Source organism: Anarhichas minor, unplaced genomic scaffold (genome assembly GCF_050575085.1).
Source record: "Anarhichas minor isolate MPS153535 unplaced genomic scaffold, ASM5057508v1 ptg000027l, whole genome shotgun sequence".
Classification (NCBI taxonomy): domain Eukaryota; kingdom Metazoa; phylum Chordata; class Actinopteri; order Perciformes; family Anarhichadidae; genus Anarhichas; species Anarhichas minor.
The window spans coordinates 21,447,667-21,570,342 of NW_027466473.1; the positions used below are offsets into that span (position 1 = coordinate 21,447,667).

General features: G+C 41.8%; 3 protein-coding genes across 25 annotated transcripts; 1 reads left to right on the top strand and 2 right to left on the bottom strand.

Moving 5' to 3' along the window:
• Positions 1 to 1,898: 1,898 nt before the first annotated feature.
• ppp2cab (protein phosphatase 2 catalytic subunit alpha b) lies at positions 1,899 to 9,604 on the bottom strand. Its single transcript, XM_076102441.1, has 7 exons — positions 9,310 to 9,604; positions 3,915 to 4,124; positions 3,638 to 3,811; positions 3,399 to 3,488; positions 3,020 to 3,181; positions 2,689 to 2,807; positions 1,899 to 2,551 (listed from the first exon to the last, which is right to left on the bottom strand). Exons 1-7 carry the CDS (start codon positions 9,409 to 9,411, stop codon positions 2,479 to 2,481), a joined length of 930 nt encoding a protein of 309 aa, XP_075958556.1. The 5' UTR covers positions 9,412 to 9,604; the 3' UTR covers positions 1,899 to 2,478.
• Positions 9,605 to 19,255: 9,651 nt separating this feature from the next.
• On the top strand, positions 19,256 to 22,912 carry skp1 (S-phase kinase-associated protein 1). The gene is made up of 6 exons (XM_076102476.1): positions 19,256 to 19,390; positions 19,961 to 20,060; positions 20,251 to 20,324; positions 20,671 to 20,814; positions 21,959 to 22,099; positions 22,225 to 22,912. Exons 2-6 carry the CDS (start codon positions 19,964 to 19,966, stop codon positions 22,258 to 22,260), a joined length of 492 nt encoding a protein of 163 aa, XP_075958591.1. The 5' UTR covers positions 19,256 to 19,390; positions 19,961 to 19,963; the 3' UTR covers positions 22,261 to 22,912.
• Positions 22,913 to 24,843: 1,931 nt separating this feature from the next.
• tcf7 (transcription factor 7) lies at positions 24,844 to 90,838 on the bottom strand. 23 transcript variants are annotated; one of them, XM_076102453.1, is made up of 13 exons: positions 90,317 to 90,837; positions 89,958 to 90,027; positions 88,179 to 88,285; positions 52,007 to 52,133; positions 42,435 to 42,522; positions 38,588 to 38,767; positions 37,207 to 37,326; positions 36,149 to 36,311; positions 35,448 to 35,555; positions 34,461 to 34,508; positions 30,759 to 30,807; positions 26,054 to 26,226; positions 24,934 to 25,058 (listed from the first exon to the last, which is right to left on the bottom strand). In XM_076102453.1, the coding sequence occupies exons 1-12, from the start codon at positions 90,497 to 90,499 to the stop codon at positions 26,057 to 26,059; spliced, it is 1,413 nt and encodes a 470-aa protein (XP_075958568.1). In that variant the 5' UTR covers positions 90,500 to 90,837; the 3' UTR covers positions 24,934 to 25,058; positions 26,054 to 26,056. The 23 variants fall into 23 exon arrangements, with proteins under 23 accessions (XP_075958577.1, XP_075958576.1, XP_075958575.1 ...); XM_076102455.1 differs by having other exon boundaries at positions 24,954 to 25,082; positions 30,759 to 30,795; positions 90,317 to 90,838; XM_076102454.1 differs by having other exon boundaries at positions 24,954 to 25,082; positions 30,759 to 30,798; positions 90,317 to 90,838.
• Between the last annotated feature and the right edge of the window lie 31,838 nt (positions 90,839 to 122,676).

Genomic DNA, 122,676 nt, shown 5'->3' on the forward strand with positions numbered 1-122,676 from the left:
CTTCCGCTGCTATTTGTGTGGGTCGGGCGTCGCTCTGCGGCTGCGTCAAGTTGGAGTCGATCGACCAGAGCGAGACCGGAAGTTGGGCGTTTTCAGAAATGGAGGGAAACTTCACCACAAAAAACAAAAACAAAACAACCTCTCCTGCTCTAGTTTGGCTGCTTTAAAAGAATACTTAGAGAAGTAAATCAGTTTAAATACCATTCTAAGGTTGTATCACCACTACTACATTTAGATTAGCTTATTTTATTAAGTTTTTTATCAACATCTAGATCCTTAACATCAGGTAGTAGAGGCCTACTTTATAAATCCCTCAGGATTTATAAATACATTTAAAAAAGAAGAAAGAAACATGCCTTATTTAGTAACAGAGGCTTTGCCAGACCAGTGTAGCAATACCAAAAGGTCTTAATACTACAAGTACAAGTAGTGGATCCAAAATTCTACTAACCCTTCATGAAAACTATCCCATAATTACAACATATAAATGTGACTACCAAATAGTCTCACCTTTTAGTAGCAGTGAAAGGGGTAAAGCTATATTCTCATAGTAGGAAAAGTACAGGTGACATTAATAACCTTAACAATGGCTCAGTTCCATGATGCTATTCCAGTGAACGAGCATGAACAATATCAGGACCTCCCCCCTCCCCCACATCATCATTAATGTTATTAGATACACCTGCTTTTTCTGCTGAGACATGTCAAAGTGTCTGCCATTAAAAAAGGTCATTGTGCAAAACCTCTCCAAACCAAACAGCTTGAACTCATTTAGTGCTGCAGGAATGAGTCCTTCCAGCTCCCTCGTCTCTAAGTCAATGGGTGTTTTTAAATGTTTTGTTTTTTGAATTAAGGTCTGTGGTTAACACAAGCTTAAGAAATTTCAGCGTTTTGTTCTTCGATATAAAATATGTCAGTTTTAATAAAGGCGGATGCAAACAAGCGGCTAAATGAGACATGTAGTAACGCTGACTAGTCCACCTGTACAGTCTTGTCAACAATTTATGGTTTTGAAATTTTGGACAGACCTCGAGTCTCAATCTCTTGAGGCCACCACCTTAAAAATATTATCTTTTGATATGCAAATACAGATAGCGCTCTTTAATATTTGATTATTTTATAATCCAAATTTATTCATGAACAAAATTTTTTTAATTTACTCCCTAATTCTATGAATTGAACTCTTCTCAACTCACATTTAACATAAAAATAAAACCCCCATTGGAAAATGATTGTACCGTCTCCCTAATAACTCGGATTTACTTTGTTTCTAGCTGAGTATATATATATATATATATATATATAGAAACATAGAATATAAACTGTTTTTTGTAACATAATTGTCCTTTGTCACTTTATTTGTGTCCTTTTAATCCAACTTCCATACGTTCTGCATGTGCTGCTAATTTTTACTTGAATCATTTATATATTCAATTTGGTGAATCAACAGCCTTGTTTATACTCCGTCATGTGAACATGGTGTAGTTTGTTTATAGTGTCACATTAGCTTTCGTATTCCGACGATTACGTTCATACTTCAAATTATCTTGCTGAACAAAATATATAGGAATCAAACTTGTGTTCGACAGGGAGCTTATTTTCTGCAATAATCCAAAAGCCAATGGAAAGATCCCATTGGCTTTCTGTCAAAGGAACCAGTGTGATGCGAACTTTTGAGTTTGGCCTACAAGAAAAACAAAATCGTAGCACTGCCAGCCGACCTGCCTCCCAGATGGCCGACCTATTCGCTGGGTGGTGAACTGGACGACTTCCAGGTGGTTCAGTTCAAACGTAATCACATGTCGCTGGTTCCGTGGAAGCCAGACCAAAACACTAGTTACCATCTTATTCAGGGAGATGTTTTTCACCATGAAGAAAAGAAAGATGGCACACTGATGTCAAGGAGCCACCTTTGTCTTTATTATTCAAATGGTTGGTTAACACAGACTCTGTAGTTCAGAGGGAGTCAGTGAGCTGATGTGAATAAACACTCCATCTCTCTTATGTACATCAAGCTGGGCTTTCCTCACACATTACACAGGACAAAGAAACACTTTGCCTGATGGGGGCTTTATTCATCATTTTTAAAAAATCAAAAAAAAAGAAAAATCAAAAAAAAACATCTGTAGTGTGAAATCATTTCCATCTTTTGACATATGTTACATTTGTTTAGATTTACAAAAGTGCAAACAGATACAAGCCATGGCGTGTGGGGTTCAAACAGGTACATTTCGTCTTGGACCTCGGTGCCATGAGTCCAGCTACAGCATGAAGAATTTAAACTTCACTGCTGCTTTAAATAGCGGGGGAGGTTTCCCCAATACAAGTACTCGGCAATGAATATTGTAATAATTATGGCACGCACCTTTTGGTCCATTCATAGACATTGTTTTTATTTTGCTAAATGCTTAAATAGGTCTTTGTGTGGATATACAATGTGCACTGCTTTGTAGCTCCGCCCCCCCGACAGGTCAGAATTTACAGGAAGTAATCCGGGGTGCGGCGAGTGACGTGGGGCTCCCCTCTGCGAGGCGCAGGGTCGAACTGCAAACTGGTTAGAAGAAAAAAGAAAAACAATCGAGTCATAAATATTGTAAGCACAATACTATGCACCTAATTTGATCATGCGGAACGTCAGCTTCTAAGGATCCATGTTACATGCTCCAGCACTTTCTTTGTTCTACTTACAACGAGTATTTGAGGGTGTCGTCTAGTTCCATGATAGCTGCCTGGTTGCCACAGCGGTAGCAGTAGTTGGGAGCACTAAATATTGTCACCACATTCCTCTCATGGCACCAGTTGTAACCCTGGGGGAAGCAGACGCATTATTCACAATATGCTGCTGTAATGCAAATGAGAGTGCTAGCTGGTGGTGTAACCGTTTGTTCTGTTGTCTTCTGTAGCAGTGGTTGGAACTATTGTTTCATTTACGCTTATTTAGTTCTGAAGTGGGTAATTCTTGACTGTATCTGTAAAGTCTATGCAATGTAAGACTTCAGACTAAATCATATATATTTACCTCCATAACCAGCTGGTGGGCCCGGGACACCAGCGTGAGGCGGTTGGCGTGGTTGAAGGTCTCCGAGATGTCCTGACCGAACGTGTAGCCTGCCCCTCGAGGGGAGATGCCCCAGCCACCGCGGTCGTCGGGGTCGGACCACAGCAGGTCACACATGGGACCCTGCGGAAGAGGAGCATGTTAGCATAGGAAACACCAACACAGTACCAAAACAGCCATCTGGTTTAACTGAAAATATACTGAGGTATGGAGAAAAGAGAAACACATTGCATCCTCTGCTTCTTAGCATAGCTTTTTTTGTACTTAAATGTGTGTATCATTTTCAAAATCAAAAGTCGCTTAACGGCCAGGAACATCAATAATAAAGTATCCTCTTTACCTCATGTGGCACTTCCTGTAAACGGTCCAGCGCTCTGATGTGATCCAGAGTATCTATGGATGGAGACAGGCCTCCGTGAAGGCAGAAAATCTGGAAGGATGAGAGGAAAACTTCAGTATGTGCAGCAAACACAAGTACTTCTCTCTGACAGTAAGTGTCAGACGTACAATCTACGATGCAACAATAAACTGTCACAACATAAGGTCATACCTATGAGACCAATCAATGAGTCTCCTCACCTGAGAGTCTACCAGGGCGGTGAGGGGGAGATAGTCAAACAGGTCTGTGAAGTACTTCCAAACGTTGGCGTTGCCGTATTTCCTGAGGCACTCGTCGTAGAAGCCGTAAACCTGCGTGATCTGTCTGCTCTCGTGGTTCCCTCTGAGGATCGTGATGCGCTCCTGATATCGTACCTGAAACACCAGCGAAGAACAGAACTGTAATCTTTCTCCAAAAGCAAAAACCAAAACCTTTTAAATGTCCGTTTTGGAGCAAATTAAATGTTGGATGACTTACCTTCAGGGATACTAGTAAAGAGACTGTTTCCACGGAGTAGTAGCCTCTGTCTACGTAGTCTCCCATGAACAAATAGTTTGTGTCGGGAGACTTCCCCCCGATCTTGAACAGCTCCATGAGGTCGTGGAACTGGCCGTGCACGTCGCCGCACACAGTCACCGGACACCTCACCTCCTGCACGTTTGACTCCTTGGTGAGGATCTCCTTCGCCTGCAGAAGAAAAACATTTCCACGGTTTATATATTGCATTTTGCTCATTGAAATGCAGGAAAATCCATGTGCTCGTGCACTGTAATCAATCTGCTCTCTAATGTTTTATGTCACTCTCTGTCCTCCATCTTTAGGGAACGGACAATTTCCTGCCAACATCTCTGCACAATTTCCACATCACAGCCTCCAGTGGGGTCTTGATTAAGACGCTGCACAGTGATTACAACACGACCCCGAGCATCTCCACCATAATCTCTCCCAAGGAAATAAGCCCCTACCGAATGAGAGTGTGTGTCTGGTTTTCTGTGGGCCTGCCTTAGAAAGACAGCTCTGGCTGCACTGCAACATTTCCTAAAATCAATCAGTGTGATGCTCCAAAAGCAGAGAACGGTGTCTGGTGTCTGTAGAGGAAACGCTTGGTTTCCTCGGGTTATTACCTCTAGGAGGGCTAAGGGAACACAACCACTACAAGTCTGAAAGTGGAACTGTCAAAAAAGTGGTTCATTCTACCCACATCATCAGGGCGCAGTCTAAAAGCTTAGCAGGCGGGTCTGACTGAGAGTCCAGTCTGCTTTAAAAAGGAGCTCCGAAGCAAACAAATCCTCAGGCTGAGCGAGAAATGGTCTGCGGTTGAGCTGAATGACCATCAGACATGTCTGACGCACTGAGTGGATGAAGAGCGAGACATCTGTAAGGGTCTAGTCAATGGAGGGGTCATCTCCTCCCAAATAAATGTAGAGCAGCCTCCATTGTTTCATACCGTTCCCTTTAAACAACCAATGGTGAGAGAGTGCTGAAGCTGGTTCCTCAGAGAGCGAGAGCGAGACCAGGACGGGACTGCAGCGCTGCACAATGTTGACCTATATTACACCCAGACACACCCACAGTGCCATGAGGCGGGATGCCTTTCAATGACCGGGGCCTCTAGCTCCAAAGCTACATGCCGGTGTTAAAGTGGAACAGTACTATATATATTCTCAGCCTCACCTCCTCCTGATTACTATGAGGGCAGAATAAACAAATATGTATTATAAGTGGGCCGGTCAGTCAGTCAGTCAGTGATCCTCCTCACTCAACACTAAAGACATTTAATACCCACTATAACTAGAGTAGAACTGAAAGTATGAAGCACATAAAAAAAAGGCAGGTTTTGGGCAGTGAACCCTGACATTTCTTCACTGTTGTTCATGATGACTTTTGGACTATTCGGTAGATTAGAAATCAAGCAGACACTGTATTGAGCTACTAAAGTAGTAGCCAGCCAAAAGAGTTTTAATGGAATCATCTTTGCTGCAGTATTGTTTGGTTTCGTTTAGGCCTGAAAAGAAGCTTTCCAGTTCCTCAAACAGATCAATGTTGCTCCTGCAGGAAATAGAAAGAGTCCTCTGGTCTAAATTTAAAATGTAAATACATCAGAGTACTGTTCCCTGGGTTTAAACAAAAGTAAGACAAACCAATCAAAGACCCGTAAGTGCTTCTCCTTGCACACATAATTCATTAGGACATCCTCTCCTGAGTTGCTTTGCCAGAGCACAATACAGGAAATGGCCTCCAGCTCTGTAACCGCACACTGAACTGTTCATTGACCTATCAGATATCACCTCTGTGTCCAAAATTGGCTCAGCTGATCATAACCTTGTGTTATGGTAAGTGTTTTAATCTTTTTTTTCTGATCCTCTTATATCCTTTCTACTCAAGACACTTAACCTTTAGTCAAAATCCTACAGCTGTCTTCATAGCCGAGTGGTGAAAGTGTATCCATCCTACATTACAGCAATGTCCGGGTTCCATTCAAGCCTTGTTGCATGTCTTTCTCTCTCATTTACAGTCTCTGCCTTCAAAAGTGTCAAATAAATAGGCAAAATAAATCCTGCGGTTGTAAATAACTTTATCATCTGCCTTTATAGCTGGTTGTTGTGGTGGATTACAAGTTGTTCAACTACAACAGAGAGGCAAAGTCCCTCCCCTTCTGGTGGACCACCATAGGACCTCAATTTGGAAAATAATGTAAGATAGGCAAAAGCGATGTGCCATGAATTACACATATGTTAGTCAATTTAAAAGATAATTTTGCATGGCGTGTTGGAAGTATAAGACTGAAGATATGCAATTAGAAAGACGACACACCAATAACCAATAACTGGAGAAAACAAAACAAGATTCAGTTCTATCAGATTACATAAAACTAATTCAATGTGACATAGCTTGGATTTAGCGATATCCTCATAACTTTAAGTGTTTGAGAGACCAGTTTTTCCACGAGACAACAGGTCACAGTTTGTAGTCCAGCTGTGGATGAAAAGGATGACGCAGCGGTTGCTAAACACCTCGGCCAAAGTACAGACCACACAGACCTCAGCTCAAAGACTTCAGACGTCACACCGTCAACAAGCTGCTCAGCCCAGTGCCGAGAAGTGGAGTCAGCATTTTAACAGCTGCCGCAATACAATCCTATAAAAGAGAGTATAAAAGGGGGCCAAAGGTTCTCCTGGAGAAGTTACGCTTGACGACGAGGCACAACTGTAACCACAAACAATGACCTCACTCCAAGAGGTTTATGCTTGTTAAAAGTTAAGCATCTTCCTGACAAACAACACCATCAGTGTGGAAATCAGCAGCGGCAGCAGCCAAAGGATGCCAGATTGTGTCTGCGTTTTACCGCTATGACAGATGTTTGGTGAATTTTGCTGCGATGCATTAAACAACCTTTTGTCTACGTCAGTGTTTTTGGTTAGAGTGTGATCACGGGTTTCACTGCATACTTTCATCTGTGTTTTTGATATCATTTGTACTGTTTTTATGATATCACTAGAACACTATCTTGGGATTTCTGCTGATGAATGCATAAACAATGCAAATCTAGTTCACTATATCAGCCGCTGCTACAGGAAAACAACCCATCATGTGGACCGGTCCTTCACAGAGTCATTTTTAAAGTAAAACCATGACCTCAGTCGGCAGACACAGCTGTAACTGCTGCCCTGACTGGCTGCATCGAACTGGTGTTAACATAGAGGAGTCATACAGGAAGTAGGCCAACCATCACTGCATGACCAGGACTGTTACATCACCCTGACACACTTTAGATGATCTCCACAGCTTTGATAAGCAAATCTCCCATCAACACTGCCATTTACTGCCTTTGACAAATCTCTAGTGAGTTACCTCTTTGTGAGCTTCCCCATTTAAGATCGTTTACCTGAACTAGATCGATGCCTAATGGTTAGAAAAACGGTGCTTCATGAGCGAATCAATTGAGCAGAGATGACTGCAACACCGGAACTGAAGACAAACACAAAGCATTCACTCCTCCCTGTACACTCGACTCCAGACAAACACTCTGCTATGTTCAGCCCTTTTCTGAGAACATTGCATTCCTCCACACCCCCATACATCCCAAAACAGAGACGGCCGCTCTCTGAGTCACAGTGAACAGTGTTGTCCTGAGTCACACTCTCTGATCTCGCTTAGAGATGGACTCTTGATGGTGTAAGCGATGCAACTTCAAAAATCAATCATATCCTCTGCTATCTTTAGAACCAGGGAGGAGGTGCATTCTACTGAATATAACGAGAGTCACAGTGGGTGGATGGATGGGTAGAGGTAGACGGTAGTTAGAGCAGTCGGGCTGTGACAAGGATACAACCTCAAGGAAACGGTAAGTTTCCTTTTAACTATTTTTTGCTGTGTTTGGGTGAGGGACAACAGGAAAGAAAAACAACATTTGTGCCTTTCCTGCATCTACATGTTATCATCCCCCCCTCAACCCTGCGAATTCAACACATTTTCCTCCAGATGGCCCAACAGTCCTCTTCATGTCATTCCTAGCTTCTTACATTGACAAGAAGATGTCACGAAAGGTATAGATTTGGGGATCTCGACCCACACAGTGAGAAACGGGGCATTTTAAACTACTGGAACTGACCATATCACAGATGAGGTGGAATGAAAGAAAACAAAACGCTGGGAATTAACGAGCCATTAAACTCCAGAAGTCCAAACATGGTAGCAGCATTTTACGAGCTGAGAGCAATAAGGCTGTCGTTTTTTTTTTGTCTTTTTCGGGTTAAGCAAAGACATCTAGAGCTGGAACTCAGAAGGTGGTCTGAGCAGAGAGGATGTTGAGGAGAGATTGGGGTTAAGCTCCAGCTCAGAGCAGAGAAGTCTGCAGTCAGTTGGCCAGTTACCAGCAAGAGTGAAAAACATGTGGGGGAGACTGAAAACACTGTACATGTTATGTATTCAGTTTGTATTTTCAGGCAGAGAGCAAATTCCTGGCTTTGCAACCACCTGTTAAGTGGCTAAAAGGTCAAAGCCAGACAGACAGACGAGGACACAGACGAGGCCTCAAAGATGACGGTTTTAGGGGGAAAGTCTAGCTAGTCTACCTCGTCACTCGCTTGCATTACCGTCTATGTCTTCCTGCATAAATGACAACAATGTCTACTAACCGTCCTAAAACATGGACGAGGAGCTGAGGATTATTATGGTTCAAAAGTTAAGAGTTCACACCCTCCTCTCACATGACGTGTCTTTGAACAATAACTCTCATAATGTCATGTTTATGTTGGATTATTGACTACTTTACAGCCTTGTTAACAAGTCAGCCTGACTACTCATTTGGCTAGAGAAGTAAATAAGAAGCTAGATAAAGGACAGGGGTCAGAGGTGAACTGTAACTATGTGGTACGCATGCGCGGTCGTTACAACTCTTTTTGCACGTTACATTAAGATATATTATTTCAGGATAGAAATGCAGAAGATATTGTTTTTTTTTAACCACAATTCACCTACCTGTTCCACCACGACGCACCTGCTTACATGCAGACGACATGACGCATAATGCACAGTAATTAAGCAGTCACGTGACACAGCAGTGAAAAACTTCAGTATACTTTTACCGCCACAGCTAGCTAGCTAAAAGAGATGTCACAAGTCGCACTGACAGTGTGAATTAAATGTGCTATGTGACGTGAATCCTCAGCAGTATGGCTGACACCTCTTTCTGGCTAGTAAACCCACAGTTGGCGACACTAACTCATAATAATTGTCAGATATACGCACCCCGCAGTGAAATGTACACTATAGACGCCATTTTAAGAATGTTTGGAAGGCGTCGGTTAGTTGAGAGAAGACAGTTAGCTAGCTAATTAGTTGGGGGTTGATATTATTAATTAAATCTCACCTTTTCACATAGTGATTTCACTTGTCCCTCCGATAGCTGCTTGCATTCGTTGAGCTGCTCGATCCACAGATCGAGTTCTTTCGTAAACGCCTTTTCGTCCATTATTCTGTGTGTTTAATATACTTTGGCTTAATGTCGGTTAGGAGACGACTCTCCCAAGATGTTTCAGTCTTCAGGCCACAGAAGGTTCGAGCTGCTCTCTTGTTGGAAGACGCGTGTACCTCTGGCAGCGGAGTCGCTGTGATTTAACTGAAATCTGGAGAGAGACGTCATTTCGTGATCCACCCTGGAAACCAGCGCGTGTCGAGCTCTCCGCAATAAAACACTGCATTTCCGGTTGTGACCTTCGAAATAAAAGCACGAGAATGAATCAGAATCAGAACCGTTTCATGTATGTTGCACATACAAGGAATTTGACTAGCTGGATGGTGCATAACATTAAACAATACAACACAGTGCAAAATACAAGACATGATTTAAAAATGGAAACATATTGAAATTTACTAAAAAAATATAGAAATATGGTAAATAAACAAACAAGAGTATATTAAAACAAGTATATTATTTAAGAGTCAAGTGTATATTAATAGGAAAAGGAGTGCAAGGGTGTTTAAGAAGAAATTGTCCTGGGGATATAAGTGTCAGAGTCAGTGGGGGTCCCGGGCGTTGAGTCCAACTGAAGACGGGAAGAAACTGTTCTTGTGGCGTGAGGTCTTGGTCCTGATGGGCCGCAGGTACTTGTACTTTACCTGAGTAATTCCATTTCATGCAAGATGCAGAATCAGCTTTGTTGGCGATTGATGTGAACACATCCAAAGAATTTGACTTAATTTCTTTCAATGTATTTGCACACAGTTCAAGAACAGAAAAGATAGACTTGGTCTAAAAAGAAGGTCAACAAAGCTGACACTATATAGCATATAACTAATGCATTTCATGTACATACAAATGTCTATGTTACTCTCTGCCTCTAACTCTCTACTTCTAACACATTTCAGAGGCACTTTTTAATCCACTATATTACTAATAACTTAAATTTATAGGTTAAGATAAGAACCTCATTCACAAGCTACCTATCAGTTTGTAAACTAATTAAAATTAGCTCCACCTTTCCCAGCTGCAGTATTGGAGCTTGACAAATGAAAAACTGAATGAATGTATGTCTTGTTACAAATGTGCCTATCTGCCATGTGGACTATTTCCATATTTCACATTTGTTTTTAAACAGTTGTACCTACTGCCCTACATTGTCCTTAATAGATCCTTTGCTTCTACATGTCTGTGTAAATGTCTATGTATATGCAGTTTCCTGTTTTTCTTTATTAAATTGATTTCGTGGAATAATTAAATGCAACATTTAGAAACAGATCAAGTGGTATTTATGTACCAAAAGTTAGGAAATGACAGCTTTCCAGGATCACTCGAAAGCACCATGTAATCAGCTCGAAGGGGTCTGTAATAAGGAGACAGCGCCACCTAGTGGTAGTTTAGAGACACCTAATCCACCTTTTACTACATTATAGAATAACGTATAATGCCTTAAGCATATTTTATTTACATGAGACTAAAAGTAAGTTATTACTGGACAAGGATACATTAATACAACAGTTACAATTCCCAAAATACTTTGCATAATGCAGTTAGCTAGAATACTATATAATAATGCATTTTATTTGTATAGCGCTTTAAAAGGTACTCAAAGACACTTTACATGATAAAAATAGAAACAATAGAAGCAATTAAAATATAAGCAAGATAGATGACATAACAGTAAGGAACAGCACAAACACAAACATAACTAACGTCACAGGTTAAAAGCAGATTTAATCAGAATCAGAATCAGAATCTGCTTTATTGGCCATGTATGTGTACGCATACATGAAATTTGACTCCGGTTTTCACATTGCTCTCAACGTACATACAAAGAATATACAAATAAACAAGAAAAATATAAAAAAACAAGGAAATTAAAGACAACAAAGTAGAACAGGGAAACTAAACATAAACATTTAACTACCATGTACAATATAAATATATATCAAAGAATACATTATGAACATAAAGAACAACAACAGATGAGGAGTAATAATAAGTGTAGTGGCCATTTGTCGACTTCATCCAACTTAAACAAACAATACTCAAACGCCACTGATGCACCGTGGTCGGTATTTTTACGCAGCCAGAAGAGAGTGGATTGTCCATGCAGGATTCCGATTTTTGTGTTTATTGAATAAAGCAAACAAACGAACAAACAAACGAACTAACAAAACTCCTGTCGTGCTGTCTCTCCTGTGATGTGATATGCTGGTAAAAACTATACGCCCACCCCGGTGCATGCTGGTCCTATCCTTCTACTCATATATATAGCAACAGGTGCCCACAGTAATTACCCAAAAAACAATATAACTAAACAAATTGCTATTAAAGAGAAAAATAATCTTAATATACAAAACATCTACAATAATTAAACAATACTACTTATAAATGAAATAACAAAATACAATATCAAATAAATAGCTCCAACATTCCGGCCCCTAATTGTGCATAATATCACAATTATTATTCTCAAACGAGCTATTCCTACAATAAACATGACCTAAAGTTAATCTTCTTCTTGACACCTACAACAAACAAGAAGAGAAAGATTAGAGAGAGAGAAAATAGAGGTAGAGAAAGATAGAGGTGGAGAAAACATCAGTCCATGATGTTTAGTCTGCTGCTTCCAATAGCAGACAGAGCTTCGTCACCGGCCTCTCCAGAATGTTGGTCCTGGTTTGAAGTCGCACAGACCGCACCAGCCCCTTTGTATCTGGTCTTGCATCCAAAACTTTCCCCATTATCCAAGATCCTCTTGGAGCTGTGGTGTCCGCAACAAGGACAATGTCTCCAGCAGTGAGGCTTCTTCTTGGCCTTGTCCATTTTTGTCTCTCTTGCAACATAGGTAGGTACTCAGAGATCCATCTCTTCCAAAAGAGTTCAGCCATGTACTGTATTTGCTTCCACCTTTTCCTGCTGTATAGATCACTTTGATCGAATAGTCCTGGTGGCATGATTGGTTTGCCCTTTAACATTAGAATGTGGTTTGGTGTGAGAGCTTCGAGGTCATCTGGGTCATCTGAGACTTTTGTGATGGGTCTGTCATTTAGAATTGCTTCAACCTCACAGAAAATAGTCTGGAGTCCTTCATCGTCCAGAATTTGCTGTTGAAGCACTGAGGTGAGAACACCTTTCACGGAACGAATCAGGCGCTCCCAGATGCCGCCTTGATGGGAAGCTGCTGGTGTGTTAAAGTTCCATTTTATGCCATCCTGGACCAAAGCCCTTTGAATTTTGCCATGATTCAAAACAGCCAGACTTTCCTTCAGCTCTCGGTTGGCTCCAACAAAGTTTGTGCCATTATCAGACCTGATAGTGGAGACTGCACCTCGTCTACAGATGAACCTTCGTACTGCATTTATACAGGAGTCTGTGTCCAGTGTATATGCCACTTCCAAGTGCACAGCACGACTGGTAAGACAGGTGAAAAGCACTCCATATCTCTTCAGAAGACTTCTACCTCTTTTAACATTGATGGGTCCAAAATAGTCAACTCCAACATTTGTAAAAGGAGCTTTATCAGGCAGCACTCTCTCCTCCGGCAAGTCTGCCATCTTCTGTTCACCAAGCTTTCCTCTGTTGCGTCTACAAACAACACAATCAGATATGACTTTCCTGGCAGCAGAGTTTGCATTAATGATCCAGTACTTTTGCCGTGACCTTGACAGCATGTGATTTCTTCCAGCATGTCCCAGCTGATGATGGATATGGCGCAAAATCAGCGTGGATACATGCAGGTCTTTGGACAAAATGACTGGATGTTTGAATTCTGCTGGCAGTGCTGCTTTACTTAGCCGACCACCAACTCTGAGGATTTCATCATCCATTACTGGGTCCAGTTTGTACAGCGGACTTTCTTTGGGGACGTTTTTAAAGCATCCTTTCAGTGAGGCAATTTCAGCTTTGAACTTGTGTCGTTGTACATATTGAATGATTGACTGCTCTGCCTTAGCAAGATCTTCAGGTGTTAGGCTTTGTCCTTTGAGTGTGGCTTTAAAGCTTTGAACTTTTCTTTCCACTTCATGCTCCTGATTCTTCAGATTATCTTTCCTGATGCCTGCAGAAGCACAAAACTCCTTTCTCTTCTGTCCCAATAACAGGAGAAGTTCCTTGACCTTCAGAAACCAAGCGACAGATGTTTTTAGTCTAGTCCAAGATGAAAAATAGTAGATCAGGTGGTTGGTGGCATTTTCCAAATCCTTGATGATAGCATTTACCATTAAGTCCCTTTTGACCTCTGGGTCATCTGCAGAAATCACATCAAGCTTCACATCCAGTTTAGGCCACTCCTTCTTTGAATGATAGAGAAACTCAGGTCCATTTATCCATCTCCTGCTTTTCAGGAAATCCTCAGCTCTCATTCCTCTTGATGCTTCATCTGCTGGATTCTCCTTGGAACCCACATATCTCCACTGATCCACATCTGCTGCTTCTCTGATGAAAGAGGTTCTGTTTGCCACAAAAGTGTGGAATCGTCTGGTTTCACTAGAGATATACTTAAGGACTGTTGTGCTGTCCGTCCAGAAGACCGACTTCTCCAGCTTGAGTTGCAACTCTTTCCGAAGCATTTTATCCACACGAACAGCAAGAACTGCGGCTGTAAGTTCCAGTCGAGGAATTGTGGTCTGCTTTAGTGGAGCAACTCTGGCCTTTCCCAAGAGAAATGCAACATGTACTTTATCATCAGTTTCCAATCTCACATAAGACACAGTTCCATAGCCAACTTGACTGGCATCCGAAAAATGGTGAAGTTGTGCTGTAGCAGGTTCTCCAAAGTCTCTGGGTTTAATACAGCGGTCCACTTTGAACTCAGACATCCTTTTCAGGTCCTCAAGCCAATTAGACCATTGTTCAGAGAAAGACTGGGGAATAGCATCATCCCACCCCAGGTTTCTCCTACAAAGCTCCTGCAGTAACAGCTTGGCTGGCATACTGAATGGGGCTAGAAATCCCAAAGGGTCATAAAGTGAGCTGACCACTGACAAAATGCCTCTTCTGGTGTTTGGCTGTTCTTGTAATGATGTCCTGAACTTGAACTTGTCAGTTTCAATGCACCACTCTAGTCCTAGTGCTCGCTCCATTGGAAGTTGGTCTGTATCCAAATCCAGTTCCACCATTTCTTTTGGTCTTTTGTCCTCAGCGATTGACAGCAGCACTGTGCGGCTGTTGCTGATCCATCTTGAAAGATTGAATCCTCCTTTATGACAGAGAGCATTCAAATCTTTGATCATTTGCAGTGCCTCCTCCTCTGACGCCATGGATTTCAGGCAGTCATCCACATAAAAATTATGTCTGACTGTATTTGTCACTTCTGGAGGGAAATGTTGGACATTATCATCTGCAGTTCTCCTCAAAGCATAATTTGCACAACTTGGTGAGGATACAGCTCCGAACAGATGTACTTTCATCCGATACTCCAGTGGAGACTGTGCAGTGTCACCATCAGACCACCAGAGGAAGCGGAGAAAGTTGATGTGCTTTTCTGAGACATGAACTTGATGAAACATGGCTTGGATGTCGGCCATTACTGCAACGGGCTCTTGCCTAAATCGGACGAGGACTCCAATAAGAGTGTTAGTAAGATCAGGTCCCTGCAAGAGCTGGCAGTTCAGTGATGTCCCTTTAAAAGTTGCTCCACAATCAAAAACAACTCTCAGTTTGCCTTTTCTGGGATGATAGACTCCATGATGAGGGATATACCACACCTCTCCATCACTTTGTTCGAGTTGATCAGCAGGTACCATCTCGGCATATCCTCGAGTTATCATGTTGTTTAGGAATGCGGTGTATTCCTCCTTAAATGGAACATTCTTGACAAATTTTCTTTTCAGGCTTCGGAGGCGCTGTTCTGCAACACAGCGATTGTTAGGCAAGACAGAATGTTCCTGTCTGAAAGGTAAGTCAATACAGTAATGGTCTCCAGTTAATACTGTTGTGTTGCTCATAACATTCATGAACTTGATGTCTCCTCTGGACATTTCAATCTGCTCCTCTGATCTCTCATTAAAGTCATGGTTATACTGTTTAACCAGCATTCCTTGCAGATGTTCCACAGATATTCGGTTGGCTGTTACAGCAGGGCAGCCACTCTTACTCCTACTGCTTCCGCCGCGAAGTGGACCATTAATGACCCAACCAACTCTGGTTCTGACCGCATAAGGTCCTTCATCCTGGCTGTTTATCAGCTCCCAAGGCTCCATCACTTTTGGAGCATCAGTTCCAATTAGTAGCTCAACACTTGCGTCAATGTCGTGGAGCTTAACATCCTTGAGATAAGACCATTGATCAAGATCCTCCTCTCGTGGAACGTTGAGTATAGAAACAGGCATGCTCTTTTGAGTTAGAACATCAGGTAACTCAATGAAATCATTTGTGCTCATACCAGACACTTCAAGACCTGACAGAATATGTGCATTTACAATCTTCTTTTGACTCATTGTTCTCAGCAGAATACTGGTCTTTTTACCCTTCAAGTTCAGTTTTCTTGCCAAGTTCTCTGTACAGAATGTGCCGGAACTCCCTGGATCCAAGAAGGCATATGTCTGCACCGTTTTGTTACCCCTCTGGCTCTTGATTTTGACAGCGACAATAGAAAAGATGGAATTATCTTCATAACCAGCCCCAATATGGCCGCAGGTCTGAGTCATGGTGGTTGAGACACTTGGAGGGCTCACAGACTGTTGGGCTTGTTGAAAGGTTGTTCTTTTATCTTGCCACTCTATGTGAAGGACTCCTGGGTGCTTTTGGTGACACACATTGCAATCCAAACGACTCCTGCAGTCTTTGCTTGTGTGGCCTACTTTCAGGCAACCAAAACAAATACCCTGTTCCTTGATAAAGTTTATTTTATCACGATGTCCTTTCACTTTAAACTGTGAGCATTTATCCAATGAGTGACAACTTTGTGTACAAAACAGACAGTTGTTAGAGGAAGACTTAGTCTTGTTTCCTGTGTACTGAGTGATGACTCCTTCTTTTACTGCAGTAACGTTGGTGGCAAAGCTGCTTCCTTTTTTCCTTTGCTTCAAGTGACTAACGTTGGGGACCTTCAAGTTGGTAGGTTGAGAGTCCTGAATGTTGCCAAAAAGTGGATCTGAGGCAATTCTGACTTGTTTTTCAATGAAAGCAACAAGATCCTTAAACAGTGCTCTCTGGCCACTTCGCTCTTGCAGATCACAAGCAACATTTCTCCACCGTTCCCTTAATTTATAAGGAAGTTTCAAGATGATGCTCCTCATATTAGATGGTAGGTCCAGTTCCTTCATATGCATCATTTGCTCTGTTAGATTTGAGCATCCTCGAAGAAACAGGGAAAAAGATTGCAATGCTTTAATATCTTCACTTTTAACAGGCGTCCAGCTGAGAATCTTTTCCATATACGCAGATGCAATTTTGTATTCGTTTCCAAAGTGCTCTGCTAGAAGATTTTTGGCTCGGTGGTATCCCTGATCTGAAGGTAGATGTTGACAACTGCACACCAAGTCTCTTGGTTGCCCCCTGGTGTATTGTTCGAGAAAGTGTAAACAGTCACTCCAATTAGTTGTCTTCTCCTCCACTCCATTTTCAAAAGCTCTGATGAAAGACCTGTACTGAAGAGGGTCTCCATCAAACACAGGAATATTTCTTACAGGAAGGACAGAGCACAGATTTTGCTGGACCAGCAGAGCAGCGATGTCATTTTGTCTTTGCATCACATTTACAATGTCATTCTGATGGGGTTGAGATTGCACAAGTCCTGCTTGATTTTCATTCACAGTTTGTGTTGCTTGAACTGGAGCATCAGTCTTTAATAGCATCTCATCAATTTGTGTGTTTGACCTTTGTTTAGGCCTAACAACTTGTGGTTGTGTTATGGGATCAGACACAGAAATAGCATCCACTTTAACAGGAACAAAGGTGTAGGCATGGGGATTCAATTGTCTTGCTTCTTTGGATTTGTTCCTTTCAAAATAAGAGTTCATTCTGTCCGAACATTTTGAGCCACGCTGGGATGAATTGATTTCCAAGACATGAAGCTTTGCATTTGTAGCTGCCAATTCCGTTTCAAGTTCCAATTGTTCCTTTTCTCTCTTCAACTTATCAGTTTCTTTCTTCAACTTTTCCTTTTCTCTCTCCAACATTTCCTCTTGAGCTTCTATTAAATGTTTCCTTTTTAGAGCAGCAACACGCTCCGTCAGTGCTGCCTTGTCGGCCTCAGCTCTAATGCGTGCAGATGATGTTGATGAAATCCGTGATAGCTGGGAATGTGTCTTTACAGATGTCCTCTTTACACTTGACACATTAGAAGCACTATCTTCAGGGTTTATTTCATCTGCAACACTTTGGTTGTCGAGAGAGTCTTTATTTGGCTGCACATATGGGTGACCCATTTCAGACAGCCAGCTGTTTACCTTTTCAGTGAAGTCACAGAACATTGTCATTTTTTCTTTGAAGTACTGATTTTGCCTTGTAACTTCATCTTGAGGTAAAGGTAAGCTCACAAAAGATGTATGCATGTCATTTGCATCTTGGTAACACTTGATGAACGTAGAAAGCTCAGCATTCACTGAATTTACATTTTCATTGGAAGTCATTAATGCACTTATGTTTCTCAAACACTTTTTGGCTTGTTTGCATTTTGCAGTCCTTTTTTGCTGGTACATTTCCGTGTAGAACTCCAAGCCTTTAGAAGTCATTTTAATGTCTCTTCTTGCTGAAGGCGTTTCAACATCCTTCGACTGAACGTCAGACATTTTGAACACTTCTTCCAAACTGCTTGTCGCACATCAATCAAATCCGTCGGACGTGAATGCAGGTAAAGTGCAGCAAAAAACAGCAAAGGTGCTAACAGGCCGATCAGGTCCAATTCACCACACACACACTGAAGTCGGGTTTTTTAATGAATGAAAGCCGCCGATAGTGGTGCGCGGGTGTTGCGCAATGTTCATTTGTAGCGATTCAACGCAGTCAGGTTTAAACATCCAGAAGCATGTACATCACTGTGAATACGGACTTTTAAACTCCACTCGTTTCACCGTCTTCCTATACGGCAGTCGTATCACGTACCCGTTTCTTCTGAGATGTTTCAGCGCTTTGTTGATCCGCTCCAAAGCAGTTGTCCCGCTGACGTTGAATCCAAGAGTGATGAATGAAACAATCCTCTTTGATCATCCATACGAAATCCAAAACGATCCAATGTCCAACGATGAGGGATCGGTCCTTTGAGTCCAAGGGCGTAGTTTTTACTTTATGTAGTGGCCATTTGTCGACTTCATCCAACTTAAACAAACAATACTCAAACGCCACTGATGCACCGTGGTCGGTATTTTTACGCAGCCAGAAGAGAGTGGATTGTCCATGCAGGATTCCGATTTTTGTGTTTATTGAATAAAGCAAACAAACGAACAAACAAACGAACTAACAAAACTCCTGTCGTGCTGTCTCTCCTGTGATGTGATATGCTGGTAAAAACTATACGCCCACCCCGGTGCATGCTGGTCCTATCCTTCTACTCATATATATAGCAACAGGTGCCCACAGTAATTACCCAAAAAACAATATAACTAAACAAATTGCTATTAAAGAGAAAAATAATCTTAATATACAAAACATCTACAATAATTAAACAATACTACTTATAAATGAAATAACAAAATACAATATCAAATAAATAGCTCCAACAATAAGAATAATAGATGAGTTTTAAATGTTTGAGTTTTAATGTTTTTCCGTAAAAAACATTTCAAATAGAGATAAAGATAGTGTGTTGGTGCAAAGAAAAAAAAGGGAAAAGTAGCCTTTATGCGGCCACCACAAAAATAAATATAAAGTAAATTAAAAGTAAATTAATAAAAAAGGTTAGATAAACAGGAAAAGCAGCCTTCATGAGGCCACACCCCTTTCTCACCAGGTTGATCCAGAGACTTCCGGTCGCTATCGTCTGTTAGGCTCTTTCTGTTGACTACAGAGGAATCCCACCTCTGGATCTGAGTTAAATACATTTACGGTAAGTCTCTTCGTGTATCTAAATGTGTCCCTCTTTTTTTTTTACATGTCGTCATTTGGAAATCGGGGTAAAATCTCAGTGTTTACGTTTTGTTTACATCTTTGTTTGAATGCTAAGAGGCCTCTCCGACAACGCGAGGCGCTAGCTAGCGTAACGTCAAGCTAAGATGCTAGCATAGTGCACGGTAATGCTAGCTGCCTGGTTAGCTTAGAGGATTGTTTTGATTTTAAAACGCATACATACAAGGTGTGTAACGGTAATGTAGCTAGTTTAACATTCAGGCCTGGTGTTTTATGTATTAACGATCATCCCTTTTGTTAATTATAAATGCAATAGCAATCTCACCATTAGCTATTTCGTTAGCATTCCCGTCGTTTAGCCTGTGCTAACAGGTGTCTAGCTAGATATATCGCTGTTAGCTTGGAGGTTGCAGCATTAGCTTAGCTAGCTGCACCATTAGCATTGAATTAGTGTAAGCAGTTTACTTCGTTGGTTAATCACATTTAGTGTGTGTTTATGTAACTGCGCCTCGTTCATGTGTTTTTATAATCTTATGTTCCCTCTCTACAGATAATGCCCACAATAAAACTACAGAGCTCCGATGGAGAAATCTTCGAGGTGGATGTTGAGATAGCAAAACAGTCTGTCACCATCAAGACCATGTTAGAAGGTATAAATATATATTTATATCATCTTCAGTAATCACAAACAACCCATCCATAGTGTCCCTTCATGGCCGACTTTGTGTGATCTATTTTTCTCCTTTGCACAATATAAGGGGCTGTATTTTCATTAGATAAATGTACATTTTGGTTGATGTATTCCAGACATATGTATGACGTTCACTGATTCTTTGACAGATTTGGGAATGGATGATGAAGGAGACGATGACCCAGTTCCCCTCCCTAATGTAAACGCTGCCATCCTCAAGAAGGTAACGCTACCTAAAACACACAGCATAGCACCGTGTTCACTCACCTGTGATTATCAGTGTTCATCAGGTTTGTTTGTCAGAAGAAACAGTAGTTTGTGTGTCAAACATGTTCCCCTTTGCCCGTGTGAAAGTTTTCTTTTCTAACCACATGTGTGGGAGCAGAAGGCTGTGAACGCCTGTTTTCTTTTCGCCTCTTCAAGTTCATTTTTGTGATTTAGATCTGCAATTATTTCCAACTGGAACCGTTGCTTGATAATTAAGTGCTGATTAATGCCTTACACAAGCTTGTGACTACTGTAATGAACAAGCATGTTTTTTAAGTGGTACCTGTGTGTGTGGCCCTCAGGTTATTCAGTGGTGCACTCATCATAAAGATGACCCTCCTCCTCCTGAGGACGATGAGAACAAGGAGAAGAGGACAGATGACATTCCTGTATGGGACCAGGAGTTCCTCAAAGTGGACCAAGGCACCTTGTTTGAACTCATTCTGGTAAATACTGTTTACATTTACATTAACCTGCATTCAGTCCCTGGAGGTTGACACTAACCTCCAAAACCAAACTGAGTGTTTTCCATTTGGGTTTACAGAGATACAAAAGTTGCTTGGTAACAGCTGGAGGAATGGTGGTTTTCTGCTGTGAGGATTGGAAAAGACTGTTTAAGATGTAAAACCACAGGGGAGTGATCTTTGGGCTTAAATGTTTGTTTTCTAGGCAGCGTGTTGAAACGACAAGTTAAATGTAATCGAAGCGGTGCCTGGGAGGGGTTGGGAAATAGCTGCTGGAGAAGCTGTGGGCTTCCAAGAAGTGAAACACAAGTCTGCGTGTTCGTCACTTGAGTTGATTACCCCCCCCTCCCCCTGTGTTTACATGCACAAAGCTTGTTGATGCTGAGGGAAGGGGGGACGGAGTAGCTCCTCCCGTGCCACAAAAACATGAACACAAGGCTTTGTCACCAAACAGTGTATGTGAGGTTAAACTGTTAGTACAGGGTGAGAGTTTACCTCAGTGACCTCGGCTTAGTGTGTAAGCTGATGGCTCACTCAGCAGTAGGGCTCAGATATTGTTCAAATAAATATCACACTACTATTAAGAATGTTTTTCTTATCTATGTTTCTATAGAGTTGTGAAATCATTTCTCTTAGTGATGTAAACTGCTGTATTCTGGCTTCTTATGAAGCCTTCAGATTCATGAAACTACGACTCGATTAACGTACACTTTGTATTAATATGTGATGCGGATCTTTCTGGATACATTCTTTGGATATTGATTTTCACCTCAGCGTTTCATGTTTCCATTGAGTCCAAGCAAGCAGGAAGAGCTGGAGTTATGTGACCTTTGAACTTGCTGGACAGATTTCCTAAGAATTTTCTCCTGGCAACTCCGGCTGTGGTTTGACCGATCAAATCACACTCTGATCACGATGATTTTTTACACCTTGCATCAATGTGTTTGTTGCCTCATTCAGATTGCATGTTGTCAGGTTTAAATGGGGTTCTCGTTAATAGTCACACTGGTACCTGAAACGTGAGGCCCTCAAACACGCAGCCGCCTCCTGTTTTTATTCAGGGCTGTTTTTCAGTCTAAACTCAACTCTCATTTTCCTCATGGCACTGTTGTTTTTCCGTTTCCAGGCCGCCAACTATTTGGACATCAAAGGTCTGTTAGATGTCACCTGCAAGACGGTGGCCAACATGATTAAAGGCAAAACCCCGGAGGAGATCAGGAAGACTTTCAACATCAAAAATGATTTCACAGAGGAGGAGGAAGCCCAGGTATTTACTCCACCCGTCTCATAAAAGACATAAAGATAATTAAAATCTATTTGATTCTGTACAAGAGATCACAGCTCTGACCGCTGACCCTCCACACGGTGTGTTGTTCCTCCTCTCGTCCTCAGGTACGCAAAGAGAACCAGTGGTGTGAAGAGAAGTGAAGGGGAGGTCCTGCCAACACTACCACACTGAATAGGAACTGTTCCTGCTAACTGGTTGCACTGGTGTTGTTCATACTTGTCAATATTTACATTTAGTATATTTAGAGCCATCCCCCTGTCCCCTTATTTCTCTACACCCATAGCATGACCATTTTAACCTGCCTGTGTATTGTCATTATTTAAACAGAAGCTCTTTTGTTTCCACACGAGCACATATTGTGTATCCACTTAAGATATATAGTCTCGGTTTCATGGCTTTGGTACCAGATTAGAAGACGTCCTCCCCATTATTAATCGCTACGGTTGTCTTTTTTTACTGGACATGTTTGTTTTTCTTTTAGGTTTAAATTGATAAAATAAAATGGCTTTTTTGACAATGGAAATGAAAGGGTGAATATTTTATTTTTGTTCTGTAAAGCCGCGTTCACAGAGGGTTGGCCGTTTTAATGGGAACTCAGTTTGAGGTGGAAAGATGTTTTCTTTGCGTGATGTCCTTTGGACTCGAAGTACTTGTGTGTTGTCACACAGCGTCGAGTAGCTCATTCCTAATTCATGTTGTTTTGAATTGGAAACTTTTTCTCGGATAAAGCTCTGCTGGATTTTTGGGATGATCAAACATTTATTGAAGGATTAAATAAAACGTATAAAAAGGCTGGTGTCTGTGGTTATTGTGTTGAAGGTAGCGGGGAGCCGAGGAGCATGAATTTAAATTGTAACAGTAATTTGTCTCACGGACGTCTTTCTTGCAGTGTTCTTGTGTTTCAAACCACAGCACACATGGAAAAGATATTAAAAACACTTTAATACATCGAACAAAAAACATGTAATACATCAGAGGCGTAAAAAATACAAATGACATCTTCGAGGTGATTCCACTGCTGACGTCAAAATTAAACAAGCTATTTCTAGCACAAGAGCTCTCTCTGCTGGAGGAAAACAGGTTTGCTGTACACATGCTGAGTGTGGAGCTGCAAGCTGAACAGGAAATTAAAGCCTTTTTGTAACATTGAAGTTGGAACATGCACGGGTTGAGAACACAAGATATTTGAACGCTGCTGCTGTAACACTTGACCCAAACAAAGTTAAATTCTGCACAAAAGGACAAACACAAAATGTATTCCTATAAGAAATGGTAGCAACTAAAATCTTTTTAAATTTTTTATCTATTTCATTTTTAATTTTTTTACATAAAAACATATAAAAGTGTAATTATAATGGGGAATTCCAACATTTATAAAACTTTACAACACAATGCAATATAATAGTACCCATTTGGTCTCAGATTAGTTTACGGAGCTGCAAAAATGTTCAAAGAATAACATAAAAATCCTTTCTCTGATTGTTCCCCACCAGCTAAACACCTGACCGTGAAAATCACGAGGTTCGTACAGAAATGAGAAAACGGAACAAAAAATGTAACATGATATAGTGCCTAAAAGAGATAATGTAACTTGCTGTTGGGGATATGTTTGTCATGAAGGAGAACTGTTTACCTGCTGAAAATGTTTTTTCTGTCTTTGTCTTGCACAGCTAGTTATAAAAAGGTTTTGGAAATGGAATGTAACTGAAGTCGAACTGTTAAACAAAATGGCAGCTAAAAAAAGTGAGTCTGTCCTTCTCTGAGGTTCTGCTGGTCAGAATGGCTGCTTGTTAGTCTGGTTTGGTCTGAGCGACAGTGGAAAGTTTCCCTAAACCCCCCGAAGTCAGGATAAGAGTGTAAATGTCACCACACTGAAGAAGAGTCTGTGTTTAACGAAGAGCTCATTTACAACCCTTTGTGTTTGTGATTGCCATGGAGGTCAAAGCACAGGGCCGGCTTTGAAGAAACTAAAATAAAAAGAGCACAGAGTGGGAGTTTTTATTTGTCAAAGTGATTCTCAAGAGGCAAAACTAATCACGTCATTTGAGTTGAACTGCAGCAGATGGAGCCAAAGAACCACAGATTATTCTTTAATTTTCACCAAAGTCAGAGGCTGGATCCTCCCAACCATGTGGCTCATTGAGCGGACCACCGGACAGATGACGCAGTTCAGCCTCACAGACTCTCAGACACTCGGGTGTTCCTCCTCCAACTTCTAACACATTTAAGTTCATGACCAGGAAGTCACAAATTTACAGTATGATTAGGTTAAACGTGTCCCGGCTGGTAACAATTTACCGGTGATTGGAGAGCCACAGATCTGACAGATATTTCCAGACAGATTACCTGAAGGCTTGATTAAATAATTGACCACTTGAAGGAGGATTTGCCTTCTGTCTAAAAGCGCAGATTGTGGAGGATCCAGCCTCTGAACGGGGACTCCATCAGGCGAGGATGATGACCCTCAGTCACTATTTAATATTGGCTTTTAATTAAAACAAAAAGCGAACCACATGAGCATGAAGGCAGGTGAGGAAGATGATCTTCACGGCTCTGGAGGAAGCTGAGGTGAACGGGGGTTCAGGATCACTGAGACTCTGTTAGCACTTTGAGAGAAAGTCCTGCGGCCAACAGCGCCGCCGTGGAGCAGTGCGTCTGCTTGCCGGTCAGCGCGTGGGTGCGTTTGGTCGTGGGCTGACGGAGCAGCAGGGGCGGGCGCGTGTTGTGCGACGAGCGTGCGTGTGTCGGCGGTGACAAGGGGAGGTGTGCGGATGGGGAGGTGGGTGGTGGGGAGCAGCCCGGGGAGAGGGGGAGCCGGTGCTGGTACAGACGGTGGTGGCGTGTCGGGGAGGGCGGAGAGTCTATAGCACTTAAATCTGAAGAAGTTGGGCTGGGGCAGCCTCCTCCTTGAAGGTAGCGAATGCACTTCTTTTTCCTCCTAGGGACAGTCAGAGAGAGTTATCTGTGAATAGAGTGTGGATGGTAAACGTCAGCAGGCTTTCATGAAGATGCGATCATTCACACACTGACGTCAACGAACAGGTGACGTGAGGTCATAATGAACAACAGACAGGTATTAGTTCAGTCTATGAACGAGTGAATGGAGAGTTAAAACTAAACATCACAGATATCATTTATGACTAATTATCTTCTAGATACAAAAGACTCCTAAACTTCTAAGTCACTTTCTTTTATAAGGAAAAATAAAACATAATTGTTTGATTGGTGTCAATCTAAAGGAAAAACATTAAAGATTGCATTAAAGGAAAGTTTCAACATTTTGTGAACTTTGCTCATTTGCTTTCTTGAATCAGAGGAGAAAATTGAAACCACACTCATGTCTCTGAGGCTAGATTTGTGTTATGGAACTGGAACCAGGAGGCGCTTAGCTTAGCTTAGCATAAAGACAGGAAGCAGGGAGAAACAGCTAGTTAAGTTCAAAGTTACAGCCATTAAACATAGACTGTGTGTAACAAGTGGATGTCGTAACATCACGCGTTGGTTTGTGGGCCGATGCTTTGAAGCCTCAACTTTAGCGTTTTGGCCGTCGCCATCTTGGCTTTTTTGCAATCGGTGAAATGAGCATATTTGGCATATATTCGTAGAGATGCTGCTTACGCGGTAGCAACCTGTCAATCACAGTAGCCCCGCCCCTAAAGCATACCCTGCTTTATGGTTTACTTGACTCTAAATGGACCATAATTTACTAAATGAACATCATGCTGTATTGAAGAAGACTTGAAACTAGAGATTGAGACCATGAACTCATGTTTACAATGTTTACTGAGGTAATAAATCAAGAGAGAAGTAGAGTCATTTTCTCATAAACATCGAACAAAAAGTTCGAAAATTCGTGTTTGGTAGATTATTTCTCTGTTGTAACAATGCTTCTTGGCAATAAATGTTATACCGTTGGAAAGCCTGTTTATTTACCTTTCAAACGGTGCCCCATTTGTAAGGATCATGCATTTGTGGGATGAGTTGCACAGGTGAGTATGTGGGTTGCGCCCATGAAAAATTTGCCAAATCTTCTCTGCCAATGCCAAACAGCGTATTCTGCCATCGACTCTTGTTCGGTGTTGTTTGGTGGATTGGATGATTGAAGTCTATCAGTAACAAGGAAGAAACAAGACATATTGGCAATTTTACAATTTATTCATTTAACAAACAGGAGCCTCAGTAGCGTGTGGAAGAACCATACACAGCCACAACAGCCTGGCACCTCCTCCTCATGCTGGTCACCAGCCTGCTCACACACTGCTGTGGGATGCATTCCACTCCTCAAGCAGGATTTGTCGCAAGTCAGCCAACGTGGTTGTGTTGGTCACTCTGGCACGAACAGCTGGTCCCACAAGTGTTCACTTGGGTTAAGGTCAGGACTGCTGGCCGGCCATTCCATCCTCTCTACTCCCAAATTCTGGAGGTAGTCTCTGATAAACCGCTCTGTGGGGGCGAGCGTTGTCATCTTAGAGGATGGAGTTCAGTCCCAGACTGTGGAGAAATGGGATTGCCACTGGTTGCAGAATCTCCTCTCGATATCTCTCTGCATTGAGATTGCCTTCAATGAAGACAAGCCTTGTTTTTCCAGTGATGGAGATGCCGCCCCACACCATCACACTGCCTCCACCGAAAGGTGTTACTCTATCGGTGCAGCAATCAGCATAGCGTTCTCCCCGTCTTCTCCACACTTTGACCCTACGATCCAACTTCCTTAGGCAGAATCTGGACTCATCGCTGAACATAACGTTCCTCCACATGTTCAGGTTCCAGTGCAGGTGTTGCCGACACCGGCAGAGAAGATTTGGCAAATTTTTCATGGCCGCAACCCACATACTCAGCTGCTGCTCATCCCAGAAATGCATGATCCTTACAAATGGGGCACCGTTTGAAAGGTAACTAAACAGGCTTTTCAACGGTATAACATTCATTGCCAAGAAGCATAGTTACAACAGAGAAATAATCTACCAAACACTAATTTCCGAACTTTTTGTTCGATGTTTAGTTCTATACAACCAGAGGAGTCGCCCCCTGATGGTCACTAGAGAGAATGCAGCTTTAACACATGTAGTATCGGCTTCACTTTTCAGAACCGGAGGTTGCCGCCTGGACTGGAAATAGTTCTTGGCGAACAACATTGTGACTTCCTGGAGTTTGGTTGAGACACATTTTTATTCATTCAGTATTTCTTTTGCATATTTTTGAACTGTTTCCCTGTTTCCAGTCTTCATGCCAAGATAAATGATTAATAATTTATTATTTGAGAGCAGGGAATACCACTCACATTAATAATAAAGTTACGATATTACTTCCGTTTCAGTTTAGTTCTGTTAGTGTTAAACAATGAACCGCCTGCACCGAAACATATTGCATGTGTCTAACAGGTGAACAGCAGCGATGTGCTGAGCTTTGCGAGGTGTTAAACCTAAAAGCAGACTTGTGTAGCTCTGAGCGTAGCATCAAAGCAGCTCACAGGATCCCATGATCATTACCAGAATATGATATGAGTCACCAGGTTTTAACCGCAAGGAGCTAGGCCATATTTAGAGAGAGGGAGAGGAGGGGAAGAGTGCAATAGAAAGTGATTTCTAAATGTCAGAGTTCACCATCAAACGGCGCCTGTTACCACATCGCATGAATGGAGAAAGTTGAAAGCAGATGGGCATGAGAATGCCGTCAAAATGTAAAGCTGCAGGGAGCGCGCGCGCGTGTGTGTGTTGAGCTGTGGTGATAAGGATTTGCTCTAACCACATTCACCCCCCTTTGTTCTCTCAAACCGAAAACACACACACACTCTTAGATTTCCATGACGTGACGGTGGGGAAGACGGCGGGGTTTGCTACAGTGCTGTGGTGGTAGAAGCTTTTCTGCACAACCACACAGATTCCCGACTCCTGCAGCGAAGACTGTCTACTGTAAACCAGACGAGGTGATGGGCTTACTTCTAAGTTATGTGCTACTACCGCCATGTTTCTGCCTTATTACAGAGAAACTGAGGTTGTTGCAATCTTGAGCAAAAGGAACTGAGATCAATGCTGAAGCTGTCGTAGTCAATAATCCTGCGGTACGTCTGTATGAGCAGCTCTGGCAGATGATTAAATCTGATTTTACAACTCTGCGAGTGTTCAAAATATTATTCCAGCTGGCTCAGGCCATTTGCTCACAGTGGGAAACCTCCCAGCTTCAGTTCATAACTACACGATCTAATGGATTCAGCCTGGCTACTGACTCACAATGACTCTGAACACCCACACAGGTGTTTTCAGTTATGCTCTCTGCTCGGGTCCGACGTGGGCCGCAGCTTTGATGGGAATTTGTCGGGTCGCAAATCTTCATCGACCAATGAGAGTGATCATGTAGCTTGTCCCGCCTCAACAGGTGCAACGGAGCCAACAGGAAGCTCCGTCCTGAGCGGAGTCTAATCAGCCAGAGTAACTGGAAACAGCTGTGTGGGTCTTCAGAGAATTTAAGAGTTGAAATATTTAGTGTTTGAACTTTTACAACACAGGTGTTGCAAACTGGTATTAATTGCTGGTGTAAAGAATAAAGGATTGTTATTTTAGTCCCGGCCAAACTCAGACCTTGTTTGACGACGTCTGACTTTTCGGCAATTTACGGCACAAACTCATGTGAATTAACAAACGTTCGTACATGCTCGAAGTTAAAGTCTTTCATCAAGAAGACTAAAAAATTGGAAGAAAAAGATCAGCAGGGAAGCTGAGGAATAAATGTTTCTCTCTGAAATCAGAGTGGTATTCCCCTTTAACCACATTACCTTTAGAGCCTGTATGACGCTTCATAACACGAGTGCAAAGCCGAAACCACCTCTGACCTTTACGGCGAGACATCAGAGTAACAAGCTAAATAAGGAAACGGGAGAAAAAGATTTACTCCTTCCCCTGTGATGCCTCACCTACAGTCAAAGGAATATTACTGACCCGGTATTAGTGACTTACAGTGTTATGATTATGCTGCAAGAATTATTTTTTTTTTCAGATGTTTTGATGCTTTTTTTCGACTGGGAACACGTTTTACTAACGACTACATATCCATGGCCATGATGCTGCGGTTTGTAGAGCAGCTCGTTAGTGACAGACAGCATGCAGAGGTCAGGCTTGATTTTCAAACATTCTTTGAAGGCGGAGCTTGTTTCGAGGCAGACTTAATCTCATTGGTTGAGTTAATCGCCAGTGGGTGGAGCTTGGTAACTTAAGTAGCATCTGAGCTGCGTTCCAAATCGCTTAATTAAATGCTCCGCCTTTAAGACATGTTTGAATAACTAAGACCCCATCAGAGGGAGGTGATGGACGGATGATTGATGGGAGGAAAGAGGAGGTCTGTTTGTTGGACGATAGCAGTGCCGTGCTATGGAGTGGGTGGGGTGAGTGGGGGTGGTTGTTTGGTACACACCTGCAGGGACCGCACCAGTCCGTTTGTTGGTTGAGACCGAAGCGAGCCCGGCATTTCTTAGGAGAGCCCGGGTCTGAGCACAATGCACAGCATGCACATAACAAGAGGGAGGGAGAGCAGGAGGAGAGGAAGGTTAAGAGAGGGAGGAGAGATAAAGACAGACCAAGAGGAGAGAAATAAAGAGACACAAGAGCATGTCGTTTAGAGAAAGCCATCAAGTCAAACTGTTAGTAGCCGGTTAACGCACAGCAAAACATCGACAACCTCCAGAGTAACCACACACACACACACACACACACACACACACACACACACACACACACAACTTAGTTCAACAAACAAGTCAGACATCCTGGAAACAGGCTGTTAAGACGTACGGAGAGAGAGAGAGAGAGAGAGAGAGAGAGAGAGGGCAGCCGCACTGTGACGCTCAGTTAGTACAGGATTTTAAGCGCTTTTCACTTTCTGGCGCTCTTAAAATCCCCAAATACACTTTACGACTTCTCTATCAGATTTTATTAATTGAAAATCGGGTTTGATTTCTAGATTTGCCATTTTGAAATGGAGCATGGTTCAGGAGAGTCAATCGTGGGTTAAGATAAATGACATCATTCATGCTTCTCCATCAGTCGCTACCAGCTGACTAACATCTATCAGCATTGTTCTACCCGTCTCTCACATTTAAGATCTGCAGAGTTTAGCTTTAGAAAGGCTCCACAGTATTACCTTCTCAGTTTTGATGCTACCTGCTGATGCTAGTTACTAAACTACAGGGTTAGCATGAGCCCTCGGGTACAAAATGATCAGCTAGGGACATGTAGAGGACTTCTGTGTGTGTGTGTGTGTGTGTGTGTGTGTGTGTGTGTGTGTGTGTGTTTTAACTGCTTAAGAGATGGGAACATATTTTTGGATTGCCTACATACATTGAGGGAAAAGGGAAATCGTGATGTCTGACAGTTTAAACTCGGACAGCTAAGAACAGGACACAGAGTTTTGTACACCGGGGGATTAAAAGGTTTATAATCCAGGTTAGGTGGAAAGCAGAGTGGGTGGGTGGTTTGACGTTAGAGACACATCCTGCCTCAAAGACACCAAGACGTTGCTTTACAGAGCGCCAACGCAACTTCAAGTTCAACTGAATTCTCTCAATTATTTGAGTTTGTTTTGCTCTACTGAAACATGGCACCGTGGCATCTGTCTGACAGGAGAGATGTGAGATATTTGTGTTTACCTGTATTGGAGTCCTGCAGCTTCTCCCTTTTTCTCCTCTTCTTTTTGCCCTGCGGGAGAAAAAACAAAAAAAATCCCCCCAATTAAATGAGACAGGCTCAGCTGTTGAAATGACTACAAAGCATCAAATTCACCATCAGCAGACTTCTGACTGAAGCTGATGAATCCAGTTCTTTTGGTCTCTACTCAGATCAGTTATCAGCCTTGTGTAAGAGTGCAGCTGCTCTCTTATATCGATGTGGAACAAAAATATTTTTTAGCTTTTGTTTTGCTCCCATCTTTTTGATAAAATCCGTGTTAGTGAGCACCCACACAGATCCGTCCGCCTGGAAGACGTGGCGTATCAAGATGCTGATTAAACGGCATGATTGCTAAACAGGTGTGCTTTGGGCCGGTCACAGTAAAAGGTCACTCTAAAATGTGCAGTTTTATCTTGAAAGTAGAATTTACCGCCTCCGCCAACTAGTCATGCTGCAGCTTGCATGCATTCTGTCCAACATGTGCAAACATTTTTGGGTTTGTGCAAAGCGACGGGTGGCTGGGCGATGTGGAGGTCCCGGTTCTGACGTGGTTACACCTGATCTGCCAGGCCGACTGGCTGTACTGCCAAAGTGTCGGTACCGGCAGTGGAGACGGCTAATGGTCGTGACATGAACACTCTGGTGGACATTCCTGCAGTCAGCATGCCAACGACACTCCTTCTAAACCTCTGAGACATTGTTTTGTGTTATAAAACTGCTAATTTTAGAGTGACCTCATATCGTGACCAGCACACCTGTGTAGTGATCCTGCTGTTTGATCAGCATCTGGATACGCCACACCAGTCAGCTTATCTTGACAAAGGAGGCTCACTAACACAGATTTTAACAAATTTGGGACCAAAATATGAGAGGATGAAGTCGTCCGTGTGCATAGAAAAAGTCTTAGATCTTCTTCTAATAATAGGAGCAAAAACAAAAGTGTTGTTGTTTATAATATTGTTCAATGTGTATGATTTTGTCTGAAAATGTCTCCGAAAAGAATTTCTGGATTCATCTTTGCTTTTCCAGTTAGCTGAAGATGTTCGTTCACCGCCCTCGGTAGCGACCCCTCTTTGAGAGCGATACTGACAGTGAGTGTTTGTGATGGAATAAAGTCCCAAAACTCTATTCTTTTACCAACAGAAATCTGCACCACATCAAATATCCCTTATGTAAATCCATTTCAAATAGAGTGCAAAGTTAAAAGCAGCAACCAGCAACCAGGTCAGGCAACCATATCTAATGCTCTACGAAAGCAAGAAAAAAAGCAAGAAAGATGACGAAATCCAAACAAGAAAATACGCTCCATCGCTAATGTCATTGTGAATTTAATTCATGCAAAAACTGACGCGTCGCCAAACAGTAATCGATGGAACAACTCTTAAATCTTTAAAAAAAAAAGTATTTTAAAGATTTGCATCCAACAATCTTGCTTTCATAGTTGACTGTTGAGGTAAACATCACAGTTGTTAAAGCACATCCAGTGACGGTGAAGCGAGGCCTTGTGTTTGGGTGAGATGAAGGATGTGGGTTCAGAGATCTTACCGCCTACGCTTCGATGTCTGCCCCCCCCCCTCGGCTCGCTGTCAGCATCGTCTATGTGGTTACAACAACTCCTCTTGCAAGTGCACCATTCTGAAGCTGTGAGTTTGTGGGCGTACGCGTGTGTGTGTGTGTGTGTGTGTTTCTTTAGGACTCGGAGGAGAAACCCTCCACAGCTGCGGGGGTGATGTGTGGAACTTCACTTCCTGTTTTGTGAGTAGGTCCGGTGACTTTCTTTTTGTTTTTGTGATGAGGGTGATGGGGAGTGAAGGGTGTTTCTCATAATGCAACAGATATTTTTGAAGCACAGCCAAGACGTCCTGAATGCTTGGATGCATAATTCATCACTACTTATTTGCTGATCAGACTCCCTGTGCTTAAGAGGAATATTTTGGATAAACCATTTATGTTTTAGATTAATTTACATACGTTGTGATGTTATGGTGCAACAATAAGTCCTCCTTACAGCTGTAGAATGATCACATGATTCCTAAAACATCATCTGAAAAGGTTCCACTTGGTGACATACAGAGTAGAGTTACCTGTCCAGTGCCCCTATAGTTGAGTCATAGAAATAGAATAGGAGTAGAACGAACATTCCCATTCAAATCAATGCAGCAGGATGGTCAGAGCGGCGGCCATTTTCTGCGTGTGCTGTTGCCATTGCGACCGTTGTGGCGGTCTAACTTCCGTACAAACTTGCGGACTCACTAAGGTGCGGTTTTGCAGTAACGACTTAAACGATTAATGCTTCATCCACACACCGTCACAGTGTGGGAAAGCACACTGTTTGACTTATTTTCTGTAACCAGTGTAGCATTAAAGCACGGTGGAACTAGCAAGCTATCTAGCTAATTCCACCGTGCTTTAATGCTACACTGGTTACAGAGCGTGAGTTGAACAGCCGGCTGGTGGTTAGTGGCAGCGCTCGGTCTAACGGTCCCTCCACCTCAATGCCCACCGCTCCGGAGAAGGACAAGCTAACTAGCTAACTAGCCAGCCGCCCGTCTCTGCACTAGTCAAACGACAGTTGTCTGTTGTACTCCCACTCTATTTGTGCGGGTTGAATACTCGAGCATTGCACCTGTCCGTAAGCCAGTGTGGATGGACGATGTTTACACAGACAGTCGTATTTAGTCATGACATTTGTTCATGTGCAACAGCATCCAATGTGTTACGCCTCGCCTCGCTGCTTAGAAAATGCTCAAAGCTCCATGCAGACAGCAATAGCTCCTACACCTATGACCACCGTTTACTAGAGCTCTGGTTTATAACATGTTCACAACATTACGAGGATGCTTTTGAGCGGTGAGCTTAGAAATAACCATCTACGGACAGAGTTAGAACATTTATTTTGAAATATCTGCTCGAAGAAAAAACGGCAGGATTGAGACAAAAAAACGAATGAAGAATGAAATCAGAAGTGAATCAGTGTGCATGTTTGTGACGTGGAACAGCACGTGTTATAAACCACAGCCCAAGCAAAGCGTGCCATGCCCGCCCGTCCACACAGTTCAGCTCAGTGAGGTGGAGAGAAAACAAGACAGGACAGCAGAGAGAAGCGTAGACAGGTCACCACTCTGACAGGTATCCAAACGTCACTGAAAAGCAGCTTCTGTTACAACCAAAGCCTTTACTTCACCTGATTATGACACACTGAAAATATTCAGACATTACAGGGTTTACATAAACCTATAGTTATTAGAAAAACAGATGACTACTTAGTCTAAAAATCACTACTAAGTGCAGTGTCTCTGTGTAACCGTAACGTGTGTTTAGCTCTACTAGTAACTATAATGAAGGTGCTGTATTGTTAAAGTGAAGATTAAACTAAGGCAGCGAGGACAGCCATGCGGCCATTGCTCTGTTAGTTGAGCAAAACGGGTTGATTTATACCTCTGTGCGACTAGTAGTCATAACCATGGCAATGTGCAAGACTTGGTGAAATGTAGTCCAATCAGATCTGCTTTTGCAGCTGGTGAGGGCTGACGTGTGTGAGTCATTAAGAATTGTTTTAGAATTTTTTTTTTGAAGAAGGTGCATGCAAACTTTGCACAGGAATACCCACAACCCCTTTCATGCAGCTCTTCACATATTTTCCCACCACAGAGGCATAAATCCACCGTAAGACGTGTCCCTACCCAATCAGCTTTACTCTTTTCCCCTGCGACCCCGCTAAGGCCCGCCTCCTGCAAGAGTTCAACAGCAAACTGACAGATCAGAGGCACACAGCAGCCCAGATACAGCACATCCCCAAAACATTAGACTACACAACACATGCACCACACAGGTTTGACTTCCTCTAGTATTCTGGGAGACCTACTAAATCATTTCATGCTATGTCCGTTATGTTTTATGACTTTTGACTGACAGGCCTGGGAGCCAATAATCATGCAGGTTGTTGAGACAGTAGCCAGTAAAGGGAGTTAAGTTGATTAATATCTGTGAGAACATTAAATATGATCAAACCCAGTTCAACAGGTTCTGGTTTATTGCATTGATCCTGTTCTGTTTGTATTGTTTCCATGTTGGTTTTAATTACAGGGAATCAAACCAGAGAGAAAGAAGTCAAGTGGCTTGCATCAAATGTTTTGTGCTGCTTTTATTTCACGATCTTATGTACGATAAAACCCTCTCATTGCTTTCTTACTCTTATTTTGATGAAATTTAAAAAATCAATAATAGAAGAATCCAGGTGAAAACACCATAGACACTATAGTTGAACAATTTAATTTATTCAAAACAAATTACTTTCTGGTATAACACAATGTTAAAGTATAACTCATCATGTTTATAATATATTTAAATTGATATAATAAATAAAAAACAACACATTTCTAGTAATACTTGTAAAGGAATGTAACAACATATTAGATCATTAAAACATTTCAAGTTTCAGCCACATGACCTCCTCCCTCTAGAGATGGTTCCCACTACAGCAGGTGTAGAAGTCATGCCTGTTCCATAACAAAGTGAGAGTGCCTCCTCCACTTAAAACCTTTACATCCCCCTGCTTTTATGTTTTTTTTCTTTTTCAGATCAGCTTTTAAAAATTAAGTTTAGGAAATGGTTGTATGGAGTATGGAGGAAGAGGAGAAAAGATGAAGGTTAAGAAGAGGAGTGCTTACGTAGTTGTCTCTGGCAGACCAGGTTGGGTAGAGCTGCATGTGGAGTTGTCTCTCTTTCCTGGCCAACTCGTAGTACTTGGCCTGTTCCTCCCGGGTCAGTGCATGCCACTGGAGACACACACATGCACACACACGCACACACACACACACACACACACACACACACACACACACACACACACACACACACACACACACACACACACACACACACACACACACAGCTGTTATGATCTCAGCAGCACCAGTCTGAGCTGTTATGATCTCAGCAGCACCAGTCTGAGCTGTTATGATCTCAGCGGCACCAGTCTGAGCTGTTATGATCTCAGCAGCACCAGTCTGAGCTGTTATGATCTCAGCAGCACCAGTCTGAGCTGTTATGATCTCAGCAGCACCAGTCTGAGCTGTTATGATCTCAGCAGCACCAGTCTGAGCTGTTATGATCTCAGCAGCACCAGTCTGAGCTGTTATGATCTCAGTAGCACCAGTCTGAGCTGTTATGATCTCAGCAGCACCAGTCTGAGCTGTTATGATCTCAGTAGCACCAGTCTGAGCTGTTATGATCTCAGCAGCACCAGTCTGTGAGGGGAACAGACTTCACGTTACCTCAGCCCTCTCATGTTCCTCATGTGTGAAATTACAAACTGACCTGGAAACAGGATTAGTCTGCGTTCACTTGTGTGTGTGTGTGAATCCCTCACCCTTCGTCCCAGGATCTGGTTGATGGCGGCGCTCTCCTTTAATGTGCACTCTGCGATGACCTTCGCCCTCATCTCCTTCATGTAGAGCATGAAGGCGTTCAGGGGCTTCTTGATGACCGGCTTCTTGGGCTCCTTCTCCCGCTTGGCTTCCACATGCGGCTTCCTGAGGGGGAGAGGAGGAAGAGGAGGAAGAGGAGGAGTGTGGCGGGAGGAAGGAGGTGAGGAATTTGAGCAAAGATGGAGAGAGAATCAGAGCCAGTTTTTTTGTTTTTCTCTTTTTGTTTGTGCATACAAGATATTAGATTTGGTGTTACTAAAATACAATAGATTACATGAAACATAACATACATACAGAAAACAAATATGAAGCAAAAGTTTATATTTCGGGGAATACACATTCCCTTTCCTTTAGAGGGTTAGTTTAGAAGATTGATAGCTCTGTCATGTCTGCACGTTAAATATGAATCTGCAGCGAGGAGACGAGATATGAGGAGTTAACTGTGAGCTTCAGAGATGCTGGTAAGTGGATTTTGTTATCATTTGACAGAGCAAGGCTAGTAGTTTCCCCCCGTTTCCAGTCTTTGTGCTAAGCTAAGCTAACCATCTCCTGGCTCGTAGCTTCATACAGTATCTAATGAACAGAGTTTTATCGTTCTTCTTTTCTAACTCACGCCAAGAAAGCGAATCCTTATATTTCACAACACATGAAAAGATTCCTTCAAGAGGAAATGCATGTCCACTACAGCTGAAATGATGAGTTCCTCATGTTTTAATTTTAAGATATTAATCCCTATAACTGTCCTACTATATCTAATAACTGAAGTTGTTTATTCCCCCCCCTGAGTCAGTCAGGTAAAAAATATATTTAATACTGCCTCAAAAAAGTACCAAATTAAAGTCAAACCCCACAAGAACAATGAAGTGGTGTGATACAAACAGAGCATGATTTAGTATAACAAGAAACTAAACGCTGGAAAAGGAGGATATGATGAGGAGTGTGACAGAGAGGGGGGGAGAAAAATCACCCCAAAACCAAATGAAGTGCAGGCAATACTTACATGTACATGCCCCTGTCATAGTGGTCGTGCTCCTGTTTGCCTGTAGGGGGCACTATGGCTGGGTGGGGGATCCCTGTGGGATGCATGCCTGACGGGCCCAGCATCAGAGAGTGAGGGAACCTGGTGGAGGTGGAAGAAAGAGGTGGAGGGGGGGGGGGGGGAGACGGACGGAAGGACGAGAGAAAGACAAACAAACGAGGGTTCAGAGAAATTCTTTAGAGTCGGGGGGGCAGAGCGGACGATGAGCTTTAAAGCAAGAGCGTCACTTTTTGGTGAGCAATGAGCCTGAAAGCATGAAAAGCGTCTCAATGGATGACTTAACAACTGGAGGATGGTGTTCATGTTGAGCACAGTGCTTCAAATGTGTGATTTACTTCTTTTTAATCTATTCAGCAAAGGTGTGAGCGGCTGTCACCACCAGAGGGCGTCCTAGCATTACAGAGCCAGAGGTCGGGAGACGAAGGAGATAATAATCCTTCACATGTTTAACGCCTGAACTCAGTCAGATATCATCCAAGTCTATTTGTTTCAGCCTAAAAGCAGGTTAGTCATTTCAGGAAGTTTGTTTCAGCACCTTGTCTGTCAAAGAAGCAGCATCGGGCAGCTGATTGAGTGAGCGTCCGGGTCAAAATATATTCCTTTTGTTTGGTTTTAACCTGCATAGTGTAATAGCTCATAGGTGGCTTCACTGCACTTGAAACATTGAGGTACTAGCAACAGGAAAACACAACTATTAATGTGTAAATTGAGATTTTCAAGTTAGTAATACTTATTGCTGGAAGTAGTGAATAGAGAGGAACATTTCCCCTCTTAGCAACAGGTTAAAGGTGTGATATCCAAGATCATGTGATCAATTACCTGGCTTTTAGATTGTTGGGATTTATAAAACAAACAGACAATCGCTGTGGAAATGTCCACCTATGTGACCCGACACAGGCCTAAAGCAAACTACATGAGAGGCAGGTTGACCTCCGGTTGCTGTGTGACCAAGGCCTTGTGCACGAGACCAGCAAAGTGCTGCGGGCGAGAAGGCACCGACTTACTCTCAGGATCAAATTAAGAGCCGTGGCTAAAGCAAATGCACATAAAAAGCACCAGAGGAAGACGTTGTAGCTCTCTCAAGCTCACAGCGGGGCTCACAAGACGTCATGCTCCCCCTGAAGTACTCAAGTGTGTGTGTGTGTGTGTGTGTGTGTGTGTGTCTGCAGCAGCGGCTAGCTTGGCTCGGCTCAGTTGTTTGACTTGACTCGGCTTATTTTGGAGAAACGCTGAAGTTGTCCTGTTTACAGCACACCACGGCTCTAATAGGACTTTTACAGCAGCCGCCCAATGAAAGCCGACACAGAAGCTGCACACGGAGTATGAAAAAAAAAAAAAAAACCTGAATGTGCTATAAACAGGAGTCGATGATGCAAGAGCGTAGCTTGTTGTTTTTGCTGGCTCGGTCCCGGCCAGCGGAGGGCTACGATACCTGGAGTAGGAGGCGGCGCTGGAGAGGTTGGACGAGTAGGGCTGCCTGAATCCACAGGGGGACAGGCCCGGGTAGACCGGCTGGCTCTGCCTGCCACAAGCACAGCGGAGGGGAAGAGACGGCAACAGTTGGTGACTTTGGGCTTCACAGGTAAGAGTTTGGTGGCCCCTGTGAGAATGTGTGGCCCCTTTTGATTTATATGTAGTCTGTTTGGGGAATCTGAACTTTCAAACAATTCAACATTTTGATTTGCATTTTGAAAACATCTTACGCTCTAATGTTGATTCTTAGGCAGCTGGAATGAGGAATCTTTCCTATTTTGTTGTCTCTATCTCTTATCATTTATAATTCATAGAATTAGTTCGTCTTGCTGTGGGTTTTAGGAGAGATCTTTGGTCAGTCCTTCAGCTTCCCAACTCTCCTGTGCACTTTTTTAAATGCATAAAAGATGCTGGTGCGTTTTAATATACGAGTGTACGTATCTTTTACTTTATGTTTTGTAAGATGCAAAAAAAAAGACTTCAATCTCATTCTTCATTGTTCTTGAAATCTGGTGGTTTAATTCCTATTTGCATCTATAGAGGCATCTATTGTAGGAGCCCCCCCCCCCCCCAGAGCGTCTGGATCAGCACTGTTGACAGCTGTGTGTCAATACTTGGCTTACCGGGAACAGAAACATACACTCTCACACACACCGCGGGAGGTCGAGGGTGGGGATGGGATGTAAGCAAGAGCCTTTGATATGTAGAAAACCACACTTCTACCTCCCCAGAGCCAGGACGACCCCCCCCCCCCCCCCCCCCGACTCATCCCACTCATCAACGTATGCACACGCACGCACCCCAATCCACATCTAGAATTTAAATCACCGTTGCAATCGTCAGCATCACCACACACACTTCCTCGTCTCATCCTCTTTTTTCTTTTTCTTCTTTTCCTCCACTGTATCTCCTTTAGCTCCAGGACATGGCGCTACACAGACAGTTAACGCCCGGCATCAGAGGCCTTCATCTGGGGAGAGATTCAGAGACCTCTGAGCTCTGGACCGTTCATGCTTTAATCTGGTTTTAACCGTCTACAGCACGGGTCAAGTGATGCTCAGATAAAAGCAGTTAACCGGTCTGCTTTTGATTCCACCAGGAAGCTGCACGCAACCACATCTCAGAATCCATAAAAAAATTCAGTTTGGTTCATATTTCACAACAGTCTCTGAGTGACAGTGACGCTCGAACACAAACATGCCTCCCGTGTGACAGGCATGGCTGGACAGAGGTATGCTGGGAATGAAATGAAAAACGAGGCTCCATTGTGCTGCTCGCTGCGGCGCCTCGTGCATTTTCTCCGTTACACTAAAAGTGACAACAAAGTAATTACAGACTGATGGATTCAGTCAAAGGTTATGAGTTTAGAAATGTCAGAGAATGAAGGAGAAGGGGAATGTCTGGTTATGCTTCTAGTAACTGTTTGATCCGACACTAAAGGTCTCAGAAAGACCTCGGTCTGATACTCTGTGTTTTGTTCGAGGACAGAAAGAACAAAAGCAACAAGTTCTCTCTCTAGCTCTCTTTTTCTTCTGTTACACAACTCTTTCTGTCACTTTTCTTATGAAACTAAGAGAACAACACAATGACTGTCTTCCAGGGGAGATTGTCTGAAAGTGTGCGCCGTTATATATAAGCTATGTCCAGTCTCCACCGTCTCTGTGAGCTTTTCTCCTCATCGACGTCCCTTCAGGTCAGACCTTTACGGGCCATCCTTCCTTAAAAAGGGATCAATATCTATCTGCCCTCTCATCGATATAATGGGACTTGTTTTTCCTTGCCACATTATATTAGCCGACATCTCTAGGACCGATGTCTCCATAACTAGGCAATTCACACCAAAACAATCCATATTGATAAATAGCACCATATGTATTTTAGATGTGTGGGGTGCACTGCCCCTTTAAGGAAGAGGCTGCACTCTGCTTTGCTTGCTATTAAAGAGGCTTAAGTTTCATACTGTAGTTAATAACGCAACATGTTGGTGAGACTCGTGCTCCCACCACAGCTGCAGAGCTGCATCCTCACAATGAAAACAAAACTCATCTCAAGTAATTCCTGACCCCCCCGACCAGCCAGCAGTCCAGGGGGGGGGGCATGTGGAGGTGGTCATGGGGGGACAGGAGGGGGGGGGGCCAGGCTAATAGTGAAAACAACAGAAAAACAATGATTTGACATTTAAAAACTCGCTCTTTATGCTCTCCGCTCCTCCGCCAACAAAGAAACACACTACGAGGGGCCAAAACAAGCAGATCATCTGGTTTAAAGGAGATTAGCCGTTAATAATATTTCTGAAAATCCACAGTGAAGAGTCTGAAAAAAAGATAAAACGCCTGTAAATCACAGATGTGAGAAATATCTGGAGACGGTTAGCTCGTCCTACAGCAACGTAAACACACATGTGTGTGTACAAAGACTGCACAAACTAAGTTTTAAGTTTTAATCTGCACAAACTAAGTTTTAAGTTTTAATCTCCATGACATTTGACATAAGCCTTAAACTGCTCCCGCGGGGGATTTAGTCCAGGCACAGATACCGTAGGCTGCAATAAATGGATTTGTGTTGATCCATAAATCAATGGACGTCTGACATTAGAAGAGTCACAATCACACAGCATGGCGTCGCTCACAATCGACTCAGAAGAGATGGAAAGTGAACGAAAGGACTAAATATAGACGGAGCTGTTTCTACACCGCTTCACCCTCACGAGGAGCTCAGAACACAAGGTGGTGGACAGAAGCTTCATCTTTCTCTGTGTCTTTGCTGGTTTATTCATCTACCTGGACCTGCCAGCCTTTCCCACAATGCACCACATCTCGAGGGAACACTGAGAGTTGCATATTCAGATGTGATATTGCATAACTTTTCCTTAGAGTTTGTGACTCGGCACTATTTCTTTCTCAAATGTTGCAGTCGTGCACATTCCGTTTAGTCCACAGGTCGGTCGTTCTAAACACGGAGGATCAAAGGAGGTGGTTTCTATGTCACCGGGGCCTTGGGTTAGCCACGCTGACACCAGGTGAGACAGTGATGTATGTAACACTGACCCGGGTCAGAGTGTGTGTGTGTGTGTGTGTGTGTGTGTGTGTGTGTGTGCATACGTAATGATGATGATGATGATGATGGTGTTTAGGAAGGTAAAGGTGAGTTGTGAAGATTAGCAGAAGGCTTTTTGTTTGAGGGTTTTGGGTTAATGGTGCAGAACGTTTGTAGGTCTGGAACAAACGATCATCTTCATTATTGACTGAACTGCTGTTTTGTTTTTTTCATTCAATCGATTAAATGTTTTGTTACTAAAATATTAGAAAAAATGAACTAAAAATCTCATCACAATTTCCCAAAGTGCAAGTTGACACATTTGATTTCTTTGTTTTTCTGACCAGCGGTCCAAAATGCAAAGAGATTCAGTTTACCATCACAGAAGACGAAGAAAACCAGGAAAATCTAAACATTTAGAGGCTGGAGCCGGTGGATTTGGGGCTGTTTCGATAAAAAAAAAAAGAAATACTTATTATAAAAATAGTTGCCGATTCATTTTCTTCCTATCGACTAATCGACTACTAAGAGTTTCAGCTCTTATCATGTGGGACAGACCTGATGTTTTCCTTTAATGTTAGATGAGATTGTGAGTTATACAACAAACAAGGTCATCACAAGTACACAAAAGGACTGAGCATGTACAGATGTGTGTGTGTGTGTGTGTGAGAGAGACTCACCAGCCCATGGAGGGAGGGATCTGGCCGACGCCGCCTGGAGGGAGGGAGTAGTACCCTGAGAGGTCCTGGGACTGGTGCCTGTGAACGCCTGGAGGACACACACACACACACACACACACACACACACACACACACACACACACACACACACACACATTAACACCGTTTGTCTCTTGCATTTAGTCACTAAAGACGTCATAAGTACAGACACACTAAATAAATGCTGGCATGTCTCTGTCTTTTTGTCTGTTAAACACACACACACACACACTCATTAGGTCAGCAGCCCCGGGTCTGATGGGCTATTAGCGCTATTAGTAGTCTGGGAACCTGGTATTAAAACACAAAGAAACCCTTAACGCAGGTCACACACTTCTGTTCCCATCCTGTCACACTGTGTCTCTGAGAGTGTGCATGTGTTAGTGTGACATATACTGTGTGTGTGTGTGTGTGTGCGCGTGGGACCCTCCACCGGGGGTTACGGGAGAACCAGAACCAAGACTGCCCATAGCAGACAGAGTGAAATGAGAGGTTTTCTAAAGGAAACACCATCACTATCACAAAATGAAAGTTCTTCGTAGTGGCTTTAAACAAATGTCTGTTCAGGCCGAAGGAGGTGACACAACTGTGATCGGGCTTATGACCAACTCATGAAAGTACTGCAATATTTATATACTATATATAATATATTACGGACTGGGTGTCTCAGGGAAATAAATGCTGCATTACAGTTTTTCTCCATTGCATACATACAAAACAATGAAACTAGGCACATAATTATGAAAACTTGAAGCTCACGTATCAAACATGGGTGCGTTCGTGAATTCAATTAAATTCAATTAAATAGTCCGGCACACAGGGAACGAAGGAGTCTAGTTTTAGTAACAGTGTGCTCCGGCGCTCGGAGTGACTATTTATGAATGCAGCCTAAAATGACTGAGTGAAAACAATGGAGTCGTGCTCAAATAAAAACTCTAAATCAACCAGGACAGAAATCTTAACGATTGCCACTTTAAGTTCCCACATATTATTTAACACACACACACACACACACACACACACACACACACACACACACACACACACACACACACACACACACACACACAGGTAGACCGACAGACAAACATGCTCACAAACAAACCAGCTCATGTTTCTTCATTTCTACTTTTAGCCGAGATGTTTTCCAAGAAAAGAAGCGCAGACAGTGTGGCTCTGGGGCCCCCCTCACATATTAAATGTGTGTCTCTCTCTTTGTGCCCTTCAAAGGAAGTCATTTGTCAACAGGCAGCACCTAGCACTTAGTGCAGCCCGGCTGCTAACCTGTGTTTGCAGCAGAGGAATGCTCTCGATGACTGTAATTTGGCCACGGCTCCGGGCCTGTTTCAGGACCCCGAGCCACCATAAATCTGGACGACAGGAATGTGACTTGAGTCAGTCGACCCGTCTCACCACTCCGGTCCTTCCTCCCCCCCCCCCAGTCGTGTCCCGCCACGCCTTTCCTCCCTCATCCTTTGTTACTCCTCCTCCTCTCTGTCTTCCTCCTCACCTCTCCTCTCGTACTTCTCCCTCTTCACCAGACTTCTCCTGCTCCCCCCCCCACTACGTTTATGATCTCTCCTTCATTCATTCTCGTCTTCTTCTCTTTCTGTTCATCCATCACACACATCTATCTACCCTTTATAGCATGTATTTTCTATTTTAATAACGTGGCTTGTGAGAACAAATTAAGTCTTCAGCCATCCAAAAAAACACAAGTTGAAGCTTTAGATAATTTTTTGACGTAGCAGGATAATTGATGCAAAAGAAATCACATTTTTTAAATGTCATTGCTAGTGCATGAATCTAATTTGTCTCCAACGAAAACAGTAACAGTTTGCCGACCAGATATTACACGAGACCTAACGCGCTGACTTGTATTCAAACGAGGGCTGGTCAATAATTCAATAATATAAATGATCGTCTTTCAATGGACTCATATGTCTCCCAAAATCGGATCATTTGGCACTTTAGTTCTGAACTAAATGAGAAAATATTCTCTACTTTTCATTCGTCAAGTATTTAATTCACACAGAAGTAGAAAGAAACTATGCTTCATCATGTGGTTATATCATTGAGACTGACACATGAACAAGGTCCAACATATAGAGGTCTCCATCAGGGTACATCCCTCTCATCGCAAACACAGGGTTCACCCTCAGGCTGTGTTCACACTGACAACAGCACCGCAGGACCAAACACACACACTCCACACTCACCACACTACACATGAGTGCACAGCTCTTCTCTTTTGGTCAGGCATTTTTGATCCTGAATCATCTTTTGTGCAGCTCAGTGTCAACGGTCAAAAAAGGCCACAAACTACACTCATTTAATAGTTACATTTTCAGGGTTGAGTCTCATGTTCAGGACATCGTGTCGGCTCTCGGTAGGACATTTAGTAGCTTGTAGCAATGTGCTACTTTCACAGCGAGCTTTGAAACGGATCATGAAATACAGAAAAGAGAAAATATTACATATTCATAGCAGTGAAGTTTATATATATATATACTTCAGCGCACCAATAAAGGCCGTTTAGTGGTGTTGCCAGAGGGCGATCACGAGGCTGAGTGGGCCCTGAGGCTAGTATAGATGTATCCGTCTCTGTTAACATTGTACAGGAGGAAAGTCAAAATGAATGGCTTTGGATTAAATCTCAGATCAACTCAACAGATTCGCCCCATTAAAGCATTTATAATAAATAATAATGAGTGTTAATATGTCTGCTGATACAGAGATGGTGAACTTCCCTGAAATGACCATCGGCCAACATCAAAGCAGAAATCCTGAACATTTTCACCGTTAATCCGTCGCACTTGAATGTGACGGAAACACGACGCTGGTTTCTGTGACTCGTGTTTTTGTTTTTTTGCAGCCCTGTTTTGTTGTTGGGAAACCTAAAAGGGGAGAATTAGCAGCAGTAATGGGGCTGTTTTCTTTGGAATGCCCCTTTTAAAGTGGCCGTCTAATGACAGCTAAAGCAACTATCTCACGGTCTCCATGTCGGCGTCTCGGGAAACGACCTAAACGGGAAACCGTCTGAGTCAAACCCGACTCGGTGGGAGCTCGTTATCGGAACGCGTGCACGTTAAAACGAGACCCGGCGAGTGAAAATAGTCCTCCTTTGCGTTGATAATGTGCTGTGGTGGTTGTAACCACTGAGAGTGAAAGTGCTGCAGCATCTGAGCTTTTAAATGACTTGACAAGCAGCCTGTGTGGTGTACATAAAAGAGCCCAAGACCAGAAGAAACCGTGTCGTGCTTTGTTACAGTAAGAGCGGTAATGAGTGCTGACAAATTCTGCTCAAGTGCAGGAAAACTGTTACTTATGTTCAGAGCAAACAGCAATAGCAAACGTTTTCTTTACAGTGCAAAACTACAGATTATAAAAGCTGCGTCTAATATGACTGTCTATTTATGTCTTATTATTCAGCACATTTCATTTCTGGTACAGTTTCTCTGTTTTCCTCGTGCTGCTTTTAAGCTGAGTGACTCACACTCTCGCCTTCAGTCATCTGAAGAGTAAACACACGGTGCTTTTAATAACAAAAAGCAACAAATTACTTCAGAAGGTAGCTTTTATTTACAGCAACTGTAATAGCAAAAGCTAGGGGTTTAAGCAATGTTAAGCTTGGAAATCAAAACTGAAATGTGATATTTTATAGACAAAAATAGAAATGGAAGTAAACAGAATTTACTTGAGAAAGATGAGGCCATTATTCTGTAACAAATCCCACGAAAACAAACAAAACAACAACAATGTCTCTCGGTGCACCCGGCCCATTGGTTCCTACTTTAGATGTTCATTTAAAAAAATGTGTCATAATCTCCCAAAACAGCTGGATATTGTAGTTTTCAGCAAACATTGCAGGAATAAAAAGTGCATTTGTTGAGGGACTATTTTCAGCTGCGTATTAATACACATTTGGTGCTCTAGTGAGTATTTGCAGCAGCAGGACGGTGTACTGGGTTTGACACAAAACAAAGACAGTGTGTGTGTTCATGGTGATGAAGGAATGTGTCACTCAGTGCACAAATGTGAGAAAACAAAATAGACTATATATATATATACATATATATATATGTACAGTATATATATGTATATACATATATATATACACACATGTTAGTAGTATACATTTTGTTCTTTTCATGGATTTGTTAACAATAAGACTAATATAGAATATCAACAGCCTTATTCTTTAATTAATACTTAATGTTCTGCTCAGGTAACTGCAGCTGTTTGCAGCTGGTTACTTCGCACTCCTGCACACACCCACAGTAATATCACATGAGAGTCTACAGTAAGCGTTCACTTTGCACGTAAAAGTGAGAGTTTAATTTCTGCCTTTTCTTTCTGTAATTTACGCTCTATTGTCCGAGCCAACAGTCATATCAGAGGAACAGTCAGAGCGCTGTGACGACTGCTCCATGAGGAGTTACGGCTGACTGACTGAAGACTCGACTGAACTGACTGGACTCAGCAGCTGGTCGCCACGTCAAACACACCACAGTCTCAGAGGAGCGATCCGCCCTCAAATAAAATGCTCTCAAACGAAATGTAAATGAAGTAAGGTATAAATAAAAGATATATATGTTTTAAATTTTTAAAAATGAATCTGAGAATAAAAGAAGAATGATGAGGAAAAGTAAGAGATTTAAAAATGAACTTCTTCCACTCCGCTGTCACAGTGATATCAGAGTGAGCATAGCTTTGACTCAAGCTCTCTGGTAACACTGTGTTTTTCATGCTCTGGTCAATTTGGAGATTTTGTGCTGTTATACTTCCATAACATGTTTTCTGTCTGACTAGTGGAGACACATTCAGGTGTTTATTCTACTACTTTGTCTATTTGTGTCTGTAGATTTCTGTTAAATTCACCAAAGGTTCCCCTTAGATTATGCCTCATTTGCATATTAAAACATAACATTTCAGAAAACTTGTAATACAATAAAAAAAAAAGTCTTAATGTCAGAAATCAACTGGTGAAGTTTCATGGTGATATGTATTAGTTTTGTTCTCTCTGTTCACCTGTAGTGTCTGCTAAATGTCTGTAATTTTACAAAACATATTTTAAAGGTTGTTTCCTCTAAATTAGTTTTTTTCCAACAAATTTGAAGTGAAAGATATTTTATGTCTGATAAATCAGATGTGACATGCTGAGAGGAAGGTGTTGCAATATATAGACAGAGCACTGACATAAGACACAAAGTCTTCTTGTAACTTTCACTGTTGAAGTTGAAATGTGGGGGTTTACTACTGAAGGTCCTCCAGTAAGTAAAACAAGAGAGTGGGCGCTGATGGAAACAACACAGGAAGTAAACTGTGCAGTGAGAATAAAGTGAGAGCTCAACACACAACAAAGGAGGCTAAAGGACAATATCAACCAGCAGAAATATGACAAAACAATGCATGATTATTAAAGTGAGCGTCTGTCATCTACAGTGAGCTTACTTCACAGCATCGTCACACAGTTAAATAATGAACTTTTATACTGATGGTCAGCCCTCGTATCTCACACACCATTGGTGTGTGAGATATGAGGAAAACAAAAGGCCACAAAAAGATTATAGAAAAACAACAAGAACAATGGTAATCTGATCTCTGATTATCCTTCTACCTTTACATGCAAGTCATGCGTGAGCGGTTTAATTATAGGCCTGGAGAGTGAGACAAAGAAACTGGCAGAGCAGAGAAATTACAAGAGATAAAATGATTATAGGATATATATATATATATATAAAGGTGAACCCTGAGGATATGTAGAAGTGTAATTTGTTCAGACAATGAACAATCTAAACTGTTTCAGTTCAAATCAAAGTGTATCTCAGCCAATGAGTAAGTACGTTAAACCTGCATTCTCTCTAATGTCCACCAGGGGGCGACTCCTCCGGTTGTATAGAAGTCTATGAGAAAATGACTCTACTTCTCTCTTGATTTATTACCTCAGTAAACATTGTAAACATGAGTTTATGGTCTCAATCTCTAGTTTCAAGTCTTCTTCAATACAGCATGATGTTCATTTAGTAAATTATGGTCCATTTAGAGTCAAACAGACCATAAAGCAGAGTATGCTTTAGGGCGGGGCTACACTGTGATTGACAGGTCTCTACCACAGCGTTTTCCGGTCTGGGAGTTGTCCGTGTTTTCGTCTTACAACTTTAACCCTTTCACATTTTAGATCATGAAAGTAATTTGTAATATTTTTGGTCTGCTAAAAATGTCTGTTGTACTTAGCTCCTCCCTCTCATGTCACGAGAAACTTCAGTCAGAAAGTCCGCAGAAACAATGGCTGACGTCACGGTGATTATGTTCACGTCTTATCTAAGCAGTTATCTGTTATATATAATTATTTAGATAATGTAATGCCATTAAAACTTTCACAGACCCCATTCATCCTGCTGGATGCCAGATATGCAAATATAAAATGACCAGAACTCAACAAGTCTGGCGATATTCTTTCTACGCCAACTATGAGCGTGAGGATGAAGGACTGAACCAGGTGGTGAGAGCACTGAGAGGCTCTGAGATGCTCTTTGAGAAGAGGAAAGAGCCTTAACATGATGCAAGCATTTACGGATCCTAAGATAACACTCTGGGCTGCTGCTTTAATCCTCTAAAGCCTGACTCATGCTTCCTGTACAAACAAACAGGGTGGAGTTCATATCAAAAGGAGATCACAAACGTTTGGCAGGGTAGCACTGAAGTAACATATTTGCATTGTTTAATCTGAATGAATGCAGGTTTTATAATAGCTGGCACCGGCACAGATTTACAGCATATATGGATTTATTGTTGTTCAATAAAAATTGCACACTACAACACGCTAGCTGCTTTTGAACGAGGCTTCATTTCATTACGAAGACCAAACAGAAGTGTGTTCACCAAGGTACACGGTGTCGCTCCTGCATTCATGTCACACCATTGGATGGCCTCTCAGAAAGGCTTTTAAAAGCCTCAGCTGAGTGCTCGGCCTTCATCTGTTCACCGTAGACTCCCTTCAACCGTGGCACAATAAAATCAATGCAAAAGCATCGACTCAGCATCAAACAAACAAGCAGCATCTAAACCAGGCCTAAGATCAATCCGAGGGGTCGTAGGGTCACTAACGCGAGAGAGAAGCCAGAAAACATTCGGATCATATTTCTGACTCTTTTCTTGTGAATTCATGGATCATTTCACTTTCTTTTTTTTTTTTTTTTACTCAGAAGGTTATTCCAATGTAGAAATATTAAGGAAAATCACTCTTTTGTTGAACTGGTCACAACTTGCCGACACATGCAACCGCTGGCGTTTAACCTGAAAGTGAATCACATAAATCTGTTCTTTCACAGGTATCCAACTTTTGGACGTTTCTCGTGCAGAAACTTGTTTCTGAGAATTTAACACAGCACAGCGATACAAACTACAGTTATTTAATGAACCTCAATTTGAAAAATCTGCTGTTTAGAGGCAGTTTCTTTAAGGGTCATGGGCTAAAATGTTTGGGAGCTGGTGTTCCAAACTTAAATATTACATAATTATCTAAAATTTGATTTAAATTATTTGAAAAATGGGCCAAAACATAAACTTTTAAGTTATACAGTGCACTTCATCTCTAAAACATCTTCAATTTAACATCCTACTGCTTGTTTCTTCATGCTTTGTTTCAGTTCTATACTGCAGATTTCCTGTTTCATCACACTTGGATCAAGCTACAATGATCCACGTTGAGCTCAGCGAACAGTCTGAGGACAGATAGGTGTGCCTGAAAAATGACATCACTGATGAGGTAACCCATACCTGTGAGGAGCTGACGAATGATGTGAGGATGTGAGGTAAGGTGTGTGTGTGTGTGTGTCGACTGACTAGAAACACAGTCAGATTTCAGGTGAGATGGTGTGAGAAAGGATATGTGCAGCAGTGTGTGTGTCTGTGTGAGGGTTTGTTAGAAGCAGGTGGCTCGGTCTGTCATTAAGAGCTGAGTCACACTGTGCTAGCATCATTCATGGACACACACACACACACACACACACACACACACACACACACACACACACACACACACACACACACACACACACACACACACACACACACACACACACACACACACACACACAGTCTAGACCAGACCCTGGGAGTGTTTTTCTAGGATTAGGGGGTTTCCAGACGGAGAGTGCCTGAGGTCACGCTCCAATATCTAATCAGAGCCCAGAAAAGACTTTTGTTCAACTGGCGTTTTTTTTTGCGAATTTCACCTCCTCATCTCATCAGGGCGCGACGTATTAAGCTGTGAGTTTAGTGCAGCCGACCTCTGCCTGCACTCGTCTTTTTCCTATTTGTTGATGCACGCTATGTCTTGTGTTTGATGACGTTATTTCATTGTTAATGCAGAATCTTTTTTATAGAGATGAACTTTCAAACTCCACATTTGTTATCATTTATAAACTTGTTGTCTTCAACCCCAACCAACACATTTATCAGATTTTGTGCAACTCCCTCTGGAGCCACAACTCTTTTCTTTCTCTTCACAGTAGAACTCCCCAAGAGCTAAAAGAAACTGACTTTGATGTGTAAAATCGGTGGAGCTCCTCTTTTAATACATGTAAGGTTATTCCTCTGGGGAGCATGAAAGAAAGTGTGCTCAGATTTCGACTAGTGACTAGACGAAAGATGGTGAGGCAGCCCATAATCCTCTGGGATTCAGCAAATCCAACAGTAATGTGTTCAGATGTTTAGATATCTTGCGAGACAGACGGACCACAACCAGCACTGCAGGCACTTTTAAGCTCCGCCTCTCGAAAAAGTCGTTCAGTGTTTAAATGTCAGGGTGTGTTTTGTTTGTGACTTCCAACCAGAGTACAGCGTGTGTTTGGATGCACAGCGCTCACTAAGGAGAACCTCCTGTGTGCTGCAGCGATGGCTTGTGCGATTGTCACTCTAATTGTTTCCATCTTTGTGTGTGTGTGTGTGTGTGACTGGCGGTCCCTTCAGAGGAGCAGGCCACTTCAGAAGAGCCGTGGAACCGCCACAGGCTGACGGAGCCGGTGCTGCCACTTCACACACTGTGTGCGTGCCTTAGTGTGTGTGTGTATGAGTGTGTCCATGTGTGAGGAGAGGTGAGGTGGGGGGTTTGATAAACATGAATGTATTGCGTGTGTGTGTGTGTGTGTGTATAGAAGAGGGTAAAAGAAATAACAAGAATAGGAATATATTACATTTGATATGTTTTATTGCTTGTGTGTGTGTGTGTGTGTGTGTGAGTGTGTGTTCCTGGTAAAACGAGTGTGTGTGAATGTGATGAATGATGTGGCGTCAACAGCACAAACAGATTGGAGTGTCTGTATGTGGACGAAGATTTCAGCAACAATACAGCAGCTGTGTGGAGTCTGTCTGTGTTTACTTCTGTGTGTGTGTGTGTGTGTGTGTGTGTGTCTGTGTGTGTGACCTCTTAAAAGTTGAACGCTATATTTCAGCATCAGTTATGACGGCTGTGTGTCCATGACTGTTCCTACAATACGTGTGTGTGAGTGTGTGTGTGTGTGTCTCACCTGTCTTCTGGCTCATGTCGGTGGGCAGGTGTGGAGGACTCGGGCTGAAGTGCTCGTTGCTGTAGGGCAGCAGGGACGTCAGCGGGTGCATCCCGTGAGACTGCTGCACCACCGACACTTTGTTGGACTGTTGACGAGACAAAATACAAATTAAATTCAGATTAATAATAATAATTCTACAATTACACAAAGTTGGTTGGTGAGATTTAGGTCTGCAGGAGCTCCGATTGAGGAGAGTCTGAAACACATGAAACACTTATTTTAAGGTCAACACACTCATTGCAGTCATGTCATTCAGTATAAACCTGCAAGTGCAGAGACTATGATGACAGGATCGGTCAAATATGAACCAGGAAGTGACTGTAAAGACAGCTTGGGCTGACTTCATCTTCAGACAGATACATTTCCCATATCTTAGAAATGTAATATCATAGGAATTCAAACGTTGATGGAAATATTATAAATAAAAGAAATGATGGGTTGTATTAGGAAAATATCTAGGTTGAGATAATCCCAAGCCAAAGACGATCAAAGAACAGGACAATGAGGCACTTTGACCCATTTGCTAAAAGAAGGCATCACATACAACCAGAAACAAACACAAAATGATTTGAACAAAATCACAATTCCGTCTCGTTTCTTCTCTGATTCAATCGCTGATATTTGGAGATGCAAACACACCAAGGTGCCGATGCCATTGTCTCAGTCACTCGTGGGGACATTTGTGCGTAGATACAAAAACCCAGCTGAACACACACACACACACACACACACACACACACACACACACACACACACACACACACACACACACACTGGACATCTTAAAGCTGGTTTGGAACCAACAAGAGGGGCTGTACTTTGCTCCCATTGGTTTTCAGTGGAGCATGGAGGAGGAGGAGGAGGAGGAGGAGGAGGAGGAGGAGGAGGCCCATTTGATCGATAAGCCTTTGATGATCAAGTGAGGCTGCATGCGAGCTTGTTTGCTTTCATGTTTCTGTTTACAAATGGCTTTCAATAACTTACGTGAAATCCAGTTATTGCTAATGCTCGCAGCATGCCGACTGACATACGATATGTCACAGCGGTTTGCAAAGATGGAGGCAGCTAACCAGGCAGCGTGTGTTTGAACCACGCCATGTGTGTGTGTGTGTGTGTGTGTGTGTGTGTGTGTGGACCGGGCAGTGTAACTATTTCGGTGGGAGGCCAGTATAAATAGGCGTCTTTCTGTGCGAGTGGGAATGTGTGTTTGTGAGTGGGTGGATGCGTAAAGAAGCATATAGAGTGTTTGTGTGCGTCTCTGAGCCGTGTTAAGTCTTTGAAAAAGCTTGGCGGGGGCGCCGATTTGAAAGTATATGAATATATCTGAGAAAAGTTATTTTATTTTGTACATTAGAGATGGACGAGCCTGTGTGTGTGTGTGTGTGTAGTGTGTAACATCAGCACTGCAGAGGGGCAGATCTGCTGCTACTCGCCGGGCCTCCTGCTGAGTTACAAAGTGAATACCTTATCACTTAAAGGCAGAGCTTCCACACGCTCCACTCCACATTAAAACACACACACACACACACACACACACACACACACACACACACACACACACACACACACACACACACACACACACACACACTTTCCACAGCTCCTTTCCTATCCAGCCACATCTCAAATTGTCTCATTGGCCACAAATGCACAAACGGACCCTCATGTGTATGCTACGCGGCTAGCCTCGGAGCTAAGATCAAACTACTCAACCGCTTTGAGTGTAGAGACACATGAAAACAAAAAAATGCACTGCTTCTGTACCAGGAGAGGGCCGAAGGGGGGTAGGTCTGAGAGTGGGGGGAGGACGTATAGTGAGGGTGGAGGAGGTGAGGGTCTAGATAAGGTGCTCTGCATTCGGTACAGGCTGAAGAAGCCCCTCAGACACGCGGGAGGAGCCTTGTAGGTTAAGGAATATGGAGAGATTTTGACTAAATGGCACGTTGGACACCTCACAGGACGACAACAAAGACAACATAAATCATCCCCGGTGGACACATCTTATCAAACACAACATGTCATGTGGGATGGAAGAGATCTACTTGTTTCATGCTTCACAAAACAACTCAAGATGGTTGGATGAAAATAAACAAAGATTGCAGATAATACAAATTACTGAGCATGGTTAAAAACTAATTTGGGTATTTTTCAGCCAGATGATTTAACATGATTTAAAATCCTAAATTTCCATTGGTATTAGTTATGTCATAGAATATGCAAACAGTGTTGCAGAGATATCTACTGAAATGAGGATGCTAACCAGCTAGCCGCAGCCCGTCCTGTCTTGTAACACCACGAGTACGTCGAGAGACAATAGTGAGTTTGTTTCATGGATTAAATCCAGTAGCTCTGCTAACTGAAGGTCTAGTCTCCTGGTGGCGGGGAGGACGAAAGGACGAGTCCTTTTCTCGTTTCTGCCAACAAACAAATGATCTAAAAGTGCACGGACGAACAGCCCTGGTTAGTGGCTCAGTAGACTCAATAAAGGCTGACAAAGATCACTCCAATGTTACGTATTCTCGCCCTGTTGTTAGTTAAAAGTTGTCTTCTTTATTTGGAGTGTGTGGCTACAACTTGTGACTGTTGCCTTCAGAACATCTGAACTCGTAGATACATCTGTTGCTGCTCTTAATCACCGCTTATTATGACGCAAATCAGAGATTTACACAGCGAGTCACACAGCTCAGTCCTGGAAAAAGGACACGCTTCAACCTCACTTTGTTTTTAGCAACAGCGATGACATTTTGCAGGGAAAATCCCAAAACTGGGTAGATAGCGTCAGCAGTGAGACGGCATCGGAGTCCACGACTGCTCCAGATATGTAAATGAGTGTTAACGTGTTGCATAAAAAGAATAACCGAACACTGAAAACCACCATTCCTGCAGACAACGAGACAGAATATACACAAATCACACCTCGCCTCCTGTACACGCATGCACACACACACATTCTGCTTCGACTGATTCTGCACATATGGATGCAAACACACACACCCACACACACACACACACACACACACACACACACACACACACACACACACACACACACACACACACACATCTGTGCAGGAGCCTTCAGAAGTAGCGGTGGCTCCTTTTCACGTGCTGAGGTCGGTGTAGCCGTTTTGCTGTAACATTACAGCCGCAAAATCGTCCATTTATGTTTCCTCTCTTCCTCGGGGTAATTAGCCGGCCTTGAAGTGGCTTTCGCTGCGCCTTCCTTTTTTTACACACACTCAGGGAGGCTGACTGAGAGCACTCATTTAACCCCATAATTATCAAGCCCACTGTATTTAAAAAAATAAAAAAGAGAGAAGAAATCCCCCCCCTCACCCCACCACACACACGTACACTCACACATAATTACCTTATCTGAAACAGACGTGCGTGTACATGCATGCGAGAAACACACACACACACACACACACACACGCGCGCGCAAAAGATCAAATAACACATCTTTGAAAACGGAAACTCGCAGCTATGTTTTTGGTAACAGGAGTAACACATATGTTCAGGTGCACACACACACACACACACACACACACACACACACACACACACGCAACGGACACACACGGAAAACTTCACTCAGCTATTAATCTACAGGGGTAGAGTTACCCACCCTTGCAGGATGACATAAATCGTCAGAATAAGTCCACAGCACAAATAATTCGTAAATACAGGGTTTTCAGCCTTGATTTACTCGTGTTTTTATTCCGGGAAATAATACGCATACTGGGAAGCCCTGAGGGCCAGTCCGAATGGATCTTCTTCACACACATTTTCATTATCTCGAGTTTGACTAGAGACAACACGATACCTTTAACTATGTCACACACTGTCTTCATTCGGTAAAGAAACCACAGCTAGAGGTAGTTTGACACATTCAGCTACATTGAAAGGCTCATAGCGTTTATCACTGTACATACATTCATTAATAATGTAAGCACATGAAGCAACCCACTGCCCAACAGCGACGGCAGCAGCGCTGAATAATAAATCTTGTGTTTGTTGGTCACATCAAAGATGTAATTACTTCAAAGACGCGATTACTTTACAATTAGATATCGACACCTTTCTCTAAAGTGCATGAGGAAATGGTGTCTCTCTGTAGTCTAATTTCACTTGAAAGGCCTTTGATTCATCGCCGTATTGTTGCTGCCTTTTATCTCCACTCTATTTGAACAGAAATGTGCTGCTGAATACAAGAGTTAATGGGATCTCAGACATCACTTGTTTGTAACGACGGCCCTCCACCTTGACCCTGACACACACACACACACCAACACACACTCGTACGTATGCATTTCACATACACATGCAAAGAAACGCGGTTGCATGCTTACGAGCGCACACACACACACACACACACACACACACACACACACACACTTACACACACGAGCGCCTTCATTTAGAGGGCCTTATGCTGATAAAACACCTCTAATGTATTCTTTAGTTTTCAGATGACACACTAAGTAGATCCGTCTCTTTTTAGATTTGAAGCGGAAATTAAAGCGTCCTCCTTTTGTTCGGCCCCTGCAGAGTGCTTTTGAGTCTAATGTCTTTAATCTCACATTTCACGGAGATGGCTCATTCACTCTCTTCTTCTTTCACGGTCATTCTTGCTCTGGTGTGCAGGAAATACATTTCAAAATAAATAAATAATAATAATACGCACAGTTGAATTAATGGTGGATTCACTTTGCTCCCTGCAATCCTTTCAAGTGGCTGCAGGAGAGAGCGTTCTCACAAAGACATCTGATGTTTGCTCGTCGGGGGTGCACTTGATAAACTGTCTGTCAAGGACGGAATGAAAAACAACCGCTCGGTGATCCTGTGTATTGTGTGAGTCAAACCAGATCTGTGGATTGAGCGCTGCGACATAATGTGCCACTCGAGGAGAAACCGGTGGCTCCTTTAAGCTTCAGATGTGCTGCAACTCAGAAAATATTCTGAAGACTCAACAGTACGGAGGATCAGCTTATCTTTGTTTTGATTGGTTCAAATTTAAGGTCATTCACATTCTTCATGTTAAGTTTTCAGTGCTGTCATAATGACCGTTAACAGAGTACCACCTTCACAATTTGGATGTTGATTGAACCGACACCGACCCTGCTGACCAGACAGAACCGCCCGGCGTACAGGTGAGATGTGACGGGACAGATAAAGAATGGATAACACAGAAAGCTGTGGCTGTGGCAGTCGTCCACTGAAGCTTAGTTGAGACTCATGCTTGGCACCGCAGCGCGAGCTCGGAGCATGAACAGAGAACAGAGGCCGTTATACTCTGTGTACTGTGCGCTGCATTATTCTCCAAAATGCCAGAGGGCGAACAAATTAAATGAACTCCGAAAAATCAAAAAGACAGCGAGTGTAACCCATAGACTGAAGGTGTAACCGGCAAAAAGCCATAAACCAACATCCACATTGCCGAGGAGGGATTGTAATTAACTGTAAACTCATATCTCATATTCATGGACTACTTTATTGCCTTTCTATAAGCCCTGTAAAGAAAGATGTCAAGTATTAAATGCTTTATAAAGAAACAAGGGTTGAATATCCTGTAAACAATGTTTTTGTCATGGTCGTTGGAAGTGGAAATCTTTTTTCGCATCTCTTCAGTGTTCAGTGTCCTTTAAGAGACAAAGATGTACAAATCTAAATACAATAACGCTTCATGGGAGAGGGCAGAATACCAGCTTATATGTTGAACAACCACACACACACACACACACACACACACGATGAGTTTTGGGATTTGTGGGGGGAGAAAAAAAACCCTCCGAGTGTAACAGAGCAGTAAAACTCCCCACACCTGCAAGCAGAGTGAAAGTGCGAAAGAGAGAAAGAGAGAAACAAGGACGAGATGTGCAGAGAGAGAAAGAAACAACGTGAGCGAGAAGAAGCAGAATACGACTCCTCACAAAAGGAAGTGAGAATCTCACAGAGCGTTTGATCCCATGGACGGAAACTCTCGACCTAGATCGGACCGATATTACATTTGATCCATATTAGATCCGATTTGATGGACTCCAGCGATAAGGAAGGTTGGTGTGTGTGAGAAGTGAAAAGGCTCCACTGTGGGAAATACCTGAACTACTTGACATATACATGGATTCTGAAACTGTGACTATGACTAAGAACAACATTGATATGATTAATATGGTTCTGAAAAGAAAAGGTGTCTGGGGTTGCAGAGAGGTAGACCGATTTATAGGATGTCGTTTGATTTATGATAATTTGAGATGTGCAAAAATACTTCATATATAGATTTCTATACATACTTATCAAAGTAATTGCCTTGACTTGGTATGTCACCCCTTTGTCTCTGGATAAATACAATACCTGCTGTTTTCATCTGCACTAAAGCTGCATTATGTCATATATATGAAGCATCTTTACTAAACATTGAAATGTCTCATCTTCTCCTCCACTCCACTTGTCTAATTACTGGTGACAATATCTCACAGCACTTAATGTAAGACACAATCACCAAACAAGTAACTTGTCGGTTAGATATTTGTTTTTAGACAATGCACCTTGAATATCTTAAATTAAAAACTAGTACTTCCAATACTACTAATACTTTCAAGCATGAGTGCTTCTCAAAGCACTTGGTTAAGTTTAGGTCCAGCGCTTCGTAGAGCTATATTTACCCCCACCCCCACAGTACCACCCTGGTGACCCGCTGTGCCCGCCGTGACCCCCCACAGCCCGTCCCACCCCTGCAGCCGGTCTCGAGATGTGAGTAGGTCTCCAAATCTGGAAGTCATTGCCTTCTCCAGAGTCAGGAGCCCAAAATGAGAGCCTCTTAGTTGGAGGTTTGGGCAACATCAAAGGCCGGCAACCATAACAACGCAGCTATGTTTAAAAAAAGGCCAAACACCCCCCCACCAACAAGGCCGCCCACTCCCCAATTACACACACACACACACACAGGCTCATATGCATGCATGAATGCATGTATGCAGGGACACGCCCAGTGGTGTGCATGCAAACACACACTCACAACACATGCGTCCACTGCTGCCACACACCACTGGAACATCTGGAGCGCGGCCATGATGAATCAGTAACCACTGCTCGTTACTAACGGACAGAAACACTGTGTGTGTGTGTGCATATTACTATGCGTAATAACGTTCAGAGATCAATGATTCCAGCATTTACTGGGTTTTGATCAGAGAAAAACACATCTGTTTGGATAAAGTTAGTAAAGATGCGTATGATCTGATCACTATTTATTATATCACTATTTAGTTTTTAGTTTTATTGAACCATAACTTTCTTCTACCTCTCCTAGCTTTACCAGGGAGGACAGCGAGGCGAAGGGATATGTACTTGCTCGATATTTTAAAAACAGTTTCCAGTATTTTTTCAGTCTATCTATTCAAATGTGACGTATTTTAAAGGAATAATAATCAAATGAAAAGTGGATTCGGCATTCATCCATCTAAATGTTGTTCCTGTAAAGAAGGCTTTCTTGTTAAATCTAAAGGTTTTAAATCTTTATTGGAGAATATGTATTTAACGAGTTTAATCGGTATTGTGTTCATGTATTCATTGCCTGTAATTGCTTTTCCATCCTTTCATATTCACTATTAATGTAATTTCTTTGTACGAGGCTTCAGTTAACCAGACCCTCACAGGTGACACGGACAGAGCTGCTGCAGCAACCGAAGATTGACTAGAGACTTTGATCATGTGATCGTCTATAAATGTCTGATTGATTGACTGATTGATTGATTGATTGTAGCAGTGTAACACCAGACCAGACTTGAAAGAAAGAGAGACAGGAAAGAGTTCAGATTCACTTTTTCACACCCGATGTGGTGATAAACCCTCTTCAGGACAGACGTCTCCAAGCTGTAAACATGACGCGCTTCATCCAATCGAATCCAACCCTAGGATGGTATTTAGATATGAGTCATGGCTCCCTTAATGAGTGGACCGGGGACAGACGAGCCGGCAACTTTCTCTCCTCGACCGCGGCGACGGTTTCGCTCCGACAGAGGAGACCCTTTAATGATCGGCCCTGAGAGGAGCTAATTAATGGCGTACTTGTTTGTTTCGATCAGTTAACAACTTGTTTGTGACATCCGGGGCAATCATCCGCAAGAAAAACATTGACACGGGGAGTCGGGAGGAAACGAGGCGACCACAGAGGACGTAAATCCTCTCAGACACACTTCCTCCAGGGTTCGGCTCCTCGAACAATAGATGTTACAACGGCTTCAGGTCACAGACATGTTTGTCTGTCGGTCTTGTGGGAGCCGGTTAGCAGAAGCAAAAAAAGATGAAAAAAAATAAATAAAAATCTAGCGGTTTGATGGCAGCATTGTCGAAAAAGCACCAAAAAGAAGACGTCTGTGTCTGCATTTATTCTCAGGCAAGCAAAGCGGGATAGTCTCTAGCACTGTGTTTATCTGAGCTGGTGTATCGGCTGTGGTTTGGGATGAACGGGTGTGTTTTTAGTGACCTTTGCGTGAATCTCCTGCCACCTACTGTACTGTGTGAGGGGAAGGAAACGACAGGCGCCTGAAGATCCCCAGGAGGTGACTGCCATCCTGTCCGGAGGTTATGTGGTCCCGTCCCTCTGCAGAGATGACTGAGCAGCGTCTACATCTCACTCATTGTGAAACCCCCCCTCCGAGGTGAGGACAGCTTTCACTCACATGTGCTCGAATGGGAAATGACAAAATAAGAGAAAAAACCATGCAGTGACGCGTTTCCTGTGTGTAAGTATCTATTTATTACACAAACATGGCCGCTGAATACCAAAGTAAAAGAGTCACAAAGATCACGGTTAAAGCTCAAATATTTGAGCTTGCACACAATACCACTGAAAAAAGTTGAGCAATTGTTCGACTGATTGATTTGTGGATTGGCAGCTATTTACACGACATAGTAATCATTCTATCAAGGAAAAATGACAAATATGTGCCGGCTCCAGCGTCAACAGTGTGAGGGTTTGTTGATTTTCTGGGTCTATATATTCAGGAGCTAACATATGATCCTTAAAAGTTATCATTCACGTTCTTAAACACACTTTGAATGGGGTTTGTTGTTTTACATCTTCATCTTCACATCTATAAATATACATTTTTATACCTTTATAAGCTAAAAAAGACAATTTTCCATCTGGACGCCTCTAGAATATCAGTCACTTCATGTATTTATACAAACAGTGTGATTGTATCTGTTTATGTGTACATGCAGGTTTTCCTCACATGTACTTGTACCATGCATGTGTGTATTTCTAGCATGCAAAGTGTTTTCTTGTGCTCGTGCGTGGCCGACTCCTCATGCAGGACAACTGTTGGTGAAGTTTGTGGAAGCAGACAGCTCAATCAGCTCCATGCGTTGTGCCCTCTGGGCGCCGGTTCACTCCACGTGCACGCCGCTTTCTGTCTGATCGGCCGCTTTGATGTTTGTATCACAATAATCTCGTCCCTGGGCGTTTGTGTGTTTGGGGAGCATTGAAGGCCATGCAAAAGAAATACCTGGGGGGGGGGGGGCGGGGGGCGGCAGAGTGTGCTGAATGGCCTTGACATCCCCGAACCCAAAAAGGAATATTTTTCGGATACGCCTTTTTTATTTATTCGCACACATCACATACACACTGTGGGGCTACAACAAGTATTCATGTTAAATGTTTTTGCACAAATTTGCATTTGATTTGATACTTTTTAAACTTGTATATACTTTATACTTTTAAAGAATAAACCGAAAACTGAACCATTTACGTTTCCAATTTTTTCCATGTTGCATCACTTCTTAAGAAGCCCGATGTAACATTTCTCTGACAAACTGCCCAAAACCCAAACATATTCCACTCTCTATTAAATAAAGACAGAGGAATAAATTAGAGAATGTTTGAGACCGATTCATTTATTACCAAGAAAGCTGCAGATCATTATTCGATGTTGGTCAGCTAATAGATGCATAGTTTCAGGAAGTCTTCAGATGACATCAGGTAGGATAACAAGAGCCCCGAGGCCTCGTCCAATCAGCTCTCCTCTTTCATCGTGTCTCTCAGAGATCAAGCGAGCCGACTCAGAGCCGCTTTAAAGACCATCCTTCACCACAGATTACGGTCGTTGCAACAAACACCTCTGACAGCCGGTTATTTATCGGCGCTGACGACCAGTGTCCGAGTCTCCACCGTGCTGTTCTTCATCTTCAGGGGGAGGCCCAGAATAGTGACCTCTGACCCTTACAGACTTCATGACAGTAAGTGGAGTGGTTTTCTGGTTTTACTTTGGGTGTTGACAGTACTTGATCTGTGCTTCAACTCATTTTTCATGTATTTTTAATTCGTTCTTCACAAAGCTGACTTTTGACATTCTGCAAACAGAGCAGAGAAGAAAAGTTTAAGCTTATATTTCTATCAACTTTGTCACTATAAAAGTCTAACTTTTCTGAAATCCTTGAAAGGTTTTTAGAGATTCATGGTCTCTGCAGAACAGAACAGCGTCTACGATCAGTTGATTTTATAATATATTTCTGAATCAAACGTCCTTAAACCCAGTGAACCTGAAGTTAGAGCATCTTTAACTTCTGCACTGCGACGTATTTCACAGTGAAACGGAATATTTGAGCGGTGCACATTAGCAGGAGGGATTTAAATCAAATCCTTTGCATTTGATTGGACTGCTAAAAAGTGGGCGGGCTTAGAATGTGGCGCGATACAGAGCTACTATAGAAATAAGAGGAAAAATCAACATAGGATCGTCAGAGTGGCGGCCATTTTTACTGTGTGCCGTCGCTATTGCGGACTGGATCAATGCTATGAAATGTTCTTTCCCGGCCAATAAAGCCCACTTCAATTAAAGCTGACTAGAGGAAAAGAACACTGGAAAGAGATGTAGAGATAAAAGAGATGCTCGTTTTGTTTGACAAATGGTCCAAAAACCCCGAAGATATTCAATTTACCCTCATAGAAGACTAAGCACCAGAAAACTCTTCACATGTGGAACCAGGACGGAAGATGGAACCAGTGAATCTTTTCAATTTATGCTTAAAACAATGGCAGTGAAGATGAATCGATAACAAGACTACGACTAATCAACTTATTGTTTCAGAAAAAGAGATGAACAAAGACCAGGAGAGATGGATGGATAGATAGAGGGAAGAGGATGGATGATGGATGGATGGATGGATGGATGGAAGCGTAGAGGGAGATGGTGGATGCGGCTCCGTCTCCCTCTCCTTTCATGTCCTAATTTATTCCGTCTGATTAATTCCTTTTACCCCAGCGGCTGGAGCGATTCCTCTCCTCTCTCTCTCTCTACTGTACCTTTCTTCTCCTCTACCTCTCTCTCGGCCCCCCCGCTGGGCCGGTCCCCTCTCTGCACGCCAGCGCACCACGAGGAGCGAAAAGGCATGCCGTAGCCACGGCAACCAGAGCGCCGCATCATCACCGTGGGCCGCCCCCAAAAAAGAAGAAGAGATCTAAGATCTGTTGCTCCGCTCGTTTCATTCGTACGGGCGAGAGCACGAACAATGCAAGAGGAAACATGGACGCGGATTCTTAAGATATCAAAGGGTCAGTTCACTCGATAAAAACCAAAAAACATATTTTACTCACTCCTCTATTCGTTTACATTCATCCGTACTTGGAGTTAGGGAGAAAATATGGTTAGTTTTACCCTTTAAACTACTTTTTTCTGCTTTTCCATGTCTCACATTACAATAGATTGAATATTTTAGAGCTTTTGTGAGTTGGTTGACAAAAAAACCCGAACAAACTTGCATTTAATGACATTTATCACCAGCATTCACATGCATTTTTCACATTTTCCCGAGGCTTTGTAGACCAAACAGTTTATTTATAAAGAAAGCAATCTGTAGATTCTGTAGAATCTGTCTCTTTTTATCCTCAGAGACGTAAAAATCCAGCTCAATCTCTAACTGACTGACTGGACCAAAGGGCAAGAGGTTGAATGAGTTAAAGCAGCCGCAGTGCGAGGATCATCTGCGACCATGGAGACCTTCCAAACGGGCTCTACTGCCACCACAAAACTGTGTCTATAATGTTACGCTGCATATACTCGACCGAAATAAACCGGTTTAACGGCTGAAACCCGAAGGATTTTAAAAGGACACACACTTTTACTGCCTGTGTGAGAGTGTGCAGTCGTGTGTTTGAAAGGCTCAAAAAGAAAACAAATAAATTGAATGTTACGAGACTCCTTTCACCAGAAGTGAGCGGCTTCAGACCGACAACATCAGATGGACTAGAGGACTGTACTCTGGAGTTTGGTCCAAACACCTGGAAAAACAGCTTGGGTTTTCCTCTCGACTCTCATTTATGGTTATAAGTGGTTGTTACCACAAGTGGTTTGGCTCGGTCTCGGGGGGGATATGTTGCGTTTCTGTATGATGGATAACGCCTGAAGTCAGTTACTGTTACGCAGCTGCAGCTGAGTCCTTGAGGCACAGAAGCCCTGAAGTAAAAAAAATTAAGAATATCTTCTTATAAAAAGCATATCTTATACATTCAATTGATTTCTTTAGGTCGTCCTCTAAAACACACGACAGATTGTCATCATGTTTGACTTTTATGGTGACTAAATACAAGTCTCAAGATCTCTCTTTTTTTTAAGAGAAAATCTGTTAAAATTTAGTGCTCACAAATGTGATCACGTAATCTCGTCCCTGGTGTGTTTCCTATCAGAACAATGCAGAGATGTCATAAACATAAACGCTAGGACTCTCTCTGTGTATGGAGTCCAAGCCGTGACGGTGAAACATATTCCATCTCTCTCTCTCTGCGATGTCAAGAGATGTACTTTGTGTTTGGCAAACATCCTCGCTGTTTGACTGGCTTGAATTATAGATAGGAGACGCAAGCCACCCACTGCTTGTTTGTTTGTTCAAAACTTTTGAGTAAGCAGAGGGAATGCAAGAAGAGAGAGAGAGAGAGAGAGAGAGGGAGAGGGAGGGAGGGAGAGATGAAATAGGACGGAGAATGCAGAGGGAGACGGAGGGGAGGATGACTAAAAAAGAGAAGAAGAAAGAGATAAGAGAGAGAGAGAGAGACAAAAAGCAGAAAAAGATGGCGGACGGAGAGACGGATGGACGGTCTCTCCACGGGAGATAGTTGTTTGAATGTGAAATGAACATGTTCACGTTATCAGGATACAACAGAGGAAACACTGACACTGAGCGGACGACACGGCCGTGAATCAAAACCTACAATCGAAGTCAAAAAGACTTTATTCTACCTCAGCTGCAACATGCACCGTTGGGTTATTAGTGTGTAGAGGTTTTAAAGGTTGATGTTGAACTCCAGGACATCAAGTCCATCATCAGAACAATGAAAAGCTAATCTCATACACAAGAAAGAAGAAAAGAATGAGAAAGACATAAAGAATGAATAACAGCGAAGTACTAGAATCACTCTCTCGCTGTTTGAATCCCACACCAATCAGGTAAGAGCAGTTTCACCTCATTTTATCCTGTTAGGACATTTGTGTCAAAATGACCACCAAAATTTGGCCAGTTCATCTTTTAGAGCAAGTGAACGTTTGTGCCAACACTGATGGACTGATGGACTGATGGACGAACAGACAACCAGCACACATAAAAGCCTCCGGCCACGTCCGTCTCCGGCACGGATGCAGAATAAAAGAAGAGAGAAGCCATCACCACCATGGTGGCAGAAAACCTCCCGTTAAAAAGTCACCATCCTTAATTGCGCTGCCTTACATCAGTGACCGCCGGCCCCTGCACTGCACCTCGGCGGCGGTTCTTCTGGATCCAGAGGGGGAACCCTCCTCTGCCCATCAGATCACATTACACAGGGCTCAGGCTCTGATGTGGCTTCAGACCCCGGCCCACAACCACACGGACCAGCTCGGCCCCGTCCTGTGGTCTCCTCGCTATGAAAGAATATTTTTGAATGCCTGGTACATTCCCTAACTATACCCCCCCCCCCCCCCACATGCTGCTCTCATTTAGAGGGGGTTTTATGGAGGGGGTGCAAAGTAGGCCGGTGGTTGTGACAAGTTGTTCTGAAGGGATGCACAAAGCGCTTCATTGGGTTTCACTTCCAGACAGACGGTTCTGGTAGGAGAAGGAACTGAGAGAAACGAATCAATGCCACAGCTCAGACTGTACTTTGAGTGTTTCTTGAATAAAGTCAGACTCACAGCCTTCTTTTACACATATATCTATCATATATATATCACAAAGTAATGTGTGAGGATGGCACGTATCTAGACAGGAACAGACTAGTTTCATTTTCCAAACTTATATATCTAATATTTGAAAAAGCGTGGCACTAACGCCAAGAAACTGACGTACCTAAATCCTACTGTTAAACTAGTTTTATTAACTATTAGTCTGTGGATTATTTTCTGTGTGTAAAATTAATAAAATGCTCATTGCAATTTCCAGCAGCCCACATTGACATATAAAAGAATTATTACTCAACTAATCGTTACAGCGTTTAGAAATGAGGTCTGTTATGTGAGAATAAAACCACGTTGTTATCTTCTTCAGATAAAGCAATACAAACTTAAAAAACAATTCTCGTCTGGTATAAAAATGTATATTTTCTCTTTTTGTATATTTGCAGTGGCATGAGCAGCTGCAACATGTTGGCATTTTGCCTCATCAACACTAGTGATGGCTCTGTTCCAATTAGGTGTGTCAGCACGCCACCATACACATCATCAGAGCACATCTAAATGGAATTCAGCCACGATTCATGTTATTAAGAAGAAAGCTCCGACATTAAAAAGCACAATAAACACACTGAATGTCCTCTACGATATATAGTTCATGCACACAGTCTGTGGTGGAGATTCACAGACCTGTGCCTAATGCCTCTTAATGGATCAAACAGAACATTTGAACAACAGGATCATGAGAGAAGGAAGAACTACATGTGGAAACCAAAAAACTACAAAAGAAAGCTGGAGAGACTGAGGTTTAAAGAAGACAGAGGAGGAGACACAAACACTAATGTACAGGTAAATAAAGCACTGAATGCATGTTTAAGAAGGAGGATGAATAACTGAAATGTTAGAGTTGATAAATATTGAGACAAATGGACTCCCACTAATGGACGGATACAAAGAACACACAAACACCAGCCCCATTACAGCACCGTCAGCACTCATCTTTTCATCCGACTCCCTTCTGCACATCAATTAAATCTCTCCACCAGCCGGGGTCTTGTACTTTATTAGCACCCTACCTTCCCTCTGCGTGTGTGAGGGAGTTTCTCTTTAATCTTCAGGAGATGTTCCCATTGATGGGCCCATTGATTTGATGTTGCGCCAGCTGCTTTTATCTCCAGGAACTCAAAGAGGTGTCGGGGAGAAGAGATGCACTCCCCGCCACGTTCAGCCAGCTCGTGGGTCGGCCTTGTAGGCGGGAATACATCTTTGAAATGTGCAGGAGTAAAGAAACGACAGCTCACGAGTAAAACAGCTGTAACTCCAAACTTTGTGTCTGTTTGAATCTCATGTAAAACCAGGATGTAACCTCTGGTTCTGCCGAGTGAAGCCGATGTGGAAGAGTCTTAAAAGCTGCATTCTCTCTACTGACCAGCAGGGGGCGACTCCTCTGGTTGTATAGAAGTCTATGAGAAAATGACTCTACTTCTCTCTTGATTTATTACCTCAGTAAACATTGTAAACATGAGTTTATGGTCTCAATCTCTAGTTTCAAGTCTTCTTCAATACAGCATGATGTCCATTTAGTAAATTATGGTCCATTTAGAGTCAAACAGACCTTAAAGCAGGGGATGCTTTAGGGCGGGGCTACTGTGATTGACAGGTCGCTGCCGCTACCAGAGACGTATACGGTGTCTTTACGTCACACCTTCAAATTCCAAATATGGTAACTTCTGTTCTTTGGTTGCGGAAAAAAACAACATGGCGCAACAAAAATCCAAGATGGTGACGGACAAATCGCCGAAGTCGAGGCTTCAAAACATGAGTCCACAAACCAATGGGTGACAACACAATGAGCAGTCCACTTCTTATATACAGTCTATGTGTACAACTGAAAAAAGGACAATAAGGAAAAAAGAGAAAACCTGTTTTCTCTCCGTTTGGGGCGATGAACTTGCCTCGAGGGTTTTCGACATGGCACCGCTCCACTGGACTCATCTGTGTGCGTTGAGAGAGCGGAGCGAGGGCGCTGCCATCCCGCTGACCACGGGGAGCTCGTCCAGAACCCAGTGAGAGCCAGAGCTGGTGCGTTTCCACCTCATAAACCCCAAGGGGGGGGGGGGGGGGGCTCGCTGCACAGCAGCATCAGAGAGAGGGACTGCCTGCCAACCACTCGCCATCTCTCTGCCCATACATGTGTGTATGTATGCGTTTGAACTGTATGTTCACGTGTTTATTTTACATCCTTCAGTCTATTTAGGAACGTGTGCATCCAGGATTTTAGAAGTCTATCCAGTGTGCGTGTCCCTTCGTGTGTGTGTGTCTCCTCCAGAGAGCAGGGCAGGCCTGTGGGTTCTCCTTTTATAACGGAGCGCCTGCCAAACTAACAGAGGGGTTGATATTCTGCTATCGATCATCTGAACTAATAACATGGTGACTTGCCCACGCTGTGTAATTATCACCCCAAAATAAAGTAGCTGGCTCCACTACTCAGGGCCCTCTGCCTTTAAATCAGCTTTTGTCATCTGCTCACTCCTTCACTCTTTTGCCTCTCGTGTCCCTCGTATAACGTCTCCGACACGGCGAGTAAACAACACGGAAAATGCAAAATACCCGCCTGCAAATATTTTGCATTAAAACTAGTCATTCTGTAACAGCAACACTTTTCCAATAAAAGGTTTGAATAGATTCTTGACCAACTACCAGGATCCTATTGACCCAGAATGGACCCAGAATGGACCCAGAATGGACCCAGTCTGCGCTTCCTTTGCAAAGGTTGAAAGGACAAATAAAGTTTGCCATCTTAGTTTGGGCTACGCAGCTTCCCTGTTGTTGTTCACTACAGTGTACATTATGTTTATGTCCGTTCTGCACAACCTGATTGGTTGATGCCTTCATTTGCGGCGCAAATGCTCAGAAAAATCAACCCTTGTTCTGAAAATAATAATGCTTAATATTCACGTTCTGTGTCAAAGTACTCATGACAAAACCAACAGTATTTTCCCGTTTGAATGAATCGCCCCCGGTGTGTTAAAGGCCTGAAGAGTTCACTCTGTGCACCTGAGAGATCCTCAGACAGTTGTTCCCGTGGGCGTCATGTTGACACTTTTCTGTGTCATTCGGTGAACGCTTCCTTTCCCTCCACTGTGGCGGGAAGAAAAGCAGCAGAACTTATGACAGCCGGAATAACATGAGCTGCAGCTTCTACGAGTCTGTTGTTCCTCTCTCACCATCTCCATCTTTTTTTTACCTCGGTCGGTCTCTCACTCCAAGTAAAGGACCACACCCGTGTTTTTACCAGAAGCATGTGATTTTGTGTTTTAGATATTTGAATGCATACAGCTATTGGTTTCCATTCATTGCAGGAAGCTATGAAAATGAGCTCATCACTGTGAACAGCAAGCCTGGCTTCTCTCCTCTCAAAGTTACATTATCATTCTGAGGAAGGAAGGAAGAAATGTCTATTTCCCTTTCTATAAAAGCAAATTATAAATCTACTGTTGGTCGGACAGAACTAGCAATTTGAGGATGTTTCCTTTAGCTCAGAAAAATTGTAAAAATACATTTTTCACTATTTTCTGACATTTTAAAGACCAGACAATTAATTGATGAATCAAATCAATATACAGCAGATGAATCGATAATAAAAATAATCATTCGTAAAACCCCGAACAAATGTAGACTGTAAGTTTTTAAGACTTACTGATTTTCATATTGTGCAGAAATGTATTGAAACCAATGGCTGCTAAAAGAAGTACAAATACATGTTGTGCATACAAAAGAACCCACTAGTATGGTCCTTTAAGAGTTTCAGATCACTTTATTCTTGTCACTCATCCAGCCACAAATCCATCCCTCGCTTTCTGTTCCCTCATCTCTGCATTCTTCTACTCATCCCTCCATCACTCTTATCCACCCCATCTCTAGAAGAACGTCTGATGTTTGCGTCTGTGGTCGGCTGAATTGTTTAGTTGTGATTTGTAATGTAAATATGTGACTGCGTGTGAGAGCACCGCTCCCTCTGGACCCCCCCCCCCCCGAACACACACACACTGCATAGTCAGAGAACAAGCAGCCGCCTGGCTCGGCTATGTTACTCCTACGAAGCCATAATTGTTCCCGGGCCTCGGCTCTCTCAGCGCCGGTCCACCAGAGGCCAGCGGCTAACCATCAGCAGCCCTTCTGGGCCGCTTGGCCTCCAGGCTCCACTACAGATAGGGACATCAGACCACTGAGAGTTCCTCAAGACCAAGGTGATGCATCTGTTACGCCTCTCCAGACAGTTTGAGTAAAAAAAGAAAATCGATTCTTGACCTTGTTAACAGTCGACAAAACAATGTTGCCTCAAGGACGCAGCTGAAGCTGTCGATCATATCGCTTGGTCTTCATCAGCAGATGCTCAGCTGAAACAGCTTTTTTCGTCTTTTCGTCCATGTTGGCTTGAAATTTGAAAGATGAACATCATGTGGTGTGATTGAAAGCTCCAGCACAGCTACTAAATGGACCTCGACGTGAGATCTACACATCAGTGCCGTTAGAGAGGATTAGTGGAAATACTGAGATATCTTAGTTTAAAGGGTGTTTTGTGTTATTATTTTTATTTAGTTATTGTATTTTGTGAGTTAGTCCGCTGGTGTTTTCATAATTAGACTACAAGGTTTTTTAAAAGTGCAAGAATAAAAAACTTCAACATTACCAACAAAATAAGCCCTCCTCTCCCTCTCTTTGAATCCTCAGACTTTCCTCTCATGTCTCTGCCGCTATTTGTATTTATCTGTTTCCTAGATTAAAAGTTCCTTCCTTCCTATCTCTCTCTCTCTCTCTCTCTCCCCCTCTCTCTCGTTTAATCTCGGTCCAAAAGAAACATGGCGGGAAACCGAAAAGCCAAGCAGCTCGACGGAGACCAAACCCCGGATCACTGCTCCCATCCTGGACTCCTTCCCTCCAGCTACTGCATGTGATGCACCAACCGGCTTTCAACCCGTTCACTCCACTGATCAAACTTCCATGACGGAGCACCTCATCCGCAGCCAACGTGTCATACGATGATCACATTTCCCAGACTTGTGCTTTGCTCTACACTTCAACACCGGCGAAATGCAACCTTTAAAACAAAGTGCCGTCTTTCTGTGCCGCCAGGTGATGGATGATGATCTGCTTTGCCCAGTTGATAAGCAGAGAGCTTCATATGAAGAATTACAGCACAGACGCAAAGAATGAACCAGTTCTGACTTGACTTTTTATTTTATTTATTGTGGTTCAAGCCTGAGTTGTAATTCCTCTTATCATTCATCTAAAGCACGGATTGTCTCTACTCGTGTTTTTCTGTTACAGCTTAGTTTCCATCGTTGCTCGGATGCTTTTGCAGACGGCATCTTCTCCTGCATTTAAAGCGGTGAAAGGCGGAAAATAAGGAGATGCAGTTGAGCAAGTTTTAAAATGTTCCACCAACACAGAGCAGCACACGGTTAAGGGAGGAGCAGTGTGTGTGTGTGTGTGTGTGTGTGTGTGTGTGTGTGTGCTCTTCAGGTGACGATGAGACTCAAGGCCTTTATTTTCCATGGTAAACCACAACAGGCTTAACCTCGTCTAACTGTACACAAGGAACATAAACACACAGAGACAGAGGCGCCCTCAGTGCCCTCCTCTCACTGAAACACACGCTTTAACTCTGCTGCTAGTATTTCATATTTCTTTCACCTAAAGCAAAAAGAATAGATGATGATGGTAATATCCAGATTATATTTTATGCAACAGTCTCTCTTGGCCACTGAGGAGGAAGCCACAGATCACCCGTCAACCATCATTTGATTTTAAACTAAATAAAATAAAGCAATGCACATTATCATTTACTGGTACGCATGTTCAAATCCAAGAAACAATAATGCAATTACTGTGAAATAACTGTTCATGTTGGAGTTGTTCCGATACTAGTGTCGGTAACTCCCTTACAGCATAAATTGCTGGATTGGTGATCGGCAGTGCACCGATCCGATATCACCTCATCGCATCATTAATCAGCTCGTTTATGCCACACAGGAACAACAACAACAACACGCGTCACTCGCTACCCGGTCTGCACTTCCTGCTGAAAGACTAGTGCAAACTAGTACTACGCAGCTGTGGTTAAACTCTGTCATGCAGCCTGTTCTGTTCCATGATCATGCTTCATAGTGAACAACACATCTGTCTTGAAATCAGCAGGAGGAGAGCTAAGTTACGTTATCGGTTAGCTGTTAGCTGCCAGTCCTGCCTGGCTAAATAACGGAGCTAAAAGGCAACATCAAGGGAGGTTCCATTCAGTGACATTATGATGCGTTCAATCGGGCAAAGGTTTATTAGAACTTTGTGTTCAAATGTAATCTTTGTGTTTATTTTTTGAAGTTTTTCGTGTCAAACTTGAATAAATAGTTGTTAGAAGGAGATGTTTCCACAGCAATATTTAAAATAAATGTTTTTAAGGCACCAGACATTTAAAGATAAGGTGTGAGGATGGAGAGAGAGGTTCATTGGTTTTTGGGTTGGGGGAAAATAAAGACGTAAATCTTAATTAGATAACTTTAATATAACTTTGTCATAGCAACACTTTCTATTACTGATGTGACTTCATTTATTTGTGTATTTTAGTTTAAAAATGGACACTTTTCATTATATCATTTAAATGCAACAGGTTTGCCCCATAATCTTGAGGTTATGAATCAAGTTATCATTTATGTCTCATGCTAATAACCACTGATTAATGAAGGCCCCGCTCTTCTCATGTGGAATCAGACTCTTCTAGATGAACTCAGTGGCTGTGGGTTTTGTTCGGGGTACTTTCGGTACTTTTGTGGACTTCAGAAAACAGAAAAGAAAAAGCAGAAGGAGAAAAATAAAATCAACAGTGGTCTTCCTTGCTTCCTCTAATCAAAACAGCATATACCAGTGACTTGATGCTCAGCTAATGGGTGTTTAATTGAAACCAGTATTCCCTCAGCTGGCCTGGGATTAATGGGACTCTGTGGGGGGGGGGGGGGGGGGGGGGGGGGTCAACTGGAGCCTGGATGGCACTCACGCTGCGCTGCTTGTTTGTGACAGTGTCAGAGTTATGGCTGCCTGTAATTGGCACCATTAGGACCCCGGGACACATTTCTTTAAAGACAAACAGAAAAGAAATTAAGAGCTGGGAGACGCCGGGGTGGAGGAGAGAGACGAGGGGGCAGGAGGAGAGTCAGAAGGAGAGAGACGAGGGGGCAGGAGGAGAGAGACGAGGGGGCAGGAGGAGAGTCAGGAGGAGAGACAGGAGGAGAGACAGGAGAAGAGACAGGAGAAGAGACAGGAGGAGAGACAGGAGGAGAGACGGCCGCCTCGCTCTGCAGCGTACAGGGGGAGCCAATGGGTCCTCTGGGGTCCTGACAAAGGACTGACTGTACATGTGCCTGCTGTAAATCTGCTTCTGTCTGGTAAAAAGATTGAGCCTCGATCGTTTGGAACATAAAACCGTCATCGATGGAGTCTGACTGACTGACTGTGTGTCTGTCTCTCATTCCCTGAGAGTCTGAAGTGGAATGGATGGCGCCTGTTCCTCCAGAGTTACAGCGTGACATCTGCAGCTCGACGGTGACGACGAGGGCGGAGCTTCATCACAACAAACCGATCCATGCATCACGTTTGTTTGTTTCAGTTGGGTAATGTATGACATAACAGCTTAATCCAGCTCTTAAATTCCCCAACAAGCTGTTTCTCATACTTTAAAACAAACCAAGATCATACTGTACATTCCCCAAATTTCTAGTTACCTTGAGGGAAACGTAGAAACTGTGTAGAAGAGCAAAATGACAATTGTTGTATTTTATCAGTCCTTTGAATCCTCGGGGAGATCCAACATGCATTTGAAGAAGTCATTTCCAAAAAGTGACGTGGAAACAATGTGGCAGGAAGATGAAATGTGCTGATTCTTGTGCAACATCCTCCTCATGTTTGCTATCTGATAATCAATTACAAATCAAATATGTCTTTAATAAATAACAGGAGCTACAGTGCAGGCCAGAAAAAAAAGATTGAGCCTCGATCGTTTGGCTTCCCACTTCAGTTCTTCAAAGGAATTCACTTCCTATGGTTGAAAGAGAAAAGCGGCTTTCGAGTTGTGAACTAGCTCTGGGAATCCGTGCTTCTTTTCCTTGAGTGCGGTGGTGAAACGGTTAAAGGTGTTCTTAAGGTGTCGAGAGTCTGCTTCAACCGGCGCTGTGGTTTAGCTTCACCAGGTGCACAGCGCGGTTACTGCTTCTCACTGTTTACTGCTGCCTCCCTTCCGCTGCTGCAGTTATCTTCTCTTCCTCCATCGTTCTCTCTCTCTCTGCCTCTTTGAGACTCGATCGCTGCCACTTTCTTCTCTCTCTCTCTGTGCTCCTGCATCTGATCGACCCAATCTGTACCTGATAAATCAGATGTGTTTCGTTTGTTCTTCACTTCCTGCCCACCCACCCTTCACCCTTTCATCTGTCCTTGGTGTGCGTACAGTGTTTCCCACATACATGTCCTGTATGTGCAACGCCTACACGCCACGCACGCCCACGCACACAGACACAGACACACGCACACACCGACCAAAGTGCAGTGCACATCACAGTTGCTCTAGTTTTTTTTGTTGTTTGGCCCTGAAAAATGCTCACACAAGTCGATTTACCGCAACATCTTCTCTCTCTCTCTCTCTCACACACACACACACACACACACACACACACACACACACACACACACACACACACACACACACACACACACACACACACACACACACACACAAATAAAAAAAAAAAAGCTTTATTACTTCCTGAAACTAAACATATTAACTTCTAAACTTTGTGTGGGAGTTTGTCATTAAAGCACCTTGTTTTTTAAATGTTTTGTCTTCCCTCTGCCTCCCCCCCTTCCTCTTTCAGAGACAACATCTCCCCTCCTCGTTTTCCTCAAGGCCACCTCTTCTTCCTCTCTCCTCGTTTCCATCAACTCCAAAATCCTGACGCAATTAATGGATGCGCGTTGGACATTTTCTCTTTTGTCCTCACTCTCCGTCATAGAGCGAAGGCGGACGGGTGTTTGTGCGTGAGTGTTGCATCTCTGCAGACCGACATAAAAGGTTCCCATGGCCACAGATTATGGGCACGGGGCATCTTTCTATTACGCTACAAAACGGTGCAAAACAAAGGTAGGAAATCAATTTGACGCATGGCCCGAGCTCCTTCAGAGGAAACCTGTTGAAGAGGGAATTCCTCCCTCTCCCTTTTCTGGGCTTAAAAACGACATTAACACATGGACCCGGTGCCAAAACACACGAGCTTCCACAGACTGAAGGAATCACTGCAGACCCTCATCACCTGGGGCTCATTTCCCTCTTTTGCCGCCGTTCTTTGACGGCAAAAACATGGTCACTAATGTACCACCTCAAAGCTAACGACACAGTCACTGGCACGCTTGGCATCGACAAGCCATGTGGGAAATGTGCTTTACAGCAGGAAGCAGGAAGAGGGCGCTGGCTAAGACTGGCTAAGTAAACAAAATACATAAATATACTGTATGAGGACGACCAAAATGCCTAACTGAGCTTCAAACCTAAGTCCACTTATTAAGTACAGTCCACGGTGTGACGGCTTCAGTGTTCATTTAAGACTTCTGTGACGAAATGTAACAAAAGTGTTCATATGTAGCCATTTTATCTATAAATTGTTTCTCAATTTCACCCATCGTGTAGAGACATTTGCATTTATTGTTAAAATTCCCGTCTCACACTGAATATTTCTGTCTCGGTCTCACTCGTTACAGTTCATCAGAAGTAATTTGATGGAAGAAAGAGAGAAACAAACATGATTCATTGTCCCTGCCTGGTAGGCGTGGTGTTTTTGAACAATGCACACTGTGTTAAACTGTTGCTGTGTTGTGTGTGTGTGTGTGTGTGTGTGTGTGTGAGAGAGTGTGCACAAAGAGGAAGAAGGAAGTGAAGGCAGCTTACACGTGTGTATATGTATATATATATATATATGTATATATATATATATATATATATATATATATGTATATATATATACATATATATATACATATATATATATATATATATATATATTACACACATATATATGAATAGTTTAGGAAGGCGGAGTATCATATGAGGGAGGATTAAACTTCTGCTCCTGTGTGTGTGTGTGTGTGTGTGTGTATGTGTGTGTGTGTGCATGCGTGTGTGTGATCACAGCCATGTGTGCCGAGCTGCTTCATGCGGCTGTGGAGGCTCCAGCTGGTCTGGGCAGAGCCTCGGGCACGGGGTGGAGGAGGAGGAGGGGTGAGCTGAGTTTCATTTAGTCGTCTATTTTTATGAACACTATTTTAATAAAGTGCATATTAAAACGATTATAAAGGGCGGCTGCAGAGGCGAGGTTTGGAAGGGTGAGGTAAAGTCATCACAGGATATTATCAATTACTAACACCAACACACCACTGAGAAACATATCATGATGGACATTCATATTTAATAAAATAATAAAGTGATTAAGTATTCTCTCTGGCTTAGTTTCGAATTGACGCAATAGATTGACATTTTGGGAAATAATGTTCACATTCTGGTGATGATGACCTTTGACCTTTCAACCCTCCTGCAGAGAAGACATTGATGAATAAATAAACTGAGAGTGAAGTCAGAAGCCAAGCCTATAGGAGGAGCACCGGGCTTTGAAGACCATTTCCAAAGAGGTCAAAGGGTGGAGTAACAACTTCCAGGTCTGTCACATGACACCACTTTCCCCCTTATTGACTCACATTGTAGAAGAGACGTCTGCAAATTGTTTTTGTTGATGTAAATCAACAGTCCTTGTTTAATAAGTATGTGCTAAAAGTTGTAAAATCCACTAATAGCCGAATCCAGAGTTATTTTCTTGCGGTTGTTTATGTAAACAAACCCGAGGCCGAGCTGTTGAGGGGCGGAGTTAAAGGAAACTCTAGTGCGCTGGCCTAGTTTACACGCAGGAAGTTCATTCTTTCACGAGAATGAACGAGGCCCTGTTTCCAGCGCTGTATCCAGATCTCCTCCAATCAGACGTCCTCCTGATACCTGAGCGGTGGGTACCGATCACAGACCAGTGTTTGATCAATAACCTGCAGGCCTGGAATCATTCTTTTATGAGCAAGGCAACATCAGGCTCGACTTAAACATTGCTTCCCTAACTTTACAAAACTAAATGTCTCAAATAAATCCATTAATATAAATGTACTTTATTGTTATTTTATATTAAAAAAATAATTCACTATCGGTACCGGTGCATCCGTTGTGGTGGAAAAACATCGCTGTGTCTGACCTTGAAGTTACAGATGTAATCAAGAACATGAAGTACCAGACAAGCACATACAAGAATCTAAGTACCATCCTGTACCAGATCCTCACTCAAAACTCACACAACAAGATGTGAAGTTAGTTCCACTCGCTCTGGGCACACACACACACACTCTCACACGCACACACACACACTCCCATCTCTCCGTAGAGGGTAAACAGGTTGTAAATTTCCTCTCGGGGACAGATGAAAGAGACAGAGCACATGGCAAATTGTCGTGTACGATCACATATGGCCGTCACAGCGACTGTGTTTGCAAACAGAAGAAGCTCCAGCGCATCATGTGTGGGCGAGACCGCCGGCTTATAAAACGTTAAAGTCAACACCAGAGGAGGGAGCTGACTAAAGCCTGCGTTTCATACATGAGCTGATGGATGTGTTCAGTACACTTTTAAGTGTCGTGAAGTGCATTGTTGGTCATCAGATATATTTTTAGCTTCTCTGCTTTTTGGCAGTTTTAAAAAAATAAAATAAAAAATGATTAACTTCCTCCTGAACAGCAGTTTAATGTGGCAACATCAGCATCAAGGACAATTCCTGGTTATGTAAAAGCACCTGAGAGCTATTCTTGGACTTCTCTTTGGTGTTACACATTATTTCTTTTCCTTTCTTTTTTTGGAAAGTACAGACTGTGTGTGAACGTCTACTAATCTAGAGAGGCAGTGACTGCTTCGTGAAACTCTTCAGTCTGATTATTGACAGTAATGAAGAGGAAATGAAACAAGTCTTTAATTCCCAGAGGTCACGTGATTTCTCTCTCACTCTAACAGAAACAGACGGAGTGCAATCAACTCAATATCACTTCATTTACCACAAAAAAATGAGACAAAACCAGATCTAATAACAGGAGTACAGTTTCAGAACCGGATCAAACAGAAACACAGTTTATGTTATTTGCCAAAGAAAAGGATATTTTTTCTAAATTCTGATGTTCCTTATGTTTTATGTTTTATTAACAATCAACATACTAAAGAAAAAATAAAGATGCATGACAATAAGTAGAGCCTGAAATGCTGGATCTGGTATCGGTGAGTTCACAAGTCTCTGCACCGATCCGACTTCATGTCAACATGTCATTAATCAGCTCATTACCACTTCACAGGATCAACAACAACAACAACAACACACGTCTCTCGCTACCCGGTCCGTACATCCGGACCGATGTCCTGCACATGTGCACACTTGTTCGCTACTTCCAACATAAAAACACTAAATCGATGATGGAAGCAGCTAACGAGCTTTCTCATCTCAGCCGGAGCAAAACGTCAGTAATTTGATCATATTTGACACTGGAAATACCACCAGTAAAATATCGATACCGGCCGAAGAAATGTCTTGGAACAACGTTAACAGTGAGATACTGGTAGTGAATGCCTCTTAATTCCTAAATGTCTTTACTTATTTATTTGAATATATGTACATACACCTTTAAGCATCTGCGTCTTGAATACTGCTCTATGTCGACTCAGCATCTGTGTTTAAAACTTCTCACTGTCCGGGGTCACGTGAGGGAGGAGGGGCTCGACATGTTTGAGGCACGCTGACCTACCAACTCTGCGATGTGTGTGTGTGTGTGTGTGTGTGTGTGTGCGCGGGAGTGTTTTTTGAAAACGCCCAGCTACATGCAACATGAAAACAATAACAGACTGGGCTGCACACTCATTATTTGGTTGGGTATTGATCAGATGTTATTGATTTTGATTCGGATTCTTGTCATATTCAATGTGTTGTAAGCAAAACAACTTCCTTTTTATGTAGATTTAGGCATTCATAAAGTCATTTATTTCACTTCTTCGTAGTTTAAAGTTAATTCTCTGTATTGAAGGCAGTGTTCTAATAAATTGAATTTAACTTTGATTTAAAAAGGAGTATGTTTATTTGAGTTTAATGGGATCTGTTGGGTTGGTTTTTGGAAATGCATGCTGTGAACTCTTTATACATAATTCAAAAGATCACACGGTTACTTGTTTTAAGACACAGAACTGTGACTGAGCGGGAGATGCTCCGTCATGTTAGACTAAACTGTCTGCGGGATACAGTTTCTGTGCATTTATTACATTTCTGTTGAGACGCCTGACCACACTTTTGAAGCCAGCTCCTCTTCTGTGAACACAACGTTGCAGACAAAAGACAAGTCCAAACTTTGCCACCAGGGATCAATAAAAGTGCATCTTAAGGCCTATAGATCGGGGACCAGTTCCAATCCAGAACCTAAAAAGGTCTCTGCGTGATGACTTGGCCGTTATTTTCATGTTTTTTTAAAATGATTAACAGACCATGCGTGCGGTATGAATGACTGGATGTCTGTGGGTATTTTGATGTCCCGCTGGTGTGTGAGAGAGACGATGCTGTCATTGATTAACTACGAGCTGAGAACACACATCTGGGAGGCTCGCTCTGTCAACAACGACATGGGAGAAACTCTGCACCGGCCAATGACTCACCTGCAGAATATGTGGTAATTTCGACCTGATTAATGACGAATGATTTGCCATGCTGCTTTACGGCACAACAGGAGATCACTTTACAGCATCAGAGTGGAACACTGAAGTGGAGTTTAAGCTTCAGAGCCTGATGGCGGCAAAAGTGAAGAGGCAGATTCTGACCTCTGGCATCATCCTGGTGACAGGAAGCGTGGGAGGAATTATGGGAAATGTGGTCTTAATTTACAGAAACACTCGCACCAACACCACCACATGAAGTTACCAACCGTAACCTCTTGTTCCCTTTTTGTTACAGTTGAGTCTGTATTAATGTGTCTGAATTTCATAGAAAACGAGAGAAGCAGACTTAATCATATCGATCAAACAAACCCACACTTCCTCCGCCAACACCTGTCTTTTACTGCTCGACAGTTTTCCCCCGTCCCACCTTCCCGTCTGCGCCGGAAAGAAATAAGTGGATGAATAATTACAGGTATAAACACCTCGGGGCCATCTAAAGGGGCTTTCCTCTCCTTCTGATATTCTTTTAAACCTTTCCGCCTCTTGAAAAAGTCCTCTGAACAGTTTCTCTTTAGGTGCCTTCACAGCCGGCTACTTCAAAGCCGATGAGGACGCTCTTATGGTCATTTGTATTTTAATCCCCCCCCCCCCTCCCTCTATAATGCTCTCTTTACCTCTCCAGCCCTCCCTCCTTACAGTCTATTTATCTGTCTTCATCCACTTCTATTTTCATCTCTTGCTCATATTTCCTGTCCCTCTGTGAAGCAGCGTGGGGCCTCAGTCTACCTGAGACTGAGTGAGCATGACAATCTGTGACCCCCCCCCCCCCCCCCCCCCCCACACACACACACACAGTTAAATGTAGAGTGCTAATAGGACATTTGAAGACATCCCCTTGCGTCTGTGTAACTGTATTTGGCACGTAACCCTTATCCTATGATTTATTAATAGACCAAACACAATCAACAAAGAAAATAATGAAATAAATAATGGAAATCATCTTTCCTTTGCTACGTGTGCTCTCATCAGGTCAGGACACCACTGGAACTATAAACGATAGATAAACTGTATTTCTTTACATTAACTAGCAGGGTTTAGGATGATAGGAGGCTCCATCAAACATGTGCAAAGTGTTTTTATTACTTCTGAAGGGCAAGTTTTCAAGTTTTAAAATCCTAACAGTGGCCTAATTATTCCATTTATTAATACAAACAATACAAAATATTGTATTTCATGTGAAGGAGGAACCTTTCATAATCTCAACACAAAGAAAAAGGGGATTGTTTTTTTTGGCCGAGAGCAATCATGGAGATTTGTTGGCCAATCATCAGGCTAATTTCACTCATTAATCTGAGACTCTACACGACCATAATCTCACACTTACATACATCACAACAATGGCCAGTTGAGACGCTGCCAGCTCCTCTGTCCACATTGGAAACACCCAAGAGTGGAATCTTTTATAAGAGTGTATCTTTGACAACACGGATGGAGAGCAACATACAGCAGGTGTTACTTTAAACGTCTGACGTCTTAATGTATTTATATCCAGCAAAAAGTCCTTAAAGACATGTTTTGTAGATTTCCTTCCGACCCGAGCTTGTGCTGCCTTCTAGTGAAAGCTGCTTTTCTTTAAGGCCTCTTAAACCTTATCGTAGCCAGTCAGAGGCAGGGAGGCCCCCGCACCGCTCATCCCAGCCCCTGGGTCTGTATAAGGGGGGGGGGGGGATTAGGGCCTGTGTTGCTGCCATTGTTTACCAGTAGACATGGGGCTGGCTGAACAACCCCCCTGTCAGCACCACCACACAAAAGGAAACAAGGAAGTGGCAAGATCCTAGAGACTCGTGCACACACACACATGCCGTTCCCTTGATCTGGGGAGGATCGACTGAGTGTTATTTGGGAGATACAAGAAAAAGAGGAGGGTGGGGAGGGGAGCTTGTTAGCAACAACAGCTGATTTATGAATGGATACGAGGAAGAGGAGGAGGCATGTGAAAAATGTCTATAGGCGAAAGACGTGAAGCTTTACATTATAATAATAATCATTTCAAAAAACAAGCTGTTGAAGAGGCTGATTGTCATTTAACTGTTATTCCCGTGCATGATTTGGAAATTCTGGTTTGGTTCAGAGAAAGTTGTGAGGGGATATTCTGACAGCTGAGATACTTAAATATTTAAAGATGATTAGAAATGACAGCTTCACCCCTGGCCCTTTCCCAAACATGTAAAATCGCTCTCTCAGCAGTCTTCCTGTCAATTTTCAATTTCAGTTTGTGAAACGAAATGTCAACTGAGCAGGAAATTCCCCCAAACGAGACAACGACACCGAGCCGTCAAACACCAGCTTGTAAATTCCAGTGACTGTGTTTTTAAAAACTCTGTTTAAACAGCGTTTGGTACCAAACACTAAACCGTGGGCCGTCTCACAGTCGGTGTCCAGGTACAGTGAGCGGGAAGAGGGCCTCATGAGCGGCGCGACGTCATATCGTGACCGCAGCTTCCACATCACAGAGGCAGTTTCACTGCCTCTGTGATGGCGAACAAAGCAGCACACAGCCCAACATCAGAGGCTTGAAACGCCGGCTCCCAGTCGGACAGGGAAGTGTCCCGACTACCAGCCGAGCTCACTGCACATTTTACAGGCTTTCATCGTCAAAACCTGTTTCCACTGAAGTATGTTAACGCTGCTCTAAAAGGCAAAGTTCAACCCAAAGACAGTTCTTTCGACTCAAACAGTGGACAAACACGCCAAACTCATAACTGCTGGTGACGGTCACCGATTAAGATCTAGTCTAAACACCCCAAAATATAACCAGCATCACTCGTCAGTGAGTCATTGGCCACTTCAGAAAGATGATTATTGTGAAGCAGCTGCAGGAAGTGCAGCTTGCCAACTGCCAAATTTTAACTCATTGTTTGATCGAGTGCCATCTTTGCCAGGATATGAACATTTTTATGCACCTTTCTGGAAAACAAGAAGCTTGAAATACGTCAAGAGAGGAAAGGAAGAAGAAGCTGATTACATTAAGAAGTGCAGGAGACAGAACCACTAATATCAGACAGTCTAGGGAAACACTGCTCTTACTCATCTCGTGCAAAAAGACCTATTTTAAAAAGTCACAGTCATAAGATTAATAAAAAGAAGCTGGTGTTCATGCAGACCACAGCACATGATAACCAAACTCCTGTGTGATCCATTTCTATTTACTCATCGTCTGTCCACCATCCATGAAAACTTCTTTACAAACCACAATAAAGACATTCATCAGCTTCACAGCAGCGCTCACTGAGCTGGAAGAAAACACTGATGTTGATACTTCTTATGCTTATGTAACTCAACTCTTTTATCTCTTTATGGATCACAACAAGGACCAAGAAGTTATCTCACAGGTTTCAGAAATGAGGACAGAAAGTTGAACCAGCTGAGATGATGAAGACAAGAGGTGGATGGTGGAAGAGGCAGAGAGAGAAGAGGGACGTTAGGAGAAAGATGGGAGGATGCTGAAGAGAGGAAGACGATCTCCCCTCCGCTGGGGTTTGACTCCTCGAGACGACAAAAGACTCATGATCCCTTCAAAAACAGGCTGCTGGTAATCCACTGCATTATACACACACACACACACACACACACACACACACACACAGCAAACATTAGCACCAAAACGCACCATGAACTCTGGGTACAAACACAAGCCTGCAGCAACAAACTTGAGGAGAAAACACACACACACACACACACACACACACACACACACACACACACACACACACACACACACACACACACACACACACACACACACACACACACACACACACACACACACACACACACACACACACACACACACACACACACACACACACACACACACACACACACACACACACACACAGAAAACAAGCCGTTGATACATAAATAATACTCAAAGTGTAATGAACGTAAACAGCACACAAACACAGCGTCTTACACGCTCAAAGATAAAGCTTCCATCCAAAGACAAGGAGCCGGGGGAGTTCCGTCAAATCTCTGAGTCCCACAAATCTGTCTTTGGCCGCGTCCTCCTGACGGACAGCTGATATCTACACTAATGCACCGTCCCATGAAATGCTGTAATAGGGGTATTATGGCAGAATGGGACGAGGAGGGAATACACTTTGCAGCAGCAGAGATTAGAAGCTCTTTCTATTTTACACGAGGTGTTAACATTAATACCAGAATAATACGATTTGTGATTCATCCGTTCTTTTTTTGTCTATTTCAGACAATCTGGTTGGGCGAGCGTTGTGAATCACGTTAATCTGTTCAGAACAAACACAGCCGCGGAGGGGTTTGTTGTTTTTGGCGGCGGTTCTGTAAAATGCCGCCCCCCCCCCCCCCCCCGTTTCACGTCCTTGGACAAGTTTTCATACATGTTTCTATGGAGCGAGGTTATTACAGTATGTCACCATCTTTATCTATTGTTAAGTGCTACTACTGCTCTCATTATCATTTCTTTCATATGGATTGACTGATGTTGTAATTTTATTCTGTACACATAACATCTATTGCACATCTGTTTTCCTCATCCGATAAGAAGATCTAAGAGCAGAGGGTGTCGTATGTTGTACAGATTGTATATATATAATATATATATATATATACACATTCAAACAGCGTGAATAAGCAAATATAAAATAATCTGAAGGAAACACGGAGTTATTAGATGAGTCTTACAAGCAGAGATGGGGGGGGGGGGGGAGATACAGAGAGACAAATATTATAATTAATATCTGACTTCCAGTCATTCAGCTGATGCTCTCACAATGACTTCAACAGTTTACGGGAATACAGGTTTTGAGAAGTTGTTGTCTGTTTAGCTGGTAGAAACCGTCACTGGCTGACACACCGGCTGCAAACACTCACAGTTTTGGACAACCAAGAGAGAATTATGTTTGTTTCCAAAGGATCTGATAGTAAAAGCATTAGCGCTGCATCTTCTTCTTTCATTAATCTACAGATTATTTTAATATTAAAACGATCCCTCACAAAGATGACGTCCCACCAACAATCCAGTTAAATACAATTAACAATTATATAAAACAGAGATTTGTGCACTTTGTATGTTTCACTTTAAAATAAAAAATGACTTATACAATTAAATAGATTCATACAGACTAATTATTTCAGCTGCAAACAGAATAATCTGTCTGCGGAGCAAGAATACACGATTGTTTAACTGTATCTATATGTCCCATGTATCTACCGTCAGGATACATAATAGAACAGCAGCGTGAGAGATAGAAGCAGACCATCTCACCACTGAACACGTTCACCCATAGAACGGACTCTTTTACTACCGTGTTACATTGAATATCGCTTTGTATGAAACAGATTCATCTGAAGGCGTCACCTTGGGCTCAGTATTTTCTATTTCACAAACTAAACGCTGCCTCAGAAACATAATGGACAGACTTCTGAACTCCCTAGAAATGCCGACAATTTAAGAAAGCAGCAGTGAAACTGTCAGAGTCACGACGCTCAGACACAAGGACACACACAGAGACACATCCTGCCTTACATTAACACCACAACACCAGGAACACACCAAACACACCATTCTTCCTGAAAGTCTCCCAGACCTATAGTTTCCAATCCATCCATAATCATCCCCCCCCCCCTAAACCACTATGCTCAGCCCTTTCACGTGGCAGGTAGACGGGGGCCTGATGCGCCGCTGCCGCCTCGCAACCGGCGGGCTAATTACAAGGAGAGAAGCAACAAGTGAGCATTGTGTGGAGTCTCCAAGAAACACGGGGAAGAAAGTGCTCTTTATCTTACACACACCCCCCCCCCCCCCCGCCATCCCCACCCTCAACAAAAACAATCTCTGAGAGGCCGTGTGGTTCGGACTCCGGGGCTGGAGAGGAAGAGAAGGGAAGATGATGATGAGGGCGAAGAAGAAGCCACGCCGGATGTGCCGTGTTATGTAACAGCGAGGGTTAAGATGCTTTAAGGAAATAAAGAGCACGCTCTCTCTCTCTCTCTCTCGTAGTAGTAGTAGTAGTAGTAGTACTTTTTGTAGTAGTACTTTATTCAGGTTATAGTCTCAATCACAGGTGGGGAAGAAAATCAAATATCACCATGTTTTTGACTGAATACCTCCATATGGTTATTGTGTTGATATTGTGGGGTGGACCACTAATGAGATTTCTTATAAATAATCATCAGTGATGTGGATATAATGACTAAGCGGGTAAAAGAATATAATAGAACAGTAATGCAGCCTTTAAAACACCATATTATGATAATACAGAATCTAACACAATATCTAGTCTCATATGGATATAATATCCATATATTACCAGCCCTATGAATAACAGACTTCGGGAGAATGTGATTTCCTCGTTGTGTAAACATGCGCCTCTCTCACAAACAAATGCGACCGCTTACATGTAATACTGAGACCCAAACAAGTGAAGCTACTGTTGTCTGGTCTTTCCATGAAAAAGCCCAAAAGACTGTAAAAAGACTGTCAAATTGTGTTTACCGAAGCGTTTTTCAGGAAGGAAATCTGGAGGCTTTAAATCAAACAAGACGTGGGGCTAATGTACATAATGCAAGTATAAAAGTAACTTAAAGTCGAAGCGGGTGCATAAACAGGGTTCCTTACATTCGTTTTATAACATTTGACCGAACTTTATAACGTAGCAACGCTCACAGATGACATAACATTGAAGTGAAAGTTTATTACAGCTTGAAAACTTAAAGAAAAAGTGTTTTTTAGAGGAATACTTTTTACTTGGAGTTAGTCTGTAACAATAGTCTTATTTATTCTTTACCCTTCAACGACCCATTTAAAACCTCCCGGGACCAACCGCTGGGTCTGGACCCACACGTTGAAGAACACAGCGGGGTGAATCACATCTTTGTGGTTCAGCAGATTCCTCATCCACTGAGCCTCACGTCACATCAGCCAACGGGACGCTGTGATGTCAGAAACATGCGCCTCTCGTCTGTCAGAGCAGGGCTTCATTCAGGAAACAGGATTACGCGTGAAAAATGAATCAGGCGCAAGCGCTCACGTTTGGTGAATTAGTCAGCCTATCCGTGGATGTTGGCTCTTATGGCCGACTTGAAGGGATTTTAGGATTCATTGTTCGGGGCCGTCTGGCAGGATGACCCACAGCACAAACAGACGGTGCGTTTCTCGATGACGACATCGATCAGACTCCCGACGTCCAACAAGCTTCTCTTTCTGTTTCAGGAGCAGCTTTAGGTTTTATTCGGCGGGAAACGGCACACTTCAAAGACAGATCAGAGCACATGTTGAGTTTGTGACTGATTCACAGTGCGACTGAGAATCAACCTTTACTGTTTTAAAGTACACGCTGGAGATCTGAAATAAATCTACTGTTTCTGCTTTGTGATTTGAACGAGTGTTTCTTGGGCTTTAATTGACAGAGGTCATGTCATCATTATGGATCTCAATCACATAACTATTAAGAAGCAAAACTGCAAAAGAAAGCAAAACTATTATCAATATATTAAAGAATATGAAAGAGGAAATGCAGTACCCGTCTGCTGACATGTAAGTGACATGAATCTACTTTTAATTCAAACTTGATGTATCCATGAAGGAGCCATTCAACAAAATCTGTATATTGAGATGTAAAAAAATCTATATTTGTAAGTAAAATGTTAAAAATATTACTTTCAAGGCAATAGTACGCAGATCGCATCTAAAAGAGAAGAAGTCCACTGATTGTAAAGGCTGATAAAGTGAAAGTTTACAAATCTGCAAAACCAGATGCACAACAAATTAAATGCAAATTATGTGGAAAATCCCAGAAGAAACATTTATGACTTTATCCAAAAATAACATTAAAAAACCCCAGCACTCTATGGTTCACCGTGTCCACGCCGTCTCTGTTTGATACTGTTGAGTTCTGGCTACTGAGGAGCCAAAACATAAAACACACTAGCCCGCGGCCACCAGACTTGGAACGTTTCCACCCCTGAGTGTATGTTTCTGTTCCCTGTTCAGTGTTGGACTTGATACCAGAGGACACGAATAGCAGCTGAAGTGCACAAACTCGTACGGGAGTCCAGAGTGGGACCTCAGAGCGCCCTCAGCTACCGACACAAGAAACCAACGACAGAGCAGCCAGCGGGAGGGTTAGACAGAGAAAGATGGACTTACAGATGGCGACACCGAGCTGTTGGGGAGGTAGGGGTCCGGCAGCATCAGGAACGGATACCCCGGGTACGCCGGCGTCTTGTACATGCCTCCATCGTGCTGCTTCGACACTGCCAGGAAGAACAAACGAGAGTCACAAACTGAGCAACTTCAATAAGGATTTAATAGTGACAGTTTGTAAGAGGTCGTCTTCTTCATTTTCTGAGCAAAATCTTGTGATTTGTTGTCCGAGAGGACGGGTATCAGCGTGGTGTCATTTTAAATTGATGTATAAAATAATTCATCTATAAATTAAAAAAAGGAGTAAAATAACAAAAAAGTAAAATAACAAAAAACACTGATACTTACTCCCACTACACTGCGATAAGATGTGTGCGCCGCAGAACAAAAAGAAAACATCCAAAAATAAAAAGGTGCATACAGAGTAGGCCGACTATTTACAATTGTTGTTACTAGTTATTTCATGTTGTATCCTTGTGTGAGCACGGACCACAATACTCGAAGACAAAAGCGTGACAAGCATCACCTCGCCTGAGAGGCGTGAACTCCCGGAGCCTATGTGTTAATTCATGTCCCACCACCACCACCCCTCACTGAGCGTCAGAGGCCCCTCAGTGGGTCAGCTGGAACTGGGTTACACCTGGTCGGTATGACACACTCAACTTTTGCTCTAACCTCGATCCCTCGTCATCGAAAGGTGCCATAACTGTTTTTAACGTGTACGTAACGTAATCCAAGCATTCAATCAGAATCATTCAGGGATGTCTAAATTCTTCTCTGTGGGGTTTTTATCCAAAAATAGATGCATCTGAAACCGCAAAAAAAAATTCACATTTGATGGAAGTTTTTGCAGAAAGGAACGCAATGTTTAAAAACGACTGGAGTCAGTTACACAAGTTGAGAGCGCAGCCTCCATCGACGGCTGTAATTAAAACCGCCAAGCGTACACTCTCTACATGGGCCTTATTGCAGGGAGGCAACGTGGGTTTGCTCTGTTCTTTTTGGGTGGTAAACCTCCAGAAAGAAAATAATAATAAACCTCTCAAGGGCCCTGGTTGACCCCACTTTTGGCAAAGTCTGGCAAAAGCTACACTGAGAAAAAATTAAAATAACCAGGGCTGCAAATCTAAAGTGTATTTAGACACGTGAGCACAGGACAGATCATACTAGGATGAAGAGGGTGATTTAAAAGTGTTTGATACAAGCAAAGAGTACAAATAGTAGTCGACTAATCGGTTGCTTTGGTTTTAGTCGACAAGTTGTTTTCATGCTGAATTAATTATCAGTTTATCACAGTTTCAAGATTTAAAGTTTAAACCTTTTTGAGTGATTCTTTGTGGAGTAAACTCAGTTCCACAGATCTATCAACTAAATCGATTAGTCGACAAAAGGTATCCGAGTGTTAGCCGAATACGAATTTCTAGAAATGAGTTTAACTCTCATGACTGAATTTAAGGCCGACAGACTTCCAGAGTCCGTGTTCCACTGGTGAAATAAATACTCTCTGTGTGATTGTCGAGCTAGAACAGAAACACAGGAAATGTAACTCCCAAAAACCAAAGTGATAGATGTGAGGGATAAACCAGAGAGCTGCGGACATCTTTTGCAGTGTGCACCTGAAGACAACTCTTTGAAGTTGCTTTTAATGCTGCAACACGTGTCCTCGTCCTTACTTTGACACAGTGGGGGGGGGGGTCTTTTTTATTTATCACTCCTCAGCTGCTTTCTCAGATAGCAGTGGCTCCAGAGTGTGTAAATGTGTTTTTTGGTTTCTTCTCTTACCTCCGTTGAGATGCTCCCGGTGTTTTTCTGGGAAGCCCCTCTGCTCGCCCTGCTGTCCCCGTCTGACCGCCTGGAAGGGACCGACAACAAACACGGGGGTCAGACATACTCCCCAGAATAAAAGAAATGAAGTAGAAGAAGAAAAAAGGCGAGCAGAAATGACCACGCGAGTGTTACACATAGTGTCATACTTTAACGTGTGTTTACAATGTAACCACCACGAATAGCGCGTTTTCTTCTGGGGGTTCATTCATGTCACCAGCGTGTACTATAAAAAACAAGCTTTTCTCACACACTCTTTCCGTGTTTTATCCACTCTCTCTCTCACACACACATACACACACTCCGTGCCAACCTACCGCTGCGTGCGGACTCTGATTTATTTCCGACTCGTTCACCAGAGAGGACTTGAGGTCGGCCAGGTCTCGCTCCGTGAACGCGTTTTCTTGTATTTTCTCCTCTTGCTCGCCTTCGTCTTTGAACGCAATCATCTCATCGTTCGCTCCCATGTCGTCCCCGCCGCCGCTGCTGAGCTGAGGCATGTCTGCTTCTCCCACGTCCCTTTTGCGATGTATATATGTATATACACACTTTGAAGAAATAATACCCCAAAAAATGAAATATAAATAAAGAAAAGAATGACGCGACTTTTCTTCTGTTAAATGTCCTCAGTGTGTTGCGCCTCCGAAGTGTCCAAAACCCCTCCGCCACATACAGGGGAGAAAAGAAAAGAAAAAGTTGAGATGTGTCGTCCCCCCGGCTGGCTGCTTGGTGGAGCGCTAATGTTTCCCTACAACAGCAAACAGCTCATTTGAGCCCAACGCAAGGCGAGGAGTCCCGACGATCAAAGGGCGCCGACTGGATGATTGACAGGTCCGATGACTTGTTGGGGGTTCGTGCGATTGTTTCGGCGGAGAGCCGAGCCCTTCTTAAAGAGACATCACCTCCCATGAGCTCGGCTCAACGGGCGTTATTCATGCCTTCCAGGGGCGTGTTCACGCCGTGCGCGCTCAACCGTGGTTGTTGCGTTTTTGCCACCAAAAAAACTTCACTAAAGGCAACAAACACGTGTTCTCCGAATGTGTGGATGGAGAAGCTGCAGGTAAAATGTTAATACTGATAGTTTTGGTTCAATCTTGTGGTCGGGACTGCTCATTACAATTATGTGTTCTGGTTTAGGGAAATAGAATATATTGTTTTTCTTCCTTATTTCCAGTGATGGACAGTTAAGTTAAGTTAAGTTAAGTTTAGTTAAGTTTAGTTAAGTTTAGTTAAGTTAAGTTAAGTTAAGTTAAGTTAAGTTTAGTTAAGTTAAGTTAAGTTAAGTTAAGTTAAGTTAAGTTAAGTTAAGTTGATATGGACATCACAGTAGCATTAGAATTGTAACATACACAAGAACCATATGGACAGGAGGCTTAGACAAATTACAATACAATTAAAATAATATAAAATATAATATTGGTAATAATAATGATAGAAACATAAATAATGATAATAACAATAACATTCATTATACTGATGATAATAATAACAATAATAATTATAATCATAAAATAGAAAAAGAAAATAAATACATACACAAATACCATAAAATATTCTAAGAGACAGAGGGCCAGAAATGTACATTATTATTACACACATTATTTTATACAACAGTATGTTTATTGAGGAGCTGCTATGCTAGGACAAACATGTTTATTTACACCCTTTTTTAATTGAAATTTTGCTTTTCAAATTTAGTGAAATATGTTAATTATCTAACGTTCATAACTCAAAATAATATTTTGTTGAAAACTTCTCCCAATGTAAAATAATCCAGCGCCTTTTTCCACGGTGAGCGAGTGAATCCTACTGAGCATGTGCAGAGTGTCATCACTCTCGCTTGTTTCTGATTGGAGGAATTGATTGAGTTACTATTGGCCCGGCTTTACCCTATTTACTCAAGTACACATTTGAGGTTCTTGTACTTTACTTGAGTATTTCCATGTCCTGCCTCTTTAAAGTACTCATCCACTACATTTATCTATGGTTACTTTACAAATTAAGTTTGTAACTGTAGGCTACATTTTGCATAAAAAACACAGATTAATAAATCAAACTACCTAACATATACATTAGTTAAACATTTGTTTTAACCACAACAGTAAAATGTTACAGACATTAATGCATTAATAATAATCTAAAAGTAATACTTACAAAGGACATTTCTCTGCATTAAATACTTTTGATACTTAAATTACATTTTGCTTATATATATATACTTTTACTTAAGTAACATTTCCCCTAAAGGACTTTTAAGTATTTATTTTTGAGTATTTTTTTACAGTGTTATATTTCTACATTACTATACTTCCTCCCCTGATTATTTCTAAAAGTTGCTGCAGTTAAAGGTATTATTTTTCAGTTTTGCTTAGATTTTATTTATTGTTTACAATATTGTAATGATAACCACTACCTCATTACTTTGGAGATCTGCCATAATCTTGATGCAAAGTTTGCACAGAATCTGAACTTTTTCTTTTTGGCATCAACTGGTTTAAAATCAAATTACCTCCAAATGGCAATAATCCACTTTGAGGAGCTAAAACTGAATTACATTCAAATGTGATGAAGCAGATTTTCTCCTCTAATGTGGAGCCAGTTAATTATTGACCATGTTCCATCTGAACTTTAGTTCTGGTCACATGGATGCACATTCTCCGGCATTTGAAATATATTCCAATGTTATTTAAAGTGCATGAATATTAATTGTGAAATCCTAAAATTTTGATTCCTTTTATCAGCTACACTGGTACTGCAAACTAAACACTGCTTAAAATCCATGTTTCCATACATATAAACTTTTTAAAAAACAAACTCCTGCATTTGATTGCTTCTATTTTCCAATAATACTTTGATTGTGGAATATTATCAGCACATATGCATGAAATATATTAATTAATATAAGCATTGATATAAAGAACATGGAAGATTGTGTCGTGAACTGTTATAAAACATGTGGGGCGATAAACTGCAAAAATGGCTGCAATGTGCAGCATGCAGCATTTTGGGCACCTTCTAAAACGGATGTAAATGAACACACACAAAAACTTGACTTTCACTTTGTGTGCGCATTGTTTTGCTAAAGGGAGGGCTGTGGTGATGGAGACGGTGGCCTATCAGCTGCCTGTTGTGCACGAGACCCCGCCCTCTCCTTCATGTGATTGGTTCACATTAAAACGTGAGTCTGATCATGAGCTCTGGATTAAAAGGTTGACCTTTTATCATTGATTCTTAACTACCGTCAGCTCTTTTAAGAAAAATGAAACCATGGTTGGTATCAAATGTTATATTGTTGTTTTTTTTGGGGGGGGGGGGGGGGGGGGGGGGGGGGGTGATCGTCAAGTTAGTTAATAACTTTGGTAATTATGCATTGTGAGTTTTACTCCTATCCCAGCTGTCCTTTTGTAGCGGCTGTTGTCTCACTGTTCGGGTTGTTAGTTTTTCCACATTTTGGAACAAAAAGCTCCTCATTTGCATCGGTGGAGAAGTAGCAGCAAGAAAGAAAACAGCAAAATGTAGGACATTCTGTGAAAAAACATCAGACGGCACGGCATGCTCATCAATAACAGATGCACTGCATGTTTTTGACTGGTCCTTACATCCCCCAGATTTTGTAACAGTCTCCAAAAACAGCAAAAAGTGTTAGCTGCTGCAACTACTTGATTCGAGGAGGGGAAGAAGAAGAAGAAGAAGGGAGAAAAAAAAACAGAGTTCAAAGATGTAGACTTGAAGTTCTGATGTCTTATCAAACTTGCCTCCCCCTATTTTCCTCCCGTTGCCAATGCATTTTTAATGCTGGTACAGTAGCAGAGCTGGTCTTCAGAGTTTTTAATTGAGAAATATTTATACACTCCCATGCTGTGACTTAATACTTGACTTAATCTGAGTCGGTTGCCTTGAATGAAAATGATGATCCCCAGCTGGGACACAGAATTAAATACAAACAGAAAATGGGCCCCGTATTTGCATAAAACTGCATATTTATACAATATCGTCGATGCATATTAATAAAAAGATTAAAATGAGCGGTTTTAATGTATGCAAATCTAAATTATAAATGAGTTGTTTAAACTCCTTGTTTATTCGCCTTGATTAAATATAGACAGCTGTTTTTTTCCGCTGAGACGACACCTCTCCTGCGCGCGGCCACGCTGCCTCGTGAGCTCGCCGCGCTCTGATCTCCACACAGTTTCCCATGGATATCTGTGCTGATAGTTACACACATTCATCACATGGGTTCACAGGTTCACCTAAGGCTGCAGGCTACAGTCAGCCCGTCTGTCTACCCACTCTCTCTCTCTCTCTCTCTCACACACACACACACACACACACACACACACACACATACACACACACACACACACACACACACATACACACACACACATACACACACACACACACACATACACACACACACACACACACATTCACACACACACACACACACACACACACACACACATACACACACACACATACACACACACACACACACATACACACACACACACACACACATACACACACACACAGACAGATACACTAAACACAAGTCCAGAAATAAACACACTTTCTGCACACATGCTGCCTCTCTTGAAATACTTTGAGGCACTCTGACCTACAAATACTTTCTCTCTATATATATCTGTCACACACACACACACACACACACAACCCGAGCATCATCTTTTATCTCAAGCTCTGATGACTGTCGTGACATCACACGTCATCTGCTGGCAGGAAAGGCCAAATAAGGAAACATGAGCAGATAGAAAAGATAAGCTGCCCACACAGAAAACAAAAGGGATGCATAGCCGCTGTGACCCCAGAAGGAGAGATTTTCACATGCAGACAGAGAGTGCCACGTACATCTGAACAAGACAAAGGCTGTGGTTGTTCTGATGGAGGAAGTGTGTTTGATGCAAAGATGTTTTTATTGATTGTAAGCTTATCTAGCAGAGCAAAAACACACTTGACTGTGCAGCAATGCTAAAATTGGAATTATGTCAGAAAACAAATTCTTGGAACTCATATATGTTGTGGTTGAAAATATTTCGCATACTGGTCAAAATGCATAGCAAGCATAAAATCTCAATTGGAAATGATCAAAAAAAGATATATTCTGTTGTGTTAGGGTGTTGTATTCCCAACCAGTGGGTCAGGACCAGACGGCAACCTCTGGTTCTGAGAGGTGAAGTCAATGTGTTAAAGCTGCATTCTCTCTAGTGACCATCAGGGGGCGACTCCTCTGGTTGTATAGAAGTCTATGAGAAAATTACTCTACTTCTCTCTTGATTTATTACCTCAGTAAACATTGTAAACATGAGTTTATGGTCTCAAGCTCTAGTTTCAAGTCTTCTTCAATACAGCATGATGTTCATTTAGTAAATTAAGATTAAATTTAGAGTAAAATGGACAAAAGAGCAGGGTATGCTTTAGGGCGGGGCTACCTTGTGATTGACAGGTCGCTACCATGGCATTGTCCGGTCTGGGAGTTGTCCGTGTTTTTGTTTTCGAACTTTTTCAGTTCGTGAAAGTTAATTTTAATATTTTGGTTGCCTAAAAATGTCTTATACAACGTCGGGTTGTACTTAGCTCCACCCTCTTGTGTCTTGTTTTTTTGCAAAATAACAAGATGGCAACGGACAAAATACAGAACTCTAGGATTCAACATCACAGTGACTGCGTCCACTTTTTACACTCAGTCTATGGTCTGGACTCCCACAATGGGTTAGTTGGATAAATCTGAGAAAACAACATTTCTGCCACACAAAATAAAAAGGTTGGGATGTTCCCAGTGGTGATAGGAAATATAATTAAGGGGAAACATATTGTGCCTGAACCCAAACAAAAAAAAAAGATTAACAGTGCAAATGAATGAAGCTACTGCCGCTCAGTACAAAATACCCAAACATCAACACAAATGACTCATTTAATATGAGAAGACCATTACAACAAGTCCCTTTCCATTGCTCAAGTTGGGGAAACGTTCCTTCTTTAACATGTTTTTTTTGTTGTTGTTTTTATTTTTTTACAAAGATGAATCACAGTTGTTTCAAAAAAAGATTATATACTGTGCTTTCTAAGGAAACATCAGGCGCATTAAAGCTGCAGAGTAATTAAATCATGTCCTTTCATTGGGGTTAAGCCACATCCAAGCGAACAGCTCTTAACTGGAACCACTTGTGTGCTTTTTATTGGTAGTTTTCCGACAATCAAAACCATGTCCTTCCAGGCTGCATCCAGCCAGCAATGTGGAACCTCAACAAATCTCTTCAACTGTTTTATTTTGTTACTGCTATGAAACAGTGAACTACTCTAGCATCAAGTATCCAGAGTGGTTTTCACTGAGATTAAAGATTGTTTCATTGTTTTTAAATATGAAGTGGACCACCGCCAATCTGCACGCAAAAAACATTAAAAGGTATAAAGAAGATGATGTTTAGGTTTTGTGCAGCAAAATAACTTAATTAATCTCATGTTTAAAGGTGTGAATAACATGTTTAGTTAATAGATATCACCAACAAACTTCCCCAGCTGATTACTTACATTAAGACAATTACTTTTTCTATATCAAGTTTTTTTTAAATGTTATGTCTAGATATGCAAATGAGGACGTTTCTTTTTAAATGTATGTTAATGTGCATGCATTTCTAGACCAGGAATCTGAACATTGTTTAAAGCCAGGTTCATAATTGTTTCATTTTGTTGACATATTAGAGTCAAAGGTTTTTACAGGGGGAATTCTATGCATCTCTTTGTATCACTCCAGAAATCCAAAAAATGATGCCAAGAGCCATACAAAATATACAATTTTCACCATATTTTTGGGATGAAAATGTATAAATGAGGCTCTGAATGATGTGTGAACAAACCCCTCTGTAGAAGCCTTCAGAATCTAGAGAGGAATGAAAGAGTAAAGTTTGGTGTATGTAAGAGCTGCTGAAGTGGAGATTTCTGGATCAGAGTCTGAGAACAAACTCATTTAGAGAAAACGTCCTTTAAAGAGACGTTTAGCTACATTACAGACATTCTGAAGACACTACAGGTGAATTGGGTAAAATACTAAATACTAATAGATTTTACCATAAAACTTCCCCAGTTGATTACTTACATTAAGACACAAATTTTTGTAATACATGTTATGTTTAAATAAGCAAATGAGGCAATATCTAATGCTAACATTTGGTGAATTTAGAAGAAATCTGCAGACGCAAATAGACAAAGTAGTAAAATAAACACCTGAATGTGTATTTTGTTTTCTTTCCACTAGTCTGAAAGAGGACGTGTTATGTAAGCAAAACAGCCCAAAATCTCAAAACCGATGAGTGCATGAAAAAGGATGTTTTTGCCTGTCGTGTTTCACCTTAATGTCCTTCACCAGATATTTTGTCCCACTTATCCTCGTACAACCTGCATTTGAGATCCAGAAACCTCTTTACATTTGTGCAAACGTTTCTTTAAATTTTTAACAAAGAGGTTGACTTATGTGGTGCACTGACGGGATGCCACCTAGCTCCTGTGAAGGTGGGCTTGATGTCTGTAGGAGGCTGAATAACCTTCGAATCATCACAGAATTTCAAACCCCTTCCAAACACAATTTTGGAAGCGGCACGCAGTTTAACGGTTCCATCCTGAGACCAAGGAGCTGATCGGTTTGAAAGTGAAACATTAGATCCTTTCCTCCAGCAGTTCCCATTGAGAAGTCTTTGAGCAAGGCACTCAGCCTGCAGCTTCTCCTGTGAAACTGGTTTCAGCTCTCATGAAACCGGAGGATACCGGCTCAGCTAAATGAACCCCCAAAAAAAACAAAAATGTGTCCGTCTCTTTTGATCCGGCTGAGTGCAGTCCCTTTACCTCTTCGTTAGCTCCTTATCAAACATTTATGAGCTGATATCACAAATCTGCGGAGAGGCTTCGGGGGTGAAATCAACAAACATAAACAGCGGAGGAGGAGAGCTTTGAAAGCAGCAGAGAGATCAGTGGACGAGAGACGCACATTTGTGTCTTTGAGTCTGGTGCAAAATGCAATGAATGTGAGTTTTATCTTGTCTGGAGCAACTTAAAAGAAGTGGAGACGTAAGCTCAGCAACGACATCAGATCATATAACAAAAATCTATGCTATAAAAGCTATGGATCAATTTGAAATACATTTGTAATGAAGAAATGCCAATAAGTTAATGGAATGTAGCCAAATTTAAAGTACAACTTTAAAAAAAAGATGATAAAACAGTTATTTTCTGTGGCAACTGAGGTCCTGATTGCAGTTTCTCCGAATCTGCTGAAGGATCATCTTCTAAAGTGACATCCTTTGTTTTCATTCTGTGTGTAAGAGGAGATACCCCTCTCTCTTTTTGTTGTTGTTGTTGTTTCGAACCGACTACATCTCAGTTTGGAACAAAACCCTTCTCATGCCTGCACGCTGCCTGCTCTCCTCTCCCTGTGTGCTCAGAGGAAAAGAACGAGCGCGCTGTGGTTGGAACAAGCTCCATCTCTGCTCGGGCCCCGCTTCAGTTCATGAACTTTTTAAAAGACGTGCATTAACAAATCATGCCCCGGCTTATGAAGAACGGGGGCTGATAGTGACTGGAAATAACAGCAAAGAGAGCTTCTGCGTCACCACGAACACAAACACACCGCGAGGTCTGTCTCGGTGTCGCTGAGCTGATTGAGGTGAGCTGAGGTGATTCGCAGGTTGAGGCGTCAGGTTTGAAGGGAGAGCGCGGAAGCTTGGAAGATTATTTTTGAAATGCACTCCACGACAGTTTGCTTGTTTAATTGCTTCAAGTGAACGCCACACACTTACACAGAAACTGCACGGGACCGAGTTCACAGCGAAGATTCAGTTAGGGTTCAACATGTGTTTTGTTCTAAAGAAGAAACACCTACATCAGATGCAAATCCTTGGTTTAAAACCAAACAACAATCTTTTATTCAACCTAACTAAGTTGTTTTGTTGCTTCAATCTAACTAAGTTGTTTTCTGAGAAGACTGAAGTTTATTTTGAAAATACTGTACGTATGTAACGAGTAGAAATTGACACGTGTTGCTGGACTTTTGTAAGAAATTACACGAAAAACGAGGAGTAACTTATTCGTAAGATATCGTACGAACAGTTGTATGAGGATACTAACGACACTAACAACTCACGTCGACTCACACGAACAGTGATCTCCTCCGTCTCGCACTTCATACTACGTCAGTTGCTCTACCCATAATGCAGCGGGGGATGCTTTGCATACGCACACTAAATAAACGTGGCTGTCAGTCGGTGCCCACAAGAGCTGTTCTGGGAGAAGTAAGCAGATTTAGACAAGATAGAAGATAAGATACTCAAATAATTGGCGTGCATAAATTAGAGGAGAATCACATCATGCAGGGTAGTGTGTGTTAACGTGACAATAAATCAGCAACAATGACAATGTGTAACCAGAAATAAAACTTAAAATGAAACTGAATGAAACAGCTTTCTTTAAAAAGATAAGAATGATGATGATGAGGAGGAGGATCAGACCTTGGCCTTTGGTCTACAGGTTACAGTGCCCTCCACTCACACACACACACACACACACACACACACACACACACACACACACACACACTCACTCTGCTCACTGGCAGGGGAGACGTGCTGTAATCTGGGAGGCAGGGAACAAAGGGGCCTCGTTAATGCAGAGACTCGCAGGGGCCTTTGATGTGGAGCCAAGCCATTCACTCCTCACTCCTCGCTCCTCACACACACACACACACACACACACACACACACACACACACACACGCACACACACATATTTACAGAAAGACAGAAACATGCATAAGTGTACACAGAGGCACGCACAAGGATGCACACAGGCAGCCCTTTACCACAGAACACCTCAAACACACTTTAAAAGCGAGAAAAGAAAAAACGCAGAAAAGAGTGTAATCTCCCTGAGTTGAAGCAGCGCGTCTTATATTTAAAGCTTGATACATTAGATTTGAATCAGCCGACACTTCACATGCTCATACACTGATGAACCACAATGCTGCAAACACACTCCCCCCCCCCCCCCCCCCCCCCATTGCACCCTTCACACGTGTGGCAAAGTCAATTCCCAACAACCAAAAAAGTTGATTTTAGCTCATAGAATGAAGGAATTAAGAAGTCTCACAGAGCTAGAAAACTCTAATGCACGTAGCGGCAGTAGCAGTAGTTGTGTATTAGTATTAGGTATCAAAATCAGAGTGTTTATGAGGCGTAGTACTTTAAATATTTGCACATGGAATCAGTCTTGGTGAGGTCTGATGCATGCACGGTTTTCCAGCCTTCTTTTTCAGACTTTTGAGACAAAGTTAGGGAACTTAATCGCATCGCAATTATACAACCGGTTGAGTTTAGTTCAGGTGTTTCATGGTAAAACTGTCACTCTTAAACCATCACAGTACTGTATGTATGTACAATACAAAAGTAAATGGTAAAATTGAGAAAATAAACATTTGGGTTTTTACAACACTGTAGATATACAACATATAAACGTCCTCGAAGATAACTCAATAGACACCACATAAAAACCTGATCTATTCAACCCAATACTACGTTAGTCAGGTGACTCCCAGTGGTAGAAGAAATACTCAGATCACTTTCTTTGCTGTGATTAAAGTACTTTAGTGTAAAAATACTCCATTAGATATAAGAGTTCTGATTTCTGAATGTTACTTAGTAAAAAGTACATCAAAATATGCTTAAATTAATATGTATGTTATTGTAGAATTTTATATTACTTTGCAGTTTAATGTAGTTTTTTAATGTGGAACCAATTTTACTTTGTATACAATTGAGCCGATTAGTAGTACTGCATCATATCATGATGCATATCATATTTATTTTTATGTAAAAGTAACTATAAGTGTCAAATAAATGTAGAGGGTTAAAAGCTACAATAATTCCTTCTGAAATGTATTGGAGTAAAAGTATAAAGGAGCATAAATGGAAATATTAAAGTTAAGTAGGAGTACCTCAAAAGTGTACTTAGAGTAAATATACTTTGTTACGTTCCACCGCTGGCGGTTCCACAATGAGCTCATGTCACATTTCTGTTGCAGTTGTCGTGGAAGACGTAGCGCTGGTACCAGTACATGCATGTAGTATTTGACAACAAGGACAAGTGATTTCATAGCTGACATGCAGTACATTGAGCATCTCATGCTGAACATAATGAAGGATCTAACTTCAGTCAGAGTGGGCCGTTAGATCCCACGACCGCCACAAAGTTGAAAGCACTCTCCTGAAAAACATCCCCAAGAAAGCATTACTCTCACAAGGTCAAGTGGTCTCCTCTTAAGTGGTTTGTTTCATGAATTTTATTGCCTTCTGCATAAAATTACAACCAAATATGAAATTTGTTAACGAGAGCCACACAAGTTGCACGCTGTAGCTGCAGCAGGCCAGTCCTGGTTCAGTTTTTAAGTGATTTAATACCATTGTTTCAGTCTGTCTCTGTCCATTTAAAGCTGCAGAACGAATGTCCGGTTGCATAAAACCACAAATATGTATCTATGCCTTATAAGAAAATAAGTTGCAACGATACGTGAGTGTTTTGTACCGGGATGCACTCACACAAACAACGGATCTTGCGCTTTCTTTCGCTTTCTCTCAAAACTAAATATTACTACGACAAACTGAGACTTTCATGACTTGCAAAATTATATTTTAAATCGACAAACATGTGTAATTCATGGCACAATGCAAACAGGGTCAAAAAAATATCTGTCTCTCGCTGTTGACTACCGTACATAATTAATAATTATTTATAATAACGCCATTATAATAACGCCATTATAAGGTCAAAATAGAAATTTGCCCAATATTTTAGTATCTGCAAAACTAATCTAAATTTCCATCAACCTCAGCTGTATTTGTCTTTAATGCCACTTGCAGTAAATGTCACATTATTGTCAAATTAAGACGGTAAATATGGCAAATATGTAAGTGATAATGCTCGATGAGGTTCCCATTACCAGGAATAACTGGACGATGTTGAGGACAGAACCATGTGACGGACCATTGCCTTCCTGATAATGGACACCTACAAGGGCATTATCTGTCTTACATGGTCAATGCAGAAAAAAATAAAGACCATTATTTATATTTTCTAGTGTCATCAGTATTGTTGTTGTTATTATGCTAGCTGAGCGGCTAATGCCTCTTGTGAAGCAGGACGCTGCTGCTGTCTGGTTAGTGTGGCCGTGCTGTTGTTCACCTCCGCTGAACCAACCTGATATTAGTGGTCAGTGTGTTCACCACAGCCGGAGAGGAGGCCCGGCTCTGTCGGTGATGAAGGTTCTGCCGAGAGCTTCATCGGACCAGAACACAACACGCTGCATGAAACCGGACGTTAGAGATCAGAGTCTCCTCTGCTTTGGACCCATCATGTTTAGTTGAGATCTGCTCAGTTTTTAGTTTTATATTTTCAATTTTATTTCTTTGTAAGTTTCATTGCTGCTGCATAATGTGCCTTGTTGGTTTCGTTCTGTAAAGGATTTAGGAAAAAAAACAATAAATGAATCAAACTTTATTTGTTTAGCACGTTTGATGACGACTGATAATTCAGCAATTTAACAACTTTTTACAATTCAAGATCAATGCACGCTAGACGACCAAGTGATACAAATGTAATAAAATATAATTAAAAGCCATGATAACATAAATTGTGGAGCAAAGAACACAATCATCTGCTTTCAATGGTGAGACCACATTGAAATGTACAAATTCTTTGATGGTTGTGGCACAGTTTATAACATGATTACTCTTTGCTGACACACCCGTCCTCTCTAGTTGTAATGTAAAGCGACACTTTGCCTCTGTTGTCTTAAGTGAAATAAAATAAATGGATTCCTTTGAGATTAAAAAACGTATTTCTAGCTAAACACTTCTACTCAATAGTAAAAACAGTGGCTTTCAGCCACAGTAGCCCTCAAGAACAGATGATTTTCGACATTTAGTTCGTTTTTTGGAAGAGCTGTAAAACAACAACAGATAATAGGTTTAAAATAAACTCAGAGCAGGCTTCACACTCATTCCCTGCTCGTAGCTTCGCATGAAAACCATGTTGTTTAAAATTGTCACTGAACCAAATCTCAACATTTATCTTAGCCGAGTCCACCTTTACACATCGGTCGACTCAGCTGCCAAGAGGCTGGAAAATAGTAAAAAGAAAAGAAAGAATTGACTTTGTAACTGGCACAAGGGGGAACTTGTGGTGATGCTAATGAGTTAGCCATGCAGATGGTCCATTATGTGTGGAGTTTGATATGAATGGTAGCGGGGCAGAGAGAGTGGGTGGCCACGTCCATACTGAAGCAACGGGCAGCTCAAGGGTGGTGGTGTCTGATGATGACCAGTGACCACACACACACACACACACACACACACACACACACACACACACACTGCATTTAATGTTTTCTAACATATTTTGTACATTCACCTCGACGTCTTGAGCTGTTTCTCATCACTTAAACTGAACATTCATTTGTTTTAATTTAATGGGAAACCATTAAAAGTCACTTAATGTTTGCAGACAGCCAGCTCTAACTGCTGCATGTATTCAGAGGAAAAGAGCGGAGACCTACATGTATGCAAGCACACACACACACACACACACACACACACACACACACACCGCTCACAAACCGCGCTGACAGCAGCGACACGCCAGACAATTCACCTACAATGACAAGGAACAACACTAAAACTAAAATCACAATTACAGCCTCCACAAATCCACCATTGTGTTCGCTCCTCTTAGGGCTTTTCAAAAAAAGAAAAGAAAAAGAGGAGTGTCACAAATCCAGAGAGAGATCAGAGCGCTCTCAAACTAAGCCTCCATTTACTCTGATGGCAGGCCTATTAAATGCGTGCGTCCACAGTGGTCTCTTTCTAGTGGTGAGTGGGCGGCTCGGAGTCCTGCAGTTGACAGTTAGCAGCCGATTCTGGGATCAGTTTTTCCGCAGCAAAGGGACTGATGTGGCACAGAGGAGGATGTGGATTCCTATGATGGATCATTGTTTAGGTTTGGGGAGTGGGTGTGTGAGCCAGTGTGTGTGTGTGTGTGTGTGTGTGTGTGTGTGTGTGTGTGTGTGTGTGTGTGTGTGTGTGTGCGCGTGCGTGTGTTTCCATGCCAGTTCATGCAGTTGAAGATCAAGGGTTTAAGGATCGGCCCCACATTATACGTGCACACATGTGTGCAGACAAACATCTGCATGGAAGCAGCAAACACATGTAAACTACACGTATGTGCGTACATGCACACAGACACACACACACACACACACACACACACACACACACACACTTACTTTAATGATAGAAGGATAAGGAAGAGGCAAAAGGTGAAGAAAGTGTAATTTCCTCATCCTCAATCAGGATCAGTTTTCTCGCATTAATTTGAGCAGAGCTCTCATCCTCTTCAGTGAAAACCTTTTAGTTCAGATAAACTGAAACAGTTAATGTTCAGTCAAGGACAAGTCATCACAACCTGCCACACGAGAAGATTCCTAGCCTGTATCTCTCAAGCGTGATTTAAAAACATTACATTGATATTTTACTCGAAGTACACTTTTCAAAATTACATTCTTTGCTTCTTGTCTCTCATATTATATCATTATTTGGCAAATAAATCAGCAAATCGTCTGTTATATAAATAAAATACAAAGCGTGTCAACAGGTTGCAGTGTCCTTAAACTTTGATCATTCCAGTAAAGATATACATATAGACACGGATCACATCCCGGTCTCTCCAATCACACAAAGACAGTAAGATTAGAGATTAGAGATTAGAGATGTGGGCAAATCAGTTTCTCATCTTTCTAGAAAATGTCTCAGATCAGATGACTCATGCAGGCTAATTAGGAGATAATGCTGCGATGTAGCCTGATAAATAAATACGTTGTGTTCACGTCTTCATTTCGACCTGAGGAAGACAATCTGTGGTTGGAAACATATCAGCTATGACCACATGAAATAATGATAATAATAATTTTGGTCTCTACTTTCTATCTCTCTTCATCGGGCTACAGTAATGAGCATTACTAGTTAAATGCACAACATTACTCCTGCTGAAGCTTCAGTGCTTGTGCAACGTCAGTGCATAATAAATGTGGTAAATGTTGACTTGTAAGAAATGTTCTTATGATTATGAGCCAATTTAAAGTTAGAGGGAAGCCTGTTTTCTATGATTTTTAAACAGATTTAAACATGTGACTGTGAGAAGGACAAATATGTCATCACGTGAAAAGGTGGTAAATGAATAGTAAAGAGTAAAAATGTGGTCGCTGTGTCTTCAATACAACATTTCACAGAAATAACAAGTAGCTTGTAGAAATGAAAATCCATCCTTACAGTGATTGACACTTCACATTGTCTCCGACATGCAGAAAATATTTAAGACAATCGCAAAATGTCCAAAGTCAAAAGGGTAAAATCAACGCGTTAGTCCCTCCTCCTGGGAAACTGATAGTTAGAGATGCCAAGGAGACTCTGCAGGGCTGTGATGATATGAGTACAAGCTTTGACCAGAGAATGAAAAACACTCTGCAGAGTCTTTCCATCAACACAGAACCCAATTAAAGAGTTCATCTTGCTGCTCGGGAAAACATAAAAAATATGCAACACGATGAAGCGCAGGCTGAAATAAGGAAAATACGATGCTTAGGTCAAACAGGGAGAGGAGCCGGAGCTGCCACTGTTTCTACTCTGCTTTATCAACCTCCTCTCATGAGAATAAATAAACGAATGAATATCACCACGTTCTGCTTGTCATGTAACACATTTTAGGACGCAGCAAAAACACTTTGTAAGGTTTAGGAAAAACATCACGGTTGAGCTTTAAATAAGTACTAAGTAAAGCCTAAACAACGTATCCAACACATTCTCACTTCAAAGCATAAAATACTGCAGCTTGGTCAGTGCTCCTAAGATTCAAACGATGACGCTCTACGTTCCCCTCGAGCGTCAGTTTTGGACGTGTCAGTGACGACGCGTCAGTTTCCACTCGTTGCATGCATGGTGTCTTTTCAAAATAAACTTCCGTCTTCACAGGACGTTCAAGTTTAAGAAAAAAACATTGTTCTGTGGAAGCTAATGCGGAAGTTACTTAAAACCTGCATTCTCTCTAATGGCCATCAAGGGGCGACTCCTCTGGTTGTATAGAAGTCTATGAGAAAATGACTCTACTTCTCTCTTGATTTATTACCTCAGTAAACATTGTAAACATGAGTTTATGGTCTCAATCTCTAGTTTCAAGTCTTCTTCAATACAGCATGATGTTCATTTAGTACATTATGGTCCATTTAGAGTCAAACAGACCATAAAGCAGGGGATGCTTTAGGGCGGGGCTTACTGTGATTGACAGGTTGCTGCCTCTACCTGAGCCGTATCCGGTGTCTCTACGTCATTCCTCCGCATTCTAAATAATACACGGTAACTTCTGTTCATCGGTTGCTAAATAGTCAAGATGGCGACGGAGAAATTGGCGAATTTGAGGCTTCATAACAGCAGTCCACAAACCAATGGGTGACGTCACGATGATTATGTACACTTCTTATATGCAGTCTATGGTCACCAACCAGTCACGTGACATCACTAAAGACTCACATGACAAAATGTCAACGTTTACTTCTAGTTTCACACGGGACAGGAACAGAGGTCTGCTGGGACCTGTAAAGAGAACTGGATACAGCGTTGGAGAAGGTGCCCTGTTCATTCCTGTGAAAGTTGACTTCTGAGTACAGAATTCAGATGAAAGTACCCGGATACTCCCGCTCTCTTCCCCATCCATGGGCCCCAAGCCCCCAGGGAGAGTGCAAGGCTCTAAAGCAAGTTTTGTACTGTGGCTAAATGATGGAATAACGACTTCATGGTCCGCCATGTAAAAGGAAAGGTTAAAGGAAAGGCTAGTGCACTTTCTCTATGAGCCCCATAATGCAGAAGATCCGGGTATTTTCAAACTTTTTTGGGGGTAAGAGAAGGTTGACATAAACGGAAAACATGTCACAAGCATCAAAATGAAGACCCGAACACATTCTCAAACACCGATCTCCTGCTTGAAAAGTCCTGTGTTAGTTTTTTTCATAATGCTAAGCAGTGTGTTACATTTTTTCAAGATACCTCCACATTGCAGCTACAAGAGGTTTACTGTGAAGAATAAATGAGAAGGTACTGAAAGTCATAACAGAGAATTAAAAAAGCGTTCATCCTCCGGCTCTCTGCGATGTTGTTAAATGAGCCCAAACAGCCTCATCTGAAGCCAGGGTTGGATGTAGGGAGTGTCGTGCAGGACAAAGAAAACATCCCGGCAAATTTCTCTTTTTCACTTCAGCAAACTGGCAACAGAAATGGAAAGACTCAAAGAGAGGACTTCTGCTAACTGGTTTGCCTAAAGAGAAGCAGGGAAAGCTCAACGAGGCCATTTTTTCAGTAGCTTTTGATTTTAGTCTCATGTTTTAAATATAACTTTTAAAGTGTTTTTATCCATTTTCTCAAGGTTGAGAGACGAATCCTCAAGTGAGAACTTGAGTAGTGATTTATGCCAGTGGTAGCAGAATTTCACCCGTGCTTTTAAAGTCTCTGAATTAAAGGAAAAATCCACCCTCAGATCATCTAACTTGCACGATTTCCTACATTTCCCAGAATGTTTGCATAGAATGGGCCCGAAATTTCAATAAAGCATCGAAAAACCGAGCAGAAGAGCATCAGATTTTTACGCGAAAAAAAAAACAAAGCATGTAGCTTTCATCTCCACCTGTCACATGTCTTCTGGCTGCATTGCTTTCAGGTCTTTCAGAGACGCTGTGGGTGGGAACGTGTTTGTCTCTGCATCTTCTTTGATGGATTTCTGCCTGTACATTCGTTGGACATCAGAGGAAAACATGTTTTTTTCCATTATGCTTGAGTTGATTCCAAAACCTCTACTGCTGATGTTTCCGATTGTTGAAAATGTTTTTGATATCAAACTCAACAGAAGTTGCCCTGAAAATATAGATATAAAAATTGGATCTGAGATGAAATACAAAAATGCCCTTCTACGTTAAACGTTAAATGTTTCTGTTTCTCTGACTGTATCACAGAGTTTCAGGTTTCTGCTCTGCTTCTTCTGCGAGCAGCCTCTCTGATGGTCATCAGTTCAGGTGGTCAGCTCTGCTGGCAGAGGGAGCGAGACTGACCTCTTGAGGTGCAGAGTGGAAACGGATCTGAACGAAGGCCCTCAGCAGACAAGGTGAGCTCCACCACATCAATGCAGGCGGAGGGGTGAGGGGAGGCTGCTGCTGTTTGTGTCTAAGAAAAAGCAGCAGCAGCTCTGCTATTAATCCCTGCTGACGTTTAAAGTTGCTCTTTGGAAGTACAACTCACTGAAAAGAAAACACTTTATTTGTCTTCAGTGCGGGCAAAACTCTCAAAATTAGTTTTAATCAAAATATACTTTTCTTTAGATGCATCATGATTTCTAAAAAGTAAAAATAAATGTCCTGTCTAAGTTCAACATATGAATTGTTGTTAAAATGGTCAAACTAACAAGCATCTTTCAGCTTGAAGAAGAAAAAAACAACCCTCTTATTATTCCAAAATCAGAAAGCACATTATTCATCGTACCAGACTTTGAAAAATGATTTGGTTCCATCTGGGTTTGATCACCAAATCTTTTCAATACTTTACAGATTGCGCTCATGAAGGGACTTGTAGCGTATGAAACAGAAAACCCTGAGGATTTATGGGACATTTCACTACGGCTGGAACACTAATGTATGACATACTCACACATCATCTTTACTCTGACTCCTGTCACATGAAAACACATCGACGCCAGAGGAGTTATGGCTCCGGGCTGTTTGGGAAAACCTGGTTTATACTTTTTATGCAGACTATTATTGACTGAGTGGGTTTTATGATCCAAGTCAAGGACCTTCAAAAGCCACTTAAAACGCTCTGCATGATTTCAGAACTTTGGCATTATATGGTTGATGACAACAGTCGTCAGGGGTTCCCTAGTTATAATATTTAGAGATTCACGACTTTCATATGACTCAACGCTGAACCATGAACTGTTTTTTGTGGTTTTAAAGTCTCAGAATTCCTCAGAGAAATGTTCAGCTTTTTGAATTCAAATAACAATCTTCATATGAAAAGTTGTTGCACAACATAATGATCTGGGAGACTTTTGAGACATTTCTTTTTCGAAAAGTATACTCTCAAGATGAGTCAGACCATTTTATTTTTTACAAGCATTTTCTTATCAAACCTTTGCATGAAGAAAGTTAAGTGAAATGATTTAACTGCTGCTGTGAAGCCATATCGCAAGAGAGGACAGACCAGACTCCAAACAGTATCTGTATACTTCAAACAACTGTCAGAAACGAAATAACAGAACCGGAGTGACTGTCGAGTGGCTAAAAAGCAGAGAATGTGCAGAATATTCTTCATTCCTTTCGCCGCAAAGGATCCTTTTCACTGCAGGGACTGCAAAGCATTCGTCGATGTGCTCGTGAGAAAACTGTCAGGGGGCGATTTACACGTCAAGCTGAAGCAAAATATAATCCGCCGATGTGAAATCTCTGAGCCACTGTGCCGGGTCGGCCCGGGCTGGATGTAAGAGAAGCACAGGCCTTGTAATCTTTTCACTGCGACTCGCTTCTTGTGTGCGACACCGGGAACGGGGGGGTTAATTACATTAATCCAAAACAAATAAACGTTTGGCAGCCCATGAAAGGCTGTGGGAAATGGTTGGAGATTGAACCGACTCTTGAGTTCCCCCAAAACCTCAAGCTTTGATGGTTTTTACTTGACTCAGAGAGATCATTGGATATCCAACTGGAACTGAGCTGCTCCTCTCTCTCTCTCTCTCTCTCTCTCTCTCTCTCTCTCTCTCTCTCTCTCTCTCTCTGTTTCTGTCTTCCTCTCAGTATTTTCCTTCCATCGCCTTCTTTTATTACTTCCTTTTTTCTTTTCTCTTTCAGTTTGAATCTATTTCTCTCTGGGCGTACTCCTTCTTTCTTTATCAAAGTTCACACTTTTATTCTACAAAACATATGGAAAAAATTCAGCTAAATTAAATAGAATTTCTTTTTCTTACTTTTCAGCTCCTTAAAGTGGCAATCAGAACGATTGTCATCCTCATAAAGGCCTGTTAAGTCACAATCTATCACCAAAAGAGGTTAGGCTCAATGCCTATGGCCCACTAATGAAAGCACTGCAGTATGTATGTGTTTGCAGTATAACAAACTGTATGTCTGTGGCGACACTCCCGGGAAATCAAATGCTGTATTACAGTTTTCTCCATTTTATACACAGAAAAAGTAGAAGTATGCACAGAATTCTGAAAACTTGAAGCTCATGCTTCAACAACACGACTTCAGACTGCTAAAGTCAGAGAACAATACCATAGTTTTTAACTCAAATATAAATGATCAACCAACCAGGATGGAAATCTTAAGGATTACTTTAATAATGTTCGTCTGCCTCTTTGGTTTTCTATTTATTTTTGTTTATTCAAAACGGCAATGTGGTCCACCACTTTGGTTTAGACTGAAATATTGCAACAATTATTACATGGGTTGCCATATTATTGCCATATTTGTTCATTGCCATGATTTTTGATTAATAGTGAAATGTATTGATAACTTTTGGATGGATTGCTGTGATGTTTTGTGGTTATGAGTGAAATGTCTCTACGGTACAAAAGTGTTCAACTTTCATTTCATTACAACCTGGGATTAAAATCAATATATATGTTTGGATTTTATATAAAGAACCCAAATATAATAGTCTAAATTGGTGAAGTGAAATGAATTGTTTTTGTTTTCAAAAATTCAGAAATAAAGTTGAAAGGTGGTGTGTGCATATTCACCCGGTTTAATATGAAGCCCCTAAATAAGATCTGGTGCTACCAATAACCTTAGTAAGTCACATAATTGGGTAAATACAGTCCACCTGTGTGCAATCTAAGTGTCACATGATCCGTCACAAAAAACATTTCAGTGACAATTGCAAGTGACAAATAATTGTCTTATGATTTTAGAGACCCCCCAATTTTTGCAATTGAGGCTTTTAAGGGGTCTCAAGTGTCAATCAAGGAGTGTCGGACCCCCGCGGGACCCCCTGCATTTCGCACATTGTTTTTCTTGCTAAACATCTGCATGTTAGCATTGTTTGACAGCCCGTCCCTTCAGGCCTCCCTCCAAAGCCGCACCCCCCCCCAAAAATGTTGCATTATGAATGTAAACAACTAACATGGCTGCTGTTAGCACTCACAGCTGTCAGACTAGCAGCTTGTGGAACCCGCAATGTGTGCATGCAGGTAGACAGGCGGGTCGAATAAAATGATCGGACGGGCTTAATACAGTCCTGCGACAGACACAGATTACCTGATTTTTTATTTCATTTTGTCAGAGCATTTGATTCATTGATTCAACAAAAATATAGAAAAATGTTTTGCTTTTAAAGAAGATTACCAACCCTGCCTTTAATAATACTAAGCAGCCTCACAGAGCTGCATGCTTCTACATTCCAGTCTTAGTTTAGCCTCTGAGAAAGTTTCACAAACCAAAACAATACGTTATGTTATTCCTCGCTTACACAACTCATTGTCAGGCCTTTGTCTTTGGTGTTGTTGTTTGTTTTTTTCTCACTGTGGCAGTAAACAATCACGCTGACTTGCCCGATGCTTGTTCACAGCCAACAAACCCTGTAATGAAAAAGGATGAGAGCCAAACCCAAAAATCCTGCAGATCCTGTAACCCATCGTTGTGACATACTTTCACTCCACCATACAATGAGGGTGTGAGAAATAGATGTGAATGACTCTTCTCACAGTATATCATCCAGCGCTCATATGACCAATCTTGGGAACAAACATTATCCTCCCGGGCCCTGTTGTTATATAGAGTGTACTCCAACGTGTCCGGGGTCGTGATGGTGATTTATAGTGATGGCACACTGGAAGTGCTGCACAAGCTGATTTGTTCTGGTTTTCCTGATTGGGAAGATTACAGGGCCCTCTAATGCGTCACCACACACGTCTCCACATCGGCTCTGTCTCCTGGTCGTGATAAACACACGCGGAAAAGAACAATCGGAAACATTTCTTGGCTTCTGGTGGGATTCGGCAGACATGGCACTAATTTGAATGTCGTGGTGATGTATATCTGTTTAACATATTTGCGTTAAACCTTAATTTGGGGTTTTGGTGGTGTAGCTGCCCTGTTTTGTGATTGACAAAATGTATTTGTCTGGGAAGAGTAACTGAGGTTTGAGGTTGCATCATCTGAAATAAAGTCAGTGGGATCAAGGGAGAGCAGAGCTGGTGTTTTCTCATTGACTGAGCTGAGAAATTATAATGTACTTCATTACAGCTATCGAAGCCGGATTGAATGGAGATTTGACTTTGACTGTGTGAATTACATTCACCATCATGTGTAATTTAAGTTGAGCTGTGATATATGAACTCGGTTTATAACTCCTTTTATCTATATATTTAAAAAAAAGAAAATTGTAGTTTTGCTGTGAGGCTAAATTAGGCATTTAGAGAACTTCTTGCAGATGCAGTTTGAATGTTTGTAAGTTGAGATAAATAGGATGGAGAAGTTTACACAGACCCCCGAATTCTTAAATAACCTTGGTTTTGGTAAGTAGGTCAAATAACTTCTTAATGACGAGAACAAATAGACACCAAAAACATCCATGAGTGTTGGCTCCAATGGTTGTGATATAAAGTAAAAGTAGTATCTAAGAAGAATACTGTACAATGTACAAATTACAATTATCTCTGCCAAGAGACAGTGAGATCAGTCGAGTGTGTGTGAGTGAGTGTGTGAATGAGTTCACGCATTTGTGTGCATCTCTGCGTCTGTCCACGGCTAATCTCACATGCTTTTCGATATCAGCTAACAGCTAACGGAACTACACACACAGCTGACTGCGTCACCGTCGCTCGGCCGCTGGTCTGCGGGCAGAGACGCGGTTATTCTATCTGTTGTGTGAGATGTACGAGTGAAAAACACGTCTGATACAGTTGCAGTGTAGACGGGGGTTAGCCAATCGAAGCTTGTATTCATTCATTCAAACTGTACAGCGGTGGTCGTTGCAGACACACCTGTCGGAGATCTGCACTCTACTGAGTGCACCTTTCTAGTTGTATATGCGTTGCATATGAACATACAGTGTTTCCTTCTTAGTTGTAACTCAGATTTCCCTTTTCTTTAAACTAAGCTGTGATACAAAGACTAGTGGAAGAGGAGATAGCAAACAGAAATATTGGTTAATTAAAAAACACACAAAAAGTGTAAAAACAGTAATCTTGCCAATGCCAGTTTATATTCCCACACATATTTAAGTCTTTACATTAGTTTGGAAATTAGATTATATTACATTGGGGGAACGAAGTGTATAATCTTTAAATGTAAACTAATAAAACTCCGTCTTTAGTATGGCTTTCATGGCACTTCTTGTTGCATTTGGCTTTCTCGGCGATCACTCACTTTGAACGGTAAATTGGATCACAAAACACATCATCGAGTGTCATTTGCAGTGTGTTTATTTTGTCAGACGGGTTTCAGAGTCTTGGTTCAAAGTAATTTGATTGACTTCAATCAGTTGCACATTAACAGCAAGTTTGATAAAAGATCCACAGATGATTTAAGTTGTCATCATGTAACGACTGAACACTGGACAGACATCTGAAAAAAAAACATGTTTTTGTTTTGTTTTATGAAGAACTTTTTGTTACTGAAAGACATAGACACCGTCCCAGAGACAATACTCTGAGTCTGTCTCTTTGTGTGTACATAGATGTAGAGTGTGTCCATGTACACGTGTCTGTGCCTCTGTGTGTGCGGTTGTCTGTACGTTAGCTTGAAGTGGGTCTGGCATTTAGATTTAACCGTCAGCATCTCAACTAGCATCGTTTGTTTACGCCCAAACAACAGTTCTGTCTGATTTCTTCACATCTCTGTCAGTTGAAAGCGCTCTTCACATCTACAGTAGCTGCTTTGTGAAGACACTGAGGCGTGTCTCTTAAGGAGACACAGAATTACACAACCAGTGAAAGATCAGCCCCCCCCCAATGGAAAACGTCTTTTTACCACTTCAGTAGCACAAACTGTAACCTCCTCTCAGGTAGCTGTGGTCTGTCGATGGAACTAATTCGAAGAAGAATTGAAGTAGAAGATATATGCTCAAGTTGATATAACTTTTATCTTTTTATTTTCTATTTCATTTTCCAACCAGTTCACTAATCTTTCTGACTGGAAGTCTTTTGACTCAATAAATGTACGGCTGAGAGTTCAGTGAAGTCATTTAATTACATTTCTAGAGTAACGTGTTTAGCATATAAGCAGAGCCAATCAAACCTCTCCAGAGACCCTTTTCTTATAGTTTGAAGAAAGCATGCATGATGGAAAATGTGTGTCTTAAATATATGTTAAGATAAGTCATGATTTTTTCTTTTCATAATAATGGAAACAATGCAAACCACAATGAAGGTTAATATTGAATTCAGTCCCTACCCCTAGACACACATGTTTCAGTGAAGTCACTCCCATGCTGCCTTATTATTAACTCTGCTACAAACTGAATCCATCAGCAGCCACAACTATACATCTACTCATGTCATGAGAAGAAACACTCTTAAAACTAAAAACAAGTTTATGTATTAAGTTTAAGAGTGTGATTTAACAATTGTTGATTCAATTCATTGAACTTGTTTTCTTAACTTAATTCAGTTGGATTTAAATTTTTAAAACTCACGACTTTGAACTCGTGATTCTTCACTCAGGCAGCAGGGAAAGAATGTAACCAGCTGAAAATCATTCACAACGAAATCATCTTATAACAATTCTACAAACACATTTATTATTTCACAGTTGCAACCAAATCTATACAAGGCTGGCAACATACTGTACATGTTGATATGCAAAAAAGATAAAAAGGAAAAGCTTCTACAGAGTTTCAACACAACCAAATCAAACATCAACGTTGTGCAAGATTGCACAACAAAATGCTTGATAGAGAAATTTCAAAAAGATAAACGGAGACATAAATAAAGACACCGGATAGATCAATTTAGATCAAGTGAATTATATAGACGAGATTAAAACCCTGAGTTAAAATATTAAAATGAATGAAAACGTTACAGTGTGTCTTGAAATAAATAAATAAATAATCTTAAACAGAAGTCACAGATTCAGTGTGATGACCTGAGCACATTCGTTAAGAACAGTCATGTTCAGACGTCCATCGAGTGATTTGAAAACCAATTATAGATCCTTAAAATCTAAGATGTACGGGTGACCAATGAAACATCTGCACCTGCATTGGCAGTTTATCTAGTTTTCCAGAAGAGAGAGTTGCAGCCGGTGATAAAAGCAATCATCTGCCATTCAGTATCGGGCTGTACCCCGGAGACGATAAAAGGCAGTTTTGGTGAATTTTCTGATGTGAAATTCATGTCAGGATCAAAAAGCACACCAAGGTTACCGGCTCGGGGCTCCACGTACAGCGCCAGGTTTTTTTCAGTTGGTGCACAGCTTCTCTCCCCAAAGCCTTTGCTCCAGTAATTCACCTCAGTGACTTTAACATTTGAGCAAAATACCAAAGAGCAACAGCGACCAATCAGATGAGAAACAATACACACCCTATGAAACCCTGAATAATCTAATTTCATAACTGTTTTAAGACGTTAACTTTATACTTTTATCTACTCTGAGTGATTTTAAACACTTATGTTGTGCATTGAGTGAATGAAAATGTGTGAAGTTAAAGTTGTTTTAATTGACATTTATAAATTTAAACACTTTCGTATCTTAAGCCAGAGAACCCAAATAACATCCTCCTCCTAATTCAGCAGAAATAAAGTGTTGCGATCAATAAGTAATAAACTAAAGAACATCTAAGTATAAAGAAGTATTTTTGTCTTCAAAATTCACGTAAGTAGTTTGAGTCAAATTAAGTTGCCTTGATTTTTTTAATGGCACCAATTGCAGAGTAGAGTACAACTTTCCATAAGAACTGAAAGGTTTCAGTTGTGGCGTCATTATCAGTGAACTGTCAGACATCTGAGGGGTGAACAGTAATCTCACTTAACAATTCACTTCATTCTGTGAGTTTGTTAATTGCTTGAGGCTTTGTGTGATGTTTCATTTCATGGGAAATCTGTCGTTTTTACTCTAAGTACAGAAGAGTTTTTACACGGTTAATTTCCCAAACTTTCATTGAAGTTAAATGTCTACATTTTGGTACTTTTTCGAATTCCCCCAGGGATTTTCGTATATCTGATCCTAGCGTTTGGTGTGATCGTCTCTTAACCAGGCACAGGTGAAATCTACAAAAACTACAAACAAAATGAACCACAGCCCCTACCTTCCAGGTAGCAACGTGGTAGTCATGAAATTCAATTTGCTCGGCTGCTCCCCGCCTGCGTCTCGGGGCTTTTTCATACAGTAGAAGGCACAAGGCACACAGAGATACCACACCATCCTTTACCTCCTTTGATGTTGGCGAGGCACCTGAGGGGGGGGAATATGGAGAATTTGTTGATTACAGGGTCCTGTATTCAGTACACACATTGATGCAGTGTGCAGCGAGGTGCTGTATTGCAGGAGGCTCGGCGTGGCAGTTTTATAGTTTGTGGTAAAAGTGCTGGCAGGGCCACAGCTTTCCCCTCTCTGACAAGTCTATGGTTTCATATTCACAGAGTCTCAATATGAGCTTCTCTTGATTAATGTGGCAAAGATATCGGCTTCACTTGGACTCATTTGGAGTCTTGTGTGTGGACACTTTTATCCAAAGTGCCTTGAACAACCACGGGTGGTTCCCAGACCCCCCCCCCCCCCCCCCCCCATAGCAGAGCTCTGTCATTACTTTACAGGGGGTTTGTCGTTAAAGGTGCCATCTTTATGAGTGACTACAAAGCACAACTGTGAGCGTTCATTTAACTCTGACAGTGTCTGATTATATCATAAGTGAAGTCCACAGAAGCGTACAAACTGTAGAGTCAAGATGAAAGAAATGATATAGATGTTTAGTGAATTTATAATATTTTTATTTTAGTAAAGTGTGAAGTTGTGTTCTTGCAAAATGCTTGAAATTGCTATTTAATTGGTAGTGTGTCTGCAACGACCACTGCGTGTGATTGAATGATTGAATGAATACAACCCACAATTGGCCAACCCCCCGTCTAGACACTCGTGTGCAGTAAGGTGTCGTAAAACTTCCTTCAAACTTCACTCAAAACAAATGCAGGTAATTTTCTCGAAGTCATTGTCTAAGACATTTCATACAAGCTTGCCAATCACAAAATTAAACTTTCTGCGTAGCAGCGACTGAGTGTCGGCAATGGTGTGTGTGCTGGTAGTTTCGTTAGCTATTAGCTGTTAGCCAAACACACCGTCCAAAACACTAAAAGTGAGCAAACTGTTTTCCCCCCACTGTGTCTCTGGGCGCAGAGTAGCGGCTGGGGGTCGGCGATGCACTCAGCTGTTTTATCACTAGCAGCCCCTAGCAGCCATTGGCTAGTTAAGAGTAGTGAGTGAGGAGTCAGCAGGCGGTCAATGGCAGTATAAAACAGGCAATAAGAGGTGTTTTGTGAATGTGTAAATCACTGCAACCATGAAAGATTCTTGAGCATGCAGCCATAACCAGCCACCAAAAATATTGTGCAGTTTGTTGCAACAGAAAGTGAGATTAGCCGTGGACAGACACAGAGGTGCATGCTCACTTACAGACACACTTGACCGATCGCATGATCCTCCTAGCGGAGATAATAATAACAGCAATAAATTGATCTATAAGTGCATATTGCACTATACTTAAAGCTGTGGGTTTACTCTACATATCATCCCTATTGGGCAACACTGCTCTCAGAGAGCAACTGTGTAGCATTTAAAAGTCAATCAATGCACTGAGCACGATTGGGCAATGCTGCAACATCACCTCAGTTTCCACAGAACAAGGTGGCAGGTGTCTGCTCGAGCGGCGTGGCAGTGATTATCAGCACATCTCTGTCAGAGGCAGATACTGAGAAAACGACTGTTAACCAGCTTACGCTACGTTTCCTTGGACGCCATGAATGAGAGATAGAGATCGCTGCATCTGCTATACATACAACGCGACACACACAAACGCTTCATCTCTCACTCTCTCAGACACACACATGCACACACACACACACACACACACACACACACACACACACACACACACACACACACTCACACACACACACACACACACACACACAATGAGAGTGAGTCACTCCTCCAGAGCAGCGCTCCGACCACAGTTGAGCCTTGACATTTTCTCATGCCTCCAATCTATTTACCAAAGTTCAGACAGGAAGGAACGCATCTCTCACTTTTCCAACCATGTCAACCACTTATAAACAGAGATTCTGATCAAAACTAAACATGACAAGCCGATACATGAATATTTAGGTTGTATTAAGTCAAACCCACAACGACAAACTGCTTGTTTCCAACTTGTGTTCCACTTTTGAGGTGAACTTTTGGAATTGAGCAACCACCTGACATTAAGCCTCGTACGAGGAGAACAATACTATACTATACTATATACGATACTACTCTCAACGATGAGAAGAGGAGGAAACACCGAAAGCCAACAGATCTTTATTGTTCGGCGACACACATTCACATTGTTTCTGTTTCCAGACATTACATCACTGGAGGACAAGTTGTGGTTGGTTATCTACACAGAGCAGAGACGGATCAGCACATTGTTATCAGCTGTACAGTTGAATGACCGTCTGTCTGCTTTGTTTTGATAAATAAAGATACAGTAAACAATGAAGAAATGTGTATGTGCTATATTAAACCTAATCCTTTATGTTAAGGCAGTGGTCTCACAACTGGAGATTTTGTTTCTCCTGACCGACACAAATATTTCTTGATGAAAACCAAAGAGCTCTGCAGATTTCATTTTGATATTTTTGGACTGTGCCCAACGACCGAATGAGTGATTTTATTTGATCCTATTGGACCTGTCATCCCTCTTTCACCGTTCCATTTCATGGCAGCAGAGGTCCCTTCCAAATTTGAGGGAGTGGAAACTTCGGACCATTAAACCTTCTGCAAAAAAAGAAAACCCTTCTAAAAACATGCTGAATGTTGCATTTGATCCCGCGGAGACGAAGGTAAAAAGGTTACTGGTTTCGGACTGTTTGAACGCAGGAGTGTCAAGTGATTTATGCCGCTGACCAGCCGGGTTATGGACTTCCACTCTGGGCTGGAAAAAGCATGCAGTGAAGCCACTGACTCATAAGAGAGTCAGTGGGATGGATGGATGGAAGGAGAGGTAGAGGAGCTTGGACCCTGTGCGAACCGCTGAATAAAAAAAAGAAAAAGAAAAAGAAAGATGACATACTGCCTTATTTATCCATATGCTGCATATTATGGCATCTGTTTACAATTTATCTTATTTACTTTGGTGATGCTCGGCCCGGGTTGATTAACATTTTCTGTCGTGTTTGTTGTCTTCTGGTTTGATTGGCACTCAGCGACGGCTGTTTGAAGTGAGCGTGCAGCGTCGGCTTTGAAGCTTGGGGGATGAAAGCAGGAGCATCCAGATATGACTGGAGGATAATCTAGAAATGAATTTTGGCTCGCCTCTGAAGGCGACCGACGGGCGACAAACATGTTACTAGTTGTTGATGAAATGTTACTTGAGATTCAGCGATGCAGGGACATAAAACAGAGATGGAAACTTCTAAATACACACCAGGAAATAAGTTAAATATGTTTGTTTAATGACAACAAGATGTTGGTGGAGGAGTGGAGAACGAGCCATCTCTTCTCCTCCGTCATGAGACAGCTCCTTTTATTTATGAGCCGTGCTGTTTACAGTTGGGATGATAATTAATGTAATTAATCACCGCTTCCCATCATGGCTGCCTTCAGCGTGTCTTGAAAACATTAAATTCTCCAAAACAATATTGCATCAAAATGTAAAAAAAATAAAAAAGCTGCAGTCCAATAAGAAAAAGTTTGAAATGAAGCCAGCCGGCACTGTTTGAAGAAGTAACACACTCAAAGTTGTTTTTAAAGCTCTTAAGAAGCAGATCTGCTGCAGCTTGTTGTCGAAGGTAAACGTAACTAAAAAAGTCAATAGTTTAGTGACAGCAGAAATGCACTAATCCGTATTTAATATTCAATGTACTTAAAAAAAATGACATGTTCAATATAAAAATCCTCCCGGCAAGAGAAAAAAACATGTTTGGCTTTGACTTTTCTCTCCAAGTTAATCTTATGAACTTAATGTTTTGCATGTTAATCCTTTCCCATAAAGAATCACGTGAACTCAGGCTCTTTGACTAATGTTGAGCAGAATATGATGCTCGCAGTCGAGTCTTAAACGAGATCAATTGGAAACACTTTACACACAGTAAAGCAAAAAACTATAAAGATACTTCACAAAAACTTTGCAGTGAGCTCAGTATGTTGGGAAAATTAGTTAATGATGATATATATACACCTATATACTGTGTATAATAGAAGGGAAAAGACTGTTATGTGTGCACAGCTTGAGTACATTTTGAGAATAAAATAAAAGCAAATCAGATTGTAGTATTCATATACATTTTAATCATGTTTTGTTTCAGGGAAAAAAAGGGTATCTCCAAATTTGGTCATTTTGAGCTTTTCCGATAGAGTGAATGATTACATTTTAATTTTAATTTTTCTTTAATTCTCACATTTCTTAAGATGAATAAAGCATAAAAAGAACTATTCGATTATCTGATGAAAAGCATAAAACTGTGCTGTTTTTCTTTGCTTATGAAAAGTTGGTGTGTTTGGAGATACAAGGTTTTCACATGACACGGTCAAAATGCTGTTCGGATTCACTTCTTTGTTAAAAGGTTCTCAAACAAAATCTCGACCCACAAATCTAGAAAAAGAGAGGAAAAGTTAAAGGATGACATGTTTAATGTTGCTGTAACAGTTCACTGTGGATGAGGGATTGAATTTAAATGTGAGTCTCTGCTGCTGAGACACAATGCATTAATTTCCCCGAAAACACACATGCACTGACACGAGGGAGTTTGTGTTCACATTTACCAACACTGACATCTACTGGCTAAAACTAATCACATGTTGACTTCACTGCTTCACTCATTCTCATCCCACTCACTCCAAAGTTTATTTGTTTTTGAATACAAGCAGCAGCTCAGTCACTGCAGGATCTCCTCTTTGTTTACTTCTTTCAGAGGACAGAAAGGATGTTGCAAAGGTTTTATTTACCGTCAAACTGACAGATAAACCAACCGCAGATACGCTCAAGTGTGATTTCCTGTATATATTACTGTCTATCTACAGCTCTAACTATATAGTAGCAAACAGACATATGAGTGTACATGGAATAAGAAGCAAAGAAAGAAATGATTAATGGGTGAAAGAGGTGCAGGTTCTCAGAGTTAGCTTCTTGCTGCCAGCTGTAAAGGAAGCGCCTGAAGCTTTTGGCAGCGTTCCCTTCATGCAACCACACTGCTGAGTTTCTGCGAAATGCTGCACACAAAGTTAAAGTGCAGAACGTCTCATAGACCATCTCTCTGCATTTCACAGCCAGGAGGGTAGCGAGTCAACGCTGTTTCACCAACTACTTTACTCGTGAATATCTACGCACACCTGCCTGTTCAGTCTGATAAGTTGGTAAGAATCTGTGAGTAATGTAAAATAAACTGCATCCATCATAAAATAAGACATTTATTCAAATGTCATTCTGCTGGAAATATTTGGATCTGGTGTTTAGGTCATGTTCTGCAAAACTCTATCAGTGGAAATATTTATCTTAGTGCAGTTGTAAGATCAATATCATTGTTACGTTCCCCTTTTAACATACATAAATATAAATCAGATTGTGGTGTAAAAATATGTATAAGTACATGCGTATTATCAAGAAAATTTACTTTAAGATTGTTTCATTCGTATACATTTGAAACATATTTTGTTGCTGTGAAAACAGTGTATCTCAAAATGTTGTCTTTTTGAGCTTTTCAGATATAAAGAATGATTGAATGTTCATTTTTCTTTTTCTTTAATTCCATGATCTCTTAAAATTAATAAAGCGTTAAAAACCCCAGTATTATCTGAAAAAATATTATATATACATATATATAAAATAGTTTCACCTCTATAAGGAGTTGTGCACATAACATTGTTTTATATATATACAGTATATATGTGGAGGTGAAACTATTTTATAAACTCTACTTTCTAGGCTACTGTTGGGTTTAATATGTAACAATAGCATCCCATTATATAAACAGAATACCTACACTTTAAACTATGAGCCTGGAAATTCACCAGTAGATATATAAGTAAATGTAGTGGAGTAAAGAAGTACATTATATGCCTCTGAAAGCAGGAAAGTGAAAAACTGTATTTAAGTGAACAACAGTAGCCCACTTAAGTAAATGTACTTTCCACCACAGAAATCAGGTTACATTTTCTTATATTTTCTATATTATTCTATTTCATTGTTGTACATTTTTATATTTAATATTTTTTACTCTGTTATGTGTATCGCTTTTAAAAAAACAACTTGTGGGATTAATAAAGTAACTATATCTATCTATCTATCTATCTATCTATCTATCTATCTATCTATCTATCTATCTATAATAAACACATGAAAGT

Excerpts from the sequence above, each read along its gene's own strand:
- ppp2cab (XM_076102441.1), bottom strand. The coding sequence starts at position 9,411 with ATGGACGAAAAGGCGTTTACGAAAGAACTCGATCTGTGGATCGAGCAG. Across the intron at positions 2,808-3,019 it reads CCCACCAGCTGGTTATGGAG|GGTTACAACTGGTGCCATGA; the intron begins GTAAATATATAT and ends TGCTTCCCCCAG. Across the intron at positions 2,552-2,688 it reads GACACCCTCAAATACTCGTT|TTTGCAGTTCGACCCTGCGC; the intron begins GTAAGTAGAACA and ends TCTTCTAACCAG.
- skp1 (XM_076102476.1), top strand. The coding sequence starts at position 19,964 with ATGCCCACAATAAAACTACAGAGCTCCGATGGAGAAATCTTCGAGGTG. Across the intron at positions 20,815-21,958 it reads CCTTGTTTGAACTCATTCTG|GCCGCCAACTATTTGGACAT; the intron begins GTAAATACTGTT and ends TTCCGTTTCCAG. Across the intron at positions 22,100-22,224 it reads CAGAGGAGGAGGAAGCCCAG|GTACGCAAAGAGAACCAGTG; the intron begins GTATTTACTCCA and ends TCTCGTCCTCAG.
- tcf7 (XM_076102453.1), bottom strand. The coding sequence starts at position 90,499 with ATGCCTCAGCTCAGCAGCGGCGGCGGGGACGACATGGGAGCGAACGAT. Across the intron at positions 90,028-90,316 it reads ATCAGAGTCCGCACGCAGCG|GCGGTCAGACGGGGACAGCA; the intron begins GTAGGTTGGCAC and ends GGTCCCTTCCAG. Across the intron at positions 52,134-88,178 it reads ACAGCTCGGTGTCGCCATCT|TCCAACAAAGTGTCGGTGGT; the intron begins GTAAGTCCATCT and ends TCTCGTCAACAG.